Raw genomic sequence first — 144,179 nt, forward strand, 5'->3', positions numbered from 1 at the left:
AAAATGAGAGCACAAGGAGTCCCAAAACTGCAACAATAGGTGGCATGTGGCTAGCACTGCTGCATCACAGCGCCAGGGATCCAGGTTCGATTCCCAGCTTGGGTCACTGTCTGTGTGGAGTTTGCACATTCTCCCTGTGTCTGCGTGGGTTTCCTCCGGGTGCTCCGGTTTCCTCCCAGTCTGAATGACATGCTGGTTATGTGCATTGGCCAAGCTAAATTCTCCCTCAGCGTACCTGAATAGGCACCGGAGTGTGGCGACTAGGGATTTTCACTAACTTCATTGCAGTGTTGATGTAAGCCTTGTGACACTAATAAATAAATTTATGATCAATACAATACTTTGAGAATAATCAAGGCATGTTTATTATGATAAATGGCAAGTCTTGAATATAAAATACATATTACACCCAAATACATACCAAATTGATTTTTCTGCAATAGATATTAACAGTATTGTGGTCAATGGTTGCTCAGATCACAAAAACACACTGGTACACAAGCAGCAAAGGGAATTACAAGCAAGGCACCACAGCATGCCAATACAACACTGAATTGTCTGGCTAAGTTATTGCTTGACTCAATTAAAATTGATATACAGCTCATTGTAAAAAATGTCCAGTTTTCAAAACTCCAGTTTAAGGACAGCTGGCTTTGAGACACTATTGTATTATAATAGGACCTGAAACTGCCAAAACCAGTTGGATTTCATTTCTTACTATAAGCCGTTTCACCATTGAAACAGCAACTTTTTGTATTAATTAGCACATCCTTAAATCAAAAGTTACACAAGATGTCTGACACGGATTACATTTAAAATAAAGAGAAAATGCTGAAACCTGTTGCATTTTGCATGGTAATTGTTTTCATTTATGAAACAATAAAAACAATACCATGGATTAGAATTCCAATACTTCTACCCTAGAAACTGGCATTAAACTGAATTTAAATCTCTAATGACGTAAACAAATCCCAGGTAAAAATAAACTTGCCTTTACACATGAATCTTTTGCAATCTCAGATCATTTCAAAGCATTTCACAGCCAGAGTTACTCTGAAGTGTAGCATTATTATCACATAAACAAATGTGGCAGCTAATTTACCTATAGCCAGGTCCTACAAACAGAAAGCAAGATAAATGATTGGTGTTTTTTTCTTTGGTCAAGAAATAAAACTGATGTGCTAATTTAGATTTCATAAAACTACAAATGATGCAAATGCAAAACAAAGTGTGACACATACAAGATAGCATCGCCATCATTACTCTGAAACATGTAGCAACTTCTAGAGTCCGCACATGTGCATTTAAAACGGGGAAATCCAAAACTGGCTGTCACCGATTCCTTCTTTACATGTGCTGAGGCCCAATTATGAATCAATAAATTGTCAAGAACTTCCACTTTTATGCTATTAGAGTAAAAATCCTTGAAAAAGTTGCATCGTGTTGAATGAGATGTAACTTGTTTTTTTAAGCTAAGTTCATAGTTACTTCTGAACAACTTCACTGGCCATGAAATATATTTTGGAATATTAAATTTCACTAAGGTAATTTTTTCATATTCTTAAACATATTTAAAGTTCATGATAATTTCAGCTTAGCCCCATGTGTATGTCGTTATCTGTTTCTCTGTAAAATGATATTAGAAAGAAAATAATTAGTTTATTGCTGAAAAAAAGATATATGTTGTTGAAGCTGTTCAGCTTGCACATTAGGATAATTTGCTGGAATACCAATTGAAAAAGGAAGAACAATTTGTACTGCATGAGAATAGACTGCTCATTGGCTAGCAAGTAGACACTAATTTGCAGAGGGGTTGCCATGGAAAATGCCATGGCACCAAGAGACAGTTAACTGCCAAGCTTTATTTTAAATTCAAACTATTGTCCTGGGGAATGGACCAGAGAATGATTGTTCTCCAATCTTTGATTTAGTTGAAAAAGGTGCAATGTGTGGACAGGCTGCTATCTACAAAGGAAAGAGCCCCGTGTGTGAATAGATTCTAGTATGTGTAAGTGAGCTGCACTGAAAGCTTGACTGATAATCTTAAATTTGATGTCAGTGATTGGTCTGCACTTGCTAAACAATCACAGAATCACATCTACTATTGGGCACTATTTTGGGTTTTGCAAGCACAGGTTTGTTGGGTATGATACTTTGCTTTTTGCGAATAATCGAAGGGACATGCTGTTTGATACAATCCGCCAGTCATTAGGACATACAGCCTAATGACTGACATCACACAACACTGAAATTCATATACATTATTAATTGTGATAGGCAGAATGTCTTTTTAGCTTCACGGCAACATTCTGTTAGCGGAGCAAACCACTTGTGATGCTCTGCATAGTTACAGCATGAAACAGCCAACTTCATCTGTCGCTCAAATTTTTGAAATATCTTATACTCCGGGGTAATCGGAGGTTGACTGGGCACTTTCAAGACCAAAGCTTGCAGCCTTAGACTCCATGAGTTTGCATGATATACAGCTAGTCTGATCACGATTGCCATTATCCTGCAGAATGGCTTTGATGTGCCCTATTTTAGCATCGAGCTGGCAGGGTGAGGAAATGTGTTAGACCCCTTTTACAATATTACAAATAAAGTCAATCTTATAATGTATGGAACCCCAATGTGTAAACTGACCAGCGAAGGTAGGCTTGCATTAATTAGTGGTGGAGAACCCATTTGCAGATTTCTCAACTTGTACATTGAAAAAAAGGGGACTCAATTGACTGCTTCATTTCAAAGGTGAATTTTGAGTGCAGGAGGAAGCCCATTAAAGTAAGGACATTCTTAAATGCAACTGCAGATTCAAAGGTAGCAACATATCACTTACATATTGAAAATAAATTGTTCCCTTTACAACTGGTATTTTTGTGAATTGATTCTGATGAATACAAGACAAAAAGATTCTATAGCATGTCTCTTTTTTCAAGCAATATTCAAGTTCTGTACTATTTGATAATCGGTGTTTTTTAAATTCCTTTTTTGCTATCTGAGAAATCTTCAGTATGACTGGCTGCTCAGCCTACTTCATAACATTGCTGTTGCTGGATACCTGGAGATCCACTTTATTTGGTGCCAGATTCAAAGTAATGTCAGGAAAGGTGAAATCCACACCAAAGAGAACACAGGCCTCTTTCTGTGCTGTAAAACTCTATGGCTCTAAGACTAGTTCTTTGCAGGTAGCTTTTTTCGTTGTCACTGAAGGGCAAGATCTCTTTGCCACTTACCACAAAATCTGCATCTTACTGTTTTTATTTAAGATTCCCAAGTGGAACTGAGGAGGATTATTACTCAGAATTCAAAAGGTCACAAGTATTCAAACTAATTTAAAACAATGCAAACAGAAACATCAAACTGAGGCCACTGCCAAGCAACAGAAATGGAGCTAAATATCTCTATGTACTAGATCAAAAAGAAACAATGTTCAATTTTACAACATGGATATGGTCATGCCTACAGAATACTTGAGTGGTAGAGTCATGCAAAGTTATGGCTGGAAGATAAAATAAATGTACAAAAACAGGTTTCATTAAAAGTTATTTGAAGATTTACTGATTTCATTTTCTGTAACAATATTGTCAATGTCCATAAGTCTGATAAAGTTAAGTTACTATGTATTAAAACAAAATGATGCACTATTAGACGTTCTAGAAATAGACATTTATTACATTAATTCATCTTATGAGTTCCCAGTGATCAAGGAGGAAAAGTTAACATTGTTTTTCTCTTAAACTTGATTATGACCAGAAAGAAAAGAATGGAATCAATATGACTCCTTTACGTTCATTTCAATTTTTTTTTGCTTAGACAGATACAGGATTGTATTCTCAATGTGCTGTGCATATTTCCATTAATTAGTATTCTATAATCAAAAATACAAGAGTTTGAAAGCTAACTTTCACTGTGAAAGGAAAATGCTTGTACCCGAGAAAGAAAGGCACGCTATACAAGGCAACTACAGAATATCTAGTAATACATTAAAGTTAGGACAATTCCAATTTTGAAACATTGATGGCTTTTCCATTTAAAACCTTTGTCAATTTAAGTAGATAATGAGCTAGGACAACCTGGCCAAAATTTTAGACACTCAAAAACTCTAAATGCATTGTAAACATTAAATTGTAACAACACGTTGAAGTAATGGACCTATTAAAAATGATAATGCTGACAAGACTTTGCAGCAAAATTATATAATCTTGAACTAGTACCATATTACAAAGCATCATGTCCTTTATTACTCATATGTGAGAAGAAGCTACACAGCAACATTTTACAGGTTTAAGGATGGTTAAAAGCAAAATTCAAGTGAAATGCTAGAAAGGTGAAAAAGCACATGTATATACTGTATGTTCAAGGTTATAACACTTGTAATTTGTGAATCAGGTCTAATAAAACACATCCTGCATAGTTGAGTTCTCTCACATTAGACTACAGCATCAAAGTGAATTTTTAATTCAAATAGTTTTTGAAATATTTTTGACAAGAGTTGAAAATGTGTTTGCTCATTGCAGGCAGAATGGTTTCCAACAACAGTAATCCATTTGACATTAGTCAAGAAACTCTGCAAGTAACAATGTGTTTCTCAATTGTAATGTATCATGGAATGCAAACAGAACATAATTGAGGATATTGATTTATGCAATCAAAGTGTACATAATAGTGGCACAACTTATAAAAATATATGCATCCATGGAAACACCTAGAGGATACAAAACATACTCAATAAACCAAGAAAAGGCTTATTTACAGATGCTGTCTAGAAAATAGCAGAGCACCATTATGTCCTTACAAGGTTTATTCAAAGCTGAAAATAAGTCATAGGTGAATCACTCAAGACCATACAATAAAAGTAACTTCACCATTCAAGCTCCACAGGATATTTTCCTGTGAGACAAGCTGTGCAGTGACCTGTTTGTCTAGAAGATGATTTTTTATCATTTTCTGTATTATTTAGGATGGAATTTGTTCGCAGGCTCTTAATCCCCTCTTGTACAGCAGATACCAATCCATCAACAGAGAGATAAACCACACTATTTGCTCCTACAAAACACAGAAAAATAAGACTTTAAGAAGTTTAATGCATTTAGCAAATAGTTGAGTCATTTGGGCTTTGGAATAATCACAGATGTCTGTCATGCAGTGCAATAATTAGGGAAAATTGATAATATTCAATGAATCAGCATTTTATTCAACCTATTAATACAGGAAAATGAAATTCTCAAACTGTCACATAAAGCAATTATTGTACTCAGCAAAAGAGAAATTTCAAAAGTTAAAAAACACAATTCCAACTAATTTCAGTATGCATTACAAACATTAGCCAGTTTGATAAATACTATTAAACTTTTGAGTAATAAGTATCAAATGGTCCGAAGATTCATTTTTGAGGCAACACTGCAGAAACAAAGTGACTTTAGAGAATAAAATCCCACTAGTTCCCTTCTCCAGACAGCTTACAAGCAATACAACTAGTTGCTATCATGCAAGTTGATACTGAACCAACACCCCTTAAAACAAAGGCACATATTTCACTTACAACAGTAACCAACACTGCTGAACTCAACAGATTATCTATTGTAGACAAACTTGTAGACTCTATGACTTTATGACCTCACAACTGTTTCAGTTAGATAGATTATAAATGTAAACATATTAGATATTTACAAGATAAACATATTTAGATATTAGATCTGTCTACAATAGATAATCTGTTGAGTTCAGCAGTGTTGGTTACTGTTGTAAGTGAAATATGTGCCTTTGTTTTAAGGGGTGCTGGTTCAGTATCAACTTGCATGATAGCAACCAGTTGTATTGCTTGTAATCTGTAAATGTAATATCATTTATATATTAGATATTACTTTTTCCTCAAATTTCACCATCTCATGGTATTTTCGTTCACTGATTTATGCAATCCAGTGTCGCTCACAAAGATTGGAATAGGAAGTAAGTCCTAGAACAGGCTTTGGTGCAAATGAGATCAAAGGTTATGGGGAGAAAGTAGGATTAGGCTATTGAGTTGGACAATCAGCCATGATCATGATGAATGGCGGAGTAGGCTCGAAGGGCCAAATGGCCTCCTCCTGTTCCTATCTTCTATGTTTCTTTGTCCAACAGCTTTGCTTGGGGAAGGGCCACATTTGCACATCTCTCACTCAAGGGACCAATGAGCAAATTTCGGAAAGCTACGGGGCACAATTCTCCCAAAAAAGTTCAAAGTGTTAAATTTGCATGAAAACTGGAATAAATCATAGCTTTTTTCAGTGGGAGTTCAGAGAAGAATCTCCTACACTGTGCATTGCTGAGTGTACCAGTGTAAATCACGTTGGAAATCTGTGGGTGCAGCCTATTCCAGCCCGGAAGGCCGGCAGCACAGCGGTGAGCAGACCACTGCGCATGCACCGATCTGTCAGCACTGAGATCGGCGCATGCGCAAGTGCCCCCTGTCCACCGGCCTCCCGATTGCTAGCCAACCCCGCAATCCTTGCCAATGCCAATCCTCCGGCCCCCCCCCCTCCGCCCAATCGCTGGCCCTGTGAACATGTCTGGGCCCAGCATTGATCTCCCCACCCCCCAACTCCCTGCAGTTCTGATCCCCCCCTCCCCCACCCGAGCAGGCCGACTCCCTCCACCCCGATTGCTGGCTTCACTCCCTCTACTCGTGATCCCAGTGAAGCGCGACAGCAAGAACTCCTACCCCCAATCACCTGCCCTCCATGACCCGTCCCCATGGCACTGTCCCTACCTGGTGGGCAGTGCAAAGGTGCCAATGCCCAGGTAGCAAACCTCCACCACCCAACCCTCTGGGGGGTCCCCTCAATGGACCCCCTCTTCACTCCAGCAGAGCCGGGCCCGCCAACTGCCCGTTACTGGGGAGCTACTGTAAACCCCACTGGAGTGAAATACTCCTGGCTTTGTGGGGGGAGGGTGGTGGCAAGAGGCATGTGGGCCCAGAGACTTCAGTCCCAGGCTCGCTAATTATATCTAAATGACACTAAAACGTCCTCTTGAATACGTAAATGCAGCTCCATGCCCATTTCCGGCACGGAGCCGAAATCCCCCTCCTTCCACCAATCGGGTAGACCTTGCCCTCCTGGGGGCGCTCAACGGCCTCTGGTTCTACCAGCGAGGCCAACATGACTGTTCCCCGTTGATGTGGAGCAGGTGTTTCCTCGCTGGAGTGAACCTCTCCCGGCGAGGTCATAAAGGCAGTGAGCCCAGATGATTGAATGTCATGTAAAAGAGGGTTATAATATATTTAAATGGGCGAAAGGTAGACCTTGCTGGAAATCTGGCTCCAGTAAGATCACCAGAGCTGTGAAATCGGGCACAATCCTGATTTCTCTGTTCTCGCGCGATTTTACCGGCTCACCCGGCCCAGTCCATTGATGGGCGGGGCAAACCAGTAAAATTCCACCCATTGTGCTTTCAGGAAAGAAACCAAGGACTACAACTTACCTTAAACACAAACAGCAGTGAAGTGCTTAATCACAGAATTCTTTATATCTTTGAGCACTGAATCTTAATTTGGCCAGAAGTTAAGATCCTCTACTCTGTAACTTGTCCTACATGTGTTGCGACAAATGGCATGTGTATTTACCTTTAATACCTTTACCCGAGGGGGCTTAAAGCACAATAAAAACTAACTCCTTGAGTGCTTAAGCTCATGAAAGCCCATCTTACTCAGTTCTTTTCAATCGACTGTTAAGTATTTTGAATTGGCACATTCATCTTCGTGAATTTCAAAAATTTATCACCATCAACTGAGGAGCAAGGAAAAAGAAGGAGTCCTTACACACATTCTCACTTGGTCATAACAGATACTTGGGGGCTAGCATCTGGATTTGAACCCATAGATTAACAAGAGGAATTGGAAGGGGAACCAAATTAATCCCTAGCCATCAATTTAAAAACCCCAGCCAGATTTTCTTTTGTACAGTGTTACAGTACTAACAACACGTCCACTTTCAAAGCTAGTATTTTCTAGAGCAGACTGACGTAACTTGAAACAGCTTAAAGGCCATATCCATTGAAGAATATGGCTTGATATTTAGAGACTGAAATCCAATCAAAAGCTAGGAAACCTGAAATTTCAATCTCAAGGCGAACAATCTGAAAATTGAATTGGAGACGACAGAAATAAGCATCGAAAGAGAAACACATGAACTAGCTTTCGCAAAAATTCAGCTGCACCTGTCCTCACATGGTCATAATACTATGTAATGAACGTAGATCCACCATTATTGAATCAACAAAAGTATTTCAATACAATTTCACTTCTCCATCCCTAAGAATGCACAGCGAAACCATAAAAGGTCCATTACTTTAACAACAGATTGATAGTAAACTCTACTTGCATTGTAATTGCTACTTTGCAAACAGAAATCTCCACAAACCTATATAGCCTGCAAGGTCTTCAAATTCTGGTTTGTTGGCAATCAATTCTTCTTTTGTTGGAATGTTAATTCCCATGTAACAAGGAAATCTTATTGGAGGTGAAGCTACACGGATGTGTACCTATAAAGGCAATTTTAGAAAGATAAGATTTCCAATTTGTATTCTTTGCTTCCCAGTTGAAGAAAAACAAGTTATTAAAACCCATGTTTGGGTGATTATTTAAAAAAATGTTACATCATTGAAATGCCTCAAGTAGCAAAGCACAAAAGATCATGTGTGCGTGAACAATCTTTTTAAATTACTTTAAAATTGGATTACTTAAATTTGTCTAAGCATCAATCTCACATTAATGCACATTAATAAATGGTAACTTCTTGGAGACACCCTTTCTAATAAATACCTCTTTGGCACCCGCTTCCTTCAGCACTTTAATGATTGGAGAAATAGTATTTCCACGCACAATTGAATCATCTATCAGCACAATCCTCTTTCCAGCAAAATTATCACTCAAGGCTCCAAATTTTTGTGCCACTCCAAGCTGCCGCAATCTTGTATTTGGTTCAATGAATGTTCTGCCCACATATCGGTTTTTGCAGAGTACCTCCACATAAGGAAGTCCTGCCTGTAACAGAGATTACGAAAAAGAACAATTTGTAAATTCCAAAAAGATTTAAATACAAAAGTTAACCTTGCACTTCTTTAGAGCATTACCCATGGCAATCACCTGTTCTTAAAGCATTTGAATTAACTGCTCAGATAAGAAATAAGTTGGGGATGGCTGCTGGGAGTGGGTAATGGAAAGACAGTGAAATTGGGAAGGGGTGGGTAGAGGAAGACAGCAGTAGTGTGGTAATGACAGTGCACTAGTATTTACTGGTATATAAAGTTCCTCATACTCATTATTTTGGTATGCTTTTTGTGTTTTCAACTGAAAGATCAGTTACAAAAATACTTGTTTAATGCCTCTATCATTTCCTTATTCCCATTATAATTTCTCCTCCGTCAGCACAACCAATATTTTACTTTTGCTACTCTCTTCCTTTTTACATACATGTAGAAGCTCTGACAATTTGTTTTTATATATCTTGCTAGTTTATTCGCATTCTATTTTCTTCCCATATTCTGGTCCATTGCTCTTTACCTAGATTTGGGTATAAAGTGCATAATTTTAAAGTTTGCACATGATAAAACTCAAATTATATAAATAACAAGCTTCAGGAGAACATCAACAAATGGTGAAATGGGAATAGATAACATTTAACAGAGAGTGTATAGCAATACATTTGGTAGGAAGGATGAGGAGAGACAATTTAAACTAAATTATACAATTTTTAAGGGAGTGCACGTAAATAAATCTTACGAAGATGGCAAGATAAATTGAGACAGTTATTTAAAAGCATATGGGATTCATGACTTTATTAATATCAAAGAAATTATGCTAAACATTTAAAATACTAGTTAGGCTTCAGATGGAGTATTATGTTAATTCTAATCTGCATTTTAGGAAGAATGCTTTGAAGAGGGGTGCAGAATAGATTTACTAGAATGGAGCCAGGGATAAGGAACCTCAATTATGTGGAGAGACTAGGGATGGAGATTCTCTCCTGAGCGTGGTGAAGTTTAAGGAGATCTGATAGAGGTGTTCAATACTTTGGAGTGGTTTAACAGAGTAAATAAAGGAACAATCTCATTTCCACTGGCAGAAGGTACAATACCAGAAGAAACAAAAGAAATCCTCTCTGTTTTTTAAAAAAAGGTTAATTATGATCTTGAATACACTGCTAAGAGGCAGAAGCAGATCCAATAGTAACTTTCAAAAAAAGTGAGGGGTAAATACTGTAAGGGAAAAAAATCTGCAGAGTTCTGGGAAGTGAATAGTGATTATCAGATTGCTCTACCAAAGAGGCATCACAAGGTGGGCCAATTAGCCTCCAATTATGTATCATTCCATGATTCTAAGTAATAGCATTTATGTTTGCCACTAATTTATGCACTTGTTACATACCTCTTGTGCATAACCAAGTGCTGCTGGAGTAGCAGATTCTGGAACCGTGCTGACCAAATCTGCATCAACAGGTGCCTCAATGGCAAGCTGCCGCCCGCAACGCTGCCTGACTGTATATACCATCTGTCCTTATGAATGAAAGGAAATTGATATGCAAGTAAATACAGTTCAGTTACATTTCAAGTACAGATTTATGTGACTATATGAAATGGAAATCAAGGATAACTTTTTTGCTTAACTATATGAGTACCATTTTTGTGCGAGTTTCATTTTGAAGTTGGAATTTTAGTAAGATTGTGTGCTTAAGCCTGAATGGAAGTAGTAGGGTAGATAAAGGGAAACCAGCAGATGTAGGAAACCTGGATTTTCAAAGAGCATTTGATAAGGTGCTGCATAAAAGGTGAACAGACAAGATAAGGGTTCATGAAGTTGAGGGAAATATATCAGTATGGGAATGGTTAATGGATATAAAGCAGAGTGGGCATACACAGGGCTTTCTCAAGTTGACAGGCAGTGAATAATGGAGTATTGCAAGGATCAGCGTTGGGGTCTCAGCTATTTTCAATCTATATTAATGACTTGTGTGAAGAGATAGAGTAACATATCTAAGTTTGCTGATGATACCAAACTAGGTGGAAAGGTAAGCTATGGGGAGAACACAGAGGTTGCATTGAGATATAGATAGGGCAAGTGAGTCAACAACAAGATGGCAGATGGAGTGTAAAATAGGGAAGTGTGAAGTTATTCACTTTGATCATAAGAATTTAAAAGCAGAACATTTTAACATTTTTAAAGGGGAGAAACTTAAGTGTTTATGTTCAAAGAGTGTTAGAGACTTGAGTGTGCTTGTATAAGGAACACAAAGCTGGTATGCAGGTGCACCAAGCAATTAGGAAGGCAAATGGCAGGCTGGCCTTTATTGCAAGGGCACTGGAGTATAATAATAAGAAATGTCTTGCTACAGTTCTACAGGGTTTTGGTGAGACCATATCTAAAGCAGTGTGTGCAGTTTTGGTCATCACATTTAAGAAAGGATATATTTCATTGGCGGTGGTACAGCTTAGAAGAATGAGGCGCAATCTCATTGAAATCTACAAAATTCTGAAGGGGTTTGACAGGGTGGATGCAGACAGATTGTTTCCACTGGCAAGGGAATCTAAAACACAAGGGCACAGTCGTAGGCTAAGGGACTGATCATTTAGAACTGAGAAGTTACTTTACTCAAGGGTTGTGAATCTTTAGAATTTTCTACCTTAGAGGCTTGTAGATGCTCCATTGTTGAATACATTCAGGATTGGGATAGATAGATTTTTGGTCTCTTAGGGAATTAAGGGAAATGGGGAGACGGCAGGAAAATTGAGTTGAAGCTCAAAATCAGACATGATAGCACTGAACGGCAGAGCAGGTTCGATGGGCCATGTGGTCTACTCTCCTGTTCCTATTTATGTTCTTGTATATCATGACAAAAATGAGAGATTTTATTCATTATCATTTTCTACTTCTTGACAATCTAAAAATAGTGGTGTGCACCAAAATAAAAATCAGTGCAGCAGACAGATGCATCCCTGATTGAAGTTTTGGATCCTTCTCAGGCCAATTTGTAACAGTAGAATTAAATTCTATCTTGGAAAAAGATTCAAAAACAAATTGTTTCACAATAACGTGCAGGAAGGTTTTTTTGACTCAGTATGTAGACAGGCCAACTAGAGGTGAGGCTATATTGGATCTGGTGCTGGGAAATGAGCCAGACCAGGTGCTAGACTTGGAAGTTGGTGTGCATTTTGGTGATAGTGACCACAATTCGGTTACGTTCACCTTAGTGATGGAAAGGGATAGGCATGAACCTCGGGCCAATGGTTTTAGCTGGGGGAAGGGTAATTATGAGGCTATTAGGAGAGAATTAGGAAACATAGGTTGGACTAGGAGATTACAGGGACTGGGAACGTCCGACATGTGGAGTTTTTTCAAGGAGCAGCTACTGCGAGTCTGTGATAGGTATGTCCCTGTCAGGCAAGGAGGAATTGGTAGGGCTAGGGAACCGTGGTGCACCAAAAAAGTTTCTTTGTTGGTTAAAAAGAAAAAGGAGGCTTATGTTCGGATGAGACGTGAGCACTCGGGTAGTGCACTAGAAAGCTTTAGATTGGCTAAGAGGGAGTTGAAGAGCGAGCTTAGAAGGGCTAAAAGGGGACATGAGAAGACTTTGGCGGATAGGGTTAAAGAGAATCCTAAGGCGTTCTATAGGTATGTCAAGAACAGAAGGTTGGTTAGGGCAAGTTTAGGGCCAGTTATAGATGGCAGAGGGAAGTTATGTGTGGAACCGGAGGAGATTGGTGAAGCATTGAACCAATATTTCTCTTCGGTGTTCACGCAAGGGGACATGAATATAGCTGAGGAGGACACTGGGTTGCAAGGGAGTAGAATAGACAGTATTACAGTTGATAAGGAGGATGTGCAGGATATTCTGGAGGGTCTGAAAATAGATAAATCCCCTGGTCCGGATGGGATTTATCCAAGGATTCTCTGGGAGGCAAGAGAAGTGATTGCAGAGCCTCTGGCTCTGATCTTCAGGTCGTCGTTGGCCTCTGGTATAGTACCAGAAGATTGGAGGTTAGCGAATGTTGTCCCATTGTTTAAGAAGGGGAACAGAGACTTCCCCGGGAATTATAGACCGGTGAGTCTCACTTCTGTTGTCGGCAAGATGTTGGAAAAAATTATAAGGGATAGGATTTATAGTTATTTGGAGAGTAATGAATTGATAGGTGATAGTCAGCATGGTTTTGTGGCAGGTAGGTCGTGCCTTACTAACCTTATTGAGTTTTTTGAGAAAGTGACCAAGGAGGTGGATGGGGGCAAGGCAGTGGACGTGGTATATATGGATTTTAGTAAGGCGTTTGATAAGGTTCACCATGGTAGGCTTCTGCAGAAAATGCAGATGTATGGGATTGGGGGTGATCTAGGAAATTGGATCAGGAATTGGCTAGCGGATAGGAAACAGAGGGTGGTGGTTGATAGTAAATATTCATCATGGAGTGCGGTTACAAGTGGTGTACCTCAGGGATCTGTTTTGGGGCCACTGCTGTTTGTAATATTTATTAATGATCTGGATGAGGGTATAGTTGGGTGGATTAGCAAATTTGCTGATGACACCAAAGTCGGTGGTGTGGTAGACAGTGAGGAAGGGTGTCGTAGTCTGCAGGAAGACTTAGACAGGTTGCAAAGTTGGGCCGAGAGGTGGCGGATGGAGTTTAATGCGGAGAAGTGTGAGGTAATTCACTTTGGTAGGAATAACAGATGTGTTGAGTATAGGGCTAACGGGAGGACTTTGAATAGTGTGGAGGAGCAGAGGGATCTAGGTGTATGTGTGCATAGATCCCTGAAAGTTGGGAATCAAGTAGATAAGGTTGTTAAGAAGGCATATGGTGTCTTGGCGTTTATTGGTAGGGGGATTGAATTTAGGAGTCGTAGCGTTATGTTGCAACTGTACACAACTCTGGTGCGGCCGCACTTGGAGTACTGTGTGCAGTTCTGGTCCCCACATTACAGGAAGGATGTGGAGGCTTTGGAGAGGGTGCAGAGGAGGTTTACCAGGATGTTGCCTGGTATGGAGGGGAGATCCTATGAGGAGAGGCTGAGGGATTTGGGATTGTTTTCGCTGGAAAGGCGGCGGCTAAGAGGGGATCTTATTGAAACATATAAGATGATTAGAGGTTTAGATAGGGTGGATAGTGATAGCCTTTTTCCTCTGATGGAGAAATCCAGCACGAGGGGGCATGGCTTTAAATTGAGGGGGGGTAGTTATAGAACCGATGTCAGGGGTAGGTTCTTTACCCAGAGGGTGGTGAGGGATTGGAATGCCCTGCCAGCATCAGTAGTAAATGCGCCTAGTTTGGGGGCGTTTAAGAGATCCGTAGATAGGTTCATGGACGAAAAGAAATTGGTTTAGGTTGGAGGGTCACAGTTTTTTTTTAACTGGTCGGTGCAACATCGTGGGCCGAAGGGCCTGTTCTGCGCTGTAATGTTCTATGTTCTATGTTCTATAACAGTAAAGCTTTCTGCTAAAATATAAAACAGGATCCAAGAAAATGAAAATTTACAACAGAATGCTTCACAATTTCAGAATTACCTTCAAATATGGAGTCAGGTCTGGCAAAATAAACATACTCAAAGATACAGAAAGCAGGTGGATCTCCTCCAGCCCTTGGTACAAGATCAAGTGTCTGAATGCCATTTTTAGAGATCTGCACAATTTCTCCAGGTAATATTTCACGAAAGTACCTAGAAAAATGGTAGAGGAAAAATGCGTAAAAATATCTATCAAGCAGTAATTACTCACTTCCCAAGCCCTTCACTCAAAATTTATAAATGTCATCAAGGAAGCAATGGAATACCCTATAGCAGTCACTAAGGAATGAGCAACCATAACGTAAAGTTTTTCTCAAAATCAGTTTCACCAACTGCTCAACTGTCCCACTCAATAGCCATGAACATGCAATCCTGTGTGATGTACATATGCTTGCTGTTGTTCCTACTCAAATACAGAACACTATATTTAAAGAATCACATTTATATAGTGCTTTTCATGATTACTGTATGTTTCAAAGCACTTTACAGACAATAAGTTATTTTTGAAGTGAGGTTACTGTTTTAATGTAGGAAAGAAGGCAGTCAGCTCCCATAGCAATTTAATAACATGCAGATAATTTTCTATAATGTTGGTTAAGGGATAAATATTGGACAGGACACCAGGGATAATTCCCCTGCTCTTCTTTGAAATAGTATCCTGGGATCTTCTACATCCACCCAAGTAGGAGATGGGGCCTTGGTTTAATGTCTCATCTGAAAAATAATATATCTGACAGTGCAGCACCCCCTCAGTACTATATAAGCGTGGTCAACTTTGAGTTTTTGCTGAAGCCCTGGAGTATGACTTAAACACAGTAAGAGTTTTAACAACACCAGGTTAAAGTCCAACAGGTTTCTTTGGTAGCAAATGCCATTAGCTTTCGGAGCACTGCTACTTCGTCAGATGGAGTGGATATCTGCAGTATGACTTAAACCCAAACCTTCTGACTCATAGATGGGAGTGCGACCAACGGCGCCACAGCTGACTTTAAGTGACATCTGCCAAACACAGGCACATTTCCCAGCACATCAGGATCTACCCATCATCTATTATTCTCATTTATAATCCTGAAGTTCACAAACATTTTTGCATAATTTGTAAATTCACAGCCTGTTCACGTACCTTTATCCAGAGCATCAGTAGAAATGACCCAAACACTGATCCTTGGGGGGTCTCCATTAGTATTTGGACCCCAAGCAAAACTGCTATCAATAATAACCACCACTGTCTAAAAGAATGGTATCAATTAGTTACCTAACACCAACTGACCGGCTAATCCCATGGGATTCAATCAGGCAGGTTTTCCAGAAGGAATGTTAAGACCCATGAATAACCCCTTGTCTGTAGGTGGACAGACAGTGTTGCTACAATAATCTCTTCCAGCATTTTGCCTTTAATTAAATCCTGGTTCTGACTTATTGTCATTGTTGAATATTGGCACCAAGTGGTCCACTCCCCATTCTTTACGCACTGAATGGTTACGTAAAAAAATAGGAGCTGGAGGAGGCTATTCGGTCCTTTGAACCTGCTCCATCATTCATTATGATCATGGCTGATCATCCAACTGAATGGCCTGATCCCACCTTCCTCCCCATATCCTTTGATCCCCTTTGCTCCAAGTGCTATATCTAACTGCTTCTTGAAAACATACAGGACAGAATTCTCCCAAAAAATTCTAAGTGTCGAATTCACATGAAAACAAGAGTAATTCATGCTGGTTTTTTCAGTGGGAGGTTAGAGAAGAATCTCCTACACGCTGTGCGCTGCAGAGGCCACCAGGATGAATAAATTTCAGGGGGCAGGACCTATTCCCACTGGAGAGACTGAAATCTGTGCACTGAGCCAGCCACTGCGCATGCGCCGATCTGTTGGTGCCAAGATCAGCGCATGTGCAGTGGCCTCACACTGCCAGCCTCCCGATCACTGGCCAGCTCCGCGTGCCCCCACAGCCCGATAACTGACCCCCCCCCCGCTTCCAGCCCGCCATGATTTCCAGCCCCCTCCCACCGCAGTGCCGAACCCCCAAACAAGCTGACCACATCCCCCCCCCCCCCACCCAATCGCTGGCCTTCCTCCTTCCCCCACTGATCCCTATGCATAGTGGCAGCGGGACCCCCCCACCCCCACCGGTCGTCCCCTAGGCCCCGCCCCACCAGGCCCCTCCCCTTGGCACTACCCCATGCCTGATGGGCAGTGCCATGGTGCCCCCGGGCATTGGCACTTTGCCCCTTGGGCAGCGCTAGGGGACATAGGCTGGCATTGCTAGGGCAGCCCCCCAACCCTCTGGGGTGCCCAAGTGCCCTCCCTTCACTCCAGCGGGGTCGGTGGGAGAGACTTCAGTCCTGGGCCTGCTAATCTCACTTAAATTATATTCAAATGACCACTTAAATGGTCTTTGCGCCTCCCCATCGATTTCCAGTGCGGAGCAGATGCTGCCGGAAATCTGGCGCTGGGAGACGCTAGCGAATCCCCGTGAATCCCCCGCCGCGGGATTCTCCCGGCCCACTGCACTAAAAAATTAGCGCAGCGGCATGGGAGAATCGCCCCCATCAATGTTTTGGCCTAAACTACTTTCTTCTGTAGCGAATTCCACAGGCTGACCACTCTCTGGTTGAAATTTCTCCTCATCTGTCCTAAATGGTCTGTCCTGTATTCTCAGACTGTAACGCCTAGTTATGGACACCCCCACCATCTGTAACTTCCTTCTTGCATCTACTCTGTTTGGTCCTGTTGGAATTTTATAGGTTTCTATGAGATTATCCCTCATTCTTCTGAACTCCTGCAAATACAATCCTAACAGACTCAATCTCTCCTCACACATTGGTCCTGTCATCCCAGGAATCAGCTTAGCAAACCTTCTCTGCACCCCTTCCAGAGCAAGAATTTCCTTCCTCAGGCAAGGAGACCAAAACTGCACACAATATTCCAGGTGTGGCCTCACCAAGGCCATGTGTATAATTGCAGCAAGACATCCAAGCTGCTGCACTAAAATCTTCCCATAAAGGCCAACATAACATTTGCCTTTTTTACTGCCCACTGGACCTGCATGCTTGCTTCAGTGACTGGTGTACGAGGACACCCAGGTCTCATTGTACATTCCCCTCTCCTAATTTATGGCCATTCAGATAGCGCCTTCCTGTTTTTGCTACCAAAGTGGACAACCTCACATTTATCCAAATTATACTGCATCTGCCATTCTTTTCCCCATTCACTCAACTTGTCCAAATCACATTGAAGGACCTCTGCATCCTCCTCACAGCTCACCCTCCTCACAGTTCAACCTCTCACCCAGCTTTGTGCCATCTGCAAATTTGGAGATATTACATTTAGTTTCCTCATCTAAATCATTTAATATAATAAATATATTATATATAGTGAATAGCTGTGGTCCCAGCACTGATCTGTACGGTATCCCACTAGTCACAGCCTGCCATTTGGAAAAACACACGTTTATTCCTACTCTTTGTTTCCTGTCTGCCAACCAGTCTTCTATTGATCTCAATACATTATCCCCAACCCCGTGCACTTCAATTTTGCATGCTAATTTTACCTGCATAATTTGGTAACATTTTAATTTTACCTGCATAATAAAAATTAACACACTTGGAAAACTATTTGTTTTGTAAAGCACTTTGGGGCAGCCTGAAGATACAACAGCACTTATCAGATCTATTATTTTTATTGGGATACACAGAGGTTGGAAAATACAGGAGCACGGATGCTCAGTCACTTGTTATTTTTAATCTGGGGTTGATAGATTTCCCTTAGTCCAAGGGGTAAAGAGGTAGAGAGTTACATGACAGATCAGCCAAAATCCTATTGAATATTGGAATAGAGTTTCAGGAAGATTATTCCAGATTCCAAACAGCCTCTCAGTGAAGTGCTTTTACTCACTTCACTTCTGATCCATTTCCCCATCATTAAGAATCTGTGCCTTCTAATTCCTGACCATCTTGAGAGGAAAGAGTTTCCCACTCTTTAACCAGTCCATACCTCTTAGGATCTTGAATCTCTCTATCAAGTCTTCTCTCAGCCTTATTTTCTCCAAGGAAAACAGTCCCAACCTCTGCAATCCACCCTCGTAGCTATGGGTCTTAATCCCTGGACTCATTCTTGTGAATCTCCTCTGTACTCTCTCCAATGCCTTTACATCCCTCCTCAAATACGGTGACCAGAACTGGGCGCAGTCTCCAGATGAGGCTTAACGAGTGCCTTATACAAGTTCAATATGAGCTCCTTACTCTTATACTCAATTCCTCCATTAATGAAAGCTGGGATACCATATACTGCATTTACTGCTCTCTCAAAGTGCCCTGCCACCTTCACTGACGTATTCACATATTAGAATCATACAATGCAGAAGGAGGACATTCGGCCCATCGAGCCTGTACTGACAATAGTCCCACCCTGGCCCTATTCCCTTCAACCCTTGTATTTACCCTGCACATCACCCTGAAAGTAAGGGGCAATTTTGAATGGCCAATCAACCTGATCTACACATCTTTGGAGTATGGGTGAAGACTGAATCATCTGGAGGAAACCCTCGCAGACACAGGGAGAACATGCAATCTCCACACAGTCACCCAAGGCCAGAATTGAATCCGGGTCCCTGGTGCTGTGAGGCAGCAATGCTAACCACTGTGCCAACAAGGTCCCACTGTTCCTGCGTCTCCTTTAGACTTCCTCCTTTATTCTTCCTGCCAAAGTGAATCATCTCACACTTCTCCAGCTTTTACTTTTCTGCCCAATCCACCAATATGTCAATGTCTGAACACACTGAGATTTTCAGAAAGATTTCAGTCACACCAGCGGGGCAATTTTTCACACAGAGGACGGTGAGTGTCTGGAACAAGCTGCCAGAGGTAGTAGTAGAGGCAGGTACAATTTTGTCTTTTAAAAAGCATTTAGAGAGCTCCATGGGTAAGATGGGTTTAGAGGTATATGGGCCAAATGTGGGCAATTGGGATTAGTGTGGAGTTTTTAAAAAAGGGCGGCATGGACAAGTTGGGCCGAAGGGCCCATTTCCATGCTGTAAAAATCTATGACTATGACTGTTCAATTGATATGGAAATGTATCTATCACGCACTGTAATCTTGATGTGATACTTGTTAGGTTTGCTGAAAGCTTAAATATGCTTCAAACCATAACAATACATTTTTAAAAATGTATACATTTATTTGTGTTATAACTCACTCCCACCATTAGTAAAGTTATCATCAGTCTCACCTGGCTCCAATAGATTGGAAACTGCACGATTCAGAAGAAACTACCCATCCTTCAGTTTCTGTTTCAGTAACAGGTTCTCCTAAGTTCAAAAGAAAGAACTTAATAGAATCAAAACAAAAAAATGCATAAAATTTCTGCAGTTGGCAGAAACTATACTTAAATAATCCTAAAATCTGTTATTAAACATTGAACTGATAGTATTGTTATTTGATAAATTGTACAGGTATAGTGCGGAATTGTCTCAAAAAGATTCTAATTGTAAAACAGGCGAGAGAGAAAACGGAAAGTCTTTTCAGTGAGATAAGTAATGGTAATTTGCAGCATTGTGCAATACAGCAGCCGTAATGCGAATCTCACCAGTAAGGCGTGGGGGTGGGGGATGGAGTCTCAGCTCGCCTGAGAGGTTGGCTGCTAAGCTCGAGGAGTGTCATTGCGCAGGCGCCCTAATCTCCCAGTATACTGTCTCCCCTGATCGCGGCTCTGTTCCCACCAGTCAGGCTATCACGTTTGGTCCCCGTTAGTGGGGACTACAGTAAGATCCTCACCGGCGAGGGAGCTAAGGTAAATGAGTCCAGACGATAGCATCCGGATATTTAAATCAGCCTCAGTAAATCACAAGAAAATCAGGAGTGAACCCATAAAGGTCACGAACAGCATAAATTACATCTTTGTACATAAATAGTAATGAATAAGAGGTCGATGTTGCAGTCATCAAATTCCTAATTCTGGAGATTAAGATAAAAAACAATAATTTATGTCACCTCTTTACAAACTATCACCATAAAGAATTATCTACCAAAATCACCTTGCCAGAAGACTATCTTACCCGCTCGCCACACTGATCGACTGGCATTGCGAGCTGGTAAGATCCTGCCCATAGTGTCTCAAAACCGGCAACCACAAGAACCCATCATAAAACCTCCCTTGTCCTACTCAGAAGCTATTACATCTCTAGCTCTTCCCAGATCTGACGCCCTGTCCAGAAACCTTCAACTCCGTTTCTTGCTGCATAGATGATGCCTGACCTGCTGAGTATTTCCAACATTTGGTTTTATTTCAGATTACCAACATTGGAAAGCAGAATGCAGCCAATTAGTATCTAAAACTCTGCTATCCCACTAAATCCACCCATTCTCACTGACATACAGAGGATTAGAGTTTTCAAATATATTAAATTTACAATCTTTTCTTTCATCCATAAACCTTGCCATGGCCTTGCCCTACCTACCGCTCGAGTATCCTCCAGCCCAGCCTCTGCTATCGTCCATTCCTCTGACTATAGCATTCTGTATACTCCACTTTGATAGCAGAATTTCAACAAGCTTGTTCCTATGCTCTCAAACTTCCTCCCAAAACTTTAGTCTCTTTCCCAAATCACCCCCAAAGTAAAGTCATATACTCAATAAAGATTTCAGTCACCCTTTTTAACATCTCTCTCCCCAACTATGCATTTGTTTGCCTTAGTTGTGAAGCGCCTTTTTCTACACCAAACAAATCTATATAAAATGAAAATTGTTGTTTATACCATTACACCAAATATTCACCATCTTTGGGGAAAAAAAACTAACCACCACTTGGGAACAGTGGAGTGGCAAGAACAATAGTGTAAGAAAGGAAAATAATGCTGTTGATATCATGATATATCTGATGGGAAAAAAAATCAAATATTTCAGTAACATTCCCTACTGCTAATCTGGATTCAAACTTCTTGAATACTATAGATTAAAACAAAAATCTTTTCCAGTGATTAAAAATGGGTCCTAAACTGCTACTTCAAAATATATATATTTTAAAAAGAAAATAGTGATAATACCTGATAATATTTTCCATGAACGTGTCTTGGCATTTCATTTCTATTAAGTTTTGTTTTTACAAATTAGTTGTTTCTTACCTGAACTGTGCAGTTTAGAAACTGGTACAAGGCAGCCAAGGCATAGAGGACGATTCCCATAAGGGTCACGGACAGCATAAATTACATCTTTGTACATAAGTAGTAATGAATAAGAGGTAGATGTTGCAGTCATCAAATTCCTAATTCTGGAGATTAAGATAAAAAACAATAATTTATGTCTCCTCTTTACAAACTATCATCAAAAAGGATTATCTATCAAAAATCACCTTGCCAGAAGATTCCATAACTAGTTTTACTGGACAGTCTTGAGTTGTTAATGGCACACTATCTTTGTGACAAAGCGAATACAATGGTTTTTTTTTAGTTTGAGCAGAAGAGAATTCATGCATGGTTTCATCTGGATAAAATACAAATAACAATGCATTGGAACTTTAAGCACTCCAATTTGGGGGATTTACAATGTTGCGGTATGCCAAACCAATATGGGTGCCAATACTTTTTTCCCCTCCAATTATTTCTTTTTAAAATTGTATGCATACCATTGTCAAGGCAGAGCTTAAACAGAGTTTAAGCAGAGTTTATACAGCACTTTGCGCGTTTGCGGGATTACTGGATGTCTCAAAGTCAATTACGTGGATTTTGAAGTGTGGTCACTTCAAAATGAAGGAAACGTGGCAACCAACTTGCTCACAAACAGCAATGTGTTGATGGCCAGTTAACCTGATTATTGTGACATTGATGGAGGAATGAAAGTGGGCCAGGACACCGGGATAACTCCCCTGCTCTTCTTCAAAACTGTGCCAAGATATCTTTTGCAACCACCCAACAGGCAAATAGGACCTCAGTTGAATATTTCATCCAAAAGACAGCATCTTCAACAGTACAGTACTCCCTCAGTGCTACACTAGTATTCCCTGGAGTGGATTGTGAACTTTGTATCCTGTAACTTGGAGGTAAGAGTGCTACCAACCAAGCCATGGTTGACATACTCTAAAAGGAAACCTTTTAATTTATGTCACCTAATACACCTGGATTTACTGTTTGGCAGCTAAAATGAAATACTCAAGTTTTCATTGGTTTCTCGTTGGCTCATATACTTTCTGATCAGCACCCAGAACTGGTTCAGGTGCTAGTCCACAGGAATCGCCAAGAAATTATTTGATGATACTCCAAAGCAGCGTGAAGAAATCTAAAATGATTATTCTCCACATGAATCAGATGAAACTATTTAATTCCTGATTAGCCATAAATCTGACTGCGGTAAGAACTACAAGAGGAGTATTCACATGTTCCCACTTGAATTTCATGAACCAGCAGCATTTGCACAATCTCAGACAGCCATTAGCATGGGAAAAGCTTGCGAGTGCAAACGCATCCCATGGATGCGTGCAGAAGCTATGACTGTAACACTACATTCTGCACTGTCTCCTTTCTTTCTTTATGAACGGTATGCTTTGTCTATATAGTGTGCAAGAAACAATACTTTTCACTGTATACTAGTACATGTGACAATAATAAATCAAATCAAATTCCATGGTGGTGCACAATTTAAATTTAAGGGGCGCAATTTTACCTGCCACTCACGCACACACTCCCAATGCAGCAAGATCGGAGAATTTGGCAGCCAGCCAAATCTCTGTTCACTGCAGTGGGATGGTAAAATCTCGCCAGCGTGAACGGTGATAAGATTCTGGCCATTGTGGTTTTGAGGGTAGTACTCTTGTGTTTTGAAACATGCCTACAAGCAGCTTGCGGAGAATAGAATGCCCAGCATTCTCCAAATTGGACATACAAATGCTGATGGAAGAAGTGAAACACAGTGACCTTTTCAGGATAGGTATAGCAGGACCACTGGGCAAACTACCTAAGAGTAGCAATGGACATGAATGCCATGAGGCAACATAGGAAGAATTGTGACTTTTATCAATTCAGATAAAAGAAACCATGGCCACCTTTCATTAGTTCACTGTTTGATGTACTTGTCATTTATAATGATTTCCCCTCTCATTCAGTCTTTAAATTACATTCAATACTTTCCACAAATTATTATTCAGTACGTAGAATCCCTACAGTGCAGAAGGAGGCCATTCGGCCAATCAAGCCTGCACTGACAACAATTCCACCCAGGTCCTATTTACCTAATCCCATGTATTCAACTGTGCAAGCCAATGTTTGGAAGTGCTCAATCATATATCTCTTTGCATATATTCAGATCAAACTGTTCAATGTCATTTAGGGCCCAATTTTACCATTTTCATTCCAAGTGCTAAATCTGGGCGCAATTCAGATCCAACTTGAAAATCTGTTCCCAGGCGCCCCCATACGCACTTAGCCTGAAAAAAAAAAATCGCGGGTCTGAATCACGCTGTGGGTGGGGCTTAGCACGCCTGAAATGATCGGAGCTCTGAACCGCACATGCGCAGTTAAAGCGCGCCCGTGTAACATCGCTCCCGGGCCGCAAAAAGCGGATAGAGCGGGCCGGGACCGAAAAGCGGGACGATGGCCCCCACAGACATCACTGTCCCCCTTATCCACCCACCCCCCCGCTACCCAGACCGATCGTGACCCCCTGCCCCCCCAACCAATCGCCCACAATGGCAGCAGCCCCCCTGACCCCCCCCCCCAGAGATCCATCTGCCCCCCCCCCCTCCCCCCCCCGCCACCAGTGAGCGATCGGGCCTCTTTCTCCACCCCCCCCCCCCCCCCCCCCCCAGAATGATCTGGCCTCCCTCCCCTCCCCTTCAGACGTACATCTGACCCACCTCCTTCTCCCTCCCCACTCCCTCACCAGAGAATGATCAGGCCCATCTCTCTCTCTCTCCCTCCCCACTGATCTGAGTCAGAGAGCCGTTGGAAACTCTGAACATTCCTCTTCAGCAGCTGGAGCGCCCGAAACAGACTTTTATTTAGCATGTCCATTTCGGCCTGATTCCGGATTGGCGAATAGAACATAGAATATTACAGCGCAGTACAGGCCCTTCGGCCCTCGATGTTGCGCCGACCAGTGAAACCAATCTAAAGCCCATCTAATCTACACTATTCCAATATCATCCAAATGTTTATCCAATAACCATTTGAATGCTCTTAATGTTGACGAGTCCACTACTGCTGCAGGCAGGGCATTCCACGCCCTTACTACTCTGAGTAAAGAACCTACCTCTAACATCTTTCCTATATCTCTCACCCCTCAATTTAAAGCTGTGTCCCCTCGTGTTAGCCATCACCATCCGAGGAAAAAGGCTCTCACTATCCACCCTATTTAATCCTCTGATCATCTTGTATGCCTCTATTAAGTCACCTCTTAACCTTCTTCTCTCTAACGAAAACAACCTCAAGTCCCTCAGTCTTTCCTCATACGATCTTCCCACCATACCAGGCAACATCCTGGTAAATCTCCTCTGCACCCTTTCCAACGCTTCCACATCTTTCCTATAATACGGCAACCAGAACTGTACGCAATACTCCAAGTGCGGCCGCAGCAGAGTTTTGTACAGTTGCAGCATGACCTCATGGCTCCGAAACTCAATCCCTCTACCAATAAAAGCTAACACACCGTACGCCTTCTTAACAACCCTATCAACCTGGGTGCCAACTTTCAGGGATCTATGCACATGGACACCCAGATCCCTCTGTTCATCCACACTACCAAGTATCTTACCATTAGCCCAGCACTCTGTATTCCTGTTACTCCTTCCAAAGTGAAACACCTCACACTTTTCCGCATTAAACGCCATTTGCCACCTCTCAGCCCAGCTCTGCAGCTTATCTATGTCCCTCTGTAACCTGCCACTTCCCTCCGCACTGTCTACAACTCCACCGACTTTAGTGTAATCCGCAAATTTACTAATCCATCCTTCTACGCCCTCATCCAGGTCATTTATAAAAATGACAAACAGCAATGGCCCCAAAACAGATCCTTGCGATACACCACTAGAATGGGGTGGTAAAGGGTGAAATGCTGATAAAGTTGGGCGGGCAGTTCATTAATTCAATTTAAATGCATGCAAACGCATTTAAATCGCCGTTGTGTCTGTTTCGGGCGCGAATCGGATCGTGGCCATTGGTAAAGTGGGCATCTGTGCGGACGCAGGCGTAGATTGCATTAATGGTCTCACGCCCGACTTTACTATGTTTTCCGTGACACAATGGTAAAATCGGGCCCTTAATCTCACTGCATGAAGACTAATTAGGTCATTACATCCACAATGGCTATGTTGGCACTTTGATAGCATCACATATTCATCAAGTCAGTTAAAACCTCTCACTTCTACTCACAGAAGACAGCCCATGATAGGAAACTAGGATAGCACAGACAAGAGGAAGAGACCAGAACATTGCCAAAACTATCTCAGACAATCTTAAAGCACCAGTATCAAAGCGGAAATCTCAATTAATGGCCCAATTATTTGAAATAAGATACTTGAATTGTAGTAAGGAGGGTAGTGTTGGTGCTACAGTGAAGAAGGGGCCTCTCCTTGGTGGTCCACAGGATTCTCAGTCAACACAAGATAGTTTGCCTGCTTTAAAAAGCATTTTGATCTTCATAATGTGAAATTGGTAGGGGATACTGCACCAGCTGGCCATGTAGTTACAGCAGTTTCTCCAGGCAACACTGAGGAGCGAGGGTACCAGTCAGAGCAGTTCTTTATCACAGTCAAAACTGGCCTGTTCTGGAAGAAAATGCCAAATAGGATTTTCATATTCAAAGTAGAAAGGACAGCACTGCGTTTTAAAACTGCAAAGGACAGGCTAACACTCTCGGTGGCAATGTGGCTGGTTTTAAGTGTAAACCAATGCTGGTCTGAAAGTCCTTGATTTCTTTAAAAAGGTAAAAAATTAATTTCATCAACCCGTTTTTTTTTGGAAACTATCAGCAGTGCCTGGGTTACAGCAACAGCGTTTGAAGACTAGTTTGAAATTTGCTTTCTGCATGAGATCAGGACTTAATGAGGAAAAAGAACTTGTCCTTCATGGGCCGACTTAACCTTGATAATGTTCCTGGACATCCACCTCATCTTGAAGCTAGCCAATGGGCCGGGAGTCATTGCAACGTTCAAAGCTTACCACGAGCATAGAGGTTTCAACCACATTCTCAACATTATGGAAGCAAATCCTTCAGCCACTGTCCATGATTGATGGATAGAATTCAACATGCTTATATTAATAGGGAGAATTGCATGGGATGAGTCTTAAAAAATTAACCATCAATGCCTGCTGGAAAAAGGCTTGGCCTGAGCCTGTGAATGATTTCATAGAGTTCCCCAATTTGGACTAAATTGTTGAGTTTGCAAAACAAGTTGGAGGGGGGATCTAAAGGCCTGGCTACAAATGAAGTGGAAGAGTTACTTCAATCTTATCAAGCAGAACTCTCCAAATATGTGGAATTGATTAATTCAAGTGAATGTAAAGAGAAGGAGAAAGAAGAGCCCACAGCTAAATTTACACCCAAGTAATGGCAGACCTCAAAAGATCAGCTGAAGAATTGAAACTGGAGGTAACAGGCTATGACACACACATGAAAAGAAGCACCGTCTTTTGTAGTGATCGATTTGATTGAGTAGAATGTTGTACTTCAATTTCCAGAAGGCATTTGGGAAAGGTGATTACTACATCATTTTTTCTAATTGTACTGACTAAAAGTAACAAATGCCTGCTGATGGATGTTTTAAAAATTGCTGGAAATGACAACATTTGAAAAATAGATCAAGTCCCATGAATTTTCTGTTTGGATGATGTGAGTCATTTGCATGCAGAGGTCAACAAATTTTAATAAAAATCTGAAAAGAATTTACAAGTTATGTGATGATGCAAACTATTTATTTATAGTATATTTAGAAACCGCAGAGGTAATAGGGCAAGAAAGCAAGTTCAATTATAAAATTGATTTACTCAAAGTACATTTAACAATTCTTTGTAATGTCAGCGTGAAGAATTTGTTTCTGATTGTAGGGAGTCTCACACGGCCTTCCATCAGTATCAGACCCTGCCCTGAATCAACGTACACTTGTAATTGTACTTCAAAATGAGCTTGCTCTGTTATACTTAGAGCTGCTGTAACCAAAGTGGAGCTGGAAGTTTCAGAACCTTCCCTTACCTGGCCACCCAGTCAGGTGTATCAGCTTCCTCCTTTGGTGGAGTCAAAGCCAGAAGCTGTATGATAAGCTCACTGTCAGAGCTGGTTGATAAGCCAACTCCGTGTCGTAGTACCTATGTAAATTGAAAAAGTTATATTTTACAACCTGAAAAATACATAGCCAATCACACTCAACTTCACTGTACAAATTGAATTCATCATTCTGCATCAAGCTTCAAAATTATTACAGGTTAAATGACAAAATGCATACAAACATTTGACAAAGCATCAAAATGTATCTACTTTAAAGGCATATTATGGGCAAAATGGCAGCAGTCTCCTACTAACATGTGCATCAGAAGACCAAGGTTGGTTCCAAGGAAAGGGGACTACAGGTAGGTTGGGACAGGAAGTGCCTAGACCAAGCTCTCTCCTTTTAGGCCATATGAACCTTGTTTTTGTGCTCAAAAAGACAGGTTATTGGCTCGACCACAGAGTATTTATTCATGCATACCGTGGATTTGTAACCAACACATCAAGATTTGATTAACATGTTTACCAGAAAACTGAACTAATCTATCATTCATCCTGAACCCTTTGTCTCATTAGGGTACACTATATACTGAGGATCAATTAACTTTTCAAAATGCAAATTTTTCTACATAATTAACTCATTAAATGTAACAGCACTATTGATAATGCCATACTGCACCTTCATTTTTAACTTTTTTGCATTAACTAGTTCTCCATTGTGAGCGACAGCAATCTTTCCATGAAGAGTTTCCACTACAAACGGCTGACAATTCTGCAATTCAGAAATGCCCGATGTAGAATATCGTGTGTGTCCTATTCCCAGGTTTCCATTGCGAAGCTTTTGTATTTGCTCTTCACGAAAAGTACTATTTATGAGGCCCATTCCCTGTGAAAAAAAATTATATGAATATCTAATGATGATCTCCATAACCCGTAAACTAATAATTAAGATCACTGTTCTGAGGGAAGAATAATTCATTACTTTTAATTAAAATAATTTCTTTAACTATAACTTTGAGTCCTTATATCAATGGAAAAGTAACTTGTTACATTTTATACACATTTATTACAAAGCTGTAGTTCTACTCTCAGAAGTGTTACTCCAGGATTTGAAAATACCAAGTCCACCTGAGACTTGTTTTATATGGACTGTATGAACAAGTAATAAATTATACTTCTATAATCTGCACGCTTAACAACATGAGCTCTGACCACCCCATAGGATGTTCTTTGGGGGAAGCAACAAGGATTAAATTATGCAATTCTATATCAAATGCAGAATTTAGGTCCTGCTCAACATTACCTTTTTTTTGATTTGAGGACACAGTAAGTCTTTACAGTTTTTAAACCAAAGAGGAATAGCACAAAGTTCGTATTCAAGTATTCTTATCTTGTCTTTTGAAATTACAGCCTCAGGACTTAAAATATTTGCTTAGATCCAAAACTAAGCTCCAAAGAGCAGTTGCACAAGTCTTTGACCTGAAGGTTATTAAGGCCTCTGAACTGCAACATTGCTATGATTATTCTAAAGACGTTATAGCTTGAAATTCAACATGAATCAAAAATGTTAGGAGTTCTAACATTATTACAAGTCTTCTCAGTATTTGCAAAATGAAATGGAAAAATTCATTGAATTTAATTTGGAGCAATAGTTTTTCCCACCTGTAATTCACTACTGGCTGCTACATTCAAACAGCCAACACCATGAGACAAAAGCATTTACAGCATTAACATGAAATTAATTTATGTAGGCTACTTCCAGTGCATCCCTCTGTTAAACATAGAATAATCACTGAACTTTGACTGTAGCTTCGCTCTCTTCATTCGTGGGATGTGGGTTTTTTATATAAACTGGCTGGCCAGCATTTTTTATTGCCCATCCCTAGCTGCCCGAGGCAGTTGAGAGTCAACCACATTGCTGTGGCTCTGGAGTCACAGGCAGGCCAGGATGGTAAGGACACAGTAAGTCTTTTCTTAGCAGATTTCCTTCCCTAAAGGACATTAGTGAACCAGGTGGGTTTTTCCGACAATTGACAATGATTTCATGGTCATCAGTAGTTCTTAATTCCAGATTTTAATTGAATTCAAATTCCACCATCTGCTGTGGCTGGATTCAAACTCAGGTCCCCAAAATATTTGCTGAGTTTCTGGATTAATAGTCTAGTGATAATACAACTAGGCCATCGCCTCTCCAAGTATTTATTGCCCAATCCCCAATTTTCCTTGAGAAGATGGTATTTCTTGCTGCAGTTCATGTGATGTAGGTATATACAAAATGCTGTATGTCAGGGAGCTCCAAGATTTGGACCCAGCAACAGTGAAAGTTTGATGACATAGTTCCAAGCAAGGATGCTTTGAGGCTTGGAGGGGAACTTGCAGTTAGTGGTGCTCCCATGCATCTACACACCCTTGTCCTTCTAGTTGGTCATGACTGCAGGTTTAGAAGCTGCTGTCGAAGGAGCCTTGGCAAGTCGCTGCAGTGCATATTATTGATGGTACATACTACTGTCACTGTATGTCGGCAGTGCTGGAACTAAATGTTTAGGGTAGAGAATGGGGTGCCAATCAAATGGGCTGCTTTGTCCTGGTGTCAAGCTTCTTGAATGTTGTTGATTCATCTAATACTTTGGATTTAGCAATTTAAACGTACAAAGTGTTTTGTGTAGTTTGAATTAAGCAATTTTTAATTAAGAGCTGACATAGTGATATGTGTGGCAATTCACATTGGTGCACAAGGACACGCTTCCCTGACAAGAGCAGAGAGCACTAATCTCAGACACTGGATGCATAATGCCAACATCTCGGTTCAAATGAGCACAAAATTTACTGAAAGTATAAAAAATAACTTCACATCATTTGTTTATTGGAAAATAATCAAAATATAATCTTATCTGAAATTTGCTATTAAATTACAACGAAGTCCAAGATATAGGAAATTTAAATTTAAGTAAATGTTGCAAGGCTACTGGAAAATAGTAACACATGTTTTCTGAAAACAAAGATGTAGTAACGCAATAGAATGAGACTGTACAAAAGAATATTGAACCTGATTTGAGTTCAATAAAATTTTTATGTGACAATTTATAACAGCCTACTGCAAAATAAAAAACATACCTTGTGTGTCATATATAATGGTGGAGAACCTCCATTACTTGTCACAATTCCAGCACTTTCCTGACCTCTGTAAAACATAACTTCAAAAGTTGCAAAAATTGTCCATTGTTTTCTTAATGGAAAACAACTATCCCTCAGCTGCTCTGTAACTTTTAAGTCCTGTAGTGGAGAAGCATCTTTTCTCATTAGTCTGTTATAACACTTTAGTAACTCGTATACGATAATAAAGCAAGGGCTTTAAATAGTGCACAGGGGTGACATTTATTCTGAGAGAGGAAGATCTTGTTTCACAGAGATAAATATATTACTCAGTGGGATTAATGGTATTTCACTGATCCAGATATCAGTGAAAGACTTCTTCCATATCTATTTACAACAGCAGGGCAAAATTCCACACTAAACGTATGCTTCTAGGTTGTTTCTAAATACTTAGAAGTTTGAAATTATAAAAACAGAACAGCTCAAGGTTGTTCTTGAGGGGCAAGGACAGAATCAATTTGGTAAGAATTGAGAAGAAAAAAATGGTAAGGTCATGTTACTGGTGATATTCTATAGGTGTCCAAATAGTGAGAGAGATAGAGGAGCAATAGAGCAGAGATTGAGTGATTTTAATTACACAAAATATTTAATATTACAGCAAAGAGTAAAGAAAGGAAGGAATACCTGAAATTTGTTCAAAAGAATCTCCTTGATCAGTATATTCTCGACTCAACTAGAAAGGAAGCTTTGCTAGATCGGGCTTTGGGAAATGAGTTGGGCCAAATAGACCAAGTGCCATGTGGGGCACATTTGGGTAAGAATGATGATCACATTAGGTTAGATTAGTTGGGGAGAAATGCAGGGGATCTAGCCTGGGTAAAATGGAATCAAAGTCTGATAGGAAGAACTGTAATGGAACAATGAGTCATCTTTAAGGTGCAGATGCTTCAGATACCAGCTAGGTACATTCCACCAAAGGTGAAAGGTATAGGAATCAAAAATAGGGCTCCTCGGATGACGAAAGAGATAGCGATTATAAGGTTTATCTTGCAGTCAGATGAATTCTTCAAGCGAGAACCAGGAAAAATACAATAGGTTTAGAGGGGAAGTAAAGAGGAAAATAAAACTGGCAAAGTGAATGAGAATAGAATGCTAGTCAACATAAAAGGAAACCTGAAAATCTTCTACTGGCATGTAAATAATAATGTGGAGATGCCGGCGTTGGACTGGGGTAAACACAGTAAGAAGTTTAACAACACCAGGTTAAAGTCCAACAGGTTTATTTGGTAGCAAAAGCCACACAAGCTTTCGAGGCTCTGAGCCCCTTCTTCAGGTGAGTGAAGAAGGTGAGCCCCTTCTTTCACCTGAAGAAGGGGCTCAGAGCCTCGAAAGCTTGTGTGGCTTTTGCTACCAAATAAACCTGTTGGACTTTAACCTGGTGTTGTTAAACTTCTTACTATGTAAATAATAAGCAGACAGTAAAGAGTGAGTAGACCCTGTTATGGACAAAAGAGGTGATATGCTTGGAGGCGGAGGACAAGGCTAGAATACTTCAGGAGTACTCTGTATCTATATTTACAAAGGAAGAGGAGCCTGATGAAATATCCATAGAATGGGAGTTTGTAGAAGCAATGGATTGGGTGAAAATTGAGAGGGAGGTAGTACTGAAAAGGCTGGATATATTTAGGGTTAAAAAGTCACATGATGACGATGACTCGCATTCCAGGTTTCTGATGGATGTGGGAATGGACATAGCACAAGGGCTTGCCATAATCTTCCAATTTTCCTAGATACAGGAAAAGTGCCAGAGCAATCAAGACTGACGAATGTGAGCCCTTATTCAAGGAATATGCAAGGACTGCTGAGCAACTACAGGCCAGTTATTTAACACCAATAGTGATCAAGGTTTTAGAAAAAAAAGCACTTGGAGAGGTTTGAATTAATTAAGGATTCCCAGCACATTTGTAAAAGGCAAAGTAATGAATCTAACTGAATTTCCTGATGAAGTAACAAAGTTGATGAAGGGAGTGCTGTGGTTGTTATCTATGTGGATTTTTAAAAAAACTGTTCAACAAAATACCACTTAAAAGGCTGGTTAACAAAATTGAGGTTCATTGAATAAGAGGGTTAGTGTCAAATTGAATTTTTTAAAAATGACTTGAAAGAAAACACAAGCAATGGTAAATGTTTTTTCTCCAGAACAATCAATGGTGGTGTTCCCCAAAGGGACACTGCAAGGACCACTACTTTATTTGTTGGTGAACTTGGAATAGAGTAGAAATTCAAAATTTGGTGATGATGTGAAACTTGGAGTGGCAAAGTGAGGATGAGACAAATCGCCACCAACATCTTAGAAAAATGAGCAGGCAAATGGGAGATGGAAATTAGAGAAATGAGAGGCGATGCATTTTAGAAAAAAGTATTAGGGAGAGGCACCATACATTCACAGGCACAGTTCTAAAATGTGTGCAGGGACAGAGGAACCTGTGGGTGCATGTGCATCATTTTTTGAAGGTGGCAGGTCATACTGAGACAATGGGGTTTCATAAATACAAGGGCAGGAATGTTTACTCGGTTTGGGCCACAATTAGGAATATTGCGCCCAATTCTGGTCACCACACTTTAGAATAACTTTTGTTTTAAACAGAAAGTGCTAATGGCTGTGAACTCGCTACTCAGGAGGGTGGTGGAAGTGGAAACAATCAATCAATACAAACAGAAATGGGTGGGCTCTTGAAGGAAATTAACTTGCAGGTCTATGAGGATCAAGTACGAGTGGGACTGACTGGATTGCTCAGAGACGCAGCATGCACTCTATGGGCTGAATGGCCTCCTTCCGTGCTGTTAATTATATGTCTCAAGGTACAACCAAGTGCAATCAGTAGGCATATAAATCTCACTCTACAAAATTTATTTTGTAACTACCATAGAAAAATAGTTTGCATTTCTCTAATTAGACAATTCTATTACTTGCTTCTGCTAGGAATGTTCTCAGGCATACCTCGAAACATTCTAAACCTTTCATCTTACCATGGATCATAAATTTAGTTTTTAAAATAAAAATAAACCATTGTGAAAGTTATTTCAGATTAACTTTACACAGAAATACTCAAACCAATATTATTCCAATTAGAACTTAAGCTATGGAAAATATATTTTTGAGTTGGCAGCACCTTAGAAATAAAGCGATTCCAATGTTAGATAGGTTGAATTAAAGAGATATGCTATATGTTTGAGATGAGATCTTTAATTGTTGACCTATTGTGTTAAATGCACAATTTTAATAATTTGGTCATAATAGAATCTTGAAATATACCAAAACTTCGGGTTGTGGCGGAGGGATGCGAGACACCATATGTAAATAGTGAAATTTAAGTAATCTTCTGTCTCAGGTGTAGAGAAAGGTACAAGTTTGATAGCACGAAACTTGAATATTGCTGAAGAGACATTGTGCAGAGATTTTTTTGTATTGCATTCATCAGGACAGACACAAGGATCCAAATTTCAAACAATCACAATAATTTATACTATAGGGGAAAAGGTGTCAAAGGTTTGGTAAGTTGACTCCAATTGTCCGAGGTGTTGCCAAAAGCAATGGGCAACTATGGGTTCCCCATACTCCAAATAATTTTTTAAAAAGCATAAGATTTTAACATATCCATCCTTTTTTGCACAGAACGGATCCCTGTGTATGAATATGTCGCTTCTAGTAAGCAAAAATGAGCCAGTGCTATCCAATTGCAGTCACAATAGTAGATGTTTTGCTTTGGGTGGTGGTATTTTCTACTAGTACGATGTTCAAGCCTTGAGCCTTTCTTGAATTACCTGGGGAACCTATAATTCCCTGTTGTTTTCTCCACAGCAATGCCTCAGCCAATCAATCAGAGTCAACTTGCCAACAAACTAGCATCCCTTTTCTCTTGTGGTATAAATTATGATTGTTTGAAATTTGACATTCTTGCATTTGCCTCAATGAGCACAAGACAAAAAGCTTCAGCAACATGTCTCTCTTTTCAACAGTATTTAAGTAATCTTCATTATTTGAGGAACTAAGTCATTATATCTTGACAAACTTCTATACCGAGGAGGAAAGAGGGAAAAGAAAGACATTTTTGTTGAAGATATCAATTCTCTTACATTGTATGATGGAAACTAAATAATATGCACAATATATTTATTCAGTAAAAGGAGAACTCTTTGGTTGTAACACAGTGGACTTTGTAGTACAACTATTAGAATGCTCGATAAAACCCATTTATCAGCAAAAAGTAAATAGCATTGCTACACAACATGTTTCTGGATGACCGTCAAACCATTGACTCTCCAAGCCAATAATCCCTTTGAATAACCTCTTTGCCCTCAAAACTCTTCAACATATCCAAGTTAATTTCAGAGTACCATTGGCTGCAATAAAAAAACATGCAGTGAGTCCAAGAAAATTGCATATCTATTCTAGATTACATTTTCAGAAGTGTTAAATTTAGAGAATTAAGCTTGCAAATTTGTTTTGGAATATGGTTATACTGTATTCGCATTCTTTTTCAGGGAAAAAAAAATACTCTTGTGCTCCAATGCCAAAATAATGATCTAAAAAACACAATAGGACAACACACTAAGCTTCACGGGCAGTCAGCAAATTTACCTTGATGCAGCCGGCCAACTGCTCACACTACAGAATCAGAGGCACCTTTCATATGACAGGTTGCTTGCTCTAGAATGATGTTTCTGGGGTCAGCATTAATGCTTAGGAATTTTCTGTGGCACAAAGCATGAGGAGTCTTAGGTTATCATATGACTTCCAGTATTTCTTACATTCCCACTGCAGTCTAAACATATATCACTTTAAATGAAGTTAATTTATTGAAACAATGCAACAGCTGACTGACATTTCCAAAAGCCTTCACTTTATATTGTTACAAATTTTCCACAAGATTTTCACTGTGCACATGGATAAAATAGACTTGTACAATAGCAGGGTGAAAACGGCAACAGCCATAATGCATCCCTCATGTACACGAGCACAGACCTTTAACCATCTCCAACACAAAAATAATATTCTGCAGATATCGGAAATCTGAAATAAAAACAGAAAGTGCTGGAAATAGACAAGAAGTCAGATAGCATCTGTGGAGAATTCTCCACAGTAGTGATTTGTATAATCACTCAATTTGTATTTTGATTAGCTTCTACTTGGCGTAACTGTTACTAAAATGGCTCCCAAGTGCATGAGAACTCCTGAAAGGGTGAGACTCCATGGGAGTGGAATTTATATAGGAAATCAGGATCTTTGAAAGATGTAAGATGTTTATCCAATTTATATTAAGTTATAAGTTGTGTCTTCTCCGGAGCCTTCAACATGTCATTGATGAAGACGAACATCTCGCCAAAGCCATCCCCACACCCCCACTTCTTGCCTTCAAACAACCACACAACCTCAAACAGACCATTGGCCGCAGCAAACTACCCAGCCTTCAGGAGAACAGTGACCACGACACCACACAACCCTGCCACAACAACCTCTGCAAGACGTGCCGGATCATCAACACAGATGCCATCATCTCACGTGAGAACACCATCCACCAGGTACATGGTACATACTCTTGCAACTCGGCCAACGTTGTCTACCTGATACGCTGCAGGAAAGGATGTCCCGAGGCATGGTACATTGGGGAGACCATGCAGATGCTACGACAACAGATGAATGAACACCACTCGACAATCACCAGGCAAGAAAGCCCACCAATGTCTTCCTGTTGGGGAATACTTCAGTGGTCACGGGCATTTGGCCTCTGATCTTCGGGCAAGCATTCTCCAAGGCGGCCTTCACAACACACGACAACGCAGAGTCGCTGAGCAGAGACTGATAGCCAAGTTCCACACACATGAGGATGGCCTCAACCGGGATCTTGGGTTCATGTCACACTATCTGTAACCCCCATGACTTGCCTGGGCTTGCAAATTCTCACTAACTGTCCTGGCTGGAGACAATACACATCTCTTTAACCTGTGCTTAACCCGCTCTCCACTCACATTGTCTGTACCTTTAAGACTTGATTACCTGTAAAGACTCGCATTCCAACCATTATTTTGTAAATTGAGTTTGTGTCTTTACATGCCCTGTTTGTGAACAGAACTCCCACTTACCTGACGAAGGAGCAGCGCTCCGAAAGCTAGTGGCTTTTGCTACCAAATAAACCTGTTGGACTTTAACCTGGTGTTGTGAGACTTCTTACTGTGTTTACTCCAGTCCAACGCCGGCATCTCCACATCATGACTACATGTGACCCCAGAGCCAAAGCAATGTGGTTGATTCTTAAATACCCTCAGTTATATCAAATCACCACGAATTCTACAAAGAGGAATGAAAACAATGGAGCACCTGGTATTGACAATGGGAAACCCTGCCCTGACGACCCCACAAAATCCTCTTTACTAACATCTGGGGGCTGGTACAAAAATTGGTAGAGCTGTCCCACAGACAGCCGGACTGACTGAATCATACCAGTGGGCAGCACGGTGGCACAATGGTTAGCCAGGGACCCGGGTTCAATGCTGGCTTCGGGCCACTGTCTGTGTGGAGCTTGCACATTTTCCCCGTATCTGCGTGGGTGTCCTCTGGGTGGTCCAGTTTCCTCCCACACACCAAAGATGTGCAGGTTAGGTGGATTGGCCATGCTAAATTGCCTCTTAGCGACAGGGGGGGGTTAGTGGGGTAAATACATGGGGTTACGGGGATAAGGCTTGGGTGGGATTGTTATTGGTGCAGGCTCGATGGGTCGAATGGCCTCCTTCTGCACTGTGGGGATTCTATGATTCCTAATAAAATCCCAGACACCACCATCGCCATCCCCGGATACATTTTGTCCCACTGGCAAGGCAGGCACCGCACAGGTGGCGGAACAATGGTATACAGAGAAGTGAAAAAATAACAGTAATAAGAATAGGGAATCTCAACTTCCCTACATTAATTGGAAAAGGCAAACTCCAGGCTTACAGGAGTCGGAATTCTTAGTGCATCCAGGAGAGCTTTTTGAATCAGCATATTGAAAATGCTATAAGGGGGTGATACTTGAACTAATTTTAGGGAACAAAGCAAGGCAAGTGGTAAAGTTGTCAGTGGGGGAGCATTTTGGTGATAGTGACCATAACTCTGCAAGATTTGAGGTAGTTATGAAAAGGACAAAAATGGACCGAAAATAAGGTTTCTGAACTGGAGGGGGACAGCTGACTTTAAGAGGATAAGGCAGATCAAGCCAAAGTGGACAGGGAGCAGCTACTTGTAGGAAGATCCATATCAGAGCAGTGGGAGTCACTCAAAATGGAAACAGAAGGCAGTACAATTACAACATTTTTGCATAAAGGTAGAGTGTGGGACCAACAAGTCCAGAGAAACCTGGATGTCGATGAATATACAGCATTGGATACAAAAAAAAGGGAGGCTCATGGCAAATTCAGGGGGCTCAAAACATTGGATGCCCTACAAGAGATAGAAAGTGCAGGGGAGTACTTAAAAAACTTAAGACTTAAGAGGGGGCATGAAAAAACACTGGCAGGCAAAATAAATGAAAATCCCAAACATATTAAGGGCAAGAGGGTAACCAGGGAAAAAGTAGGGTCATTTAGAGACCAACATGGCAACATCAATGTGGAGCTGAAAGATAGGTGAGGTATTAAATGAATGTTTTGAATCTGTGTTCACTATGGAAAAAGACAATGTAGGTATTGAAAGTGGGGGCGGGGGGATATAATTGAACAGATTAGCATCAAGAGGGAGGAGGTGTCAGTGGTTATAGAGGGCTTTAAAAAGTGGATAAATCTCCAGGCCCAGATGGGATGTATCCTAGGCCGCTGTGTGAGGCAGAAAGGAGATTGCAGGGGCTCTAACACTAATTTTCAAATTCTCTCTGGCCACAGGAGAGGTGATGTGGAGATCTGTCCTGTCTGGAGACAATACACATCTCTTTAACCTGTGCTTAACCCTCTCTCCACTCACATTGTCTGTACCTTTAAGACTTGATTACTTGTAAAGACTCGCATTCCAACCATTATTTTGTAAATTGAGTTTGTGTCTTTATATGCCCTGTTTGTGAACTGAAATCCCACTCACCTGATGAAGGAGCAGCGCTCCGAAAGCTAGTGGCTTGTGCTACCTAATAAACCTGTTGGACTTTAACCTGGTGTTGTGAGACGTCTTACAGGAGAGGTGCCAGAGGACTACAAGACAGCTAATGTGGCACCATTATCTAACAAGGCAAGTAGAGAAAAAGCAGGTAGTTGCAGGGCAGTGAGCCTAACATCAGTGGTAGGGAAATTATTGCAAAAAAATTCTGAGGGACAGAATTAATCTCCACTTGGAAAGGCAAGGATTAATCAAGGATAGTCAACATGGCTTCGTCAGGGGCAAGATCATGTCTCACAAATGTGACTGAATTTTTCGAAGAGGTGACGAGGTGATGAGGGCAGTGAAATTGATGTAATCTACTTAGACTTCAGTAAGGCTTTTTACAAGGTCCTGCAAGGGAAATTGATGGAGAAGAGCCCATGGGATCCAGGGCAATTTGGCAAATTGAATCCAAAATTGACTCGGTGACAGCAGGCAGAGGGTAATGGTTGAAGGTTGTTTTTGTGACTGGAAGCCTATGTCCAATGGTGTACCACAGGGATTGCACGTTAATGATCTGGATGGGTGGGGGGTATACTGAAGTTCGCAGATGGCACAAAAATTGGTGTGGTGAATAGCAAGGAGGAAAGCCTTAGATTACAGGGTGATATGGACAGGCTGGTCAGATGGGTAAAACAGTGGCAAATGGAATTTAACCCTGAAAGTGTGAGGGAATACATTTTGGAAGGACTAACAGAGCAAGGGAGTATACAATGAATGTTAGAACAGTAGGAAGTAGTGGACCAGAGGGACCTTGGGGTGCATGTCCAAGGATTCCTGAAGGCAGCAGGACAGATAAATAAGGTGGTTAAGGTATATGGATACATCCCTTTATTAATCGAGGCATACAATATAAACCAGGGAACTTATGATGGAGCTATATAAAACACTCATTAGGCCACAGCTAGAGTAGTGTGTGCAGTGGTCACCACACTCTGGGAAAGATGTGATTGCACTAGAAAGGGTAGAAGAGATTCACCAGGATATTGCCTGGGCTGGAGCATTTTAGCTATGGAGAGAGGCTGGATAAGTTGGCGTTCTTTTTCTTAGAGCAGATAAGGCCGAGGATGGACCTCATCGAAATGTACAAAATTATGAGGAATATAGGCTGGGTAAATAGGAAGAAACTTTTCCCCTTCATTGTGGGGTCAATATCCAGGGGGCATAGGTTGACTTAGAGAGGATTTGAGGAAAAGCTTTTTCATCCAGTGGGTGGTGGGAATATGGAACTCATGAATTGAAAGGGTTGTAGAGATGGGAACTCTTGCAATATTGCGAGTCCTCAACATCAACTCCAGACCCATGAAGCCTCCTGGCATCAGGTCAAACATGGACAATGAAATCTCCTGCTGATATCTGGTTCACTAATGTCCTTTAGAGAATGCAATCTGCCATCCTTACCTGGTCTGGCCTTCACATGACGTGGAATGTTGAATGTAGTCCAGTCCATCATGCAAACCAGCCTCCCAACCACTAACTCCGTCTACACTTCCCGCTGTCTCGGTAAAGCAGCCCGCATAACCACCTACTTTCATCAGGAAAAAAGATGCAAAAGTCTGAGATTACGTACCAACTGACTCAAGAACAGCTTCTTCCCTACTGCCCTCAAACTTTTGAATGGATCTTCCATATATCCAGTTGATCTTTCTCTACACCCTAGGAGTATGCTATGATTGTAATGCTATGTTCTGCACCCTCTCCTTTCCTTCTCCTCTATGAATGGAAGGTTTTGTCTGTATAGCACGCATGAAACAATACTTTCCACTGTATCCCAATACATGTGACAACGGATGTTCACATCCGAAGAGGAAAGAGTCGAATTGGACTCCTCCGGAAGGCCGCTACCCTCGACTTGACATGTATGCCCAAGCCGTCAGGAGGTGCGTCAACACCAAATTCATCAGCCGCACTCACAAGACAGCCCCGAACATCACCCAAGCACAACGTAACGCCATCCACGCTCTCAAGACCAACCGCAACATTGTCATCAAACCAGCAGACAAAGGAGGGGCCATCGTCATACTGAACAGAACGGATTACTGCAAAGAAGTGTACCGACAACTAAACAACGAGGAACACTACAGTTTCCTGCAGATCCGACCAAAGAACACACCCGTCAACTCAACACTCTGATCAAGACCTTTGATCCGGACCTTCAGAACACCCTCCGTGCTCTCATCCCACGTACTCCCCGCGTTGGAGATCTCTACTGCCTCCCGAAGATACACAAGGCAAACACACCCGGCCGTCCCATCGTATCGGGCAATGGGACCCTATGCGAGAACCTCTCCGGCTCTGTCGAGGGCATCCTGAAACCCATTGTACAAAGAACCCCCAGCTTTTGTCGCGACACGACGGACTTCCTACAGAAACTCGGTACACATGGAGCAGTTGAACCAGGAGCGCTCCTCGTCACAATGGATGTCTCGGCACTCTACACCAGCATCCCCCATGACGATGGCATTGCTGCAACGGCCTCAGTGCTCAGCGCCAACAACTGCCAGTTTCCAGAAGCAATTTTACATCTCATCCGCTTCATCCTGGACCACAATATCTTCACCTTCAACAACCAGTTCTTCATCCAGACACACGGAACAGCCATGGGGACCAAATTCGCACCTCAATATGCCAACATCTTCATGCACAGGTTCGAACAAGACTTCTTCACAGCACGGGACCTTCAACCGATGCTATACACTAGATACATCGATGACATTTTCTTCCTTTGGACTCATGGTGAACAATCACTGAAACAACTCTATGATGACATCAACAAGTTCCATCCCACCATCAGACTCACCATAGACTACTCTCCGGAATCGGTTGCATTCTTGGACACACGCATCTCCATTAAGGACGGTCACCTCAGCACCTCACTGTACCGCAAGCCCACGGATAACCTCACGATGCTCCACTTCTCCAGCTTCCACCCTAAACACGTTAAAGAAGCCATCCCCTACGGACAAGCCCTCCGTATACACAGGATCTGCTCGGATGAGGAGGATCGCAACAGACACCTCCAGACGCTGAAAGATGCCCTCATAAGAACAGGATATGGCGCTCGACTCATTGATCAACAGTTCCAACGCGCCACAGCGAAAAACAGCACCGACCTCCTCAGAAGACAAAAACAGGACACAGTGGACAGAGTACCCTTCGTTGTCCAGTACTTCCCCGGAGCGGAGAAGCTACGGCATCTCCTCCGGAGCCTTCAACATGTCATTGATGAAGACGAACATCTCGCCAAGGCCATCCCCACACCCCCACTTCTTGCCTTCAAACAACCGCACAACCTCAAACAGACCATTGTCCGCAGCAAACTACCCAGCCTTCAGGAGAACAGTGACCATGACACCACACAACCCTGCCACAGCAACCTCTGCAAGACGTGCCGGATCATCGACACAGATGCCATCATCTCACGTGAGAACACCATCCACCAGGTACACGGTACATACTCTTGCAACTCGGCCAACGTTGTCTACCTGATACGCTGCAAGAAAGGATGTCCCGAGGCATGGTACATTGGGGAAACTATGCAGACGCTGCGACAACGGATGAATGAACACCGCTCGACAATCACCAGGCAAGACTGTTCTCTTCCTGTTGGGGAGCACTTCAGCGGTCACGGGCATTCGGCCTCTGATATTCGGGTAAGCGTTCTCCAAGGCGGCCTTCGCAACACACGACGGCGCAGAGTCGCTGAGCAGAAACTGATAGCCAAGTTCCGCACACACGAGGACGGCCTCAACCGGGATATTGGGTTCATGTCCCACTATTTGTAACCCCCAGAGTTTCACTGGCTGTCTTGTCTGGAGACAATACACATCTTTTTAGCCTGTCTTGATGCTCTCTCCACTCATGTTGTTTTGTTTCTTAAAGACTTGATTAGTTGTAAGTATTCGCATTCCAACCATTATTCATGTAAATTGAGTTTGTGTCTTTATATGCTCTGTTTGTGAACAGAATTCCCACTCACCTGAAGAAGGGGCTTAGAGCTCCGAAAGCTTGTGTGGCTTTTGCTACCAAATAAACCTGTTGGACTTTAACCTGGTGTTGTTAAACTTCTTACTGTCTTCACATGACTCCAGGCCCAGAGCAATGTAGTTGACTCATAGCCGCCTTCTAAAATGGTATGGCTCCTGCTCTGACCAAGACCACAAGAAACTACAAAGGGCTTTGAATGTAGTCCAGTCCATCATGCAAACCAGCCTCCCAACCACTAACTCCGTCTACACTTCCCGCTGTCTCGGTAAAGCAGCCCGCATAACCACCTACTTTCATCAGGAAAAAAGATGCAAAAGTCTGAGATTACGTACCAACTGACTCAAGAACACCTTCTTCCCTACTGCCCTCAAACTTTTGAATGGATCTTCCATATATTCAGTTGATCTTTCTCTACACCCTAGGAGTATGCTATGATTGTAATGCTATGTTCTGCACCCTCTCCTTTCCTTCTCCCCTATGAATGGAAGGTTTTGTCTGTATAGCACGCATGAAACAATACTTTCCACTGTATCCCAATACATGTGACAATAATAAATCAAATGGCTTTGGATGGGCAACAAATGCTGGTCTTGCCAGGACACCCAAATCCCATGAAAGAAATCTGTTCATTGATGTTCAGTTTGGGTTCCGCCAGGACACTTCAGCTTCTGACCTCATTACAGCCTTTGTTCAAACATGGAACTCCAAATGTGCAATGAAAGTGAATGCCTTTAATACCAAGGCCACATTTGGCCAAGTGTAGCAGCAAGGATCCATAGCAAAACTGGAGTCAATGGAAATCCGGTGGAAAACTTGCTGCTGGTTGGACAAACATCTAGCACAAAGGAAAATGGTTGTGGTTGTTGGAGGTCAGTGATCCCAGCTCCAGGATGTCACTGCACAGGTTCCTCAGGATAGTATGATTGATCTAACCATCTGTATCATCAATGACCTTCCTTTTATCATAAGATCGGAAGTAGGGATTTTCACCGACGACTGCACAATGTTCAGCACCATTCACAACTTCTCAGATACTGAAGTAGTCCATGTCCAAATGCAGCAAGACTTGGACAATATCCAGGTTTGGCTGACAAGCGGCAATTGATATTCATGCCTTACAACTGCCAGGCAATGACCATCTCCAACAAGAGAATCTAGCCACTGTGCCATGACATGCAATGGCTTTACCACTGCTGAATTCCCCACTATCCTGGGGATTTACCGTTGACCAGACCTTCAACTGGACTAGTCGGGTAAATCTGTGTCTGAAGTCACCATTACAGGTGTCAGAGCAGCCTTCTCGAAGGTCAACCCACGGAAAGCAACTGGCCCAGATGGGGTACCTGGATGCACACTCAGATCGGCTGGCAGGGGTATTCGCAGACATCTTCAACCTCTCTTTACAACAATCTGAGGTCCTTATCTGCTTCAAGACGATGACCATCATCCCAATACTTAAGAAAAGCCAAGCAACATGGCTTAATGACTATTGTCCGGTGGCTCTGACATCCATCATTATGAAGTGCTTTGAAAGGTTAGTCACGGCACAAATCAATTCCAGCCTCCTGGATTGCCTGGATCCACTACAGTTCACCTACCGTCGCAACAGTTTCACAGCAGATGCCATCTCCTTGGTCCTGCACTGAACCTTGGAGCACCGATAACAAAGACACCTATGTCTGACTCCTATTTACTGACAACAGCTCAGCCTTCAACACCATTATTCTTATGAAACTCATCTCCAAACTCCATTGCCTGGGCCTCGGTGCCTCCCTCTGCGACTGGATCCTGAATTTCCTAACTCACAGACCACAATCAGTAATGATAGGCAACAACACCTCCTCCACGATCATCCTCAACACCTATGCCCCACAAGGCTGTGTTCTCAGCCCCCTACTATACTCCTTATACACCTATGACTATGTGGCCAAATTCCCCTCCAACTTGATTTTCAAGTTTGCTGATGACACCACTTAAGTGGGTCAGATCTCAAACAATGACGAGACAGAGTACAGGAATGAGATAGAGAATCTGGTGAACTGGTGCGGCAACAATAATCTATCCCTCAATGTCAACCAAATGAAGGAGATTATCATTGATTTCAGGAAGCGTAGTGGAGAACATGCCCCTATATACATCAATGGGGACGAAGTAGAAATGGTCAAAAGCTTCAAGTTTTTAGGTGTCCAGATCATCAACCTGTCCTGGTCCCCCCATGCCGACACTATAGGTAAGAAAGTCCACCAATGTCTACTTTCTCAGAAGACTAAGGAAATTTGGCATATCAGCTACGACTCTCACCAACTTTAACAGATGCACCATAGAAAGCATTCTTTCTGGTTGTATCACAGCTTGCTATGGCTCCTGCTCTGCCCAAGACCGCAAGAAACAACAAAAGATCATGAATGTTGCCTAATCCATCATGCAAACCAACCTCCCATCCATTGACTCAGTCTACAATTCCCGCTGCCTCAGCAAAGCAGCCAGCAGAATTAAGGACCCCACGCACCCCGGATATTCTCTCTTCCACCTTCACCCTTCAGGAAAAAATACAAAGGTCTGAAGTCACGTACCAACTGGCTCAAGAACAGCTTCTTCCCTGCTGCCAGACTTCTGAATGGACCTACCCTTGCATCAAGTTGATCATTCTTTACACCCTAGCTATGACTGTAACACTACATTCTGCACTCTCTCGTTTCCTTCTCTATGAACGGTATGCTTTGTCTGTCTAGCATGCAAGAAACAATACTTTTCACTGTATACTACTACATGTGACAATAATAAATCAAATCAAATATAAATACTGTGGCAAGAAGTGATCATAGGCTAAGGATCCTGCAGCAAATAACTCACCCCCCTGTCTCCCCAAAGCCTGTCCACCACCTACAAAACATAAGTTAGTGTGATGGAATACTCTCCGCTTGCCTGGATCACTGCAGCTCCAATAACATTCTGGTCCAGCAGCACAGTGGTTAGCACTGCTGCCTCACAGCGCCAAGAACCTGGTTTGACTCCTGGCTTGGGTCACTGTGCCAAGAGCACACATTCTGTGTGTGTTTCTGCTGGGTGCTCTAGTTTCCTCCCAAAGTCCAAAAGAGGCTAATTAGGTGTATTGGCTATGCTAAACTCTTCCTCTGTGTACCTGAACAGGATGTGGAGATGCCGGCGTTGGACTGGGGTAAGCACAGTAAGAAGTCTCACAACACCAGGTTAAAGTCCAACAGGTTTATTTGGTAGCAAATAAACCTGTTGGACTTTAACCTGGTGTTGTGAGGCTTCTACCTGAACAGGTGCCAGAGTGTGGTGACTATGGTATTTTCACAATAACTTCATTGTACTGTTAATGTGAGCCTATTTGTGACACTAATAAATAAACTTTAACAAACTTTAAAAAAGCTTGACACCATCCAGGCCAAAACAGTCTGGTTGATTGGCATCCCTTCCACGTTTACTCCCTCCACTACTGATGAAAATTAGCTCCTTAGACAGCACCTTCCAAATCCACAACCACTATTTTTTAGGACAAGAGTAGCAGGCACATGGGAACTCTACCATAGAAGTTCTCCTCGAAGCCACTCACCATCCTGACTTGGAAATAAATCATCGCTCCTTCCCTGTTGCTGGGATAAAATCCTGCAACCCCCTTCCTAACAGCACTGTGGGTGTACCTACGCCACATGGGCTGCAGTGGTTCAAGAAAGTAGCTCACCACCACCTTCTCAAGAGTAATTAAAGAAAATTAATCTGGTCCAGCCAGAGATGTCCACGTCCCATGAAATAAAAAAACCTAAAAGGTTAACCCTCCATTCGCACACTTCACAGAAGTTGCCTGCCCCGAGTCTTTAAATCTTTGATTATCAGCATTCTGCAGTGTTTTACATTATTGAACAGCGTGTTTGTCAATACAACACTTCTTTCTCTCTCGCCCAACTAACCCTCAAACATCAAAAGATCATAACAGCTTGCAGAAATGTTGCAGCAAAACCTTTTGTGCAAACGGTTCATTGTGTTGTCACCATGTGCCTGCATTGGGGGACGGATTCACAGTTGCATGTTAAGGTGCTGCAGCAGGAGCTCCTCCTGCTATCTCTCGGTGTTACCTGTGTTGCAGTGCCACCAGCCCCAGGGCGATAACATGAGGCACATCTAAGTGAGTCGGCCACTCGCCGGTGGCAACACAGCCGAACACGCCGCACTCCTCCCCGATCCCCGACTCTTCAAACTCCATGGCTCCCACTAGGACCCCGGAAGGCTTTACGCACCACACCTACTTCAGTTGGAACTGAAGGGAAAGAGGGATATCAACGCCCAGCCCAGCCACTATCCTGCTCAATAGGTAAATGAAATACAGTTGCCCCAACCCCAGCCTGACTCTCACTCCCCCTCCCCCTGCCCAACACCACCCACGTGCTCCCCTTCCCCCCCAGCCTGGACCGCACCAAAACCGCCATAGGAGGGCAAGGTGCAAACTAATACAAATATATGTCACTTGTGGTTGACCTTGACTTTTCTTATTTGTGGAATGTTGATGAAGAAAAATTATATTGAGGAATTCTTGGGTACACTTTCTCCCACCTTATACAAAGGGGTAAGTTTTGATAAAGGCCTTTCGCCACCCCCTGCCTGCGTCTTGTTTTGGTACATCTCATTTAAAAATCGGAACGTTCTAAAACAGAACGCGCAGCAGTTGGGAGCACGAGAGTGAAGTTGGAGAGGTATACGGGGGGGGGGGCGGTCTGGGGTTGTACCCGGAGTGCAACAGGTGGTATGGGGTTATACCCGGGGCGATTGGTGAATGGGGGAGAAAAGTACCCCGGGAGGATAGGGGCAGATCAGGGGCCTGGGGAGGGGAGACATAAACACAATGAGGAGCGTCAGGTATCCGGAGAGGGATGGTGAAGGCCCCTCAATTACGGTTTATGTGTTTTGAGTTGAATTGTCCCCGAAACCTGCATTTGTCGCCTTTAATAAACGTGTTAATAATGGAATGGTGAGGTCTCACAAACCTAAAGCCAGGACTGGAACTGATTGTAAAATGTGTTTAGAGTGAAATGAAAGATGGGAAGCTTGTAGTTGTATAGCTTTGTAAGTTGCATAGTTTTTTACTAATCTAAATACTCTTTTTTTAAAAAAGTTTTAGGTTTGTAAGTCTTCCCAAAATGGAGAAAGTTGGAGGTGAGTGAGATTAAAAGTTTTCTTTTTAGAATACTTGGTATAACTTTGCTGTCTAACCACTACCACCTTGTGGAAGACTTTCCCGGATTATTTTCTCTGTTTAAAATCTTATAATGACTGCTTTCTGAACAGTTGTGCGCTGAGAATATTGTATAATCTTGATCGTATGAAATAACCAGAGCTGATCCTTGACTAATAACAACTGTTGTTGTTCCTGCCAGGGTTTCTTAAATGAATTTCTTTAGTGAACTTGGGGGACTGTGTGTAAAAACGTGTTTTTGTTTTTTGTTTGTATCAGTTCACTTTTAAAACGTTCACTGATTGCAAATCGAATGCCTAATGTCCTTTTTTTATTACATAATCCCTTCAGAATTGAAAATTGGCAAAAAATTGAATGAAGGAAAGACCAAAGAAGTGTATGAACTACTGGGTTGTCCAGGACAAGTGTTGATTCAGTCCAAGGACCAGATTACAGCTGGCAATGCAGTAAGGAAAGATCAGATGGTGGGCAAGGCTGCAATATCTACTAAAACCACTGTTTCTGTTTTCAAATTGCTGCAGGATGCCGGTAAGACTTTACTACGGGTCTTTTTGGAGTATTCGTATTATTAGTACTGGTCTTTTTGGAGGATTGAAACTTTTAAAGTATTCATTTTTTTTTAAAGGCATAAAAACTGCATTTGAAAAGCAACATAGTGAAACAGCATTTGTGGCAGCTAACTGTCAAATGATTCCTATTGAGTGGGTCTGCAGAAGAATTGCCACTGGCTCTTTTCTGAAAAGAAACCCTGGTGTAAAAGAAGGATACAAGTTCTGCCCTCCAAAGTTGGAGATGTTTTTTAAGGTAGCTGTAACATTTAATCTTAATCAATTTTCATTGTCACTGGGTCAAAATCCTGGTACTCCCTTCCTAACAGCGGCATGGTAGCACAGTGGTTAGCACTGCTGTTTCACAGCGCCAGGGATCTGGGTTCGATTCCCAGTTTGGGTCACTGCCTGTGTGGAGGTTGCACATTCTCCCCATGTCTGCGTGGGTTTCCTCCGGGTGCTCTGGTTTCCTCCCACATTCTGAAAGCATGCTATTTAGGTGTGTTGACCTGAACAAACGCCGGACTGTGGCGACTAGGGGAATTTCACAGTAACTTCATTGCAGTGTTAATGTAAGCCTTACTTGTGACTAATAAATAAACTTTTTTTAAAAAGTGTACGTGGATTGCAGCAGTTGAAGAAGACAGCTCACCATTACTTCCTTAAGAGTAATTAGTGATGGGCAATAAACACTGGCCTAACCAGCAACACCCACTTTCCCTGAATGAATTTATGTTCAGATGTTTTATAGCCTATTTTTCTAGTTGAATGAAGAAACGTTATGAAACATTTTCCTTTTGCAATCGTTGATCACCTCTGCTCCAAAACCCCCATAGACAGTGTGTTTCTGGACATTACCACACATTGTTTGTAAAAATAAAATAAAATTTCCATTCCATCTTCCCACCCCCACTGGGTATCCCCTTGTTCCTGTACTATTAGCCATTGGGAACAGGTTATCTTTGTCTACCTTATCTGAAACTGTCATAATTGCGTAGCTCTCTTTATCAGATCCCCACACAATCTCCTTTTGTTCCAAGGAAAACAACCCAATCTAACCTTGTTGTCAAAATCCCTCATCCCTAGAACCACTCTAGTAAATCTTCTCATGGGCACTCCCATTCTTCCCAAAGTGATGACCAGAATTGGACACTATACTTCAGTTGTGGCCGAACCAAAGCTTTGTTGAATACAGGAGTTGGGACATCTTGTTGAAGTTGGACAAGACATTGATAAGGCCACACTTGGAATACTGTGTACAGTTCTGGTCACCCTTTTATATAAAGGATATTATTAAACTAGAAAGAGTGCAGAAAAGATTTACTAGGGTGCCACTGGGACTTGATGGTTTGAGTTATAAGGAGAGGCTGGGTAAACTGGGACTTTTTTCCTTGGCGTGTAGGAGGCTTGGGGGTGATCTTTTAGAGGTCTATAAGATAATGAGAGGCATAGATATGTTTTCCCAAAGGAAGGGGAGTCTAAAACTAGAGGCATAGGTTTAAGGTGAGAGTGGAGAAATACAAAAGGGTCCAGCCGGGCACTTTTTCCCCCACACAGCTGCCAGAGGTAGTAGTAGAGGCAGGTACAATTTTGGCTTTTAAAAAGCATTTAGACAGTTACATGGGTAAAATCGGTATAGAGAGATGCGGGCCAAATGTGGACAATTAGGACTAGCTTAATGATAAAAACTGGGTGGCATGGACAAGTTGGGCTAAAGGGCTGTAACCCTTTATGACTCTATGATTAGGATTCCGCATAACCTCCCTGGTTTTGTACTCCATACCAACAATTTATGAAGCCCATGTACTTCACTGATTACTCTTTCAAAATGTCATGCCACCTTCAAAATTTTATACACATGAACTCCACAGGTTTTTCTGTCCCTGCATATGCAGGACTGTCATTGAACCCATATTGCCCATCTCTGTCACTTCTCAATCTAGCTTTTGCAATGATGGCTCTGGAATGGACTTGAACCCATGGCCTGAGTTGGTGGTGAGTGCTACCAACTGAGCCAAAGATTACACAAACTTTGAGTAAAATGATTTTGTTAAACTGCTTGTATTTCCTTGCAACTAAATCACAAGAATTTGTCTTTTAAGGATGATGCTAATAATGACCCACAGTGGTCTGAAGAACAACTGATTCAGGCTCAGTTTAACTGTGGGGGACTGAAAATTGAACAGTGTGAAGTGGATGTCATGAATCGTTCCACTTTGGCTGTGTTTGAGATACTGGAGAAAGCCTGGGCAACTCAAGATTGTACACTTGTGGATATGAAGGTAAGCAGTTATCTTATTGCAAGTGTTATGGACAGGATGGTGGGTTGATTTTAAACTGCTCTGATTTCCCTGCTCACGACCTGTCTGTAAACGCGGTTTTTGTTTTTTCTGATTTCCCCCTTTTATTAATGTGGTGTATTTTCCCCAAATCCTTAAATTTGGAGAGTTCAAATCCTCTATGCATAACTTGCAAAGCAACTGTGAGATAAAATAAAAAGAGTTTATTCACACATGAAGGGTTTTGCAACGTCCACCCCTTTTGAACTTGCACAATAAATAGATATGGAAAAAGAGAATTTGGCACAATCACGATAAAATACAAGTTAGAGTTTTAAGTGTGTCCAGAATCAAAAGTCAAATGGAATGTTCCCCTAAAGGGGAAGTTGGTTGACTCTAGGGTGATCCTGTTCCAGAAGTTCCACGATGGGAGAAGGCACGTATACTGAGTAAAGCCGGGAGGCACGAGTTCCAAGGTTCCAGCAGGCTTGATGAAGGCCGGAGTTCGTTCTTCTGCCACCAGCTTGATGGTCATGGAGTCATAGAGCTCTACAGCACAGAAAGATGCCCTTCATCCCATTGTATCTGCACTGACCATCAAGCACCTATCCTAATGCCATTTTCCAGCACTGGTCCATAGACATTTAAATGGTTCTTTAAATGTTCTGAGGGTTTCTCTCTCTATAACCCTTTCAGCCAGAGAGTTTCAGATTCCCATCACCCTCTGGGTGGAAAAGCTTTTCCTCAAATCCCCTCTAAACCTTCTGCCCCTTTCTTTAAATCTATGCCTCTTCATTACTGACCAACTTATTCTATTAAGGGGAAAGGTTTCTTCTGATCTATGTCCTTAGTGATTTTGTACACCTCTGCTCTAAGGAAAACAACCCTAGCCTAACCAGCCTCTCTTTAAAGTTGAAACCCTCCAGCTCAGTCAACATCCTGGTAAATTTCCTCTTGAACCTTTTCTAGTGCAATCCCATCTTTCTTGTAGCATAACGAGCATTTTAATAGCTCCATCATAACCTCCCTGCTCTCACATTCTATGCTGTGGCTAATAAAGGCAGGTATGCACCCCAAGATCCCTCTGATCCCCTGAACTTCATGGCGTCCTGCTGTTTGTTCTGTTTTCCCCCATCTTGTTAAGCCTCACACACTTTTCAGGGTTAAATTCCATTTGCCACTGTTCTGCCCATCTGACCAGCCCCTTTATATCGGCGGACAACTCAGGCTAGTGCTTGGCGTCTTGGTCTCATGGGAGGTCAAAGAGTAACTGTCTGAGCTCAGTTCAGTAAGAAGTCTCACAACACCAGGTTAAAGTCCAACAGGTTTATTTGGTAGCAAATACCATAAGCTTTCGGAGCAATGCTCCTTCGTCAGATGGAGTGGTCTCTGTTCTCAAACAGGGCACAGACACAGAGTTTTGCAACGTCCACCCCTTTTGAACTTGTCTGTGTCTGTGCCCTGTTTGAGAACAGAGACCACTCCATCTGACGAAGGAGCATTGCTCCGAAAGCTTATGGTATTTGCTACCAAATAAACCTGTTGGACTTTAACCTGGTGTTGTGAGACTTCTTACTGTGCTTACCCCAGTCCAACGCCGGCATCTCCACATCATGAGCTCAGTTCTACAGAGCAATATTATGGTGCAGCTTGGGAGAGATCATATAACATGCCTCCTGCCGCTTCCCGAAGTTGGATGCAAGATGTATATCCCCATGGCTGGAATCTTGAGGTCTTTAATTGGAGTCAGGATTCCTTTTGTTGTTGGAGACACTGGTTTCGGGTTGGTCAAATTAGGCTGCCTTGTTGAAGCCATTTAGAATGAAGGGTCATCTAGACTCAAAACATTGGCTCTACTCTTTTCATAGATGCTGTCAGACCGCCTGAGATTTTCCAGCATTTTTCTGTTTTTGTTCTGTTAATTAATGCTTGGGCCATAAGCATCATTATTGGAGATTAGCATCTGCTAGTTGGAGTAGACAGACTTGATAGCTTGGCTGGAATGTTTGTGATGCAAGGTGTGTTACATTACCAGGACCTTTGAGGTGTTAGTCCTTGTTTGCTTTCAAACGGCTCAAACTTCTGAAAGCTAGCATGTGACCAGATGGTGCCATCTTACCAACTCAGCGATTGTCCATTTTGAAAAGCACAAAAAGACTTATATAAAGTAGTCCAGCTGTTGAATAAATAATGCATATTCCTTCACGTCTTGACTGTGACATAAGTAAATCACGTTGTTGACTTCCTGTGAATCAATTGTTTTTGCTGAATTTTTGTTTTACTAGGTGGAATTTGGAGTTTGTGCTTGTACCAAGGAGATTTTACTTGCTGATGTTATTGACAATGACTCGTGGAGACTGTGGCCTTTGGGAGATCGCAAACTGCAAAAAGATAAACAGGTTTGTGTTTAGGCACTTGACTTCAAGGGATCAATTTTTAACTCTCGGTGGGAGGGAATCCCTCAAATAGTTAAACCTGGGCCTATGTAACGTTTGGTGGAATTATCTTTCCCTAATACCATAGGATATTGAATTTGGATAGGAGTTCATGACACCCGTCTCCCAAGGAAACAGCCCAGTGTAATTTTAATGATGGGGAAGTGTTTAAATGGAGATTTTTAGCTGGGAGGGAAAGGTTAGATTTGTGATGATCTCCTGGCCTAATGAGGTCTTGAAAGATTCCATAAATAAATCGACTTGACTCTTCTGGCCATTCAGCTAATGCCTTTCTTGGATCTGGTTTGGCCCCATGCAGGCTTCCTGATTTTGAGTTAAAATTACACTGCACGTCAATGAGCTTTTCAGGCTGCAGCTTTGATGTGATGAAGGTAGTTGTCCTTCTAGGTTGAATTGCCCTGTTAGTTCTACATAGAACAGGATAACTTTTTGAAAAGAAATTCAAACTTCCACTTGCTAGCTGAAAGAATGACTAGGCAAGTTTTTCAAGTTTTAAAACTTTTACTGTAACAAATGATTAAAAACTACTTTTGGTAGGCAATTTATACTTTAAAATACAGAAATAAAACACTCCCTTTTTATACTTTTCACACATCATACTCTCTATGGAATTACAGTTGCTGCCAACTTCCAAACCATTGCTTCTTTTCTAGCTTCCCAGCCAGATAACTTCTAATCCCAGATCTGCCCTTCACTATAAGGGTTTCACTGTTGCCTTCTTCCCCCACTCCAGCTCTAAGCTCAGTTTATCTTTCTGCCCAGCATCCATCCTCACAAAGTCAGCCTTCAGTTACGATTTCTCACCTGCATTCTGCTTGGTGAACAATAAGAGTCAGCACTTTTTCTGCTTTAAGTTTAAAATTTATTTATTAGTGTCACAAGTAGACTTGCATTAACACTGCAATGAAGTTACTGTGAAAATCCCCTTGTCGCCACATTCTGGTGCCTGTTTGGGTACACACTCAAGACTGATTCAAATTTAGGTGGGCTACTAATGTTGCCTGGATGTCGAGCCTGATAGAACATAGAACATAGAACATAGAACATTACAGCGCAGAACAGGCCCTTCGGCCCACGATGTTGCACCGACCAGTTAAAAAAAAACTGTGACCCTCCAACCTAAACCAATTTCTTTTCGTCCATGAACCTATCTACGGATCTCTTAAACGCCCCCAAACTAGGCGCATTTACTACTGATGCTGGCAGGGCATTCCAATCCCTCACCACCCTCTGGGTAAAGAACCTACCCCTGACATCGGTTCTATAACTACCCCCCCTCAATTTAAAGCCATGCCCCCTCGTGCTGGATTTCTCCATCAGAGGAAAAAGGCTATCACTATCCACCCTATCTAAACCTCTAATCATCTTATATGTTTCAATAAGATCCCCTCTTAGCCGCCGCCTTTCCAGCGAAAACAATCTCAAATCCCTCAGCCTCTCCTCATAGGATCTCCCCTCCATACCAGGCAACATCCTGGTAAACCTCCTCTGCACCCTCTCCAAAGCCTCCACATCCTTCCTGTAATGTGGGGACCAGAACTGCACACAGTACTCCAAGTGCGGCCGCACCAGAGTTGTGTACAGTTGCAACATAACGCTACGACTCCTAAATTCAATCCCCCTACCAATAAACGCCAAGACACCATATGCCTTCTTAACAACCTTATCTACTTGATTCCCAACTTTCAGGGATCTATGCACACATACACCTAGATCCCTCTGCTCCTCCACACTATTCAAAGTCCTCCCGTTAGCCCTATACTCAACACATCTGTTATTCCTACCAAAGTGAATTACCTCACACTTCTCCGCATTAAACTCCATCCGCCACCTCTCGGCCCAACTTTGCAACCTGTCTAAGTCTTCCTGCAGACTACGACACCCTTCCTCACTGTCTACCACACCACCGACTTTGGTGTCATCAGCAAATTTGCTAATCCACCCAACTATACCCTCATCCAGATCATTAATAAATATTACAAACAGCAGTGGCCCCAAAACAGATCCCTGAGGTACACCACTTGTAACCGCACTCCATGATGAATATTTACTATCAACCACCACCCTCTGTTTCCTATCCGCTAGCCAATTCCTGATCCAATTTCCTAGATCACCCCCAATCCCATACATCTGCATTTTCTGCAGAAGCCTACCATGGTGAACCATGATGATTCTACCATGAGAATATTCTTTGCACTGCGTGACCAACAAGAGGCTGGCTGCCAATGGCTGTTTGCACAGATGAACTGGTCAACAGACGCTGCCTATTTTTTCAATTTAAAAACTTTTCCTACAGAGAATATCTCTGATACCTTGCTGTCATACAATTTGTGTGCAAGATTTGACCTTTTTAGATATTTGCAAGTAATATTGCTACATAATTTTGAATCTCTGGTTTATAACTTGTCAGTATTGCTCATTCGTAAAACCGATGTTGGAAAATATATGGTTTCCAATATTATGTAAACCTAGTTGTTTCTTAACTTCAGCCTTGGTTTAATTTACACCAATAATCAGCAATTAAAATTTAACAATTGTGCTTGTGAAATTAGCCACTGATTTGCACATGATCGAAACTGCCCTTTTGTGGATTGAGTTGCTGTCTTCAACATTTTTCTGCAGGTTTATCGTGATCTCAAAGAAGTGACTCCTGAAGCTATGCAGATGGTCAAGAGAAATTTTGAGTGGGTAGCAGAAAGAGTGCAGGTATTGTGACTTCACCAGATTTAGGCCCATCTCCTATTTTGGTTATTGACTTATTTTGACTCCTAGCAACACCACAAATTTCAAATCCTGAGCCTCCTGTTTAAATTCCTTCACAGGTCACTTCTCCCTATCTGTGACCATTTCTGCCTACAAACCCATGCAGAATCTTCAACTCTGAACTCTTGCATTCTCAAATCTATTTGGTAGTTGTGCATTTCCCACCTCTGTCTTTTGATCAAGCGTCTGGTCACCACCAACCACCCCCCCCGCCCCACTATCTCCTGCGGCTGTTTTTCTTTGACTCAAGTTGTAAGGCTCCACAAATATCCTCATTCTCAATGATGGGGGACCCTAGCACATCAGTGCAAAAAATATAGTTGAAGCATTAGCTAACATTCTTCAGCCAAAAGTGCCAAGTGGATGACTCATCTCAGTCTCTCCAGAGGTCCCCAGTCTTCAGCCAATTCCATTCACTCCATATGATATCAAGAAATGGCTCAAGGCACTGGATACTGCAAAGGCTGTGACCTGACGATATGCTAGCAATAGTATTGAAGACTTGTGCTCCAGAACTTGCTGCTTTCAAACAGCACTTGCTTAGCAATAACCTGCTTGTTGTCACTCAGTTTGGGTTCCACCTGGGTCAGTCAGCTCCTTCACCTCACTACAGCATTGATTCAGACATGGACAAAGACCTGAGCTCAAGACATGAGAGCGACTGCCCTTGACATCCATGCAAAATCTGCCCAATTTGACATCAAGGAGCTCGAACAAAATTGGAGATGGTGGGAATCAGGTAAAAAATCTCTGCTGGCTGGAGTCATACCTGGCACAAAGGAAAATGGTTGTGGTTGTTGGAGGTCAATCATCTCCACTCCTGGACATCACTGCAGGAATTCTTTGGGGTAGTGAAATTGTTCCAACCATCTTCAGCTACTTCATCAATGACCTTCCTTCCATCATAAGGTCAGAATTAGGGATGTATAATCGTCAACGAACAACGTTCAGCACCATTCGTGACTCCTCAGACACTGAAGCAGTGCATGTCAAAATGAAGCAGGACTTTGGCAATATCCAAGCTTAAGCTGGTGACTGACAAGTAACATTTGTGCCATGCAAGTGCCAGGCAATGACCATTTCTTAACAAGAGAGAACCTATCCACCACCCCATGACATTGAATGGTTTTTCCATTGCTGAATACCCCACTATCAACATCCTGGGGATTTACTGTTGATCAGAAACTCAACTGGACTAACCATATAAATACTGTGTACAAGAGCAGGTCAGACTCTAGGAATCCTGTGGCAAGTAACTCCAAGCTTGTCCACCATAGAACGTAGAATCCCTACAGTGCAGAAGGAGGTCATTTGACCCATCAAGTCTGCACCGACTCGCTGACAGAGTATCTTACCCAGACCCATCCCCAAAAAGCTACATGTTTAACTCACTAATCACCCTAACCAACACATCTTTGGATACTAAGGGGCAATTCAGCATGACCAATCCACCCAACCTGTACATCTTTGGACTGTGGGAAGAAACTGGAGTACCTGGAGGAAACCCACGCAGACAGTGGGAGACCGTGCAAACTCAATCAACCAAAGCTGGAATCGAACCTAATCCCTGATGCTGAGAAGCTACCCTTGTAGGGTAGCCACCATGCCACCCCACAAGGCACAAGTTCAGGAGTGCAAAGGAATGCATTTGCCTGGATGAGTTCAGGTCTTGGGTATGGCACCATCCAGGACAAAGCAGCCCGCTCGATTGGCATCCCATCCACAAACATTCATTTCTTTCACCACCAATGCACAGTAGAAACAGTGTGTCATCTATCAGATGTACTGCAGGAACTTACTACGGCTCCTTAGACATCACCTTCCGAGCCATGACCACTAAGATCTAGAAGGACAAGGGCAGTAGTACATGGGAACACTACCCCCTGGAAGTTCCCCTCCAAGCCCCTTGCCATCCTGACTTGGAAATATATCTCCATTCCTTCACTGTTGCTGGGTCAAAATTCACGAACAGCACTATGGGCCAGGACTGCAGTGCTTTTAAGAAGACAGGTCACCACCACTTTCTCTAGGGCAATAAATGCTGGCCAAGCTAGTGAAGCTCACGTCCCTTAAATTAATAAAAATATTATAACAAAGTAACACTAAATAAAATGTGCTGAGAGTTAGGTGAAGTCTTCATTGAGTAACTCAAAGAAACTTAACTGATGTACTAATATCTGTACTTGTGGTGGTTACATTTCTGCTTTTTTTATTCCTATCCCTAAGTTCCAAATGTTGTCTGTATTGAAACAGTCAGGTAGTTTTGGTGCATGTGCCTACATCTGCTGGAAATTTTAAACACAAAATTATTGACTTTATTTGTTTTAATATCGTCCAGGACTTGTTGGTGGCAAGGACCTCTGGAAGAGTGGTGGTGATTATGGGATCTCGCAGTGATCTTGACCACAGCCAAAAAATTAAACAGGCATGTGCAAATTATGGTATACCGTGTGAACTGCGTGTTTCATCCGCTCACAAAGGTACTGATGAAACACTAAAGATTAAAGCAGAATATGAAGGTAAGCAGAGGATTGAGAAATATACATGTTAAGATTAAAAGTGGGGGGAAAAAATTCTAATTCTCCTGGATAATTTGAATGCTGCTTGTGATTGTGGGATCTCTTACTAAAGTACCAATGACCACGTTAATGTAGTTTTGACATTTGTAAATGTTGGAAAACACGAGTTCTGGCAGCAGCTGTGCAAAGTCATGTATCTAAAACATTACCTTTTTAACCTGTACTGAGGAAGAGCTGTCCAACCAGAGGTGTCATCTTTTGGATGAGATTATAAACTGTTTGGTCTCTCGCATGGACATAAAAGATCGGGTCAGTATTTCAAACGAGAAAAGGAGAATTTTCCTGGTTTCCTGCTCATTCCCTCATATAAAGACTTGTATTTTGAATGAAATATTAACTGAGGCCCTGTCTGCGCCCTTAGATGGATGTAAACTATCCTGTGGCACTATTTCAATGGAGAGCAGGGGAGTTATCCCCATTACCCTGACCGATCTTTATTTGTCAATCAACATCACTTTGGTTGTTATCACATTGCAGCCTATGGGAGCAGACATTGGTTGCTTTGATTGCTAATTGCAACTGCGACAAGTACTTTGTCTGCAATGCGCCTTGGGGTGTCCTGATGGCATGATAGTTGCTATATCAGTTACTGATGATTGTGCCTGCATGCAGCTTTCGGAAAGTTTTTTAGCTACATGGATAAAATGTTAAATTTAGTAAAACTGACGAGTGTACACCAAACCAAGTGTTTTTTCAAGTCTTTTTCAGCTATTTAAAATTTGCTTACTTAGTAGTGGGCTAGACACTCCTGATTTAAAAATGCTTATTTTCTTTATGATAAGCCATTTCCAGCCGTATTAACAAAATTGCACTAGGTTGCCACTCGAATATATTTGGGAGCATTTTTTAATGCTGGAAAATTGTTCTAAAGTGCAGTTCGTATTGTAAGATTCTAAGCTAGGTAAAATGCGTTGCAGATTGTGACTAAAGTGTAAATTGTACTTCACATGTTCCAGTAAAATCTGACTTTCTAAGCTGTCTCCAGTATAAAATCTCCTGCCTTTTGCACCATCCTAACTTGGACTGCCAGTTATTTGTCCTTCACTACATCTTCCCAATTTCTGTCAATGCCATGCTCATTTTGGACCTCTTGCTCGCTGCTTTTAATTGCAATTGGTTCATAAAGCAATGAATGCATATAGTAAAGCATATTGCCTGTATTACATACTAGAAATAAATGCTAGACTTCCTACTTAAAATACAGCTTTAAAGGTCCTTCCATACTTGATCTATTTGGAACATCAGTTTTTTTAAGTGGCTAATTTATCAGAGCTGGTATTCCTGAACAAAAGGCGTCTTTCTGGCTCTCAAAAATATCACATGCAGTACACAAGTTATCATCCATTGAGACTTTGTCATCCATGTGATTAATTTAGTACTCATAATTGATTAAATTAACTTAGTATAAAGAGGAATATTATCTCCACTGGTATTTTCTACAAGTATGTGACCAGCAACGGTCATTGAATTTTTTTGAAAGAAGTTCCTGGCTTAATTTCGAGAGAAGTGTAGTAAAGGGGGATGAACAGGAAACTTCTCTCCTTCAGAGCTTGATGGGGCTTTATCAAGTGCTGTAAGAAGTACTTGACCTCCATCAGTGCCCCCAGCTCCATACCCAAGTAGCATTGCTGCAGTGCAGAATAGCAAACTTGTGCTCAAACAGCATTCCTCTGCACACTCGTGCAGTTTTGACCATCTGTGATATATAACTTCCTTTGCTCCTTAATCTGTACTGCATTTCATGCTTTTTTTTTTCTGGACTAACAACTCATTCCATTTTCTGATACCAAGAGTACAAATAATCCCATCCTCCATGAATGGTAGCCCAGTATATCATTGCAAAAGGCAAGGTATTTGAAACCTTTAGCAAATACTTTTCACAGTATCCCAATGTATGTGACAATAATAAATCAAAACCATCTTCAGTCAGAAGTACCAAATGGATGATCCCTCCTTGGGTCCCTAGCATCACAGGTTAGTCTTCAGCCAATTCTATTCACTCCATGTGATATCAAGAAATAGCTGAAGAGACTGGATACTGCAAAATGGGCCCTGCCAAGGTTCTCCAGTGGTAGCTGGGGCTCCTAGACAAGTTGTTCCAGTTTAGCTATAACAATGTGGGAAAAATTGCTGAGGTATGTCCTGTCCACAGAAATACAGGACAAATCCAACCCAGCCACTTACTGCCCCATTGGTCTACTCTCTATCATCACCAAAGTCATGGTCTGGACAGTAAGAAGTCTCAACACTAGGGTTAAAGTCCAACAGGTTTATTTGATAGCATAAGCTTTCGTGGCGCTGCTCCTTCATTAGGGCAATTAGATGTGGAAAATAAATGCTGGTCTATCCAGTGATACCCACATCATGTGAAAATAATGAAGAACCATTCAACACAGTGCAACTCAATTGTTAGTAGTAAATGTCAGTTTCTATCTTCAAGGCTTGGTTTTTTGAAATGATTTCATAATACCAATTCATGCTGCACCTGGAATTCTTTGGATTGGAGAAAGTGACAGGGTATGATATTGGTGCTACTTTTAGCTCTGTACACACGATTATCTTCTATTTGTGTATTTGGTTAGTTCTGCATTTTTAAGTGGAATATAAATGGTTGCGGGTCATTACTTTTTTTGTCCAGATTGCAATTTAGAGAATCATCTCTATTTCTCTTTGAACTTTTAGGTGATGGAGTTCGTACTGTATTTGTCGCAGTTGCTGGAAGGAGTAATGGCTTAGGACCAGTGCTGTCTGGAAACTCCACCTGCCCTGTAATAAATTGTCCTCCCATCTCTGCTGATTGGGGTGCTGAAGATGTTTGGTCATCACTGCGAATGCCTAGTGGTAAGCTGTTGGCTTTATTGGAAGTAACTGCATCAAGGAATCCTATGTATACACATAATATGTTACTTTATGTAATCTATTTGATCTTGTCATTCCCAACTTGTATGTTAGACTTGTCTGTCCATGATTGTCTTCAAGGTTTATGTAGTAATCATTTCTGTCAAGGTGAAATCTTCACTTTAAAGTGTAATGTGGTATTACCACCATGCTTAATGGGATATGTTACAGGCTTCTAACAGCATAATTGTATGCCACTGCTGGTCTTTCTAATTCTGTGTTTGTGCCCGATGTGGCAATTTTGATTTCATGATTGCACAGCTTCATGGGATCATTTGTATACCACCACAGCTTAATCTCTGTCTGACCTGTACCTCCCACCTTGATTACCTGTCAAACCAGAGCAGATCAAGCCTAGTTTGATGTGAAGCCTATCTGACTCTGCCAGGCACAAAGCACTGGGTGGCATATCTTAAACAAGGCACCCATCTTGTGAAGCTTCATCTCAAGCTGACTTGCTTGCTAAACATCAAAAGCAGTTGTGAATAAAACAAGCTGCATGGTCCAACAACCAGTAGGTCAGAGCATAGCCATACTGCAGACAGTCAAATGTTACTCATAGAACAGGAGATGGCTGCAAAACAGATCCTCATCCTCAACTGTGGTGGAGCTCCATGTTTAAGTGTGAGGTTACAATGATTGCATTTAGCGCCTTTTGACATTGAAGGAGTGAACTAAAGTGTGGAGCCTGAAAGTGGAGCTACACGAGGCCAGAGTTGGGAAGGGGTTTCAAGATTGGAAGAGAATTATGTACAAGGAAGACCATTTTAAATTGGCTCTCAGTCAAACAATGCTTTCAACACACGTTGGTGACAACAGGCTAATTTAATGTAACTTAAACTGCCTATATCTGAAAATGTATTTATTAGTCACATGTAGACTTACATTAACACTGCAATGAAGTTACTGTGAAAATTCCCTAGTCGCTACACTCCAGTGCCTGTTTGGGTACACTGAGGGAGAATTTAGCATGGCCAATCCACCTAACCAGCACACCTTTGGACAGTGGGAGGAAACCAGAGCACTCGGAGGAAACCCACGCAAACACGGAGAATTGTGCAAACTCAGTGACCCAAGCCGGGAATCAAACCCGGGTCCCTGGCGCTGTGAGGCAGCAGTGCTAACTACTGTGCCATTGTGCCACCACTTACCCAACACTGGGTTAGAGGAGCTTAATTCATAGAGGGTGGTTAACTGGTCAGGGGAGTATTGTAACTGAATGATTAAGAGTTTTAGCAGTGATGGATTGAGGCAGGTAATGTTACAGGGGTAAGAGTTGGTTTCTGTGATAGAGAATATGGGTTTGAGTTTACAAGCATAATCAGTCAAAATGCAATGGAATTGAAGCTCCTCACATTCATTAAAGCCTGGTCAACCAAGGTGGTAAGAAACTGACTTGCCACCAACAATTAGGTTTTGAAGTCTTTGGCACTTAAGCCTTCACCATTATTGCAAGGACGCTATGTGTTAGAATTAACTGCCTCCTGCCAAACTGTTCCAGTAGCTATGGTATTTTGTCTAACTGGTAATATGGAAAATTGTCTGTATGTTTTGTATTTGCAGACTGGGATATTTATGGTGGAGGGCTTGACAGGGCTAAAGTAATCAAAGAAGTCATCAATGGTATAATCAAGTGGCATCTGCTACAGATACCAGACACCGAAGAATGAAAATTCAAAATTGTTTTCTAAAAGATACCATATGTTAATCCTCTTTCTAGGTCTTGGCTGCTCTACAGTGCTATTTCCTGAAGCAGCTGCCCTTTTTGCTGCTCAGATCTTTGGTCAGTTTGATCACTTAGTGTGGGCAAAGCTGCGGGCAAACATGTTGAGCACTTGGATCTCCTTGAAGCAAGCTGACAAGCAGTTGAGAAACCTGTGATCAAAAGATTGTACTACATGAAAAGATTCAGTTTACTCTACTGTTCCTGAATGAGTGACGATGATGATTTTTGGAATTAAAAATGTTTGTGCCTATTTGCCTAATTTCAATCATGTCAGTCCATTATTGAATAACACACAATTGTCATATTAACCTAAAGATAAACTGGTGTCCTTATAAAATGGACAAATGACCTTGTTTTGAAAAGTAAAGAATTTCAAATCAGTTTAAAGAAAAACATGAATAGGAGTAGGGCATCCCTCAAGCTTGCTCCCTCGTTCAAGATGATCATGACTGAGCTTGAATTTATTCAATACCTCAGCATTTAATAGCCTCTGATTACAAACCTGAGTGAAAATATATTTCCTTATCTCGGTTGAGCCTTTATCCTGAATCTATGACTCCAAGTTCTGTACTCTCCAGCCAATGGAAACAGCCTCTCTGGATCTAACTCAATAAAGCTTTCTTAATATTTTATACATTTCATGATGGTCACTCATTTTTCTAAAAACTTTAGAGTATAGGCCCATTTTACTCCAATTCTCTCCATGAGTCAACCCTCTCATCCCAGGAATCAATCTAGTGCACTTTTATTGCACATCCTCTGATCCGAGGCAAGTATATTCTTCCTTGGGCAAAGAGACCAAAACTGTACACAGTCTTCGAAGCTCTATGTTGCAACATCCTTCGTTACTCTTATGCTGTAACCCTGTTGTAACACTAACAACTTATGGACTACTGCTACAAAATCAAGTTCTATTTTACGAGATTATTCTAGAATAATCTAAATAAAGATTACAATGGATTCTTTCACTAAAATGAGCTTGCTTGATATTTGCATAATAAAGCACATCTTCAGAGTGTTAGTTGGCTAAGAAAACAAATGATTTTTATATATGTTTCGCTAATACCATTAGCATAGAGGTAGTGTATTTCTGAGTAGAAGGGACTTAACTCTACATATGTTGGTTTGTTCTTGACTGTTACTAAAATATTTTTTTTCTTCATTCCCAATTGTCAGCATGTTGGTGATTGACTCTATTCTGCCCTGTTTCCGAGATTTATGCTTGTCCCACAAATTTCTGGCTTGTTTTTGAATATTGTTAAAAAATTAATTGCAAGGGAAGTTCCTAATCATGCTCATTAATGATAACTGTTGAATAAACAGTTTAAGAGTAAGTTCTACTTTTAAAAGGTTTTATGTTCAGTGACATAATAAAAGTCACAAACAAATGTGACAAAAAGCTTCTGTTTTTAAAATGTAAATCAATCTCTGGGCATTCTATGATTTAATACCACAATTCTGTTAAATCAGCCATTCAGTTGTGTTTTATCACAACTAATTGCTATTAAATTAAGAGTCATATGCTACACACTAATCATGTGTTTTATCATGTAATTGTTTTGAGTAATAAATTGATAGGCAGACTATTCACACTAATACTCGTCTTGTTTTCGTTAACTGCAAGTAACCGTTGAAACCATATTGGGAATAAATTATTCAGATAGTGGTGTGCAAATGTTTGCATAGTTCTGTAGGATTTGCCAGTCTGGAATTAAGCTTTTCCATTCCAAAAATGTTTCCCCATATATCTGCTGCTATCAGGTGCCAACAAACAAGAGGAAAGGACTTGCATTCATATAGCATCTTGACCTTGGTGTTTGCAAAGTGCTTTGACTCTATGAAATACTCTACGAAGTGCAGTTGGGCCATAACTTCTCAGCTCGTGTGTGTCATAATGGGGGAATACTCCAAAGATGTGTTGGGGTACCTCTTAGAACTTCACAGGTAAGGTTTGCAAAGCAATTGCCTGGAAGTATAAACTTTCTCTACACTGGGAACCATCTAAAAACAAATGATTTAAATTGCAAACTTCAGATGGTTCTAACTTTTGGTTAACTATTACAGTCTGACTCTTCTCCCCCCAGCTGACTACCATCCTCACAGGACTCTCCTCACCCCCACGGAGACCCCTTTACTCATCACCCTCATCTGCCAGGCCTGACTCTCAGCCCCTGCCCTCAAAATTCCCACTCACCCTGGTCTGTCAAGGACATTTAAGCTGGGAAACAACTTACCTGATTTATGGCAGCTGGTACAGTAGGCAAAGAAGGTCTGACCTTCCCTTTGACAGAGCTGCCCCTCAACATTAGGCCCTGGGGACATACTGCACTACTATCCCGCCTGACCTCAGTTAAAAGGGCACGTCAAGATGCAAAAGAATTTGGGAGTAGCATAGCAATCTGACTGAAGGCCACTTTGATGAAGTTTGGATCCATTGTAATGGAGAAATTCTAGACAATTTGCACACAGCAAGGTCCAAAAATCAGCAATGAAATAACCACACAACCTCTATGCTTTCGGCTGAGGGATATGTTTTACACAGGACATTAGGGGGAAAATCCTCCAGTTCTTCAAAAATGTACGGGTTTTTTACGTTCACTAAAAAGGGCAAGATGTGTCCCCTCGATTTAATGTGTCATCCAAACATAGGGACTTTGAACAGTGCAACACTGAGTAACACAATGAAATGTGTCAAATGGCTTTAAATAAGATGCTAGAAATTTGCTCAACAGTGCCATTGAAGGCCAGATTGAAAATTTACAGTTTTCATATCTAATTTCAGTGACAAGGACTTGTATTTAATTTATTTAACTTTTATTTAGCTGGCTGAGTCATTTGAGAACCCAATTCTCATTTACAATAGCGACCTGGTCAAGAGGATAATGTCACAGCAACAGAAATTATACAACAAATACAATTCATAAAAATACAACAAAGTACAAATTAACAGTGAAAGAATTGATTGTTCAACAAGTATAAGAATCAATAGAGCCTTAACCCTCCAGCGAAAGGCATCCATGGTAATAAAATGAGTTAGCTTCAGCTACAGTTGCAACTTGTTCTAGTCATTGGTAGCCACAAACTACTGATATTTTGTTTGCACTTTCAGTCCCACACTCCTGATCTACTGACACCCGGTGCAGAGGGTAGTGGGGAAGGTGGAGGACCTCCTTGTGAACCTGCTTCTGCGCCTAGCCAAATGAGCTCTTAACAGGTCCAGGCAATGGGCAACCAAGGGGGTCGTCCAGCCCAAGTGTCTACCCCTGTACCGTGGCTATATTTGCAGCTGGGTGGTCCTGGAGAGGAAGCATGCGGTGTCTGAGCACCATCGAGGCCTTGCGAGCTCGTTGGGCACCGCAGGACCTGGGGTGTATTATCGATCCCTTTTAATTACATTTTGATTTAATGTTTTAAGTTTCCTTTCTGCTTTGTTTTTCTCGTTTCAGGTGGTTCCCCTCTTTTTGGGGGCTGACCTTTTTTGTCCCTCAGTTTATTTGATTTAGTTTATTTGATTTGCCAAAAAGAATGGCAGCCACCAACTGAAATTAACTTATGACCAAAGACAGCTCACTCTTGGATTGACCAATTTGATCAAGTCACATTACCTCATTATAACAAGACAGTAAAATATGACACACTTTTCAAATAGGCAGGTGTTTCCACCAGCATGGTTCGATAAATTAACAAGTCATTGGAGGTGATGCCTTGTGTGCAATGAGGGCCAGTTAATCAGAATAAAAGTCTATGACACTTGCTCACTCTCACACATTCACTCTCCCACTCACGATCTTACTCCCACAAACGTTCATTCTCCCGCTCCTTCACCCACCCCTGCTCACAACGCACACTCACTCTCCCTTTCTCTCATACCTCCTCTTCCACCACCCCCCCCCCCCCCCCCCCACACACACACACACACACATTAGGCTCAGCCTATCAGCAGCAAACATGGGACAGGAGAGGTCTGTAACTGGAGAAGTAGCTCCATGCAGAATCTTCCACTCCAACTTACGTGTTAGAGTGACATTTTGCAAACTGGCTTCAGAGGCCACATGGAGAGGTTTCGGGGGCTGAGTGTGGTCTGTGGGCCTTGGGTTGGACAAGCCAATCAGCATGTTGCTCAAATTTCTATTTCAAACCTGAGAAAACCACCTAGGTAGTTATGGATGCAAAACCGGTTGACTTAGGTACAAAAAGACAAAGCATGTAACCAATCAATCGTTGTGATAGCAAGCAGATCACCAACATCTGCAGAGCAATATTAATTGCAAACAGAAAGGGAAGCACTCTAAATTACATGGAATATCTTACACTTTCATCTCTACTTGTATGGAAGTGATTTTGAAATAATAACTGGTCATAAACCACTAATGAACTTATTCAACAATCCACATAAAAAATCTAGGGAGACAGCGGGGTTATGCTAATATCATTAGACTAGCAATTCAGAAGTTTAGGCTAATGCTCAGGGGGACAAGTTCAAATCCAACCACAACAACTGGTGGAATTTGAATTTAGTTAATAGATTCAGTAATGGTGACCATGATAACTCAGCAATTGTCATAATAATGTTCTGGTTCATTAATGAGAGAAAGAAAACTGCCATCCTTACCCAATCTAGTCTACATGCGAGTCCAGACCCACAGAAATGTGGTTCACTCTTAACTGCCCTCTTAAATGGCCATTCAAGCCTCTCCTTTTAAGGGTAATTAAGGACAGGCAATAAATGCTAACATTGCCAGTGATGCCCACATTTCTTGGGAGAAAAAAAAAGAGCACTGCATATTCAAATTGCAAGAGTATGATTTCCATGTTGATTATTAGCCAGGCAAGTTCAACCCAGCCAATTATCTTTCTCAACATCCATTGCTGACAATCAGTTTTACAAGTTGTGAAGAAAAGGTTGCAGAACAACATTTTAACTACATAGACCTAATCGCGGTACCAAACTCTAAAACTAGCTGACATCAAAATGGCAACAAAACAAGGTGAGGTGGTACCACTATGTATGGAATCAGGAAACTGGAAAAATGTATTTGAGAGAGCATCTCCAAACAAAATCAATCAATCTTCAAAATGAGCTTTGTTTTAACCTCATCTGATCTTAAGAGTCAGAGTCACACAGTACAGGAGAGGCCCTTCAGGCCATCAAGTATGCACCAACAAAATTACACTAATCTCACTTTTCAGCATTCAGCCCAAAGCCTTGAATGTTATGACATGTCAAGTGTACATCCATATGCTTTTTAACAATTGTGAGGTTTTCCAACTCCACTACCCTCTCAGGCAGTGCGTTCCAGACTCCCACCATCTCTGGGTGAAAGCTTTCTTCCTCAGATCTCTAAACCTCTTGCCCCTCATTTTAAAATAATGTCCCCTTGTTATTATCCCTTTAACTAAGGATTTGATTTATTGTCACATGTATTGGGATGCAGTGAAAAGTATTGTTTCTGCCTGTTACACAGAAAAAAACATAACATAGGGGAGGAGAGGGTGCAGAATATAGTGTTACAGTTATAGCCAGGGTGCAGAGAAAGATCAGCTCAATGGCAGGCCCATTCAAAAGTCTGATGGCAGCAGGGAAGAAACTGTTCTTGAATCGGTTGGTAAATGATTTCAGATTTTTGTATCTTTTTCCCCGACAGAAGAAGGTGAAAGAGAGTATGTCTGGGTGTGTAGGGTCCTTGATTATGCAAGCTGCTTTTCCAAGGCAACAGGAAGTGTAGACAGTCAATGGATGGGAAGCTATGGCAAGGTCTGCAAGAGATAACAGACTACAAGATGAAGGCATGTAAAATCACCAGCACCAATGCACCCTTCCCCAGTGAGCTCAATGCATTCTATGCCTGTTTTGAGCAAGAGGTCAGTGAGAACATGCCCTCCACCTGAGAGGTGTCGAATGAACTTGTATCTGAGGTCATTATTGCAGACGTCAGAGCAGCTTTCTTGAAGATCAAACTACGGAAAACAACTGGCCTGGATGGGGTACCCAGACAAACACTCTGATCCTGTGTGGACCAGCTGTTGGGACATTCGCAGACATCTTCAACCTCTCTTTACAACAATCTGAGGTCCCTAGCTGCTTCAAGAAGACAACCATCATCCCGGTACCAAAGAAAAGCCAGGCAGCATGCCTTAATAACTATCGTCCAGTGGCTCTGACATCCATCATTATGGAGTGCTTCAAAAGATTAGGCACAAATCAATTCTGGCCTCCCAGATTGCCTGGATCCACTACAGTTTGAATACTGCCACAACAGGTCCACAGCAGACGCCATCTCCCTGGCCCTGCATCAACCCTGGAACACCTCGATAACAATATATGTCAGACTTCTATTTATTGACCACAGTTTAGCCTTCAACACCATTATTCTTATGAAACTCATCTCCAAACTCCGTGGCCTGGTGCTCGGCTCCTCCTTCTGTGACTGGATCCTGAACTTCCTAACCCACAGACCACAATCAGTAAGGATAGGCAACACCTCCTCCTCCATGATCATCCTCAACAGCAGTGCCCCACAAGGCTGTGTCCTCAGCCGCTTACTGTATTCCTTATACACCTATGGCTGTTTGGCCAAATTCCCCTCCAACTCGATTTGGAAGATGACACCACAGTTGTGGGTCAGATCGCAAACAATGACGAGACCGAGTACAGGAGATAGAGAATCTGGTGAACTGATGCAACGACCATAATCTCTCCCTCAGTGTCAACAAAATGAAGGAGATCATCATCGACTTTAGGAAGCATAGTGGAGAACGTGCCCCTGTCTACATCAATGGGGACAAAGTAGAAATGGTTGAGAGCTTCAAGTTTTTAGGTGTCCAGATCACCAACCTGTCCTGGTCCCTCTATGCTGACACTATAGTAAGAAACCCACCAACGCCTCTATTTTCTCAGAAGACTATGGAAATTGGCATGTCCACTACAACGCTCACCCACTTTTACAGATGCACCATAGAATGCGTTCTTTCTGGTTGCATCACAGCTTGGTGTGGCTCGTGCTCTTTCCAAGACCGCAAGAAACTATAAAGGGTCATGAACGAAGTCCAGTCCATCACTCAAACCAGCTTTCCACCCATTGACATGGTCTACACTTCTTGCTACCTCAGAAAAGCAGCCAGCATAATCAAGGACCTCACGCACCCTGGACATACTCTCTTCCACCTTTTGCCATCAGGAAAAATATACAATGGTTTGAGGACACGTACCAACTGACTCAAGAGACCTTCTTCCTTGCTACCATCTGACTTTTGAATGGACCTACCTCGTATTAAGTTGATCTTTCTCTACATCCTAGCTATGACTAACACTACATTCTGCACTCTCTCCTTTTCTTCTCTATGAATGGTATGCTTTGTATAGCGTAGCGCACAAGAAACAATACTTTTCACTGTATACTAATACATGTGACAATAATAAATCAAATCAAAGCTGATTTGCGTAATGGACTGGGCTACATTCACAAAGTAGTTTTTTGAAGTCTTGGTCAGAACAGGAGCCATACCCAGTTGTGCTACATCTGGAAAGGATACTTTCTATGGTGCATCTGTAAAAATTATAGAGAGTTGTAGTGGACATGCTGAATTTCCTTAGCCTCCTGAGAAAGTAGAGGCATTGGTGGGCTTTCTTAACTACAGCATCAGCTTGGAGGGAGCAGAAAACATCCGCTTCCTGTCTGTACCCCTCAATCTCAATCAGGTCCCCCCTCAGCCTTCTCTGCTCTAAAGGAAAACGCCCAAGCCTATCCAACCTCTTCATAGCTCAAATGCTCCATCAAGGCCACATCCTGGTGAATCGCCTCTCCAGTGCAATCACATCTTTCCTATAGTGCAGCGATCAAAACTGCACAGTGTACTCTAGCGGTGGCCTAACCAAAGTTGTGTAACCTTCCTGCTTTTGTAATCTATGCCACAACTAATAAACGCAAGTGTCCCATATACCTTCTTAACTACCCTATTAAACTTGTCCTGCTGCCTTCAGGGATCTGTGGACAAACACCCCCAGATCCCTCTGAACTTTCTAGGTCGTGCCATTTGTTATTCCGTTGTCTTGTTACTCCTTCCAAATTGGATCAACTCAACATTTCAAATATAACCAGTTTGAACCAAGTTCCATGGCTCTGCATCATGGGAGAATAGGGACTAATAAAGGAAGCCTTAAACACGGAGAAGAAATCACAGTGCTCAGAAGCATAAGCGTCTGTGGTGTTCGATGATTAATATTTAAACTGAAGCCACACAAAATAAAGCACATTGCAAAGTGCATTTGTACGAAAAGATTGCAAATATTGTTCACAAAAAATACTTATGCATCCATGTAATTGGAATCTGATGATACATGATTACTGCACAGCACATAACATTTCACAGAACTGAAAAATTGGAATGTAGCATTAAGAAAACAGCATCAGGAAGGTCACTAACTTTGATGAACGATTCGCAGGAGTCTTGTTATCGCTACTTCAGATGCAAGGTTCACGCATCTTGTGCAGCCATCATTTTATGGGAAGTGCCATTGTTCATGTCACTGATGTGGAACTAAAGGCATTGATGTGATTGAATGTGACTGACTGAAACGGAGGAACAAGAGGGTACATATTTTGGGCAAATGGGTGGAGGATTCATTTTGTACACTTGGACGAATGCGGGATCTTACATCACATCGATTAGCCAATAAATATCCAAGTTGAGGATACACAAGTGTGAAATATATTTAACATAGTGAATATACAGTGGATGAACACCCATGAAACTATTGTGCATTCAAATTTAATTTTCCTAACTCTACCACTGTATCAAAGTGCTGCCTCAACATCCACAGCAGAGGTGGAGGCAACCTGCTGACTGTTATGTCCTGATATCCGAGATTACTTTGACAGGTGTCCTCCAGAGGCCTGGATGGGCCCGGCCTGTTAAGGGTCTCCTGCTTTGGAGTAAGTGCATCATTGTTGGCCTTACCCACTGGAGCTGATGACATCACAAACAAAGGGTAGTTGGAACGACAGGACAGCATTGCAGGTCAGGGATGCTACCAGGATAAAAAAGCCTGGCAGGTTCCTGGACATGGTTAGGTAGCAGCTAATCACGTGGCAGCTTAACCCTCCACTGGAGTTGCAGCAATCAGCAGATCACAGCTATAACTGTAGGATATCCAAAGCAAAGGTAGGCAGTAACATTCTAAAAAAGCATATGAGCTGTCATCCTGTTTATGATAATCCAACTGCTCAAAAGATCAGATCGCAGGAAGCAGAACAGAAAGAAACTGGTGCAATATTTTTACTTTAGGAAGATTTCTTGCTACCTTCAATACTGGATAAGCAGGCTTGGGAGAAGAGGTTTTCATGGTTTGTCACCAAACTCCACACACGAGTATTAGATGCAAGACTGATGTATATTGCTTTGTACAGGGTTTTAAAGATGATCCTTTTTTAAACAGTAGGTTAAGTGAATTGTCAGACATCTTACTTCTTTTTTGTGAATTTGTTAAATAGTAATTGTCCAAAAAGGTTAGAATGAAAAAACTGAGTATGTAGATTCCATACCCATATAGTATGTAGGATCAATCCCAAACTAGGTACTAAGCACGGAATTGAAACTTGTAGAAATGCATGTCAACATTAAATTAGTGCAGAGTGAAAAGATTCAATTCTATTCAAACTACATTAGACCATGAATGTTCATTTCTGATCTTTATTTTATTCAAAAAATAAATTAAATATACAAGCCAACGCTGAAATTTTGTAGAAACCTTTTACAAATTTACAGATGAGAAAGTCAATACCTGGCACAATGCCAGCACAAATCAGGAAAAAACAAATCCATGGAGCAAAGATACAAACCATGACAATACTAAATGTAAAGAATTTTGCTTTTTAAAACAAAAACAGACTAAGAGCTCATAGTTCACTTTTCAGCAAACATAGATTAGCCAAATGTAATGTTATTTGAGTTGATAATAGTTTCAAGTTTAACATCCAGTTGTTTTAAAGATTGGCCTCCAATTTGCTGTAATTAGAATCTTGAGATGATACATGATTACTGCACAGCACATAACATTTCACAGAACTGAAAAATTGGAATGTAGCATTAAGAAAATCTGGAATCCTATCTTGCCAATGGATTCCTGACTATTTGCAACATTTCCTTTGTATGATAATAAGCCACAAATTCTCGAATGTCCCAAGTTTGATATCTGGTTTTATGTTGAGTTGGCAGTTTTTGGATGGAACTCTTGCTGGAAAGTGAGCACATACTGATATGAGTGAGGGCACAACTTGCATAGCTGCAATGGTCAAATAGGTTGCTGCACATCAGCCTCTCAATTCAGTAAGTATTGAAGGGTTGCCAGCACCCATGTCCTAGCAAAATTCAGCCAATTCAAGATAGACAGTGACAAATCCAAATGTAAATCATGATGGCAGTTTTCAATTTCTAATTATATTGCTCAAAGGCCAGAACATATCTGTAGTGCTCTGAACTCTCAGCATTTAGCACAGATAGTTCAAATAATCAGAACAACTTCAAAACTAAGTACAAAAATCATGGAATTTCTGTCTATTCAAAATTTCACAGAAATAGCTTGGAGTAGAATATGGTTCATCACAACCATCCTTCTTGGTAGGATATAAATAAGGTGAGGTTTTTCTTCTGTTGCAGCATATTTTGCAATTCCTTTCAAAACCACACCTGCTTATAACGTTTCACTCAAACTAGCATTGCATTCGAAAAAATAGCAAATAATCCAATCATGATTGGAAACAGGACTGGATGGTCCTTGAAGCAAGTCCAGGCTAATTGTCACTTGGATTGGTCTCTTGCACTGGAGAAGTATGTCAAAATCTTCTGAATTTTAATTAAGCGGTTCTTCAAGGATGTCATTGACAACACGGAAAGCTGATATTTGGGATCCACAGGAAGAACAGCAAGGAGCCACCAACACCAAGCAGGTCCATTTGGAGGGCCCTAAATACAAATATTGTTTTAAGGAAAAAAAACTTGCATTTATATAGCAGCTTTCACAACCTCAGGACATTGCAAAATGCTTTACAGCCAATTAAATAATTTTAAAGTTTGGTCACTGTTATAATATAGGGCCACACAGTCAATTTACACAGTTAAGTCCCAACAAACAGCAATGAGATATGGCCAAATAGTAGCTTTAGTGGTGCTAGTCAAAGAGTAAACTGCATTGTATTCAAGTCGCTAAATGATCAACATCAAGGCAAGCTCACACAAGTCTCAGTATTTCCAAACTCCAGGTGACTTTGAACTTCAAATTGAGCTTATCTTAATGTTTATGATGACACCTAGAATGCCAGAAAAATTTAACCTACATCTCCCATGCTAACCTGGAATATAGCGTATCCCTGCTCTCCCACTATTTCATTACCTATGCATAACTTTTAACCATCATATACCTGGCATCTAACAGTTTTTTCCTAAACTCCTCCATCTTGCTTCACCTGTCTTCACACAATCAAAAGTTTTTTTTATGGCTACCTCTTCAACTTGCTTTGGGTCATTTGAAAACTTGCTCAATTCCTGCTGTGTGGATTTTTCATCACACTTGTGAAGTATTTCTACTATGACTTCTATCAGCATGCAACGGTAAGGATTTGAAGAGTCCACAATTCATTGCGGCTTAGTGAATTCAATTGATGTGGACAACACTGAAGTATAATATTATTAATCTTGGCATCCATATCAAGAAAAAATAAATATGTTTTAATGACAGTTGTAATACCTGCAAATCTGTTTCTCTCTCTGGCATCGGTCCAAAATGCTGAAGGATTTGAATGTGAAATCTACTCTTCAAGTTTTGAAACCATCTGCAAGCTTGGGCATATACTTCATCATGAAGATCCATAAGTTTATCCAACTCCTCTCCTGTAACCTGAAAACAAATATAGATTTATATTTCAATACGTACTTTAAAGTACCAACAGCAGCAAATGACTTTTCTTGTTGGTTTGTGTCATACCCAATATACCACATTAAAAATATTCAAATGAAATTTGAGAACAGCAAATTACCTTAATAATCACTTGAGCCAACCATAATGACATTATTACAGTATATGGAGAATACAGGAAGGTAAACAAAACCAAGTTCAAACTAGCTGTCTGGCTGAATCTCAGCACAGAATAACATCATGCAGTTTTGGCCCATCAACATCTTCTCAAATGCAAAAAATTGGGAAATTGAACAAACTGTATTCTTGCCAACATCGCTAGGAGACAATAGATGTATTTTGGAATCTTGTCTCTCGTTTCAAAATGATAGAAAACTGAAAACAAAAAAACACAGCAATTGGTTGCTTAATTTTTTTCTTGGAGTGTGGATGTCATTGGAAAAATCAGCAATTATTCTTCATTATCAGTTGCCTCAAACTGATGAGCCTTCTTTTAAACCATTGAAACTTCTGTGTGATAGTGCTCCCACAATGTTTTAGATAGGAGTACTGGAATTTCAAATATAGTGATAAAAAAGAAATGGTGTACATGTCCAAGTGAGGACTGCATGTGTCTTGCTGGAAAACAAGTGCTAGGTGTTCCCATTTCACCAGCTGCTCCTCTACTTCCAGGTGGTAAAGGATGAGAGTTTGGGAGGTATTTCCAAAGCCTTGGCAAGTTGCTGCAGTGCATCCTGTGGATAGTACGCATAGTAGTAACATTGCACCAGTGGATGTTGCTAATTTAATGGAGTACAAGAATTGATTGTGCGGATTTTCAATTGGATTTCCTCTTAGCTTGGGAAGCTCCGATAACTCGTTTTCATCTCATCAGGCAAGTCCAAGCTTGATTGTACCAATATACTCAAGTTCTTTTTTAAACACAGAAGGCATGCAAGAATATTTGACATGATAGTTTGAGGGAAATTTACATGTCTGTACCCCTGGTGTGAATTTTTGCCCATTGATAGCATACATCAAAAGTTCAAGTGTAAAAGTCAGTAGGCCTACTGGATTTTAATAATCACTTGAGCTAAAATTAATGGTGAATTGCTATGCCCCATGTTGCAATCTGTGTTACGTTCAAGTGCTGCAAATTATACTTGCCTTAACATCTTTCAAGTATTCAATATTAGCAATGTAATATCCATCTTTTTGCCCTCTTTGCAAAACTTTGAAACAACTTCCTCCGACAGTGTCCACAATAGATCGTCCATCAGGAAGGAAGTGAATGTTTCTTATATGTAGCATACAGCCATAATCTGTAAATCTGTAAATCATGGAAATTACTTTTATGAAACCAAAATAGAACTCAAGAAATAGGAGCAGAACCCTAAAGATGTTTCCTGTTAGCTAACCAACCCTTTATCTATGCAATTGTGTTACCCTCTACACCATGAACTCTTATTTTGTGCAGTAACTATTGATGTGGTATCGTGTCAAATGCCTTTTGAAAATCCAAAGAAATCACACACAGATTCCTTTTATCCATCTTGCTTGCTGTTTCCTTAAAGAAGTTGAATAAATTAGTCAAACACTATTCTCATTCACAAACCCAATTTAACTCTGATACAATATTACTGTCAAACTCTCTGCCTCTTCCAGTCCCATTCAGCTTGTGTTGACCCACATCAATATCTTTTTCTATTGCCTCAACTTTTATCTTTGAATTCCTAAATCTCCCTTTACCCAAACCCTCCCTCCATCTCTTGATTTAAAACCATTTTCCCCTTCTTGGACCATATTTACTGGTGCACTCATGATTGCATGCTCTTTCCATTCCTGTTACATTCTGCACGCGCACACACATTCCAACAGAACATCCCACCCAGGTCCTATCCTCATAACCTCATGTATTTACCCTGCTAATCTCCCTAACCTACACATCTTGGGACACTAAGGGGCAATTTAGCATGGCCAATCCACCTAACCTGCACATCTTTGGACGGTGGGAGGAAACCCATGCATACACTAGGAAAATGTGCAAACTCCACACAGACAGTCACCCAAGGCTGGAATTGAACGAGGGTCCTTGGTGCCGTGAGGCAGCAATGCTAACCACTGTGCTACTGTGCTGTCCTAAACTTCAGTGGATACAAGCCGAGCCTGTCAGCCCAAGGCAACCTCTCCATTCCAGGTATTAATCTACTAAGTCTTCTCTGAACTGCTTCTAATGCATTTACATTTTTCCTTAAATAGAGGCCAAAACTATACTCAGTATTCCAGATGTGGTCTCAGAAATACCCTGAAGCGTTACCACCATACTCTTATATTCATTTCCCCTTACAATAAGCAATAATGTTCTTTGAACTTTGCTAATTACTTGCTGCACCTGCATTCTTGCCTGTTGTGATTCATGCTCTAGGACACAAAGATCCCTCTTCCTCATAGAGCTCTGCAATCTATCACCATTAGATAACATTTTTTTTATTCTTCCTGGTAAAATAGACAATTTCACATCTTCTCACATTAGACCCCATTTCCCAGATCTTTGCTCACTCACCTAACCTATCTGTGTCTTTTTGTAGCCTCGTCATGTCTTCTTCACAGCTTACTTTCCTAGCTATCTGTGTCAGCAGCAAATTTAGCAACTATACATTCAGTCCCTTTATCCAAATCATTTATCTAAATTGTAGAGATGAGGCCCCAGCACTTATCCCTGTGGCACACCACTCAGCACATCTTGCCAACCAGAAAATGACCCATTTATGCCTACAATTTCCTGTTAGCTAGCCAATCTGCTATGTTACGCCCTACAGCAGCAGCTTTTATTTTCCGCAATAACCTTTGATGAGAAACCTTATTAAATGCCTTCGGAAAAACCCAAGTACTGGTTCCTCTTTATCCACAGGATGTTACTTCTTCAAAGTACTCCAATAAATTGGTTAAACATGATTCCCCTTTACAAAACCATGTTGATTCTGCCTAACAAAGTGCCGTTATAACATCTTTAAAAATAGCTTCTAACATTGTCCCTATTACAGATGTTAAGCTAATTGGCCTGTAGTTGAGTTTCCTGCTTTCTGCTGCCCTCCCTTTTTGAATAAAGGAATTACATTAGCTATTTTCCAATCTAATGGCACCTTCCCCGAATTTAGGAAAATTAAAATCAACGCATCAACTGTCTCACTCTCCACTTCTTTTAAGGACCCAGGATTTAGAAAATTGTTGAACTGTGGGTTGGCAAATACAACTTTGCTGGTGACTCATTTTCTTGCACTCCTCCCACTCTTGTAATTCCTGATTTAGTCATTTCTGGGATGTTACTTGTATTCTCTACAGCTAAGAACAATGCAACATCTCCACTCTGTACATTCCATGAACTAGCCCTCCACACCATTACTGCAAATGTGGCTTACCCAGTCTACATGAAGATTAACCTCTCCCATGGTTACTGTCCTGCTGTTGTTATATGTATCTCTAATTTCCCAATGTATAATCCAACAACATATAAACAACTTCTATAGTTGTTTTCTAGCCTGGTTGTTTCTTAGCTCCACCCAAACTGATTCAACATTTTGATTCTCTGAGACAAGATCCTGGCCCGAAATTTCCTGTCCTGCCCACTGTAGGAATTGTAGTGGGCGAGACAGAAAATTTGGTGGATCTTTTAAAGACCTGTTGAGCTCAGTCAGGAACTTCCAGTCTTGGGGCACACACAGCTGATCAGTCCCACCCCTTTCTCTTTGCTGTCTTTATGTCATGCTTCATAATCAAGGTAACCCATCTTCCCTTACATTTTGCTATCGCTTCATAAGGTCAAGTATCCTGGAATATTTAATTCCTAAACTTGGTCTCTTCGCAAACACATCTCAATAATTCATACTAGATGAAACCCATTAAAATTTCTGTACTATTAACTCATCTTTCTTTGCAAATGTATATATGGTATATTCAGCTTTATTTTTCTCTAATGTCACCCTAGTCGATTTATGACCCATTACCTTTGTTAAACTCTCTGCTCCTTTCTGAACTATTCTGATTTTTGCTGGCTTGGCATTTCACTTATTGCTCCTGAATTTAATGCGTTTACTGCTTGTTCCATCCTTGACAGAATATATTGGAGATTGTGTTACTCTTAAGAGCAAATGAAGTCTGTAAGTTGTGTGCCACAAGCATAAGGATTTTCTTTTACTCAATATTTTATAAGCCAAGGTAAATAAGTCCTCTTTTCTGCAATGCTGTTGAAATCTGGGTTTAAAATCTTTCTAAAATACTATTTGGACTCATGGATGATCACAACCTTAAAAGTTGATAGTTTTACAGGACTTCAGACATATTTTGTATTAGTACCTACAGATACTATTTGCACATTTGGGTCTTAAGTCCAACATAAATTTGGTTAAACACATGTTTTTGTTGTCACTTATTTGTTAGATAATAAAGCAATAACTTAGATTTCATGACTGAACTTTATGTTCAACAGGTGGCTTATTGTAAAGAGTGGATGTTCTGCATTGACATTGGGGAGGGGGGGGGGGGGGCAAGGGGACTGTGACACAATTGCATTAGAACCAGTTAGCTTTATTCCTGGGACTTCATATTCAATCTTGATAAAATCTAGAATTCCGATCTTTTACTAAAAGAGACAATCAATCCAAGTTTCTGCCTTAAATGTTGGATGAAGCTGTACCCTAAAACTCTTTGCTCTCCCATGAGGCTACTTCCGTTCAGAGTGTGGTTACTGCAGTTTTTATTCTAAAAAACAAAACGTGTCATATTACATCTGCAGACATGGAATTTCATGTGCCACTTTTTAGCCCAATCCCACAGCAGACAAAATCGCATTGCACCTTTTTATTGGCCTTATACAGCATTAACTATCCTCTAATTTGGTATCATCTGCAAATTTGGGTAGGCTGTGGGCTCTTTTAGCTGCATTGGCTATGTTCACTAAAGGATGTTTTTGTAAAGCTGTGATGTAACAATTTTGATGATATTCCTTGCTTACACACATTATTTTAGGCATGATTCCATCCTGGAATACAAGGTCGTTTTCCTCAGCCCAATAATGTCCAATTACTGTCATGAAAGTAGAAAGGCCTATCTTCAGAGCAAAAAGCTGTGGCAGAGCCAGCTCCTTCTCCAGATTAACCCTGTACTTGTTCAAGGTCTTCCTACAAAATTATTTAGAAAATCCAGCGCCATTCCACTCCAATCTGTGCAATATACCACTAAGTTTTGATTACATTATTGCTAGTATTCTTATTGTTGAAAGTGACTTACTTTGCGGTTATGTACCCCTCATTTTGAGCCTTGTTACCATGGCTAATTGCTAATAACTTTAACACAAGAGTCATAATTAGTTTACAACATACCCATTATGTGGATCACTGATACACATTCCAAATCGCTTTGTACCAGTCTCAAAGCATCTTCGAATCATAAGCCTATACCGTGGCTCAAAAACATGAAGAGGACAAGGAACAGTAGGATATGCCATAGTGCACACGAAAATGGGAACACTTTTGGTCAAACTGGAAAAGAAAAAGCAATAGAAAGGACTTAATATTTCACAACATTCCTGAAGTCCTTTCAAATCCTTGGTTCAAAACCTGCTTTCCCCAAGAAATAATTTGATTTTGCCACCCCACTATATCTCACAAGAGGAAAGCCAAAATAAAAAAAAATCTAAACTTGGGCAAGTTCCATGAACAAACATTGCAGGGTTACTCATTTCCTACAAGGAAAAAAAGTAGAGAAGCGAATATAAATTATGAGTACCAAGGCATACTTTCACAATCTCTCTCCTCCAAAAATACTGAAATCTTAATTGGCAAGTTATGGCCCAATTGTGGGAAGGAAACACAATTGAATTGCAGAACATAGAACATAGAACAGTACAGCACAGAACAGGCCCTTCGGCCCACGATGTTGTGCCGAGCTTTATCTGAAACCAAGATCAAGCTATCCCACTCCCTATCATCCTGGTGTGCTCCATGTGCCTATCCAATAACCGCTTAAATGTTCCTAAAGTGTCTGACTCCACTATCACTGCAGGCAGTCCATTCCACACCCCAACCACTCTCTGCGTAAAGAACCTACCTCTGATATCCGTCCTGTATCTCCCACCACGAACCCTATAGTTATGCCCCCTTGTAATAGCTCCATCCACCCGAGGAAATAGTCTTTGAACGTTCACTCTATCTATCCCCTTCATCATTTTATACACCTCTATTAAGTCTCCCCTCAGCCTCCTCCGCTCCAGAGAGAACAGCCCTAGCTCCCTCAACCTTTCCTCATATGACCTACCCTCCAAACCAGGCAGCATCCTGGTAAATCTCCTCTGCACTCTTTCCAGCGCTTCCACATCCTTCTTATAGTGAGGTGACCAGAACTGCACACAATATTCCAAATGTGGTCTCACCAAGGTTCTGTACAGTTGCAGCATAACCCCACGGCTCTTAAACTCCAACCCCCTGTTAATAAAAGCTAACACACTATAGGCCTTCTTCACAGCTCTATCCACTTGACTGGCAACCTTTAGAGATCTGTGGATATGGACCCCAAGATCTCTCTGTTCCTCCACAGTCTTCAGAACCCTACCTTTGACCCTGTAATCCACATTTAAATTTGTCCTACCAAAATGAATCACCTCACATTTATCAGGGTTAAACTCCATTTGCCATTTTTCAGCCCAGCTTTGCATCCTATCTATGTCTCTTTGCAGCCTACAACAGCCCTCCACCTCATCCACTACTCCACCAATCTTGGTGTCATCAGCAAATTTACTGATCCACCCTTCAGCCCCCTCCTCTAAGTCATTAATAAAAATCACAAAGAGCAGAGGACCAAGCACTGATCCCTGCGGCACACCGCTAGCAACCTGCCTCCAATCCGAAAATTTTCCATCGACCACCACCCTCTGTCTTCGGTCAGACAGCCAGTTACCTATCCAATCGGCCAACTTTCCCTCTATCCCACACCTCCTCACTTTCATCATAAGCCGACCATGGGGGACCTTATCAAACGCCTTACTAAAATCCATGTATATGACATCAACTGCCCTACCTTCATCAACACACTTAGTTACCTCCTCAAAAATTCTATCAAATTTGTGAGGCACGACTTGCCCTTCACGAATCCGTGCTGACTATCTCAGATTAATCCGCATCTTTCTAAATGGTCGTAAATCCCATCCCTAAGGATCCTTTCCATCAATTTACCAACCACCGAAGTAAGACTAACCGGTCTATAATTACCAGGGTCATTGATAAAGAAGGCCTCCTACTTTATCACTGAACAGCACCCGACCTGTAGATAATCAGGGACTGATAAGTATGTATGATTTTGATCACATGCATCATATAAAGTCTATTATACAATGCACGGCATAAAAGCCCAATAACACAGAGTAATCAAAGTTAACGTACTTGTGGGGTATTGAATTTATTACCAAAATGCAAGACAACTCCTGCACAAAACTTACTTATCCATATCACTGGTGCTTTAAAAAAGTCACAGTTCATGATATTAGATATAAATATTGCATTCTGCACACTGCAATGATTTATCCCAAAAAGAACAGGCTAAACAGAGCAGAACTAAACAGACTGAACAGCCATATTAATTTTTTAAACACGTAACTGGAATAATTTAGTCATAATTAGTTGAACATGTTTAAGCTAGCATGCAGGAAGCCAACAACTGGTCACTGAGTGCAACTCATCACGGAATGTGGGCTTGGGGATTTGTTGAAAGAGGGAAGAGGTGCTGTTCACTTAATTGGCTCCTTAATTTTGAGTTGAAAACACAGTGCAGCAAACCACATTAAAAGAGCTCGGGGCTCGGAGGCTCAGTCTGTGTACTGGCTGTGTTGAGAAAAATTCAAAGTGTGAAAGGAAACAGACAATTAATTGGTTGGTGGGTATTTTGCTCATTTATTTTTCAAAACTTGGGAGTTTAGTAGTAATGGTAAGGTTTTTAGTAGCAAGGCTTACCGGCCGTAGTGAAGTTTATTGAGCAGTAGGACTAGTCTCCTGGTTTATAATAGTCAATAAAGTTAAAAGGCATGGCAGGTGAGTTTCATGGATTGCCCATCCTGTAACATGTGGGAAGTCATGGATGTTTTCTGTGGCTCAGATGACTACATGCACACGAAGTATCACCAGCTGCAGAAACTAGGGGTCTAGTTTTGAACTTGAGCAATGCCTGGAGTGACTGTGGCACAGCCAGAAGGCTGAGAACTGCATTGATAGCATGTCTAAGGATATGGTCACACTGCCGGTTGAGAAGGTATAGGCATAGGGGGAATGGGTGACTGCCAGTCAGTCTAGGCAAACCAGGTAGGTAGTGCAACAGTCCTTAGATCATCTCACTCACTAATTGGTTTTTCATTCTGGGTACTGGAATCATAGAATCCAATGAGCCTGCACTGACAACAATCCCACCCAGGCTCTATCCCCATAACCCCATGCATTAACCCTGCTAATCCCCCTGACACTGAGGGGCAATTTAGCATGGCCAATCCACCTAACTTGCACATCTTTGGACTATGGGAGGAAACCGGAGCACCCGGAGACACGGAGAGTGTGCAAACTCAACACAGACAGTCACCCAAGGCTGGAATTGAACTGGGTCCCTGGTGCTGTGAGGCAGCAATGTTAACCACTGTGCCACCATACCACCCCTACTGATACTGATAAAGGTGATGATTCTTTGGAGGAGTGCAGCCGAGCCAAGTCCATGGCACCATGGATGGCTCAGCTGCACAGGAGGGGAGAAGAATGGTAGAGAGATTCAATTGTTAAGAAGAACAGACAGAAACTTGCATGGTGTGATTCTAGAATGGTGTGTTGTCTCCATGATGCCAGGGTCAAGAATGTCACTGAGTGGCTGCAGGACATTCTCAAGGGGAAGGGTGAACAGACAACGGTCATGATCCACATTGGTATCAATGGCATAGGGAGAAAGAGGAATATGATCCTGAAAGCAGATTTGAGAACTAGGAAAGAAATTAAAAGCAGTAATCTCAGGATTACATTCAATGCCAAGTGAGTTAGTGAGTACAGAAACTGGCAGATCGAGCAAATGAGCAAAAATGTGAATGAACAGATGGTGCAGGAGAAAGGGCTTTACATTTCTGAAGTACTGGGGCAGACGGGACCTGTACAAGCATTTTTGTTACATCTGAACAGGACCATAAGAATAAGAACATAAGAAATAGGAGCAGGAGTAGGCCATCTAGCCCCTGGAGCCTGCCCCGCCATTCAATAAGATCATGGCTGATCTGACGTGGATCAGTACCACTTACCCGCCTGATCCCCATAACCCTTAATTCCCTTACCGATCAGGAATCCATCCATCCGCGCTTTAAACATATTCAGCGAGGTAGCCTCCACCACCTCAGTGGGCAGAGAATTCCAGAGATTCACCACCCTCTGGGAGAAGAAGTTCCTCCTCAACTCTGTCTTAAACCGACCCCCCTTTATTTTGAGACTGTGTCCTCTAGTTTTATCTTCCTTACTAAGTGGAAAGAATCTCTCCGCCTCCACCCTATCCAGCCCCCGCATTATCTTATAAGTCTCCATAAGATCCCCCCTCATCCTTCTAAACTCCAACGAGTACAAACCCAATCTCCTCAGCCTCTCCTCATAATCCAAACCCCTCATCTCCGGTATCAACCTGGTGAACCTTCTCTGCACTCCCTCCAATGCCAATATATCCTTCCTCATATAAGGGGACCAATACTGCACACAGTATTCCAGCTGCGGCCTCACCAATGCCCTGTACAGGTGCATCAAGACATCCCTGCTTTTATATTCTATCCCCTTCGCAATATAGGCCAACATCCCATTTGCCTTCTTGATCACCTGTTGTACCTGCAGACTGAGCTTTTGCGTCTCATGCACAAGGACCCTCAGGTCCTTTTGTACGGTAGCATGTTTTAATTTGTTTCCATTGAGATAATAATCCCATTTGTTATTATTTCCTCCAAAGTGTATAACCTCGCATTTCTCAACGTTATACTCCATTTGCCATATCCTCGCCCACTCACTCAGCCTGTCCAAATCTCTCTGCAGATCTTCTCCGTCCTCCACACGATTCACTTTTCCACTTATCTTTGTGTCGTCTGCAAACTTCGTTACCCTACACTCCGTCCCCTCCTCCAGATCATCTATATAAATGGTAAACAGTTGCGGCCCGAGTACCGATCCCTGCGGCACGCCACTAGTTACCTTCCTCCAACCGGAAAAACACCCATTTATTCCGACTCTTTGCTTCCTGTCGGATAGCCAGTCCCCAATCCACTTTAACACACTACCCCCAACTCCGTGTGCCCTAATCTTCTTCAGCAGCCTTTTATGGGGCACCTTATCAAACGCCTTTTGGAAATCCAGAAACACCGCATCCACCGGTTCTCCTCCATCAACCGCCCTAGTCACATCTTCATAAAAATCCAACATGTTCGTCAAGCACGACTTTCCCCTCATGAATCCATGCTGCGTCTGATTGATCGAACCATTTCTATCCAGATGCCCTGCTATCTCTAAAACCAGAACCACTATCCTTCACTGTGCGTGTGCATGATGATTTACATCCCTGTGTTGAAAGAGGTGGCTGTGGAGATAGTGGATGCATTGGTGTTCATCTTCCAAAATTCTATACATTGTGGAATGGTTCTTGCAGGGCAAGAGCATGGCAGATGGAATATAAAGTGTGACAATGCATAAAAGGTGGGAAAAACAGAAATGCAGAGCATTTCTTAAATGGTGAGAAATTGGGAAGTGTTGGTGTCCAAAGAGACAGGAGTGTCCCGATAGCTAACATGTAGGTGCAGCAAACAACTTAAAAAGGCAAAAGGTATGTCAGCTTTTATTGCAAGAGAATTTGAGTACAGGAGTAATGATGTCTTGCTGCAATAGTGTACAGCCTTGACGTTACCACACCTGGAATATCACATTTCGGTCTCCTTACCGAAGGAAGGATATACTTGCTGTAGAGGGAGTGCAATGAAGTTTCACCAGGCCTGTTCCTGGGATTGAAGGATTATCCCATAAGGAAAAAGAATCGAGGAGACAGGGCCTGCATTGGCTAGAATTTAGAAAAATGAGAGAATCTCTCATTGAAACATACAGGGCTCTACAGGTTCATTGTAGGAAGTATGTTTCCCCTGGCTGGGGTTCCAGAACCAGGATATAGTTTTAGAATAAGAGATAGGACATTTAGGACCAAGAAGAGGAGGCATTTCTTCTCTCAAATGGTGGTAAATCTTTGGAATTCTTTACCCCAGAAAGCTGTGGAGGCTGAGTCATCGAGTATGTTCAAGACAGATCGATAAATTTCAAGGCAGTAATGACATCAAGGGAAATAGAGAGTGCGACGAGGTAGATCAGCCATGATCTAACTGAATGGAAGAGCAGGCTCAATGGGCAGAATGGCTTACTCTTACTGCTATTTCCCATTACCTTGTAATACGTTTATCCCTTAAATAGTGATAAATAATCAAAGAACAAATGGTGCCAGCTTTGGCTCAGTGGTAGCACTCTTACACTTGAGAGAAGATTGTGGGTTTACATCCCACTTGGGGGTCTCAAGCATAAAATTTAGCCAGATATTCCAGTGATAAGAGAGTGCTGTATTCACACAGTTAGCACAACTCTGAAGAGCAAGAGTATTTATCCTTCAATTAACAACACTTCAAGCAGATTATCTGGTAATTATCGCATTGCTGTTTAGAGTCAGAGGTTTACAGCATGGAAACAGGCCCTTCAACCCAACTTGTCCATGCCGCCCTTTTTTTTTTAACCCACTAAGCTAATCCCAATTGCCTGCATTTGACCCATATCCCTCTATACCCATTTTACCCATATAACTGTCTAAATGCTTTTTAAAACACAAAATTGTACCCGCCTCTACTACTACCTCTAGCAGCTTGTTCCAGACACTCACCACCCTGAGAGAAAAAAATTGCCCCTCTGGACATTTTTGTATCTCTCCCCTTAAACCCATGCCCTCTAGTTTTAGACTCCCCTACTTTTGGGAAAAGATATTGACTATCAAGCTGATCTGTGCCCCTCATTATTTTATAGACCTCTATAAGATCACCTCTCAACCTTCTACGCTCCAGAGAAAAAAGTCCCAGTCTACCCAGCCTCTCCTTATAACTCAATCCATCAAGTCCCAGTAGCATCCTAGTAAATCTTTTCTGCACTCTTTCTAGTTTAATAATATCCTTTCTATAATAGGGTGACCAGAATTGCACACAGTATTCCAAGTGTGGCCTTAGCAATGTCTTGTACAACTTCAACAAGACGTCCCAACTCCTGTATTCAATGTTCTGACTGATGAAACCAAGCATGCCGAATGCCTTCTTCACCACTCTGTCCACCTGTGACTCCACTTTCAAGGAGCTATCAACATGTACCCCTCGATCTCTTTGTTCTGTAACTCTCTCCAACGCCCTACCATTAACTGAGTAAGTCCTGCCCTGGTTCAATCTACCAAAATGCATCATCTCATTTGAGGGACACTGCTGCTGCATTTCCTACAGCCTACAGTGGCTATACTTGGTACTGCATTGGCTGTGAAGTGAAAGGCAATACAAGCTTCTTCTTTCAAATTAATTAATAGACAAACTTTACTATCAGGTTTCTACATAAAACCACCTATAGAACAATTTCAAATATCAAATTTATCAATTATACCATCACCAATTTATCAGAATGTTACAACACAAAACCTATCAGTCCATTTTCCTTCACACAAGCCGCCTAGTGTGATTCCACTCTCCTGCTTACTTTTTATAAATGTATCGAAATCATCTTTTGACAATTTTTGTAGCATGTTCTAAGCAACTCCTGAGTGAAAGGATTTTTTAGCCTCACCCACTCATATAGGACCATAAATTTAAATGCAAGATTTAGTGTACAATTTGCAGCACTTAAAGCCACAAAGTCACGGGAGAAAAAAGAGGGACCAACCATGGCCAACAAGAGTTAAAGGCAATTCTTGTTATTCCCTAATTTAGCCTGTCTTTTTCTTATTCATTCGTGGGACATGGACATTGCCAGCTGGCTAGCATTTATTGCCCATCCATAATTGCTCTTGAAGTTGCTAGGCCATTTTAGAAGGGAGTTGAGAGTCAACTACATTGCTGTGGCTCTGGAGTTACACGTAGGCCAGACCAGGTAAGGGCAGCAGGTTTCCTTCCCTAAAAGACATTAGTGAAGCAGATTGGTTTTTCTGACAATTGGAAATGGTTTCATGGTCATCAGTAGATTCTTAATTCCAGATTTTTTTATTGAATTCAAATTCCACCATTTGCCAAGGCAGGATTTGAACCCTGGCTGAATTTCTGAATTAATAGTCTAGTGATAATACCACTAGGCTATTACTTCCCACTAATTTGTGGATATTTAAAATCTCCCATAATAATGACACTAATATCAATAATTCTCTAATTTCTCTACAATTTTTGAATAGACTGGTAACCCAGAATATACTCAATATTAATTTCTTATGATTCCTTAGCTCAATCAAAAAGGAATTCTATCTGTATCACTTATTTAAAATCTCATCTCCAGCAGTACAAGATATTTCATGAATAATAGCTTACTTTGAAAGTTCTGCGGTTTCTTCATCATGAATCCTTTGCCTTTCGCGAAGTTCTTCAGAAAGATACCTTGCAATCACTTCTTCCAATAAGTAGGTGACAGCATATTTCCTATTCTCAAGATACTAAAGAGAAAGATACTTTAAGTCACTTGGCTTATTTTATGCAATACATTTCTATCATTGGAACCCCAAGAGAATACACTTGATTTAGATTCATTCATTAGCTGTTAACTTCACCACTGCTACACAACAAATATTAGGTTTTTTGAGTGGGATTGGGCTGGGTGGGGTGTGGGGGGAGAAGAGGAAATGATGTGTAAATAATCAAACAAGTTTTGTATTGCATAAGATAGACAATTTAATTGTCATTTTAAAAATATATTTCATTTTGTAGTTTAGTGTACATTAGGGAAGGCAGTGGCGTAGTGATATTGTCATGGGACTAGCAATTCAGAAACCAGGGTAATGCTAGTTCAAATTCTACCATGGCAGATGGTGGAATGTAAATTTAATCAAACATCTGGAACTAAAAGTCTAATGCCCTTGAAACCATTGTCAATAGTCATTAAAAACCTCTCTGGTTCACGAAGGCACTTTGGGGATCTGCCACTCTTACCCGGCATGGCCTACATGTGACTCCAGATCCACAGCAATGTAGTTGACTCTGAACTTCCCCATCAAGAGCAATCAGGGAAGGGCAATAAATGCTGGCCCAGCCACTGATGCCCACATACCATGAAAATTTTTTTTAAAGTTTGAATAATGGTAGCTGGTCGCACGTTACTGAATGAATAATCCAGAGGCTTGGACTACTGCCTGGAGACACCAATGGCAGCTGGGTGAATTTAAATTCAATTAATGCCAATCATAAAACTAGTCGTAAAAAAACATCTAGTTCACAAATGACCTTCAGAAGAGGAAATCTGACTGGCCTACATGTGACTCCAGATCCACAGAAATGTGGTTGACTCTCAACTTGCCTCTGAAATAGCCAAGCAAGCCACTCAGTTATATTAAACTGTTACATAATAGCACAATGGGTGTACCTACACAACATGTACTGCAGTAGTTCAGGAATGCAGCTCACCACCAGCACCTTCTCATGAGCAACTAGGGATGGAGAATAAATGCTAATCGTACCAGCCTCATTCACATCCCATGAACTAATGAAAAAACTCTTTCCATTTTATGGAGCTCCTAGCATTCTGGCCAGCCTTGTTGATTTATTTCTACCATTGTAGGAATGAAACAAGCATAGTAGAAGCAGCCACTGAAGTGCCACTAAAAACTGTCCAAAATTAGTAATTTTGTTGACTAATCAGAATGTGTGTGGTATCCTGCAATGGCCCCAATGCTGAACAGGATTCCCAGTGCACCCAAGGGTAAAACTGAATGAAGCTGCTGTTATAATCAAGGTTAGTAACTGCCCTGGATCCAGATATAAGGAAGAGTCCCTCGGACTGGCACATTTTACTGAAGGAACATAACAGTACACGTTATCAAGGCCCTGAGGCTGTATTACAGTGATGCTAATTTCATGTTACTAATCTGTTGGAGCTTCTTGAAAGCAATCTGGTTGCCTTACATCTTATCAATGTTAATTGCTTGTTAGTACGGCTGAATCGAACTACCTTCAATAAACTGTGGTGTTGATAACAATGGAGAACAGGCTTTTTAACCAGCCCAGAAAAGAAGAAAGGGCTCTTCCAAAAACAGATCCAGATTCTACTTGAAATAAATTTGAGCATTTTCAAGTCAATCGGTTATAAGTTCACATCCCAAAATTGCCAACATCACTGGGTGGAAAACAAATACAAACTGATGTAATGAAGGTTGCTTTTCGATTGTTGACAGGAGAGGGGGAGACTTACTCAACATTTGACAATTAGACCTGACCTAGGAGTGTTTGATGCTATCAGGACATATTCCATTCTACACAAGCACATGTCCACTTGAAAAAGTGCTTTAAAAAAAAAGTTAAAGTATAAACCAGATCTATCAAACTACTGGATGGGATAGTAGTCCGTGCAGACTCGATGGGCCGAAAGGCCTCCTTCTGCACTGTAGGGATTCTATGGATCCAAAGTGCGAGCTCCCAAATCACCTCATGGACAAAGTAAAAATGACTTTTGTTGACTATCAGACAAACCTTAAAATGGCAGCCTTCAACTGTCATTAAAGATTTTAAGTAATCACCAGATTGCCAAATAAAGACATCAAACTGATGAAAATTATCTGCAGGAGCCTGTAATATTCATCAAGCATTTCATGTTAAAATGGACACATTTAAGTTTTTAAAATGGAATTTGTTTGTTAATGTTAATTGATGACCATTATAAAACCTCAAGACATAATCAGCATGGTCTGCAACCTACTTCTTTTAGACTGTCTTTACATAGTGGACATAGTGGATTGTGGTCCAAACTTCGTTCCAAACAACCTTTACAGAAAGTGTGGCCACAGGGTGTAGTGATGGGTTCCAAGAACAATCTGCAAGTGTCCGAATTCAGAAAATTACTTTTAGCAATGTAAATATATTACATAGGTAGCTGCAATAAGTCAAGACATTAAAAACACACAACTGGAGGCATTTAGTGAAACCTCACTATATAAAAGGCAGCATTTAAAAAAAACAAACAGCTCCATATGAACAGGACAAGCTAAAATGAAGAAATAAATAAAAAGATCTTAGGAAGGGTAGAGGGAATGACAAATTAAAGAGAACAAAAGGTACTTCAAAAATTAAAATCAGGAATGAGTTATATGCATGCATTTAAAACAAAACTTTAATAATCATGGAGGAATGCAACTGATATAGCTCAAATTTGGAAAGGACGAAAACGTCACAAAAGGATTACAACTTAGCAGTAGAATACAAGATGCATTGGGTTGCATTAAGAAAGAATCCATATGGACAGAATGGAAAAAGGGAAGTGGTATTATTCTCCTTGAACACTAGAATGATTGTAACTGCATCAAGATAAACTGAAATGTGTCACGTACATGGTTAAGTCAGAAATGCTTAATAGAATGCACTTTACTAGGTCAGTAAATTCTTAGTCCTAAAAATGTTTCTGTAGCTCTGGGAAATGAATCTTCAAATGGGAGATGAACAGAGTATAGAAGGATGTTATAAAGACAAGAAAAAAGCATTCAATGAGTAGAATTCCATGATAAACACCTCAGGAATATAAAAAGGTAGTAGGAAGTGAAATATTAGATTGGAGGGATGAAAAGTGGATTTGAAAAAGGCTAGGAGGTAAAGAAAAAAGGCAATAGCAAGGGCACTCTAAGGGAATAAAGTGAAAATGAGGTGGGGGTGCAGGCTAAGCTTCCGAAACAATTTAAACTACAGCCAAAAAGTACACGTCACCTTAAAACTGTAACACAGAAAATCTGCCTCAACAAGTAAAATCAGGCAAAAAAAAGTTTTTAAAAATCATCCAAATTATTTAGTTTGGTATGATTACTTTAATAAAAACACCTCTTTTTTGTATAGATGCAGGAACTGAAAACTTAGAACAACAAGTATGAGGAAAGCAATTTACCAGAGGTGCTGTAGTCTAAGGGTTTATTCTGGTACACATTTGCCATTCCATCAAAATGCTTTCTTACCTCATACAAAGGGAGCACTCAAAATCTGATGCATCGATTAGATCCTTAGTTATTATTCTTTCAGAACTCGATGAATGGAACAATTGTTCAGCATCTGATTAAAAATACACTTATTTTAAAATTTCTTACTAGAAAAATAAATCATCCACTGAGAAACATTCTGAATTAGATCACGGGAATAAGGTACTTTTACTACTTAAAAGTTTTTAAAAATGATACAAAGTGAAATTAAATAAAATAGCAAATCATTCACTTCTTAAACATTTAAGTCTTCACTTCAGAAAGCCCATCTTCAGATCAATGCAGTTCAACACAGAGGAGTGGTACGCACGACATTGAGTAACCAAAAGGTCTTCCATTACAATCAAACAAAATAGTTCTCTTTTTAAATAAGAGTTCTTTTTTTAAAATAGTCCTGTAAATACAAAATGGAGCCTTCCCCCATCTTAATAAAGTTGTTGATGACTCATTAGACAGTTATAATTTTGGCATTGCCAATTTGTTTGAACTACCTAAAACAGCTCAACATAGTTTTGTGAACTTAACTGACCCTGCTTTTGGTGTTTACTCTTTCCATCACCAGTTTCCTTTATTTCTTGATCACTGAAAGTAAGTTTTCTTTTCGTTAGAACAGCCTTTTCTTGGCATGAAAGCAGTGGAGCCGAAGAAATCTTTTTCAAACCAACAAGGTACTCCACCCTGTGTAACAACTGAACAGAATGGGTCTGACTTGGGCATGCTAACTCTTCTTCTGCGGAGTTCGGCACATTTAACATCTGCTGATTCACAACAAAAGTTTGTTAGTACAAAAAAAGTTATACTCATATGTGCAACACCTCTCAAACAACTAATATTGTCAACAATGTTTAAAAGACATTGAAATCCTGAAGATCACATCAAGTTGTGAAAACTGATCATTGTATTATCGTTAAATATTGCAGCATACATACTGGAATATTGAAAGTCAAAAATGAAAGCTCAGACTCAATTTCTTAGCTTTATAATTATCTCATTCACCTGAGAACCTAAAATGTTTAGGTACCAATATATTCATTTAGCAGTTTGTATTTGAGATGTGGCAATTACTGGCATGTTAGGCAGTAACTTTTATCTATAAATAGATGCTTCAGGGCCTTAAAGGCTAGCTATAGTGTATAGTCGCATGTAACCCAGACTCAGTAGGGATGGCAGGTTAACATAAGAATTAGGAGTAGGCCATCTGGCCTCTTGAGCCTGCTCCGCCATTCAATAAGATCGTGGCTGATCTTTTTGTGGACTCAGCTCCACTTACCTGCCCACTCACTATATCCCTAATTCCTTTACTGTTCAAAAATGTATCTATCCTTGCCTTAAAAACATTCAATGAGGTAGCCTCAACTGCTTCACTGGGCAGGGAATTCCACAGATTCACAACCCTTTGTGTGAAGAAGCTCCTCCTCAACTCAGTCCTAAATCTGCTCCCCCTTATTTGAGGCTATGCCCCCTAGTTCTAGTTTCACCTGCCAGTGGAAACAACTTCCCTGCTTCTATCTTATCTATTCCCTTCATAATCTTGTGTTTCTATAAGATCTCCCCTCACTCTTCTGAATTTCAATGAGTACAGCTCCAGTCTACTCAGTCTCTCCTCATAAGCCAACCCTCTCAACTCCAGAATCAACCTAGGTGAATCTCCTCTGCACCCTCTCCAGTGCCAGTATATCCTCTCAAGGAGACCAAAACTGTACACAGTACTCCAGGTGTGGCCTCACCAGCACCTTATACAGCTGCAACATAACCTCACTGTTTTTAAACTCCATCCCTCTAGCAATGAAGGACAAAATTCCATTTGCCTTCTTAATTACCTGCTGCACCTGCAAAGGAGGGTTCCCTTCCTTGCAGGAGTTTTCCTCCCAAAAAAATGACAATTCAATAGATTAAACGGTAATTTTCTGTTGTGAGCCCAAAAATTACAAATTCAATTTCACATTACTGCAGAATATGAACTCAACCTCTGGGTTAATCAGTGACACAACGAGTATACTGTATTCCAGTAATGAAATTGGAGTGCATTTTAAAAATAAGCCTCACAAAATTTAAAGCATTTTATTCCTCTTCACATTTTTTTGGTCTGTGGTCTGCCTTATATCATATTATTATATATGATATAAGAGCTAACCAACTCCCAGGTCTTTCTAAATGGCTTAGTACACACACAAGTAATCACATAACTTCACTTATTTCCTGCAACAATGCCTGGTCTCTTCATGGTTCCCTTCCCCTGACACAAGCACAGAAAACAGAGTGGGGGCCAACACTGAGTGTCAATTGATGGTGCTTTCACAGCGCTTGCCATGGAGACGAAGGCCAACATTGATGGAAGTGCAGAGAGAAGCAGGGGACAACCCACACATGCATAAAGGATTGTGTGAAAACAACCACCACACAACAGGAGTATGGCGTGAAAAGTGAGCTCAACAGTTCAAGTCAGGGGCTGAAGAGTGGCAGTTGAAGTACTGTTGTTAGCTCCATTTGTAGCTGAGGCTTAGAAGCTTATTGGCAACTGAAGAAGTGGCCAAAGGTCACTGGTTACATGCCACTAAGAGTTGGGGGCTCAACAACGCCCAGGAGCAGTGATGTTCTGGTCAGAGCAGCCAGAGATCTGGGATTATGACAATGATTAGATGACAGGGTGCAGTCCTGTGAATTCAGAGAGACGAAGTCGGGAAAAGAGACTGAGCAACTGGGAAGCAAGCAGTCTTTAGGGCAGTTTTGTAATGTGGATTGAAGAGATTAAAATGATGTTGTAACTGATTAGGATTTGGTTACATATTAATTAAAATTACAGTTATTTTGTAGAAATGTACATAAGATATGATGGGAGAATGTCAAATTGACCACTGTTGAATTTGCTGCCTTGATCTGTGTGTGAACATCAGGGTTAAGTGAGTGAGTTCACATGTGGTGTCCCACTCAGAGCTTTGATATAACAAACAATCTACATTTAGTACCCAATTTCACTGAGGATGGAGTTGAAAGATAGTTCATCTTCTTTGAAAAAGCAGCTACAAAGTTAGAGTGGCCACAGGACACACTGATTCAAATTTTGCCGAGTGCTTTGTTGGTGAAAGCAATGATGCTTATTCTAGTCTTTTAGAAGTACAATCCTCAAATTATGAGTGTGTTAAAACTGCAGTACTTAAGCTCATGAGCTTGTCCCCAAAGTATATCAATTAAAATTTAGGAATTTAAAGAAAAGGTTGAATGTAACCTTTGCATAATTTGCCAATGAGAAAGAAAGTGAGATTCGCGGTTGAACTCTGAAATGAGAGCACGCTGATGATAACGGAAGAATATCAAAACATCAGTTCAATAACTTCAGGTCATACCTGGAAGACTGCAAGGTTTCTTAAATAAAAGAAGCAGGAACTCTGACAGATGGGTATGATATATCACATAGGCAGCCAGGGGGAAGCAGATCTCCATTTGTAAACTCACAGGGAAACTGGAGGAATAGAAAAGATTCTGGCTTTAGGGAGAAGGCAGAAGCTGTTATCATCAATCAGGATGATAGTATTGAGGATAATGGTGATGTAAAGAAATCAGTATGTCTCCACCGTTGTAAGACGGGGAGCGTAAAAGCAAATTATTGGAAGCTGAATATCAAATTGGTGACAGTGTTAGGGGCACCCAAGAAGTCTTTGGAAAATACTATATCAGTACTCTAAAGGAAACAGAGGTTAAAACAATAACAGTGTTACAATTGCAATGTGTCTCCCAGAACCCACTAGAGTGGGGGGATAAGGCTTAGGATAGTCAAGGGGATTCTTCCCTGGTTCTGATAAAGCGAGTCAAATTACGGGAGATTATAGATTTTGCTCTATGGGATATTCCTTCAATCCTCCAGCAAAACAAGTAAACAAATTAATATTCTGAGATACACTGGAGCAATTCAGTCATTGGAGGCAGATGATACAATCTGCTTTCCAGATGGTTTGAGGCAAGACAAAGTATTAATAGGGAACATGCTACTCCCTTTCCGAGAGTTAGTTTACAAAGTGACTTAGCAAACTGAATTATTACTGTGGGAGTTGTTCCTAATTTACCTAAAGGGATAGTATTATACTGGGTAATGATTTGGCACGCACAGACGACAACATGGTGGCAGCTGTGCTGCAGCAGTTGCTTGGTCATACCAAACTTGCCAAACTTCCTATAATTACCACGGCCGAATTAGAGAAGCTTATCACTGATAAAGAGGATGGACAAATAGCACACAACCTAGAAAAGTTAGTATTAAAGATGTAAGAAAGTGTCATCACGTTTGCTTTTTCCAATCTGCCGGAACCGCCCCAGAGTCTAGCGAATTTTGGTAAATTACCACAAGCACATTTGTTATTTCCCCCGCCATCAAGTCAAAGGCTGCATGAGGAACTAGGATCTAAGGAGGAAAAACTGATCATAGTGGAGAACCAACTTTAATGCACAAGAGTCAAATAATGGTGAACTAGAATTGGTGAGAACACATGACTATCTGTCACAGGAAGTAGAACTTGAAACATCTAAAATGATAAAATTTGTAGTGCAAATTATAAATCTTGCTGATGAACTTCAAGCATCAGAAGTCTTTATTAAATCTACGTTTCCAGGGCTCCGGCATAAGTGCAAAGAGCCAAGTGGGGTAGAGAGCAAAAGCATCTCCTGTTGTCAGTGCTTTTGTGGTGCTTGCCATGGAGACATGTGTCACCACTGATGTAAGCAGAGAGAGAGAGAGGGGCAGGAGGCAGACCATTCATGCAAAAGATGGCGCTAAATTGAAGATTATGGGACAGGAAAGTGGTGTGAAAAGTGAGCCCACGTGAACAATTTTAGTCAGGAGCTGACGAGGTTGCAGCTGAAGTGCACGAGGTAGCAGCTGGGAAGCAGAGAGAAGCCCCAGGAGCCATTGTAGCTCCATGCTGCTGAGATTGGTGCTCAGAGATGCCCAGGAACAGTTCTGGTCGGAGCTGCCAGAGAGCTGGGATCATTCTGGTGGTTAGATGGTGGGGTGCAGCCTTGTGAATCCAGTGGGACACAGTTTTGGGACTAGAGAAACAATCATTATCACTAAAGTGGCAGTGTTGGGCAAGCTAATGAGGCTAAAGGTAGACAAGTCTCCTGTCCCTGATGGAATGCATCCCAGGGTACTTGGAGATGGTGGAGGAAATAGCAAATGTGCTTGTGGTAATTTACCAAAATTCGCTAGACTCCGGGGCGGTTCCGGCAGATTGGAAAAAGCAAATGTGATGACACTGTTTAAAAAGGAGGTAGACGAAAGGTGGGTAACTATAGGCCGGTTATCTTAACTTCTGTAGTAGGGAAAATGCTTGAATCTATCAAGGAAGAAATAGCGAGACATCTGGATAGGAATTCTCCCATTGGGCAGAGGCAGCATGGGTTCATGAAAGGCAGGTCAGGTTTAACTAATTGACTGGAATTCTTTGAGGACATAGATGATTTGGAGTTGGGTACCAAGAGTAGTGTGTCAAAGTTCGCAGATGACACTAAGATGAGTGATGGAGAAAAGTGTGCAGAGGACACTAAGTCTGCAGAGGGATATAGATAGTCTAAGTGTGTGGGCAAGGGTTTGGCAGATGGAGTACAATGTTGGTAAATGTGAGATCACCCATTCTGGTAGGAATAACAGCAAAATGGACCATTATTTAAATGGTAAAAAATTGCAGCATGCTGCTACTGTGCAGAGGGACCTGGGTATCCTTGTGCACAAATCACAAAAGGTTCGTTTGCAGGTGCAGCAGGTAATTAAGAAGGCAAATGGAACTTTGTCTGGCATTGCTAGAGGGATGGAGTTTAAACACAGGGAGGTTATGTTGCAGCTGCATAAGGTGCTGATGAGGCCACAGCAGGAGTACTATGTACAGTTTTGGTCTCCTTACTCGAGAAAGGGTGGACTGGCACTGGAGGGGGTGCAGAGGAGATTCACTAGGTTGGTTCCAGAGTTGAGATGGTTGGCTTATGAGAAGAGACTAAGTAGACTGGGTCTTTACTCATTCGAATTTAGAAGAATGAAGGGTGATCTTATAGAAACATATAAAAGTTTGAAAGGAATAGATAAGATAGCAGCAGGGAGGTCATTTCCACTGGCGGGTGAAACTAAAACTAGGCGGCATAGACTCAAAATAAGGGGGAGCAGATTTAGGACTGAGTTAAGGAGGAACTTCTTCGCCCAAAGGATTGTGAATCTATGGAATTCCCTGCCCAGTGGAGCAGTTGAGGCTGCCTCGTTGAATGTTTTTAAAGCAAAGATAGATAGATTTTTGAACAGTAAAGGAATTAAAAGTTATGGTGAGTGGGCAGGTAAGCAGAGTTGAGTCCATGAAAAGATCAGCCATGAGCTTATTGAATGGCGGAGCAGGCTCGAAGGGCCAGAGGGCCCACTCCTGCTCCTAATTCTTACGATTGAGTCACAAGGATCCAATGATATCCGTTGGGACAGTCTGATTTGGAGCAGCAGTTGAGGGAAATCAGATGCTGTATGCTCAAAGGGGAAGCTGAAAAGAAGTTTAAAGATAGGGAGGTTTTGTTGCAATTGAGCAGGTCAAAGGCTAGGAATACTGGGGCGAATAACTCACCTCCTGACTCCCCAAAGCCTATCCACCATCTACAAAGCACAAGTCAGATGTGTCTGGATGTGTACAGCTCCAACAACACAAGAAGCTTGACACCATCCAGGACAAAGCAGCCTACTTGATTGGCACCACATCTATCCATAGAATCCCTACAGTGCAGAAGGCGGCCCATAGTCTGTACCAACCAAAATCCCACCCAGGCCCTATTCCCGTAACCCCGCACATTTAGCCAGCTAATCCCCCTGACACTAGGGTCAATTTAGCATGGCCAATCAACCTAACTCACACATCTTAGGAATGTGGGAGGAAACCCATGCAGACACAGCGAAAATATGCAAATTCCACACAGACAGTGACCAAGACTGGAATTGAACTTGGGTCCCTGACGCTGAGGCAGCAGTGTTAACCACTGTGTCACCATGCCGCCATGATCTACGAACATTCAATCTCTCCACCACCCCTCTCAGCAGCAGCAGTGTGTACAATCTACAAGATGCACTGTAGCAATTCACCAAAGATCCTTAGACAGCAGCTTCCAAACCCATGACCACTTCCATCTAGAAGGAAAAGGACAGCAGATAAATTGGAACCCCACCACCTGCAAGTTCCCCTTCAAGCCACTCGCCACCCTGATTTGGAAATATATCGCCGTTTCTTCGCAGTCACTGTGTTAAAATCCTGGAATTCCCTCTCTAATGGCATTGTGGGTCAACCCACAGAACATAGACTGCAGCAATTCAAGAGGGCAGCTCATTACCACCTTCTCAAGGGCTACTAGGGATGGGCAATAAATGCTGGCAAGCCAGCAACACCCATGTCCCACAAATGAATTTTTTAAAAATTGTACAGGATGTTGGTGAGGACTCATCTGGAATACTGTGAACAGTTTTGGTCCCCTTGCTTAAAAAAGGATAATAGCAACATTGGAGGCAGTCCAAAGGAGATTCATCAGGCTCATCCCTGGGATAAGAGGGTTGTCCTATCAAGAGAGACTAAATAGTCTGAGTCTGTATTCCTTGGAGTTTAGAAGAGTGACGGGTGACCTTATTCAAACATACAAGATCCTGAGTGGGCTTGACTAGGTAGATGGTGAGATGTTTTCATTAGTGGGAGAGTCTCAAACAAAGGGAAATAGCTACAAGATAAAGGACTAGTCATTTAAAACCGAGGTGGGAGAAATTCCTTCTCACAGAGGGCGGTGAATCTCTGGAATTCTCTTCCCTAAAGTGTGGCAGAATCTGGAACCCTAGAAGCATTCAAAGTGGAGGTGGATAAATATTTGATAGATCGAGGAATGGAGGGCTTTGGGAAAATGGCACAAAAAAAGGAGTTGAGGCCAGCATTGATCAACCATGATTGTACTGAATGGCGGGGCAAGCTTGAAGTGCCTATTGGCCTATTCCTGTTTCTATTTCTTGTGTGAGGAAGACAAGAGTTTAAAGGATTTTGAGACTCAGTGATCACTGATTCCAAGTTGGTTGTTGAGAAGTTCCTGGGATTTGTCTTGGTTGTGGCCACCATTTAATGTGCAGATTGTGGTGTATTCGACCATAGTTTGCCTGTTAATTCACATTCGCCTCATTAATTCTGGATGTTGAACTACAAGGTAAATAATTTTGACTGTTTGCTTTGCTAATTTTTATATTATAAAACTGCTTCTGCCAGTTTAAAATTGTGGAATCTTGTGGCTCTATCTTTGTTAAGTAACTGGGATTTCAAATTTTGTCTACTTTACAAATGTTGCAGGCCTATTACCAGATTGTAACAAAATTGTGATCATAACGGAGCCCATATCCTATTTGCTAAAATATATTTCCACTCAAGTATATTCACAAAGCAATATGCTTTCTAATGTTTACTGCATTATTAATTTATCCCTATTTAAACCACCTATAGACAAAATTACTAACATATGGAAAATTTGTATGCTGTAGATAATCTGTATCTTCTTTAAAAAGTTACATGGGTATTAAAATTAATTTTTAATCCATAAAGAATGTGTTTGGTCAAATGTAAATATTTGGCAAGTGACTGAATAGAATACCTAGCAACCTGAAGCAACAAACTTGAAAGCAAATATTTGCATAAGTGATTAACCCAACTGCTTTACATCATCTACTTTGTCCAATTGAGTCATGCTGATTGCAAACAAGTTGGTTAACATTCAACTCAAAACCAGAATTACACAATAGTTTAGTGTAGTCCCACTAAACGAGAACTGTTGAGATCACATGTGCTGAGTGTAATTAGCAGAATTGCTGAAACTGACAGCATAATAATCTAAATGTGAAGAAATGTAAATTGAGAACATATTACTATCACTTACCTCATCATCTTTCAATTCTGCTGAATTAGGTGCCATTTGAAAACAGCCTACACTAGTAGACACGTGCGCTGGCAAATCTTTATTTCTGTGTAGAAATCCTTCTTTGACATTCTCAAGAACAGGTGACAGCAAATCACATAAAATCTATATATGGCATAAATGTTAGCAGTGTTAATACATGTGGAAATGTTATATTATAATCAGTACCTTCAAAATGTTACATTGATATTTAAGTTTTTAATCAATAAATCAGGCAGAAATCTTAGCAAAGTGGCTGCAAGGAATTAGTGCCCAGAAACCTGAAGCAACAAAACTTGGAAGCAAATAGCTGGGTAAAATGATAAACTCAAATCACTTTACATCAACTGCTTCAATAAAGTGATGGAAGGGGTCAACAGTGCTATCAAGTGACACTTTCTTAGCAATAACCTGCTCACTGATGCTCAGCTTGGGTTTCACTAGCATCACTCAGCTCCTGACCTCATTATAGGCTTGGTTGAAACAGGGACAAAAATGCTGAAGGCCAAAGGTGAGGCGAGAGTCACTGCACTTAACATCAAAGCAGCATTTGACCAAGTGTGGCATCAAGGAACCCTACAAAACTGGAGACAATGGGTATTGGAGGGAAACCCTTTTGAGGGTTGGAGTCATATCTAGCACACAAGAAGATAGTTGTGGTTCTGAGGTAAATCATCTCAGTTCCAGGACATCACTGCAGGAGTTCCTCAGGGTAGTGTCCTAGGCTCAACCGTTTTCAGCTGCTTCATCAATTACCTTTGCTCCATCATAAGGTCAGAAATCAGGATGTTCAGCGTCATTTGTGGAATATTGAAGCAGTCGGTGCCAATATGCAGTAAGACCTGGACAAGATTCAGGCTTGGGCTGATAACTGGCAAGTAACATTCATGCCATACAAGTGCCAATGAAGGAGATTCTAACCATCATCTATAACATTCAATGGCATTACCATATCTCCCAATTTCAACATCCTGGGGTGACCTTTGACCAGAAACTGAACTGGACTAACCATATAAATATTGTGGTTATAAGAACAGGTCAGAAGCTAGGAGTCTTGTAGCAAATAACACACCTTCTGACTCCTCAAAGCCTGTCTACCATCTACAAGGCACAAGTCAGGAGTGTGATGGAATACTCTCGCACTTGCCTTGATGAATGAAGTTCCAACAACACTCAAGAACCTTGACACCATCTAGGACAAAGCAAAGCATTTGATTGGCATACCCCCCACAAACATTCACTCCCTCCACCAACAAACAGTGGCAACAGTGTGTACCATCTACAAGGTGCACTGCAGGAACTCAAAGTAGTTGCATACAAATGTAAAATCAACATTTGTCCAGGAAGCACTAAGTAAACTACCCAAGAGAGACTACATTTTTGTGAAGAGGAGATGTTTCAGTCAAGGCTCAAAATTGCTAGAGCATTATTCAAAGTGTTTTAAACTATTGCAAATATTCAAAATTAATTTATTGCAAGTTTGTAATTTTCCACAATTTTTGGTAGATCTGTTGTAGACCATATGCTCCCAGCATGTAAACTATACTTTTTTTAAAAATTGTTTACAGGATGAGGACATCGCTGGCTAGGACAGCAATTATTGCCATCACTAATTACCCTCAAGAAGATACTGGTGAGCCACCTTCTTGAACAGCTGCAGTCCATGGGTGTAGGTATACCAACAATGCTGTTTTTTTCTCACAGTCACATAAGTTTAATCATCAGGTTAATAATAGGATCACGAATAAAAACACTCACAGGAGCCTTCAGAGCCCCAGAGAAATACCTCCCCTAAGGTCAAACAGCCACCAGATTTCTAACTGTTCAGTCACGCTCCACTGAGAGGTGGTGAGTGGAGGGGGTGGGTCGAGGCATCGCTACCCTCTTCACCCCTAACTTCCTTCCTACCTAGGACACCAGGACGTTTGTTCCACCGGCTTGGGAGCAAGACTCGCCCCCTTAAGCCACTTTCTCGACCTCATTCATCAGCTGATTGAGTATTGCGAGAAGTACATTCAGCTCCCTTTTAAAATTTGATATACCTCAATCAGATCCCCATATCCTTCTAAACACCAGCAAATAGAAGCCCAACTGTTTAAATCTCTCCTCATAAGTCAACCCCTTCATCCCTGGAAACATTCTAGTGAACCTCCGCTGAATTGCTTCCAATGCCATCACATTCTTCCTCAAATAAGGAGAATAAAACTGAACACAATATTCCAGGTGTGATCTCACCAACACCCTATACAATTTCAACAACACTTCTCTACTTTTATACTCCAGTCCTTTTGCAATAAATGCCAACATTCCACTTGTCTCCTTTAATTACATGCTGCACCTGCATACCAACTTTCTGCGATTCATTGCTGAAGTCGGTCAGCACTTGTTCGAGAGTCAGAGCCAGGGCCTAGGCCTGGTTGCCCTGGACAGACAGCGCCTCTGCTACAGCTCCGAAGTTCCAGGATTTTGACCCAGCAACAGTGAAAGATGGTACGTGGCTTGGAGGGGAATTTCCAGATAGTGATGTTTCCGTGCATCTGCTAACGTTGTCCTCCTAGATGGTAGTGGTTGTAGGTTTCATAAAATCATAGAAATCCTACAGTGCAGTAGGAGGCCATTTGGCCCAACGAGTCTGCACCAACAACACCGAGTCCACCTAGGCCTATCCCCGTAACCCCACATATTTTGAAAGGTGCTGTTGAAGGACCTTGGCAAGTTACTGCAATGCACCTTTTAGATGATGCACACTGGTGATGAAGGGAGAGATAGTCAAGTGGGCTGTCAAGCTGCATTCATCCAGGCAAGTGGAGAGTATCCATCACACCCCTGGATTGTGTCTTGTAGATGGTGCACAATCTTTGGGGAGTCAGGTGGTGAGGTACTGGCCAAAGAATTCCCTACCTCTGACCAGCTCTTGTAGACAGAGTATTTATCTGGCTGGCCTAGTTCAGTCTCTGCTCAATTGTAACCCCCCAGGATGTTGATGGTGTGAAATTCAGCAATGGTAATGTCATTGAATACCATGGGGAAATGATTAGATTCTCTCTTGTTGGAGATGGTCATTGCCTAGCACTTGCCACCAAGACTGGATATTGTCCAGGTCTTGCTGCATATAGAAACTGACTGCTTCAATACCCGAGGAGTTGTGAATGCTAACAAACTGAATAGTCATTAGTAAACACTCCCACTTCTGACCTTATGATGGAGGGAAGGCCATTGATGAAGCAACAGAAGATGGTTGAGTCCAGGAAACTACCCTGACAAAGTGTTCTAATGCATTCATAAAACCCATCACATTTCTACTTCTCTCCAGTTCCGAACAATCATGCAGCACCCAAAATTTTAACATGAACACACCTTCTCTGGATATCTTCCCTCCGCTGCTTCCAGCCTCAGTTCCCCAACCCCATCTCACCCAATTCTACAACCTTCTGAAAATCCAGAAACAGGATTGTTCTGATAGAGCCATCTTTTCCTGGGTTTCCTCCGGGTGCTCCGGTTTCCTCCCACAATCCAAAAGGCATGCTGGTTAAGTACACTGGTTATGCTAAATTCTCCCTCAGTGTACCCGAACAGGTGCTGCAGTGTGGCGACTAGGGGGTTTTCACAGTATCTTCATTGCAGTGTTAATGTAAGTCTATTTGTGACACTAATAAAAAACTTAAACTTTGTACTTATGTCCACCTACTCCAGAGGTCCAAAGAATCTCCACTACCACCCTCCCCCACCGGGTTGAACTTGTTCTTTCGTTGTATAATTTCTCCTTTAACTTGTCACACTTTCTCCAAATAAAAGGTGTGACTATGGGTAGCGGCCTGGGCCCCAGATATGCCTGCCTTTTTTGGAAATGTATTCCATCTAGATGGCATGGTGCCAACCTGTGCCAAGGGGAAGTGCCATAGGCATTGCCAGGCCATGTCCTGCTCCCACAGAAGTTTCAGTTACCTTGATGACTCTGGGGAGACCTCCATGACCTGCCACTCCACTGGCGAGGGGCCGGTAAGATCGGAATTCAAACTCGGCAGCACGAATCACGCTCTCTGGATTTTGAGTAAGTGTTTCAATTCCCACAAATGGAGAGTGCGGCTCAAAATTGCCCATAGTTTCAGGTTGATGACCAGTTCTGCTGAAAGGCCATCAACCTGAAACATCATTTCCTGCTCCACAGATGCTGCCTGAACTGTTAAGTACATCCAGACTTTTCTGTTTTTATTTCAGAATTCCAGCAGCCGCAGTATTTTGCTTTTGTACTTAAAATATTAACCAACTATAAAAAATTCCTAGTAGACAGGCAGTCATTCTGGTAAAAATTAGCTGGTAACCTTGTAATTTCTGTTAAAGCCAAAACAATGTTTAAAACAACCATTTCACTCAAATGAGAATTAAACATATGCGTTCAATCACTCTTGAATAATGTCGTTCAGGAACGGGTCTGAGGTGAGCCAAAAAGCCAAGAATTCTTCCCAGCTCAAGCAAATGCATAGAGACTGAAATAAAGTTACCTATGCATGATGAAATAAAAAAATAACCTGCATATTCAGATCATTTTTAATAATCAACTCTGCAGAAGACACCCATCTACAATGTAAATAAAGCCCAGTTAGCCATAGAAATCCTTATAGTTATATAAAAAGAGTACCTTTTCTACTTCCACTTTTGCTTGAGTAAAATCTTCATCCAAAGCCAAACACTGAAGAAATGATTGTACAGCTTCATCGACCAACCCCATGGTATATAGGACTCTAGCTTTTCTAAAGTATCCCTGAAGAAGTTAAACAAATTTAAATAAACTGATGTACAGAGAGAGGTTAAAGTGTATAGACCACTTATTATAAACTCCTGATATATTCAACAATGATCTTTTGATTTGAATTCAAATTCGCACACTTTTCCTTGCAATGTCAAATTTCAAGATCAAATGTGTTCACATTACTCCACCCAGGTATTGAAATATTGAACCCCACTGGAGTTTGAATCACTATTGAATTCTATTCAATTGCCTCATTTTAACATTTTCAGATGACTTAACTCACGCTATACAATAACTTCTTTACACACAAAATGTGATCAGCTGAATAATGAAACCCAATGGGATTTTTAAATAAAACCTTTGGTTAGACTTGTGGTAATACTCCTTGACAAGGCAAAACCCAGTGTGTCATGCACTTAACCATCCACTGACCAAATACAAAATAAAATCAAACATATTAGTTAGAATAGGTATTGTTCCTTCAATTATGGTTGAAATAAAAAAGATTCTAGGATAATAATGAATATGGACACTGTGCACTGTGCTGTTAAAAGGAGTGCAAAAAGATTACATATGCACCTGAACAAAGCTTTATGGTAACCGCCCAGATTAATATTTCAACCCAATCACATAATTCTGAAATAAAAGCAAAAAACACTGGAAATACTCAGCAGATCTGACAGCATCTGAAGAGAGATAAGCAGTTTTAGCATTTCAGGTGTATGACCTTTCATTGGAACAGTTAGAAATATAATCGTTTTGAGAAGTGAAAGAGGGGAGGCATGGGGAGTAGAACAAAAGTGAAGGTCACTGATAGAGCAGAGAGCAGGAGAGATTAAATAATAAGAGACTTCCTGGTTCATGGCCAAAATAGGATAACAAAGGATGTATCAAGCGGAGTTATGGCAGAAAAACTGCTGACTAAATTAAAAGTAAAAGAAATGAGAGGAACAAGAGAAAAAATAAATCAGCAAAGAAAGGGTGGCAGTGATCCTGACATTCACATCTCCAGTAGACAACTTTTATTTTTTTTACTTGTCCCATTACAACTCACTTTGGTCTTGCATCATGAAACATGTTGTTTAATCTTTTTTGCTCTCTCCACTTAATCACTGACTTTCCCTTTTGTTCTTTGCTGTTTCTTGCTTCACAGATATTGTCAGAACTGCTGAATACTTCCAGCATTTTCTGTTGTTATTTTAACATCTGCAATATTTACTTTTGTATTAACATGCAGTTCTGAAAACACCTTTTAAAATGATCCAAATAGTTTTTAAAAATTACACAAGAACAATTGTTTCAGGGTGAAATTAGCACTACTCTTAATAGTCGGCTGTGCATAGTGGAAACATTTTTTCTAAAATTACTTGTGAAACAAATCCAAAAGGAATTTAAAGCACTAGCAAGCAAATTAACATTGAAAGCGTTGCTTTAACTTTTTTTACACTTTAAAACTGGGATCAGGCTAAAGCAGACTCAATGGAGCGTAAACTGGGCTTTACTAATGCCTAAAGATTAAATCGGTTTTTGTATTCAATGAACACAGGGATATTTAATGCTGAAAAAATAGAATCTTTCCCAATTTGGGCATTTGGTATTTGCACAGGGCGATGGTGAAACAACAAACTTGCATTTCACTTAGCATAAAGTCTCAGAAATATTCCAGCTACAATATGTAGACAGGACACAAGTAGAACCTTTGGAGTCTTCTTTCAATAGTACCATATCCATCTAAACTGTCAGAGCAGGCAGATGGGACATTCTCTGCTGACACAAAAGGACACTCCAATAATACTTCAGTATTGAACTGCATGTGGCACTGTGAAGGGTGGCATGGTGGCACAGTGGTTAGTACGGCTACCTCACAACGTCAGGGACCTGGGTTCAATTCCGGCCTTGGGTGACTCTGTGGAGTTTGCATATTTTCCCCACGTCTGTGTGGGTTGCCTCTGGATGCTCCGGTTTCCTCCCATAGTCCAAAAATGTGCAGATGAGGTGGATTGTCCATGGTAAATTGCCCCTTGGTGTCTCAAGATGTATACGTTAAATGGATTAGCCATGGGAAATGTTTGCGATTACGGGGATAGGGCGGGGAAGAGGAACTGGGTAAGATACTATGTCAGAGTCAGTGCAGACTTGATGGGCCGAATGGTCTCTCCTGCACTGTGGGGATTCTATGATTGTACGAGATGTTCTTTTAAAATTTGGATTTCAAGAAATGTACATTAACAGTCAAGGTACAAAATCTGACCAGAGCAAGATTGTAGGAGAGATGATAGGATAAATTAGGTTCATCACTGAATTAATTACGATTGGACAAATTTCCATTTTGCTACGGAATACATAGTAATGAAATACACAATATAACCTACCTCTGGCCAAGCAGGCCTTCTTGAACACACTGCTTCCATATCTTCAATCGCTTCTTTGAACAGTCGAAGACCAGCATATGATTCAGCCCTGTAGCTCTGTAGAGCAACATCACTGGGTTCTAAAGAAATATTAGGCATCAAATACAGAATATCTATTGTTGATTTTGCATCAATGTTTTAGCACAGAACACCAGTGACAAGGTTTTGTACATGGCTATTGACTGTGCAACTCATTCCCTTCGATGTAAAGATTCAAATGCATTATCATAATATATTGATTCAGCATTTGGGAACATGCATTAAGCTGAGAAATCTTTCCAAATACGTTTCTCATACCTGAATTTTTTTAGTGACCATAAGTGTAAAATTTTAGAATTCTAACCTTCACAGTTGCAGCTGGTTTTTACTGTTAAGCTCTGGATCCATACATTTGAAGTGCAGGAAAATGTATGCATGGTCAAAACACTTCAGATGGTAAGCTACCAACATAGGACTGAGAAACAGCCATGGTCCATCTAATCTGGTTTCAACATTCTGACAGTCACACAGTAATGGAGTTGCAACCTAAACGTGGCAATCAATCTTCAACAGACCCAGATAGAAAGCCAGAAAACCCCCAAGTAGCTGAAAACTTTGGCAACCATGGGTCTAAAGTCACCTATAACTTCCAAATATTCTTTCCATATTTACATTTACCTCAAATTGCCCCATGTAACCCAAATTTTTGTCATTTGCATTTAAATGAATGAATCTCAGAATCTATGGCAGGGAGACAGGCCCAAATTAGTCCATGCTGGCCAAAATGCCCATCTAAGCTAACCCCATTTGCCCCATATCCCTCTAAACCTTTTCAATCCATGTGTCTGTCCAAATGCCTTTTAAATGTAGTCAATGTCCCTGCCTCATTCCACGTATGTACCACCCTCTGTGTAATAAAGTTGCTCCTCAGGCTCCCATTAACTCTTTCTCCTCTGAACTTAAACCTATGTCCTCTAGCTCTTGATTCCACAACCCTGGGAAAAAGACTGAGTGCATTCACCCTATCCATGCCTTTCATGATCCTATACACCTCTATAAGATCATCCCTCAGTCTCCTACGCTCCAAAGAAAAAAAGTCCTAGCCTGTCCAATCTCTCCCTATAACTCAGTCCCTGGAGGCCTGGCAACATCCTTGTAAATCTTTTCTGCACTCTCCCCAGTTTAATAACATCTTTCCTATAGCAAGTCAACCAAAACTGAACACAATACTCCAGGCGGGGCCTCACCAACATCCTGTACAACTGCAACATAACTTACCAACTTCTATACTCAATGCCCTGACTGATGAAGGCCAGCATGCCAAAAGCCTTCTTCACCACCCTATCTACCTGTGACTCCATCTTAGAGAACCATGTATCTGAACTCCAAGTTCCTTCTGTTCCACGATACTCCCTAAGCTCCTCCTATTCACCGTGAAAATCTCACCTCGATTTGACTTTCCAAAATGCAACACCTCACTCTTATCTGAGTTGAACTCCATTTGCCAATTCTATGCCCACTTCCCCAGCTGATCAAGATCCTGCTGCAATTTTTGATAACTTTCCTCACTGTCTACAACACCACCTATTTTAGGGTCATCTGCAAACTTACTGATCATGCCTTGTATATTCTCATTTAAATCGTTTATAGATAACAAACAGCAATGGGCCCAGCACTGACCCCTGAGGCACACCACTAGTCACAGGTCCAGTCCGACAAGCATACTTCCATCATTACTTTCTGCTTCCTACCATCAGGCCAATTGTATATCCAATTTGCCAGCTCTCCTTGGATTCCATGTGATCTAACCTTCCAGGGCAGCCTACCACGTGGAACTTTATCAAAGGCCTTACTGAAATCCATATAGACTACGTCTACCACCCTTCCCTCATTAACCTTCCTGGTCACTTCAAAGGACTCTAACAAGTTTGTACGGCATGATCTCCCATGCACAAGGCCATACTGACTACTCCTAATCAAACCCTGTCTTTCCAGATGCCTGTATATCTTATCCCTCAGAATCCTCTCTCGTAACTTACCCACCACAGATGTTAGGCTTACCTGTCTATAATTCCCAGGTTTTTCTTTGCAGTCCTTCTTAAATAAGGGCACATTTGCTACCCTCCAGTCTTCTGGTACCTCACCCGTGGCTAACGATAATGCAAATAATCTCAGCCAGGACTCCTGCAATTTATTTTCTAGCCTCATGCAGTGTTCTTTGATATACCTGGTCAGGGCCAGGAGATTTATCCATCTTCATACATTTTTATACGTCCATCACTTCCACTACCGTAATGCAAACTGTCCTCAATATATCGCCACTAACTTTCCCAGGTTCCCAAGTCTTCATGTCTTTCTCCACGGTAAACACAGAAAACTGGTATGCAGATGCAGCAGGTAATAAGGAAAGCTTTTTCTTTCTCTCAAATGGTCATGAATACGTGGACTTTACTATCCCAGAGTGCGGTGGATGATGGGACATTGAATTTTGGCACATTGAATTTTGGCATTTATTGTTAAAGGAACAAGAGTATAAAAGTAAGGAAGTGGTGCTGAAACTATACAAGGCATTGGTGAGACCGCACCAGGAGGTTCACTAAATTGATTCCAGAAATAAGAAGTTTGTCTTATGAAGAGAGACTGAGCAGTTTAGGCCTAGATTCTCTAGAGTTTAGAAGAATGAGATGAGATCCAATTGAGGTATACATGATGATAAAAAGTATTGAAAAAGTAGACGGAGGGGCAATACCGAGATGAGAACTACTTCTCTCAAATGGTCGTGAATGTGTGGAATTCGCTCTCCCAGAGTGCGGTGAGAGTGGATTGAGTAAATTTGAGATAGACAGATTTTAATTAGTAATCATTTGAAGGGTTAGAGAGAATAGGCAGGAAAGTTATGATGTGGTAGGCATCACAGAGACGTGGTTGCAGGGGGTTCAGGACTGGCAGTTAAACATCCAGGGATTCACAACCTATCGAAAAGACAGAGGGGTGGGTAGAGGGGGCGGGGTTGCCTTGTTAATTAGAAATGAAATTAAATCAATAGCACTAAACGACATAGGGTCAGACGATGTGGAGTCTGTGTGGGTAGAGTTGAGGAACCACAAAGGCAAAAAAACCATAATGGGAGTTATGTACAGGCCTCCTGACAGTGGTCAGGAGCAGGGGCACAAAATGCACCACGAAATAGAAAGGGCATGTCAGAAAGGCAAGGTCACAGTGATCATGGGGGATTTCAATATGCAGGTGGACTGGGTAAATAATGTTGCCAGTGGACCCAAAGAAAGGGAATTCATTGAATGTTTACAGGATGGCTTTTTGGAACAGCTTGTGATGGAGCCCACGAGGGAACAGGCTATTCTGGACTTAGTGTTATGTAATGAGCCAGACGTGATAAAAGATCTTAAAGTAAGGGAACACTTAGGAAGCAGTGATCATAATATGGTAGAATTCAGTCTGCAATTTGAAAGAAGGAAGGCAGAATCAGATGTGAAGGTTCTACAGTTAAATAAAGGTAATTACAGGCGCATGAGGGAGGAACTGACAAAAATCGACTGGAAGCAGAGCCTAATGGGAAAGACAGTAGAACAGCAATGGCAGGAGTTTCTGGGAGTAATTGAGGACACAGTGCAGAGGTTCATCCCAAACAAAAGAAAGGTTATCAGAGGGGGGATTAGGCAGCCATGGCTGACAAAGGAAGTCAGGGAATGCATCAAGGCAAAAGAGAGAGCCTATAATGTGGCAAAGAGTAGTGGGAAGTCAGAAGATTGGGAAGGCTATAAAAACAAACAGAGGATAACAAAGAGAGAAATAAGGAAGGAGAGGATCAAATATGAAGGTAGGCTAGCCAGTAACATTAGGAATGATAGTAAAAGTTTCTTTAAATACATTAAAAACAAACGGGAGGCAAAAGTAGACATTGGGCCGCTCCAAAATGACGCTGGTAATCTAGTGATGGGAGACAAGGAAATAGCTGAGGAACTTAATAAGTACTTTGCGTCAGTCTTCACAGTAGAAGACATGAGTAATATCCCAACAATTCAGGAAAGTCAGGGGGCAGAGTTGAATATGGTTGCCATCACAAAGGAGAAAGTGCTAGAGAAACTAAAAGGTCTGAAAATTGATAAATCTCCGGGCCCAGATGGGCTACATCCTAGAGTTCTAAAGGAGATAGCTGAAGAAATAGTGGAGGCGTTAGTTATGATCTTTCAAAAGTCACTGGAGTCAGGGAAAGTCCCAGAGGATTGGAAAATCGCTGTTGTAACCCCACTGTTCAAGAAGGGAACAAGAAAAAAGATGGAAAATTATAGGCCAATTAGCCTAACCTCAGTTGTTGGCAAAATTCTAGAATCCATCGTTAAGGATGAGATTTCTAAATTCTTGGAAGTGCAGGGTCGGATTAAGACAAGTCAGCATGGATTTAGTAAGGGGAGGTCGTGCCTGACAAACCTGTTAGAGTTCTTTGAAGAGATAACAAATAGGTTAGACCAAGGAGAGCCAATGGATGTTATCTATCTTGACTTCCAAAAGGCCTTTGACAAGGTGCCTCACGGGAGACTGCTGAGTAAAATAAGGGCCCATGGTATTCGAGGCAAGGTACTAACATGGATTGACGATTGGCTGTCAGACAGAAGGCAGAGAGTTGGGATAAAAGGTTCTTTCTCAGAATGGCAACCGGTGACAAGTGGTGTCCCGCAGGGTTCAGTGTTGGGGCCACAGCTGTTCTCTTTATATATTAACGATCTAGATGACGGGACTGGGAGCATTCTGGCCAAGTTTGCCGATGATACAAAGATAGGTGGAGGGGCAGGTAGTATTGAGGAGGTGGGGAGGCTGCAGAAAGATTTAGACAGTTTAGGAGAGTGGTCCAAGAAGTGGCTGATGAAATTCAACGTGGGCAAGTGCGAGGTCGTACACTTTGGAAAAAAGAATAGAGGCATGGACTATTTTCTAAACGGTGACAAAATTCATAATGCTAAAGTGCAAAGGGACTTGGGAGTCCTAGTCCAGGATTCTCTAAAGGTAAACTTGCAGGTTGAGTCCGTAATTAAGAAAGCAAATGTAATGTTGTCATTTATCTCAAGAGGCTTGGAATACAAAAGCAGGGATGTACTTCTGAGGCTTTATAAAGCACTGGTTAGGCCCCATTTGGAGTACTGTGAGCAATTTTGGGCCCCACACCTCAGGAAGGACATACTGGCACTGGAGCGGGTCCAGCGGAGATTCACACGGATGATCCCAGGAATGGTAGGCCTGACATACGATGAACGTCTGAAGATCGTGGGATTATATTCATTGGAGTTTAGGAGGTTGAGGGGAGATCTGATAGAAACTTACAAGATAATGAACGGCTTAGATAGGATGGACGTAGGGAAGTTGTTTCCATTAACAGGGGAGACTAGGACGCGGGGGCACAGCCTTAGAATAAAAGGGAGTCACTTTAGAACAGAGATGAGGAGAAATTTCTTCAGCCAGAGAGTGGTGGGTCTGTGGAATTCATTGCCACAGAGGGCTGTGGAGGCCGAGACGTTGAGCGTCTTCAAGACAGAAATTGATAAATTCTTGATTTCTCGAGGAATTAAGGGCTATGGGGAGAGAGCGGGTAAATGGAGTTGAAATCAACCATGATTGAATGGTGGAGTGGACTCGATGGGCCGAATGGCCTTACTTCCGCTCCTATGTCTTATGGTCTAAAGTGGAGTTGAGACTAAGACAAGATCAGCCATGATTATACTGAATGATGCAGTAGGTTCAAGGGGCAGAATTAACTACTCTTGGTTATGGTCATTGTTGTGACTGACAATTAAAGGAGTTAAAAAAAAGGGGCGGCATGGACAAGTTGGGCCAAAGGGCCTGCTTCCATGCTGGAAACCTCTATGACTCTAGAACCTGTAGATCAAATATGTATCTTTCCGGTAGGAGATGAATAGTGGGTGGGGCGTCAAATTGAAGATAACTGTGCACCAGAGAACATAACTGGGACTCCGTGTACAGACACACAGACACACACGTTACCCCCTATCCCCTATCAAAAGGAAACTAGTTAACTACAGACTCAGGTTTAAGATACTGTAGACCACAGGAATACACAATCTCTCAGCATTGAGATTTTAAAGACATTCAATAGACTGTATTGTGTAAACAATTTGAACTGTTTAGACCAATATTGCCAAGCTTCATCCCATGCTCTCATAAGTTCCAAATGTTAACAAATGACTGTGTTGTAAACATTGTTGGTTGCTCTTTATACAAAGAAGTGATTTAGCCTGTAAATTCCATTTATCCATCAGTCCTGACTTTTCTCTGTAACTGGCTGACTAAATACTGGCTGTGGAGGCCAAGTCCTTGAACATTTTCAAGGCAGAGATTGACAGGTTTTGGGGAGTTGAGGGTATGAAGATAAGGCAGGAAAGTGGACTTAGTGTTAGATCAGCTATGATATTAAATGGTACAGCAGGCTCAATGAACTGAATGAACTGAATGACCAGTATCTTATATCTTACAGCATTTTCATAAATTCTAGAGACAATAAGAAATGTTTGAACCAATCTGAAGTAGAATTGATCAGTCACCATACACAGTGGATGCCAGGAGGATGTTTCCCCTTGTGGGGGAAGACTGTAACTTGGGGACAGTTTAAGAGCAAGATGTCTTCCTTTTAAGACAAAGGAGAATTTTTGCTTGAGAGTCAATCGTCTGTGGAATTTTCTTCCCCAGAAAGCAATGGTGGCTGGGTCATTTAATATATTCAATGCAGGTTAGACAGATTCTGATAGCCATGGCAGCCAAGCATTTGGCGCGGGGGGGGGGGGGGGGGGGAGAAAGAGAGAGAGAGGAGATAGGAAAGTGGAGTTGGGATCAGGCCGAATGGCCTTCTCCTATGTCTGTAGTTCATAAAAATCACTTCTCATGTCCTTGTTTAAGAAGTGATAAACTATTTTCCAAAATTAAGTGTTCGGGTTACATCAGTACTCCTGACGTGTGTAAAACATGCTGGGAAGTACATTTGACATTTAACAGCAGGAGCGGGTTGCTGCGTTTTGAAAGTGTGCGCTATGTTTGATTTACGACGGAAGCAATATTACAGTATCTCCAACAAAACTGCACTCGGATTAAAGTGATTACATGCCCGTCTCGTAAGGATGGAAAGGGCTGCAAGCAAGAAATGCCCTGGCGAAGAAACAGGGCTTCGATGCAGCGACAGTGTCAGTGAGGGCTGATGAAACTTTCAATCAGTAACCAGGAGTGTTTACATAAGGAGAAAGCTGCCGAAGGGAGGGGAGGAGTTATTGTTTCACCGTAACAACCCAAGAACTGAATAAATACAAACATGCACACAGTTGATTTCTGGGTGTCGCCAATCAATCTCCTGGAAGGGGGTTGAATGTTTGGCCTCCCAGTCGTTATAAAACACTCTCGGTTCAGTTATACAACCCGGAGTCTCAGTTACACAACAGGACGAGGTCAGTGACAGGCATCCCACTGACTCACAGATAATAAACAGCAGCCCACACTCACTCAGTTCCAGCTGCTCCAGCAATCTCAAAGCCTCGGGGAAGCGGCACTGAGCCACCAGCTCCTCCAGTCTGATTCTGTCCCGAGTCCGCCGGACCTCGGCCGGGAACCACTTAGCCATCAGGTGGCTGAGGATGACATTGGGGCGCAGCGACTGAAGGTCGGCCGCCTCTCCGCAGCCCGGGCAGCGGGGACCCCTCCGGAGGCAGTGCCGGCACCAGGTGTGGCCGCAGCGCAGGGTGACGGGCTGGGCCAGCGGCTCTCGGCAGCCACCACAGTCCAGGAGGCCGCCTCCGCCGCCTGCCAGCCGGTGCCGGGGCTCAGGTTCCAGCGTGCCGGCTCCATGCCCCCCCCGCTTGAAGTGGTAGAGGAGACACTGCACCAGGCCGCCCAGCTGCTCGGGTCGCAGGCTGCCGGCCGCCAGCCGGGTTTGGGTGCTGGCGATGGGGTCACTGTCCCGGGTTTGGGCGCTGCCCATACGACCACTCGGCGCCACCGACATTGTTAGGCTGGGCTGCCCGGCGCATGCGCACTCAGCTCGGCCAGCCGCCGGCAGTGAGCCAGCTGTCACTCTGCACGTGACCCCGGAGCGCGGCTTCCATTGGAGGAAGGTGGGAAAGGGCGGGGCCTGAGTGACCGTTACAAAACAACTGCGGCAAAAATATATTACAAAACATCAACACGGCAGAAGTTTCATAACAGCGCGAGGAGGCGAGAGAGAGAGAGAGACAGAGGCAAGGGAGGGAAAGGCGGACAGATAGGCACAACAGGGAGAGGGACAGGGAGACACCCTGGGGAGGGATAGCAGATACAGATGGCCAGGAATGAGGGTGTCTGCTGCCTGCATTGCTTTAAAGCACAACATAAGAAAACATTACATTGTCCCAGTGCCACTTGACCAGTTCAAAACCTAACCTAATAAAGGAGGGAATGCGCTCAAAGTCTTATCTGGGGGGGAAGGGGCAGTTGTGGGTTCTGGACGGAATGTGAGAAGGCTAGAGATTTCTCTTCCCCCTCTTCAAGATGTGGAGACTGACAGATTCAATTACACTGAAATGAAGCAATTACATCAGGTAATGGCACCCCATAATGTTTCCAGTATGTAACCCAGTAGTCTAAATATCCCTTTCTTATCCTGTAGCACAAATTATATGTTACAAGCAGAATTAAGTCTTAATTCTAGGTAACAGCAACATTACCGAAGGTGTCTTTGGCATTTAGCTCATGAAGAGACTGTTATGAAATCAGTGCACTAAGTTTCATAACATTCTGGTACTTGATGAAGGGAAAGGGAGAAAATCTACCTGTATTGACAGATTCTGTTTTAATTTATAAACAATTCTGTATTATATTATTCTTTTTAATTTGTAAAGCATTGTAACAATTTCAAATAGCTTCCGTTGACTATTTTGTAGTAGACATAAGAGTGGGAGGTTTGTGTAACAACAATTTTATTTATATAGTGCCTTTAACTTAATAAAGTGTCCCAAGGCACTTCACAGCAATGTGACAATACAAAATTTGACATCAAGTTACACAAGGAGATTTTGGTTTGGATTTTCACCACATCTTGATGACTCGGGAATCTTTTAAAAATTATGGGGAGGTCCAGATTCCCCATCCCATTGCTGGGATCTATGATTTAAGGGTGTGGGCTGGTTGAGGTTGCGAACCCACGCCCTGCATTTCCGACCTGACCGGCCCCATTGTGGGAGTCTTCCGCAATTTTCATAGAGTCAGGTCAGGTTTTCAAAGAGTTGTAGTTCGTGGCACCTCCGTGGAGTCGTGAACCATCATCTGCAAAAGGGAAACTTTTGAAAGGTAAGTTCAAAACGTGCTCCTCATGCACCCCATGGCAGTATGCCCCCACCCATGCCCATTGGCTCCTCAGGTCCTCATACTAAGGTATGCCCCTCAAAGAAACCCTATAGCCCCTCATGCCTCTTATGCCATGGCACTTGTATGCCCATTCGCCCACTAAACATTGTATCGATGCAATGAACTGAACAGTAATGGTAGAATGTGTTTAAAGAAAAAGCTTAAAAAATGTATTTGGCTGAGAGCACAAAAATCCATTAACTGTTGAAACATCTGAGCCTCAGGGAAAGTATTGCTTGATTGACAGCTCTGGATGTGGAAGCTCTTGTGTCAATTTCACATTGACACAAGATAAAGAGGATTCAAGTGCTTGCAGTTTGTGCTATTGTTACTTTAAAGGGCTGTGATGATTGACACTTTTATTGGACTGTAGTCAAGAGGAGGTTTTAAGGAAGTGGAAAGTTATCAATGACTATTTTTAAAACCTTTTTTCCACATCCTATTGTCACTATAGGATTGAGGCGGACACGCTGGGATCGTTTAAGACTTATCTAGATAGCCACATGAACAGACTGGGAATAGAGGGATACAAACGAATGGTCTAGTTGGGCACATGAGTGGCGCAGGCTTGGAGGGCCGAAGGGCCTGTTCCTGTGCTGTATTGTTCTTTGTTCTTTGATTCATTGTTTATATATAGTGTATAGTGGGTGAATGGGCATGAAAGTGCCATAGCTGGGCATGAGGGGCCATAGAGGTTAAGTGGGGCCATACCTTGGTAAGAGACCATAGGGGCTATTTGGTGGACATATCTTGGCATGGGGAGCATGAGGAGCCACGGTTGATGGGCGGGGGCATGAAGTAGCATGGATGGGACATAGGGAGTATGTGGGGGTAAAAGGGTTGTGAGGGCCAGAGGGCCTTTCTGTTGCTATTCTAATTGGGGCAAAGTCCTACAGTACTAAGGTGAGCCTTTAAAGAGCCTACCTCTGCATTGGCAACTGCTCTGGCTTCCTCCAAACTTTTTCCAGGTGAGCTGGCCTCACTTCAGCCCACACCCAACCCTCCAAAATGAAATGCAGACAATCTCTTCCAAGGTTGGCAGGCTGAGTCGGGAATTTTCCTAACTCCTGTCCACCTCATGGATGAAGATCCAGCCCATTAGTTTAGATGTCCAAAGCTTGGTCAAAGTGGTATGTTTTAAGCAGTGTCTTGAAAACAGGAAGGAGAGATAGAGAGGTTTAGTGAGGGAATTCCAGAATTTAGGACCTTGACTTCGGATTCAAGTCTTAGAAGCAGGAAGAGATAATTTGGCCCTACGATCCATTGGCGCCATTTGAAAGATCATGCCTGATCTGATTTTTGTGTCAACTCCACTTTCCTGTCTTCCCCCAAGAACCTTTGACTCCCATGTTTATCAAAAATCATTACAACATTAGCCATGAATAGATTCAATGACCAAGCCACCATTGCTTTCCTGGAAAGAGACTTCCACAGTCTAACAATCCTGAGAGAAAAATATTCTCCTTATCTCTGTCTTAAAAGGGTGATATCTTATTTTTAAACAGTGTCCCTTGGAACTAGTCTCCCCACAAGAAGAAACATCCTCTCGGCAACCTCCCGACCAAGAATCCTCAGAATCTGGATTGTTTCAAGAAGATTACCTCTCATTTTTCTAAATTCCAGTGGGTATGGGCCCAACCTGTTCAACCTTTCTTCATAAGAGAAATCCTTCATCCACAGGAATGAGTTGACAGTTGAAGATTTGGCTACCAACATTGGAATGGTTAAAGTTAGGGATGCTCAAGAGGCTGAAATTAAAGGAATTTAGTGGGGCTGGCAAGATTAGAGATTGGCAGGAGCGAGGGCAGGGAGGGATTTGAAAACAAGGTTGTGAATTGTAAACCCAAAGTATTGTTTAACTGAGAGCTAATATTGGTCAGCAAGCACAGGGGTCATGGATGAATGGAACTCAGTGCGAGTTAGGACATGGGGAGGAGAGTCTTGAATGACCAGTTTACAAAAGGTAAAACATAAGAGGCCAGCCATGTATGCATTAGAATAGTCAAGTTGAGAGGCAAAAATGGCATGGTTCAGGATTTTAGCAGCAGGTGACAGAATCAGAATTAAGTCATGTTACTGAGGTGGAATTAGACAGTGTAAGTGATCGTGAAGATACGTGCTCAGAAGTTCATCTCGGGATCAAAGATGACTGGACAGTTGCAAACTGTCTGGTTCAATTGCAGACGTTTACTGGGGAGTGGGGGCGTGCGTCAGAATCGCGGAGCAAGAGTTGTTTTTATGAGAGGAAAAATCATTGGCAGATTTGAAAGAGAAAAAAGGAACATGGGAAGGGAAATTCACTGTGGCTCCAATGTCCAAGAAATATAATTTTATTTTTCATGGGCTGTGGGTAAAACTGGCAAGGGCAGAAATGTTTACCCATCCCTATTGCTTTGAGACGGCGGTGGTGAGCTGCTTTCCAGAACTGCTACAGTCCTTGCAGTGTAGATACATCCACAGTGCTATTAGGAAGACAGTTCCAGGATTTTGACCCAGCAACAGTGAACAACGATATAGTTAAAGTCAGGATGATGTGCAGTTCGGAGGGGAACTTGCAGGTGTGGAGTTCACATACATCTGCTGCCTTTGTCCATCTAGGTGGAGGTCGGGTGTCATGGGTTTGGAAGGTGCTTTGAAGGGAGGTTTGCTGCAGTGCTTCTTGTACTTATTGTTTCTTGTATCCCATGATTCCTCTCATGCACTGCTTTTACAAATTTTCAAGCTGAACTTTTCAGGCTCAATGTTATCATTAACTCCGACAAACAAACCCCATTTGCAAGCTGTTTCGGCTTGGAAAGATCAATGGATATAAATTTGGAAAGACAAAAGTTGTGGGGGAAAGAAGAGGGGACTAATTAGGTAACTATTTCAAAAGGTTGGCACAGGCACAATCATCCTGACAATTGCAGGCCCAGAACTAATCCTGCAGCACTCCACTAATTATATCTTTCCATCCAATTTATTCCAATTTTCTGTTTTCTATGTGGCAGCCAGTTTTCAATCCATGCTAATGCACTTCCTCCAACCCCAATGTAGGGTACCTATCTATCTATCTAACCCCATGGGCTTTTACTTTATGCACCAGCCTCTTATGCAGCAGCTTGTCGAATGCCTTTTGGGAGATAAATACACCACATTTACAGGTTCCCCTCTATCTATGCTCTCTGTTACATCCTCAAAGAATTTAAGCAACGTTGTGAAACATGATTTACCTTTCATAAAACCATGTTGACAAGGTTTGATTATATTCAGCTTTCCTCAATTATTAACTATTTCCTCTTTGATTATTTACTCCAGCGTCTTGCCAATAAATGCCTTTCTCCCTTTTTGAATAAGGAAGTCACATTGGCTGTTTTCCAATCTTCTGGTAGCCTCCTGGAATTTAGCAAGTTATGAAAATTTTTAACCAATGGGTCCATTATCTCTGCAACCACTCCTATTCACAGTAACTTCATTGCAGTGTTAATGTAAGCCCACTTGTGACACTAATAAATAAATAATAACCCTAGCATGCAGTTCATCGGGTTCTGGCAACTTGTTCATCTTTAGCCCTTAAGTTTCTCCAATACTCCATCCCTTGTGATTAGGATCTTGTATGTTCTACCATGTTAGTTGATAAATCCAATATTGTTTGTCCCCTAGTTGCACCAGAACATATTGCTATAGGAAATTATCGCTGACACATTCTAGGAATTCACTACCTTTCTGACAGCTGATGGTCTGCTTCTTCCAATCTATAGAAAGTAAAATTTCCCATTAAAACAATTCTGCCTTTTCTACACACTTGCTTAATTTCTGCATTTATACAATCTAGCACTTCAGAGCTGCTACCAGAGTCTATACACACCAATTAGTTTTAGATCCTTTACTGTTCCTCAGCTCCACCCACAAGTTCTCCACTGGATATTTTCCTCTCAAATCCTCCCTCACCAGTGAAGTGATGTTGTTTCTCATCAGTAAGGCTACTCCACCCCCCTGCCATTTTCCCTATCTGTCCTGTAAGCCTTAAAACCCAGTATATTTGGTTCCCATGTCTCAGTAATGTCTACTATATCATAATCTCTAATTTGAACTTGTGCCTGCAGTTCATTTAATTTATTCCTTACAACCCATTCATTTGTATATAGAACTCTTAATTATGCTACACGCTCTAACCTATCCAACAACATTGATGCTTTATTCACCTGTTTATTATTCCTCTCTTCTGGCTTAATCAATATACTTGTAGTTTTGCTATTACCTGCCGTACCTGAAGTAGGATTCCTGCCTGTTTCCGTGCTCTCTATCCTGTTACTTGTTTTTGAAACTGTATTGACTGCCTCCGAGACCTCCCATATTTACTAGTCCAGTAGAACTAAAACTTATTAACCAAATAATAGAGAAAGAATGAAAAACACGTATACTTATCAACCAAACTCTACCAACTTCACATTTGCAAGTGGATGGTGAATCCAGAAGAAGCAAAACCACAACTTCAACTCCTCATACCGACAGAGAAACCATCACTACCTCAGAGAAGCACTACACACCTTCCTGGGATTTCTACTGTCTGAGGAATCGTCACTGAACCAGTCCCAATATTAGCATACAAACTCCATCTGACAGGAGACCGCTCAACTCCACCTGAAGTTTGTTAAACACATTATTTGCGCTGACAGGAAGAATATCAACTATCCCCAAATATCTAAACCAGTTCTTCCACCCCAGATGTGCATGAGGATGGTTCCCATAACATTTTTAGTATACAAAAAAGGGTTATAAGCCTACCTTAAACTTAATTGATCCAAGACCTGGTAATAATTGTAAGGGTTAACTTCTATTGGCTCTATTCCACAGATCACTTTAAACTTAATATGAAGCTTTCTTTCAACCTGTGTCTCTTATATTAGTGACTTACTGAAGTCTTTCTTCACTGAAACAGAACTTCAACAGTCAAGGATAGTGTGTGTTCCTAATAGGGAGGGAGTCCCACGTTCTTTGCCAAAGATGTGTGGGTTAAGTTGATTAGCTATGCTAAACTGACCCTTACTGTTACAGGGACTAGCAGGGTAAATATGTGGGATTATAGGGCTTGGGTGGGATTGTTGTCAGTGCAAGTTTGATGGACTGAATAGCCTCCTTCTGAACTGTATGGATTCTATGATTCTATGTATCTTTTCTATTCATATTTTTCTTTCTCAGGCTGTGACAGCACATTTACTTCTTTAATACTTTAAATTCTAACATTGGAATATTAGTAGAAAATACAGAAATAACTACAATCCAACTCTTATTAACTACTGATTATTAATTACTTATCCTCAATTGCTAGAGACATTGAAGTACCTTCTGACGACATTGCAGTGTTAATGTAAGCCTACTTGTGACTTTAATAAACATTAAACTTCATCTGTTACTATTTGGTAACTATTATATCAGCAGTACATTACGTTTGTCTGTTTATGTCAGCTCTTTGCAGGTTAATGTTTTTAAAAAGCCCTGCAAATTTTTAAAAAGATAATTATCAAAATCTCTTCTAAAGGCTCCGATTGAATCTGCCTCCATCACACTCTTAGGCACAGCATATTGGATACTAACCATTCAATGCATGGAAAAGATTTTCCCTATGTTGACGTTGCTTCTTTCCATCCTAAATTGCTATCCTCCAGTTCTTTATCCTTCTGCCATATATAACAGTATATCCTTCACATTTCTGTACAGACCTTGCATGAGCCTGAACTCATCTATCAAATTTCCTCTTAATATCTGCTTCTCGATGGAGAACAGCACCAGTGGGTTACAGCCAAGTCAGGGTAAAAAGATAGTTTGTATGCCAGCTCACTGGAAGCCAAGGTTGCAGATGAGTTCTGCTACAGGGGACTCAGATGAAGAATTTCATGAGGTGTCATATGGGAAAACACTAATAAAGATGCACACTGAGATGAGGGGTGCATTGGCAGGTTTGCTAGGTGGCCTCCTGTCGCTGTCAAAGAGCAAGGAAGAGTCAGGGTCCAATTTGGCAGATTTCACACTGATTTTACCCTTTCCAGTCTGCTCCATCTCTCTGTCAAGATGCAGACCCAGAGGAATTGCAATCTCTGGCCCATATCTGTTGCAGCCTTGAGACGTTAACCCTAATCCTCTCCACAGATGCTGCCTGCATTTCCAGCATTTTCTGTTTTTATTTCAGATTGTTATAAAAACCCATCTGGTTAACTAATGTCCTTTGGGGAAAGAAATCTGCCATCCTTACCCAGTCTGGCTTACATGTGACTCCAGATCCACAGCAATATGGTTGAATTCTAACTACCCTCTGAAATGGCCTAGCAAACCACTTAGTTCAAGGACAATTAGGGATGGACAACAAATGATGGCCTTGTCACCAACGTCTACATCCCTTAATGAATTAAAAACTCCAAAACTGCATTATTTTGCTTTTGTCAAAAAGAAACATGTTAGCAGTTTCAGTGCTTTATAAAACTAATATTCACTAAGTATTGACATGTCTAGCAGCTGCAAAGAAAAAATAATTTGATTCAGAACAATGCAGAACAATCTAAGACCAGTAGATTGAATGGAAATGAGAACACCCCAGGGATCATTACTTCCTAGTCCTTCTACGGTTAGAAAGCTGTTATATATTTAAAAGGGTTGTAGGTTGCTTTAAAAGCTGATCACATGATTTGATGGTGATGTCATTAGGATGTTTGCACAGGCTACTATTTTACTTTGTTTTGTATTATGTACAGAGCAGAGAACATCTCTTTTAATAAAACTTGTGGTATGTTAGTTTGAATCTACGAGTGCAAAACAAGTTTTTATTTCTGTGTAAAACCCACAATGCCTAACAGAACCATTGAGGTTAATTTAGTTAAACAAGTTAAAGAAAAATTTGCTTTTCTGCACGCTTGAGCAAAAGTCAGCGGTCAGATGTTTACATAGCTTGAAAAGAATACACTGGATGATTAGAGCAGATAGAGCTAGCATAGGAGAAGCAGTAAACATCCGGCCTGAGAGTGTGCTTATCCATTCTAAGGCATTGAAAATCTGGATCTCATGGTTCCTGTTTTTAAAAGAGATGTACAATCTCAGCATCAAAGATTATTGCAGCCATTGGAGCAGGCGCCTGACAACTTTTAGCATAAGCTAGATAATATGGAGGAATGCCCAATCTGTACATATGATTTGCAAGACAGCTATAAAAGTCTGTGATCTTTTGCTTCTTTTAAAGTTTAGGCTTAAAACAATTAATGTCAAAATGAATCCTAAAAATCTTAGAGCTCCCCTGTGCCACTGGAAGTGTGATGGGGTAGGGTTTCCACCCAGTCGTACTTCCTGGTGCTGATGCAAATTGAAATGCTGAAAACAGGCAAATCTACATATTTTGATGAGCATCTGTGCCATTTCAATGCATTGAGGTGCGTATCCCATTAGCTGGGCAAAAGACAGGAATTCCATTGTGCTATTTTGCCAGATTTCTAGACCAGAGTTCACTGTGAAATTTGAGTTACAGAGAAAAATGAGATAAAAGTGAAAAAAAGGTCTAATCCTGAATTCTGTACCACAAACATCTGTGTGCATACCAGCAGAACTGTTGAAGTGCACCCATTTGGGATCTCGACTGCTAATGCTGCCAATGTTTTCACAGTTCAGGCGTAGCTCCATTTTACATAGCAAAGGCCTATACTACTTTGAGCCTATCTCTGTTATCCATCCAAGGCCAGAAACTCAGATCCAGATACTGCCCTTCACCATCTCCTTTCTGGAAAGGTGAAATAGATGTTATTTCTACTTCCTTTATGAAGATACTTCTAAATATATATTTTTCAAATTGACGGCTTTCTCTTCAAGGGTCTTGGCCAGGATCTGAAATGGGCTCTAGACAAGGTCCCTATGAAACTAAAAAAGCAAACGTTCCTCGGCCCACCCACCAATTGGCCATCAAGGAAATTCCAGTAAGAAGTCAGGATTCAGGGACTCCTACTTCATCAGCACCTTTCAACAATCTTCTGCTGGTTCTGCTGGCCCTTAGTATATTTGTTTCATTGAACACCCAAGAATAGTTTAGAGAATCACCTGTATCAAAGTAAATGGCAGTCATTGTGGTTTCACAGTGACAACATCATACCTGATTAACCTCAATGTTTTTTTAGAGTATTAACATGACAGAAATTAAGTAATTTTGTTTATTTTTTTATTTGAAGGTTGTCTCTTCAAATTCAGCTATTGTACCTAAAATGGTTAAAAGTGACTGCAGTTGAAATTCTAGCACCAACTTAGATTAATATAATTTCTATTTTCACTGGCTGGCCTGAAATCTGGGAGTGAAGACAGCTCATCAGTTCTGGATCTGCCTGATTTTCATTCCATTGATTTGCATTTTATTATTTTCTTGAAAGGAGGAACAATAGGAAATTCATGGTTCTCACTGTGAAAACTGTTTATTCATGTATTACATGGGAAATAATTAAACTTGTTAGCTTTCAATCATGTCCTGTCAGACAAAAATACTTTCCAGTCAACCTTGGTAAACATGCATATGCAAGTTATGACCTGCAGATTACAATAACCACTACACATAACAAACGTTCTGTCTAACCCCAGGCTGCACTAACATTTAACTAGATATTGGGCAGTAAAGCATTGTCGGGGAAATTATAGAAAACATTATAGAATCACTCAGGACCAGGCCAGCCAAGTATGCATTAGAATAGTCAAGTAGTGAGGCAAAAATGGCCCCTCACTATCTGTAACCCCCACGACTTGCCTGGGCTTGCAAAATCTCACTAACTGTCCTGGCTGGAGACAATACACACCTCTTTAACTTGTGCTTGGCCCTCTCTCCACTCACATTGTCTGTACCTTTAAGACTTGATTATCTGTAAAGATTCGCATTCCAACCATTATCTTGTAAATTGAGTTTGTGTCTGTATATGCCCTGTTTGTGAACACAAGTCCTCACTCACCTAATGAAGGAGCAGCGCTCCAAAAACTTGTGCTGCCAAATAAAGCTGTTGGACTTTAACCTGGTGTTGTGAGACTTCTTACTGTGCTTACCCCAGTCCAACGCCAGCATCTCCACATCATAAAACTTGAGTGCCATGTTGAACTCTTTGGCATCTACTGCCACCTAGTGTTGAAGTAATGGCACTGACCAAGTTGTTTATTCCATGAGATGTTTGATTACCCTGTCCATGATACCTCACAAGTATGTAGTAAAAATATCCAGTCCTCCAGCACTTGGAATGTAAAGCTCTGCACCTCTGTAATGGTGTGTCATTGAAATAAGGATATAGATAATAATGCACAAGTTATGGAAAATGTGGTCAAGGTGATTTATGTTTTGTAAAAATCTGTCTCCTGCACAGTGGCAGCAGTGTGTACCAGCTACAAGATGCAGTGCAGCAACTCACCAAGACTCCTTCGACAGCATCTTCCAAACCCACAACCTGTACCATCTAGAAGGACGAGGGCAGTAGATGCATGGGAACACTACCACCTGCAAGTTTCCCTCCAAGTCACACACCGTCCTGACTTGGAAATATATTGCCGTTCCTTCACTGTAATTGGGTCAAACTCCTGGAACCCACTTCCTAACAGCACTGTTGATGTACTACACCATGCTGATTGCGGCATTTCAAGAATGCAGCTCACCACCACCAAGGACAATTTGGGTAGGGCAATAAATGCTGGCCTAGCCAGCGACACCCACATCCTGTAAAAGAATTAAAAAGAAGAACGTGTGAATAGTGCACAGTTTCCCCTCTCCCCTTTCTCTGACATTACATGATTCTTAAACTAGCAGCAAAGCTAAAAATTCTGGTATTTATTTCCTTCTGTTGTAGGAAGTTTTTCTGATGAGCAGTTCCAATGCCTGATCTGTGACTTTTATTGGCTACTCTTTGTCCTCTATCAATCATTTCAGAGTCAGTTCAAAATATATTTTAAAACTTTAACCTGTATAATCATGGATTAAATTAAAAAGTGGTTCGTGGTAACACCAATAAGATAGTTTTCATGAAATGATGATGCTTTGTAGCTTAATAGACTGGCTGTGAAGACAAATGTACCTGTTGTTTGAATCTCCATTTGTTGTTTGTGAAATTTGGCTCAGGCTCTGGTATTCCACAGCTTGAAGAGTAAATTTTATAATTTTGCATTCTTGGCACAGAGCTGGATGCATTGAGAGTAAAATATCAGCAATTCCAGCACTAGTAATAGCAGATACCACAGGGTCTTCCATAAAGTGGCGCTAGGAATGATTTGATCAAGGTTTACAAAATAAGGAAAAGAGTAGAGTGTGTTGATATAAACCAAATATTTCAACTAAATGGAGGAGGAATAGGAGCCCCGATTTCAAGTTATGCAAGGCTGGAACTTTGTTCGTGAAAACCATCAAAATCATGAATGGTCCTGACAGAGTTGTTAATGGGAAACTCTTCCCAGTGTCAGAATGGTTGAAAGCCAGAGGGCACTGACAACTGGTAAGAGAAAGCAGGTGATGTAAGGAAAAACATTTTTACACTACATGTGGTTAGAATCTGGGATGTGTCTGAGAGTATGGTGGAAGCAGATACAACTGGGACTTTCGGAAGGGAATTGGGTAAACATCTGAAGAGAAAATAAATTGTGGGACTACAGGGACAGGTGGAATTAGCTGAGTTGCTCTTACAGAGAGCTGGCATGGATATAAGGTGTCAAATGGCCTCTTTCTGTGCTGGAACCATTCTATGATTCTATCTTCTTACTGCAGAGAATAGAGAACCAGTGGAATAGGTTTATGTTTTTTGTAGTGAGTTATGTTTGACTATCGCTTCAAGCGAGAATTGACCTTCATTCTGGCAGGGGGTGAAGATCACCTTGCAGCTTGTAGGTATAGCCTATATTAAATCAGGCTCAATATGATCTTCTGCACCAGGTTTGATTGCCTAAGTGGATTAAAGAGGAATTTTAGGAGTTCTTCTCCCCCCTCTAATTTGCCTTTGATTTCATTTGGTTTACTGCCTTTCCCAGGAAATTACACATGACACCGGGTGAGTGGGAAAGTAATGTAATGTAAGTATGTAATGCGATGCACAAAGCATCATAACTGTGTGGGATGGATTAAATGGCCCTTTCTGTCTGTTATTTTTATATGTTTATGTATGAACTTCAGTTCCCTCCCTAACTCCATTCTCCATTAAGAAAATTGAAACTTTGGGCCTTTGCCCTGCTTGGGACCTTGAACTCTGTTCATCCAATCTGTTGCTCACACATTTAGGCCTGTCCCACACTACCTTCAAAAACATGGCCCTCTTTACTGTCCTTCCGCATCCCAAACTATCTTGTGCTCAAATGAGCACATTTGGCCTTCAGCTTGGTTTGGCTGTCCACTTCCAAAGACCTCTGCTCAAAATTATTTTTGAAAAGGGTGGGTTGACAGCTCCACTCATCAGTTGGCCCCTGTTCCCTGTCCTTATAGGCTGCCTTCCTTGAGTTACAGATCATTGCTGCTTCTAAGAAATGAACAAACTGTTTTGAAGAGATTGTAATCTTAATTTTTACATCCTTTAAAACAAGAGGGGTAGAGTTGCTCAAGGGAAGGGACAGATGCCACCGATAAAGGGCTGGAACTACCTTTGCAGGCATCTTTCTTTCCGGGTAGGGATGCCATCAGTTCATTCAGTTTGATCAATAACAGGGATATGAAGGCAAGTAATGAAGGCATTGTGAATAGTGTGGATGAGAGGGAGGCAAGCAGATAAAAGATTTCAGCCAATGCACTCGGTGAGGTGCAATCCAGATGTGAGAGGATGTAGGAGAAAGGAGGACATAGAGCAACCAGCACAAGAGGAAAACAGGGGAGTAAGAACAATGCAGCAGAGAAGGAGATGAGATTGAGGGCGGGATTCTATGGCCTGGCTCGACCCGAAACCGGAAAATTCCGTGTGAGGTTAACAGACCTTCCCATTGTCCACTCTGATTTCCGTGGCGGGCAGGGTGGTAGAATTCCGGCGAGAGTTTCTACCTGCCCATTATTGTAGGAAAGAAATTAAAATGATGTGCATTTCCATAGCACATTTCCTGACCTCGGAACATCTCAAAGCTAATGAATACCTGTTGAAGTATGCTCATTGTTGTAATGTGGGAGTCATGGTAGCCAATTGGCACACAACAAACTGTGACAAACAACAATGTGATAATGACTCCAGAGGCTGTTTTTGTGATGTTAATTGAGGGAGAAATATTGACCAGAACACCAGGGATAATTCCCCTTGGAATATCTTGGCAATAGCACCATGAAATCTTATACATCCACCCGAGCAGGCAGATGGGGCCTGCTTTGAGCGTCCTGCTGTGGGACTGGTGCACCCTCCTTGGCCTGTGGATCTGCAGATAATGGATTCACAGCAGAGTGGATTGGGATTGGCTGCTCACTCTTATGATCACCTGGGTGGATGGCCCCAGAGTGTCCAGCTGATGGCCTTTCTCCCTGTGGGTGCCCAAAGGCTCCTGAAGGAGGAAATTTTCCAGAAAACCATATTTGTATCATCAAACATATTTTTATTGGACTAATTGGCACCACTCATAACGGGCCAACAATGCAGAGGGGCACCCCCGGATGGATATTCGATCGGGTCTCCCCCTGCACAGCTGAGAGACTCACGAATTTCAGAAACTGCGGGAGATCCCTAATCTGCCTAGCAACAGCCTGTAGCTGCATTTTAAACTGGTCGAGGACGATCAAGACCCCTATGAAACGAGCCATAGAGTGGGTTATCAAAACCAAGCTATCACTGAAACATTACTAATTCGGCCAAGGCAGACATAAAAATCTGATAAACCAAGATATAAGAATAAAAGGTTAGAATGAAGTACTCCAGACATCCAACAAGACAGGATAACATTAACACTCAATCTCACAAGCAGGAAACACAGACACGGGACAATAGGATCAAATTCAAATAAGGGGACACATAGAGATGATAATGGGAAACGCATTTAGACACCGGGGCAGGACCAAGTAATCCCATTAACACGAACACACACCATACAAATGCAAATTGACAAGCCTCCCAGAGAACTTCCCGACCTGACAGACCACTTTATACATATTGTAAAAAGATGCATAATCAAATGTTCCCGCTCAAATTTGGAGCCCTATAAAGATCCAGGGCTGATGTAATCCAATTGAGATCAACGTGGCCAAGCCACTGTTTCTGAGCTGGCTACGGGGGTCTCCCTAGGATCCTAGTAAATTGTACAATAAAGACACGCTTTGAACCTTGATTTGCGACTCGGCTTCTATTCTGTGCTGGTAAGGGATTTTTCCCTACAACAAAATGGCGTAGTCACGGCAGGATTTGATATCTGACTTCTGACTGATGGCCACAGTTTGAAAGTCGGAATCAAATTTAAACGAATCTGATACAAATCCAGAGCAGTCAAAGGCGAGTGCAGGTCTCCGTTCAAAGTGAGGTACCTTTAAGGGTTAGGGTTTGTCTGTTTTAAGTATTGTTGTCTTGTAGAACTGTATAATCTTGCCTAAGTTTTTAAATTGAAACAGAAGTCCGCACTAAAGAGGTACAGGTCAGAACGACCGCGTGGAAGAAGGTAAGTAACTTTTAACTTTAATAGGAGTAAAGGACCAGAGGTAAAGATAACAGGTTTTGGGCTATTTGATAACAGGAATTAAGACTAATATAAAGATAAGTACCGCATGCAGAACTAATTGGTGTAACTAACCCAGGATTGTAAATGAAACCACTGTCTGTGCCAAGGCAATAGGACAAGGGAGTGCTTGACTCAAGGTGCCCTACCCTAAACTGGACGTTAAGAGGAGAAATCTCCCACGCTAAGGTTGGGTTTTGAAGCGGGCGCTAAGAGGCACAGGCACTCAGGGTGCAAGGCACGGACAGTGTAAATCGGGTAACAACACTGACTCTGAAGGGACGAACAACCTCGGAGTCGATACAGTTACTAACTATAACAGGGGCTTTGATAACAGAGTACAGGTGTGTAAGTGTTGAGGAAAAGTGGACCCGATCCATCCTGACCAAGAGACACGACGACGGAGGATCCATTAGGGACCCGGGCGGAGTTTGATAACCTTGTTCGTCTGTAGGGAACACCACAGCCCATAGCAGGATACCCGGTTTTGGGGGGTAACGGATCAACCCTGCTAGTGGGGGTGGTGGCCGAGCGGGAGGCGTTGTACTTAGAGGGGCTGGGAACAGGGGCGGACAAACCCACTAAACAACCAGCACACATCCCAATAAGACAACACAAAATAGTCCAAGCGTGAGGTGTCAGGAATAGTTGGGGGAGCCCAGGGGAAAGAGACCCACTGGAACCTCACTACGAGAACCTACAGCAATACAGACGGTGCTGGGGCAGTATCAGTGACAGGAGTTGAGGCACTTTTACTGTAGCAGCCAGCATGCGGGGGTTGCAGGACTGCTAGACAGAAAAATGGCAGACCACGTTGTTAAGGGAGAAACTGCAGTAGCTCTCATTTTGAAGTATCTGTTAGCCAGAGAAGCGATTGTTGCAAAGATGAAACGGAACGGGTGGAACGCATCACAAACTTTAGAAGATCAAAGAAAGTGGGTAGACGGAGTTAAACGGGACAAAACAAAAGTAATGGGAGTAATATTAGTGACCCAGTTAGCTGGACTAATTGAGGAAGTAAATGCCTCTATGGAGGAGAGACACAAAGAGACAGAGCAAATTAAAGTATTACAGGAGAGAGTGAGGGAATTAGAATACAGAAACCACACTGCGGAGATAACGCAGAGATCAGAGGAAACGGACCCTCGGCGCCCATACGAGTCAGTGCAGAAACATACAGCCACTCCAGCATCAAAAGAAAACATAGACAATTATAATCTAGCGCCAGTCACGAGAGGAGGGACGTTAGCACAACCAAAGGCAACCTATAAGCCTTTTACGCCAGGGGAAAGGCAGCAGATGGATAGGAGAGATCTTAGTTTTTGTATTTCAGTGTGTTTGTGAGATCTGGTAGCTTGTCGAATGTAGGTAGTTGTTGTTGTAATTAGATTGAGAGCAGGGAGCTCTTTGTTCCTGTGGAATGTTTGCTACAGGCAGTAGGTGCAGTACATTGCACCTTGGTTTAGCCTCAGGGGGGCTGGGAGAGTGTTAAAACTGTAAAGATTCAAGTGATAGGATTTCTTGAATTTACTTCTGCTTTGAGTCAATTACAGTTTGGAAGAAAGAAGAATAAAAGCGATTGTCTTAATCAATGTTCAGTATTCTCTTTGAATGTTTTACACTCATCCCAGTCTGAAATGATAAGTTTGAATGAAAAAGGATGTACTGTGGAATGACTTTTGGAAGCTTCCATGTGTATATATGTGTGTGTGTTTAAACAAAGTGGTTGCGTGAATGCTTTATTGTTGTTTGTTTTAATGTTAAGAAAGGATTTAAACCTTGGAAGGAAGCATGTGCTCTTTCCTTTGTCTTGAAGTAGAAATTATAAGAGTTAGTTGAGGAGTTAAGAGAAGAAAATAAGTTATTTTGTGGAAAGGTAGAAAAGCAGGAACAAAAGACTGAGGTCTATGAATTAGTTTAAAGTATATCAAGTCAGTGAAATACAGTATTAATCGCAGAATATCGCGATTTGCGAACGTCAGATAGTTTAGTATTCTGAACTAGTTAAAATTATGTACTGCCGTCGGAATTTCATGAGCCATCAAGGTTCAAGGTTTGCCAAATATAAAAGCACTGCAAAGCTTAAAACCTAGCCAGTTAAGAAACCAAAATGTTCCTAATCAAATAACTGGTATGTATTGTACCTGCTTTGATTTTGATTCGGCGCCTGTTACTTTTCCTAGAGTGCGGGGGTTTCGATCTGGAGCTCAGTTTAAAAAAAAGAAACGGCTTAAATTAAAAGGGTTTGGATATCACGGGTACGATGTGTAAAGTGGTATGATACAACTGCCGCTTGATTATTTTTATTATACAGTATAGCACTGCCATATAGACACAAGAATAACATCAAATCCTGAAAAGCCTTAACCAACTTTGTATGATATATTCATATACTATATTGGGTATTGATAAAGACATAATTATTTTGTGAAGTACTGTGGTGTAGCGCTTGCACGCAAACAAATGATCAAATTAGAGATAGTGTAAGAGTACTCATATAAAGATCGGAACTGTATGGCATGTGATTTTAATGGGGAAAGCGATGTCTTTTGATAAGATTACAGACAAATGAATGGATGTCCAATTGCAGCCAAAAAAGGCCAGTACAAAGTGTTATTTAATTCACACTAAGCTTGCTATGGATGGGGGATGCCAATTCCAAGTTGATTCGGACCAGGGAACACATTTCACAGGAAAGGTTCTGAAAAACATTTGCCAACTATTAGGAATAAAACAAAAATTTCACATCCCCTATCACCCACAAAGTTCCGGGATGGTGGAGAGGATGAATCGGACTCCAAAAACAACAATGGCAAAAGCAATGCAATCCTCAGGTAGAAATTGGACAGAAGTCCTACCTGCAGTTCTGATGAGGCTTAGGGCGACCACAAATCGAACTACCGGCTTGACTCCATACGAGCTGATGACCGGGCGAGCAATGCACTTACCCGAAAACATTATTACAGGCTGGACAGATGTGGGTCCGATAAAAGATAGGATCCGACAATACATCCGAGACCTTAGCACCCAATTGAAGGGGATGCGCCGGTCCGTAATTTCTAATCAGGCACAGGTCGACGCAGAGGGGGACTCAGAAATACTACCAGAAGTCCCAAAAGCCGGGAGCCGGGTATTAACAAAGGTGCTTCCTGCAAAACCAGGATTTGCCCCAAGATGGCACGGACCTTACGAGGTCATTATTAGCGGAGATACCTGTGCCTGTATAGATATAAGAGGACAGGGGGTCTGGAAACACTGGACCCAATTAAAACTATATGAGGACAAATAAACTAAAAAAAAAATAATACCGTTTTGCTCATTCAACTTCCACAGGAACCAGGACCAGATCCACTATCAAGACGTCGGAACCAACTACCTTTAATTTGATTGCCTGTTTATTTTTGTATATACTGTAATTGTAAAATACTGTTGAAAAAAAAAAAGAGAGCGATATGGGAACAGGGACATATCTGATAATAACCCTGACCATTGTAAATACACTCCAGCATACGAGGGTTAGGGGAGCAGAACCACCAATCATGGAAGGAAACCTATTCCTGAGAACACACATCCAGATCTATGGGAATAGGACCGCTTGTTACCCCTCAGCGCGATCAGTAAACTCCCTATTCATCGCAACACCAGGGTGGCTCCCACAAGAGTTATTCACTATTGACACATCAGGGGCACCCTGCAAAGAACATATTGGGTACTTTAAGCAAGGGATACAAGGAAGGTGTGTAGAGCTCACTGAGCCGGGAATTCTAAGGGGGACGGGACCCCAACCGGAGGAGACACATGGGAACTACCCACAATGTTTTAAGGGAGAGGGATGGGGGTGCGTGCATGCCTTTGTCCCTAAAAATGATTCGTGCGCTGAGGCACATTGTGCTCTCCAGGAGTGCCGGGTCCGGGAAGGACACTTCACTTGTGACTGCAAGCAACAAAAATGCATTGCAGTCACCGCGGGTAGGCAGCTTATGTGTGGCAAGTGCAACAGCACCCACGTAAGCTCAGCCTCAGGGACATATCCATTTGATTCTCACCAAGAGGTACAATCAAGTGGACAGTCCAGGGGGAGGGAAGGTTCCACAAGATGGGGCCATGCGGTCAAACGACCCCGGGGTAATGCATGTCATCGGGTTAAAGACGGGTACGTGTTTTTATTTAAAAATGTATATATGACGGCCACAGACAGGCCTCCAAGGTTCTTTTCCGTAGGGACAATCAGACCTCTCACGGTTCCATGCCCAAGTGAAGGGCATGTCCAGAAACGCATAGTGACCAGGGCCATCAGCGCAGAATTTTGCTCCGACTGGCAGGCCCCTGTCACACTAGGGTCTTCTTTAGGATATGGATTTCTGGGGACACTATCCCTGGGAGGCGCCGCAGGGGTGATCAGTGCCAGTAATAGGAACTTCTTCATATGTGGACTGACCATTTTAGGAAACAACACCCTACAAGCATTAGGCGCAATTGACCAAGAACTCGCAGAACTCAGACTATACACACAACAAACGAGATATGCGGTGGACTATCAGCTAGCCAGACAAGGGGGGGTATGCACCATCATCAAGGAAAAATGCATCACATACGTACACGACGAGACACTAAACATAACAGCAGCCATGTCCGGGATACAAAAGCAATTGGATAACTTTAAACAGGGGTTAACAGGGACTGATGGGTGGTTAGGATGGCTGTTTAACACAGTTTGGGGAGCATATATTATGAAGGGATTGATCCTAGTAGTAGCCATCCTGTTCACACTCTGCCTTGGCCTAACCTGTATTAAAGTGATATGTGCAAATATTACATCAGGAATGCTACCCACTGCCAGTATCCAGATGCAAGAACTTAACAACGACCCAGAAGAGGAGGAACAACGGCAAGGACAACAGCTGTACAAATCACTGTTCCTCTGAAGGTCGTCCATGGGGGGTCAGCCATGAATGGCACCCCCTGGACGAGAGGAGGGACTGAAGGAGGAAATTTTCCAGAAAACCATATTTGTATCATCAAACATATTTTTATTGGACTAATTGGCACCACTCATAACGGGCCAACAATGCAGAGGGGCACCCCCGGATGGATATTCGATCGGGTCTCCCCCTGCACAGCTGAGAGACTCACGAATTTCAGAAACTGCGGGAGATCCCTAATCTGCCTAGCAACAGCCTGTAGCTGCATTTTAAACTGGTCGAGGACGATCAAGACCCCTATGAAACGAGCCATAGAGTGGGTTATCAAAACCAAGCTATCACTGAAACATTACTAATTCGGCCAAGGCAGACATAAAAATCTGATAAACCAAGATATAAGAATAAAAGGTTAGAATGAAGTACTCCAGACATCCAACAAGACAGGATAACATTAACACTCAATCTCACAAGCAGGAAACACAGACACGGGACAATAGGATCAAATTCAAATAAGGGGACACATAGAGATGATAATGGGAAACGCATTTAGACACCGGGGCAGGACCAAGTAATCCCATTAACACGAACACACACCATACAAATGCAAATTGACAAGCCTCCCAGAGAACTTCCCGACCTGACAGACCACTTTATACATATTGTAAAAAGATGCATAATCAAATGTTCCCGCTCAAATTTGGAGCCCTATAAAGATCCAGGGCTGATGTAATCCAATTGAGATCAACGTGGCCAAGCCACTGTTTCTGAGCTGGCTACGGGGGTCTCCCTAGGATCCTAGTAAATTGTACAATAAAGACACGCTTTGAACCTTGATTTGCGACTCGGCTTCTATTCTGTGCTGGTAAGGGATTTTTCCCTACAACACTCCTGTTTGACGCCTTGAGGAGAAAGGGCACCTGGAGTGAGGTTGAGTTCCCCTGTTTTCCTTTGCATAGTCACTGATGGATCCTACCTGTACCAAGAGTGATAGAGTATAAGTCTTGGTGAATATCAGATGCAATGTCCTGGCCCAAGGTCTCCATGACGGTTACCATCCCACCAGAGTTGATCTCAGTGTGCTGGCATGTCAGTACAACAACATCAAACTGAACGCGGATGGACTATTCCATCATCCATTGCAATCTGGTGATGGCATTTGACAAGCCTGCCTAATGTTCCCGTGTTTTCTTTTGCAGCTGCAACATCTGTTTTAGGGCCCAGCAAAGAGGTTTGTCATCTCACTCAAACTATACAGGAGCCTCCCCTCCATCAGTCTTCTGAATGTTGGTGATCTTGGATGTTCCTGTCTCTATCTGCTGTGGACCTAAATCTATGCTGTGGTCACCAGATTGTGATTCCAACCTTGGTGTGTTTTTGAGCTGGTTGAGGGTGCGGGTGTGAATGCTGTGATGGCTCTACTTCTAGCGGGTCCTTAGGATCTTCATCTAAGATGGTGTGGGTGCTGGGCTGATGGGATGGCTGTTGGTGAACCTCTTCCTGTTGGTGCCTGTCAAAGAGTGAAGCAATAATTAGTGATTGGCTGCATAGTTGCGAGTGAGAAGATTGACTAGACTGGCAGATCGGGTGTCCGGTATTGGATGGTAATCTTTCTCTGAGGAACATTGGCACCACCCTGGCGATTTACTCCCAATCTGGCGTGATGAAGTTGGTTGACCTCCTTCTGCCATCATGGAGGTAAAGGGTCTCCTGGTCTCACAGCATCCAGAAGTACCTCCAATACATTGTCACAGAACAGTGGGCAGTAGGTTTCTTACCTTTTAGGGTCATTACTCGCACTGTCCTGGGCTGCAGAGAGTGAATGATGGTTTAAAGATGATGCCTGGAAAGATGATCCAATTAGGTAATGGCGTGGCAGACAAATTCCAGCCTTCCCTGCCATGAGATACAATGTGCTTCACAATCATGCACATAGAATGAGCAGAAAAGTGGATGATCTGGCGCAGAAACCCAGCATGCTTGCTGATGACAATTGCATGGCTTTTCATGCTGGCTGCTGCACTTAGTCTACCCAATGTAAGTCAGTGAATACGGAGGAGATAGAAGAATAGAACTTGGTATGAGTTAATACAGAGGTTTTGTGGTCAGAAGCTCATCTTTTGATCAAATATGAAATTAATGTTCAAATAAATTGGTTTAGTCTCAGACTGTGGGATGAAGTCAGTTCAGGAATGGAATTTGGAACAGGGACTGAAAAAAAGCTGGCAGTGGTGGCACGGTGTACGACATTGAGAATTAATCTGGTCCTGGAATGGCTTACATGTGACTTCACAGTAACATGGTTGACTCTTAACTACCCTCTGAAATGCCCAAGCAAGCCATTTAGGTCATGAGCAATTAGGAATGCGTAACAAATGCTGGCCTTGACAGTGATGCACAGATCCCATGAAAAATAAAATATAATGCAATATAATCGCCATTGATAACGGAAGCATAAATTGCCAGAAGCACTCAGCAGATCAGGTAACATCTGTGGAGAGACCAAGCTAAGATTAGTATTTTGAAGACAGTGATAATCATTGTCATCTATCTTTGCTTCCTGTTGTAATGGAAAATTATTTCTTCGTGATAGATTATTGTTCAGTAAACTGGCAATAGAGCCTTTATTAAAATTGAAATGAAATTTAAAAGCAAACATAAAAAGTAAAGCCAAATTAAATATTCAATATAAATAAATCTGAATGTATTAAGAAACAGTCTGGTAAACACAGAACAAAGAACAATACAGCACAGGAACAGGCCCTTCGGCCCTCCAAGCCTGCACCGATCATGTGTTCCTAACTAGACCATCCGTTTGTATCCCTCTATTCCCAGTCTGTTCATGTGGCTATCTAGATAAGTCTTAAATGATCCTAGCGTATCTGCCTCAACCACCTTGCTTGGTAGTGCATTCCAGGCCCCCACCACCCTCTGTGTAAAATACATCCCCCGCATATCTGTATTGAACCTTGCCCCCGTTACCTTGAACTTGTGACCCCTTGTGTTTGTCATTTCTGACCTGGGAAAAAGCTTCCAACTGTTCACCCTATCTATGCCCTTCATAATTTTATAAACTTCTATTAGGTCGCCCCTCAACCTCCGTCTTTCCAGGGAGAACAACCCCAGTTTACTCAATCTCACCTCATAGCTAATACCCTCCATACCAGGCAACATCCTGGTAAACCTTTTCTGCACTCTCTCCAAAGCCTCCACGTCCTTCTGGTAGTGTGGTGACCAGAACTGGACGCAGTATTCCAAATGTGGCCTAACCAACGTTCTATATAACTGTAACATCATGTGCCAACTTTTATACTCTATGCCCCGTCCAATAAAGGCAAGCATGCCATATGCCTTCTTCACCACCTTTTCTACCTGTGCTGTCACCTTTAAGGACCTGTGGACTTGCACTCCCAGATTCCTCTGTGTGTCTATACTCCTGATGGTTCTGCCATTTATTGTATAGCTCCCCGCTGCATTAGATCTACCAAAATGCATCACTTCGCATTTATCTGGATTAAATTCCATCCGCCATTTCTCCACCCAATTTTCCAGCCTATCTATATCTTGCTGTATTCTCTGACAATGTTCATCACTATCCGCAACTCCAGCAATCTTTGTGTCGTCCGCAAACTTATTAATCAGACCAGCTACATCTTCTTCCAAATCATTTATATATATCACAAACAACAGAGGTCCCAGTACAGAGCCCTGCGGAACACCACTAGTCACTAGACCTCCAATCAGAATAAGACCCTCCACTGCTACCCTCTGTCTTAAAATAAACATAAATAAAAATGTTAAAGTGAAATAAAATGTTAAAATAAAATAAAAATACTTTTTATTTGCTTTGTTTATTCTGCTAGCGACAGGTATTGACTGGGCAGCTGGTATCAATTACTTAAAGATCGAGGCTTGGGGCAAATGCACAATGTCTGGAACATTCAGGTTTCCTCTACTAATGAAAGGAAGCAGCATCCAAAATGTTAGCACACTGCAGGGCATTCTCAGCACCTGGTAGATAACATTGATGCTCATAAATGATGGCATGCTGTTAGGTTCTTTCCAATTACTTGTTTGCTTCATGGCGTTTATTTTCTACTATTCAGTAGTATGGTGTCCTCTTAAAGTGGAACTTAACCCTGGATAAACTTAAATGGAGACTGTTTGGAGTACCCTTGGCTGGCATTAATGGGGCAGTAAAGGCTTCCAAGTGAGTTTGGTAGTCTCACTACCAAATGTGGAGATGCGGCGTTGGACTGATGTAGGCACAGTAAGAAGTCTCACAACACCAGATTAAAGTCCAACAGGTTCATTTGGTAGCACGAGCTTTTGGAGCACTGCTCCTTCATCAGGTGAGTCAATATAGCAATTAAGAATTTATTACAGATAAAAAAAATAAAATGCTACAGACATTCAAATATGTATGTTATCCTAACTGAAATATTAAGACCTTTACAATTTAACGATTTTTTTCCAAGATAATAAAATGGCTTTATTAGCCATGGTGGTGCCAGAGGACTGGAAAAATGTGAATGTTACATTCATGTTCAAAAAATGTGTAAAGATAAGCCCAGCAACTACAGGATCTATTAACCTTGGTGGTGGTGAATGTTTTAGTAATAACTTGGGACAAAATGAATAGTCACTTGGGGAATTGCAGGTTAAGTAAGGAAAGCCAGCATTGATTTGTTAAGAGAACTCATAGAAACATAGAAAAACTACAGCACAAACAGGCCCTTCGGCCCACAAGTTGTGCCGAACACATCCCTACCTTCTAGACCTACCTCTAACCCTCCATCCTATTATGCTCCATGTACTCATCCAGGAGTCTCTTAAAAGACCCTATTGAGTTCGCCTCCACCACCACTGATGACAGCCGATTCCACTCGCCCACCACCCTCTGAGTGAAAAACTTACCCCTAACATCTCCCCTGTACCTACCCCCCAGCACCTTAAACCTGTGTCCTCTCGTAGCAGACATTTCCACCCTGGGAAAAAGCCTCTGAGAGTCTACCCGATCTATGCCTCTCAACATCTTATACACCTCTAGTAGGTCTCCTCTCATCCTTCGTCTCTCCAAGGAGAAAAGACCGAGCTCCCTCAGCCTATCCTCATAAGGCATGCCACTCAATCCAGGCAACATCCTTGTAAATCTCCTCTGCACCCTTTCAATCTTTTCCACATCCTTCCTATAGTGAGGCGACCAGAACTGAGCACAGTACTCCAAGTGGGATCTGACGAGGGTTTAACTAACTTGAATGAGTTTTTTCGAAGAGGTATCAGTGAGTGTTGACGAGGGTCATGCTGTTGATGTGGTGTACACGGTCTTCCAGAAGGCACTTGATATAGTGCCACACAACGGACAGGTGAGCAAAGTTAGCATTCATGGAATGAAAGGGATAGTAGCAACATGGATACAAAATTAGCTGAGAGACAGGAAACAAAGAGTAGTGGTGAACAGTTGTTTTTCAGACGGGGGAAGGTTTGCAGTGGAGTTTAGTGTTAGTACTTCTGTTTTTCCTAATATGTTTTAATCCCTCGACATGCATTGAGCACAATTTCAAAACTTGCGGACGATACAAAACTTTGAAGTATTAATGAACCCTGAGATGATGCAGAATTTCAAAAGGACATTGTCATGTTGGTGGAATAGGCAAGCAAGTGGCAGAGGAAATTTAATGTGGAGAAGTGTGCAATGATTCATTCTGGTAGGAAGAACACAGAGAGACAAAAGTGCAATTCTAAAAAGGTGCAAATCATTGGAAGTGGCAAGGGCAGGTTGAGGGAGCAGTAACTAAAGCATATGGCTTTATTAATAAGCCATGATGTGGAGATGCCAACATTGGACTGGGGTAAGCACAGTAAGAAGTCTCACAACACCAGGTTAAAGTCCAACAGGTTTATTTGGTAGCACAAGCCACAAGCTTTCGGAGCACTGCCCCTTCATCAGGCGAATCTTGTAAATATCTTGTAAATTGAGTTTGTCTCTATATATGCCCTGTTTGTGAACACAACTCCCAATCATCTGATGAAGGGGCAGTGCTCCGAAAGCTTGTGGCTTGTGCTACCAAATAAACCTGTTGGACTTTAACCTGGTGTTGTGAGACTTCTTACGTTGTCAATAAGGGCACAGAGTACAAAGGTAAGCAGTTACGTTAAACTTGTATAAAACACTGGTTCAGCCTCAACTGGAGTATTGCATCTATATCTGGGCAACACTTTAGGAAGGATTGGAAAGCATTAAAGATGGTGCGGAAAATATACAGTTATGTAGAAAGATTGGAAAAGTTGGGATTATTCTCTTTGTAGAAGAGGAGAGTTGATCAAAATATTCAAAACCATGAGGGGTCTGGACAGATTAGTTAGGGAGAAACTGTTCCATTGATGGAAGAATTTAGAACCAAAACACAGATTTAAGGTATTGGCAAAAGAAGTAATGGCAACATGAGGAAAGCCTTTTTCCACACAGTGAGTGGTTAGGATCTGGAATGCATTGCCTGAGAATGTGGTGGAGACAGAATTAATTGAGGCTTTCAAAAGGGTATGGGATCATTATCTGAAAAGGAATAAAACAGAGGACTTCGGCAAAAGGTAGGGAGTGAGTTTAGGTGAATTGTTCTGTCAGAAGGCCAGCACAGACACAACAGGGTAAACGGCTTTGTGTGCTGTAACCATTCTATGACTTAATAATTAATTCACTGTCAAGTAACCATACAAATGTATCAATCATTGTATTCCTAATTGTCTTTTAATGTTAGTAGCACTGCACTCATTTCTATATCATATGTTAGCATATTTCAAAATTGTAATTATCTTTTGTGTTAGCTTGAAAATATTATAAACAAGCAAAGAATGATTTTAAAAAGTCTGCCTGGAGCATCACAATTGTCATTAAGTTTAGATGTAGATGTTCTTCCTACAAATCTTCTTCATACAGTGAATATAATTGTTACTCACCATAAAGGCAAGTAATGCTTCAGGATATTGAAGAGATATTGATTTCAAAATCTATAGAAAAAAGAGAAAAATCAGTGATGCTTGTGTGCTGTTTACAAGGAACACTTTTAATTGCGAGAAAGGCAACTTTTCAATTGGTTTAAGTTTTGTCTCAATCTTGCTGTGTACTGATAGTCGCCAGACAGCATATGATACTGCATTACTCTTCAGTGCTCCAGCCTGCTTTTGCATACGTGATTCACTGGGCACTGGTTATGTATGGGTGACTTTAGGATTGTTCTTCAGAGGTTGTTTGAGCTTTTGTTTCATGGCACATTGAATTTTGCCATGCTTTCTTTTGAAGAGGATGCCAAACTGCACAGTACCGGGAGGAAAGCGTGAGGTAAACAATTTTGTTTGATAGATGTACTGAATTATGGATATATAACATTATATTTCTGTTTATTCTTTTTCTCATCTCTTATCATGCCTGCCATTGTTCTCTATCGCTCATTTCTTCCTGCATTTGCTTCACTAGTCACCTTCACTAGTCTTCTATCTTTCGATTTATCCATGTCTCTTTCCTTTAGCCTTTCGTTTTTTCTTCCATTTACATGTTTGAATGTCAAGCTCTCAAGCATTTGAAGAAGTTGTACTATTTTAGTGTAATATT

The 144,179-nt window shown here is 41.6% G+C and overlaps 3 protein-coding genes across 7 annotated transcripts; 1 reads left to right on the forward strand and 2 right to left on the reverse strand.

Annotated features, from left to right (window-relative positions):
- Nucleotides 1–3,533: 3,533 nt before the first annotated feature.
- ppat (phosphoribosyl pyrophosphate amidotransferase) lies at nt 3,534–47,185 on the reverse strand. Its single transcript, XM_078217427.1, has 11 exons — nt 47,055–47,185; nt 30,828–30,894; nt 28,393–28,599; nt 27,702–27,814; nt 21,647–21,792; nt 19,756–19,834; nt 14,529–14,680; nt 10,406–10,533; nt 8,801–9,022; nt 8,400–8,520; nt 3,534–5,046 (listed from the first exon to the last, which is right to left on the reverse strand). The coding sequence occupies exons 1-11, from the start codon at nt 47,180–47,182 to the stop codon at nt 4,862–4,864; spliced, it is 1,548 nt and encodes a 515-aa protein (XP_078073553.1). The 5' UTR covers nt 47,183–47,185; the 3' UTR covers nt 3,534–4,861.
- On the forward strand, nt 46,985–65,010 carry paics (phosphoribosylaminoimidazole carboxylase, phosphoribosylaminoimidazole succinocarboxamide synthetase). 4 transcript variants are annotated; one of them, XM_078217451.1, is made up of 10 exons: nt 46,985–47,290; nt 48,089–48,129; nt 48,500–48,697; nt 48,795–48,973; nt 50,820–50,999; nt 53,282–53,395; nt 56,075–56,158; nt 58,554–58,734; nt 61,477–61,635; nt 63,413–65,010. In XM_078217451.1, exons 2-10 carry the CDS (start codon nt 48,114–48,116, stop codon nt 63,571–63,573), a joined length of 1,272 nt encoding a protein of 423 aa, XP_078073577.1. In that variant the 5' UTR covers nt 46,985–47,290; nt 48,089–48,113; the 3' UTR covers nt 63,574–65,010. The 4 variants fall into 4 exon arrangements, with proteins under 4 accessions (XP_078073577.1, XP_078073568.1, XP_078073587.1 ...); XM_078217442.1 differs by lacking the exon at nt 46,985–47,290 and adding an exon at nt 47,600–47,669; XM_078217461.1 differs by lacking the exon at nt 46,985–47,290 and adding an exon at nt 47,670–47,716.
- Nucleotides 65,011–73,090: 8,080 nt separating this feature from the next.
- Nucleotides 73,091–116,669, reverse strand: LOC144496883 (LON peptidase N-terminal domain and RING finger protein 1-like). Of its 2 annotated transcripts, none has more exons than XM_078217482.1 (12): nt 116,148–116,669; nt 108,612–108,730; nt 106,129–106,251; nt 101,472–101,615; nt 93,091–93,316; nt 92,541–92,634; nt 91,301–91,415; nt 88,927–89,048; nt 80,687–80,845; nt 76,476–76,638; nt 75,162–75,311; nt 73,091–74,380 (listed from the first exon to the last, which is right to left on the reverse strand). In XM_078217482.1, exons 1-12 carry the CDS (start codon nt 116,644–116,646, stop codon nt 74,216–74,218), a joined length of 2,079 nt encoding a protein of 692 aa, XP_078073608.1. In that variant the 5' UTR covers nt 116,647–116,669; the 3' UTR covers nt 73,091–74,215. The 2 variants fall into 2 exon arrangements, with proteins under 2 accessions (XP_078073608.1, XP_078073599.1); XM_078217473.1 differs by having other exon boundaries at nt 93,091–93,319; nt 116,148–116,646.
- Nucleotides 116,670–144,179: the final 27,510 nt, after the last annotated feature.

Source organism: Mustelus asterias, chromosome 1, assembly GCF_964213995.1.
Source record: "Mustelus asterias chromosome 1, sMusAst1.hap1.1, whole genome shotgun sequence".
In the NCBI taxonomy this organism is placed as follows: domain Eukaryota; kingdom Metazoa; phylum Chordata; class Chondrichthyes; order Carcharhiniformes; family Triakidae; genus Mustelus; species Mustelus asterias.

What these genes read in the sequence shown, in the direction of transcription:
- ppat (XM_078217427.1), bottom strand. Translation starts at nt 47,182, where the DNA reads ATGGAGTTTGAAGAGTCGGGGATCGGGGAGGAGTGCGGCGTGTTCGGC. An exon ending in ACCTGACTCCATATTTGAAG is followed by an intron (nt 10,534 to 14,528) that starts GTAATTCTGAAA and finishes TTCATTCATAAG; the next exon opens with GACAGATGGTATATACAGTC. An exon ending in AGACCTTGCAGGCTATATAG is followed by an intron (nt 5,047 to 8,399) that starts GTTTGTGGAGAT and finishes TGTGTTTTGTAG; the next exon opens with GAGCAAATAGTGTGGTTTAT.
- LOC144496883 (XM_078217473.1), bottom strand. Translation starts at nt 116,646, where the DNA reads ATGTCGGTGGCGCCGAGTGGTCGTATGGGCAGCGCCCAAACCCGGGAC. An exon ending in GAAACCGCAGAACTTTCAAA is followed by an intron (nt 80,846 to 88,926) that starts GTAAGCTATTAT and finishes TTTCTTTTCCAG; the next exon opens with TTTGACCAAAAGTGTTCCCA. An exon ending in AGAGAGAAACAGATTTGCAG is followed by an intron (nt 74,381 to 75,161) that starts GTATTACAACTG and finishes ATTTGTATTTAG; the next exon opens with GGCCCTCCAAATGGACCTGC.
- paics (XM_078217435.1), top strand. Translation starts at nt 47,847, where the DNA reads ATGGTGAAGGCCCCTCAATTACGGTTTATGTGTTTTGAGTTGAATTGT. An exon ending in CAAATTGCTGCAGGATGCCG is followed by an intron (nt 48,698 to 48,794) that starts GTAAGACTTTAC and finishes TTTTTTTTAAAG; the next exon opens with GCATAAAAACTGCATTTGAA. An exon ending in AGTTGGAGATGTTTTTTAAG is followed by an intron (nt 48,974 to 50,819) that starts GTAGCTGTAACA and finishes TTGTCTTTTAAG; the next exon opens with GATGATGCTAATAATGACCC.